The sequence below is a fragment of the Schistocerca cancellata genome, chromosome 5 (genome assembly GCF_023864275.1).
Source record: "Schistocerca cancellata isolate TAMUIC-IGC-003103 chromosome 5, iqSchCanc2.1, whole genome shotgun sequence".
Lineage (NCBI taxonomy): Eukaryota > Metazoa > Arthropoda > Insecta > Orthoptera > Acrididae > Schistocerca > Schistocerca cancellata.
This window is the reverse complement of record NC_064630.1, coordinates 267,905,215-268,049,393: the sequence shown is the minus strand read 5'-3', so window position 1 is coordinate 268,049,393 and position 144,179 is coordinate 267,905,215. Positions and strand designations below refer to the sequence as shown.

The window sequence follows — 144,179 nt, the reverse complement described above, 5'->3', positions numbered from 1 at the left end:
TTACCCATTGTACAATGGTATGCGCAATTTTGCCAATGTATTTCGTAATTTAATAGGGCTGTCAATCGTCAGCAGTGGCTGTTCCATTGATCGAGCATGCATCGAACTATACAGACACCATACAATACAGCCACTGCCCTGCTATATTTCATGCTAATTCAAGGCAGTCTGACGAGCTGAACAATTTCTCTCCCTGTGTGGAAAACATAAAATTCCATGCGAGCACTATGGAATGTAGACACTAGGATGTCGGAAGATTGGGTTGATTCTGAAGCTGTGCTTCGATGGCCAAGATGGTTAAGGGCGAGCACTCACATAAAACTGGAAATCTAGGTTCGAGCCTCAGTCCAGCACAAATTTTCATATGTGCCTAGTGAATCGTATAGCCACTGTAAAATTGTATCTCGTAACTTACACTGGAGTGAGAAAAGTCGCGGGATACCTCCTAATATCGTGTCGGACCTCCTTTTGCCCGGCATAGTGCAGCAGCTCAGTGTGGTATGGACTAAACATGTCGTTGGAAGGCCCATGCAGAGGTACTGAGACATTGCAACCTCTGTAGCCTTAAATAATTGCCAAAGTTTTGCCACTGCAGGATTTTGTACACGAACAGACCTCGTAATTGTGTCCCATAAATGTTGGACTGGATTCTTGTCTGGGGATGGGTGACCAAATCATTCACTGCAACAGTCCAGAATTTTCTTCAAACGAATCACGAACAATGGTGGCCCAGTGACATGGTGTGTTAATGTCCAGAGAAATTTCATCATTGTTTGGGGACGTGAAGTCCATGAATGTCTGAAAATGTTCTACAAGTAGCCGAACATAACTATTTCCAGTCAATGATTGGTTCAGTTGGACCAGAGCCCCAGCCCATTTCACATAAACACAGCCCATACCATTACGAAGCCACCATCAGCTGGCACAATGCCTTGTTGACAGCTTCAGTCCATGGCTTCATGCGGCCTTATCAACAGAAATTTGGACTCATCTGTCCATGGCAGGGTTTCCCAGTCGTAGAGGGACCAACTGATACGGTCTCAAGTTCAGGAGAGGCGCTGCTATAGCCCATTAAAGCCTGATTCCGCCGCACTGTCCTAACGAATACGTTCGTCGTACGTCCCAAATTGATTTCTGCTGTTGTTTCACGAACAGTTGCTTGTCTGTTAGCAGTGACAACTCTATGCAAAGGCCGCTGCTCTCGGTCGTTAATTGACGGTCATCGGCCAATACGATGACCGTGGTGAGAGGTCATGTGTGAAATTTGGTATTCTCGGAACACTCTTGGCTCTGTGTATTGCGAAATATTGAATTCCCTAACGTTTTATGAAATGAAATGTACTATGTATCTAAGTACAACTACCGCTCCACTTTCAAAGCCTGTTAATTTCCTTTGTGCGGCCGTAATCACGTCGGAAACCTTTTCACGTGAATCACCTGAATACAAATGAAAGCTCTGCAAATACTTTGTGTACATGATAATACCGCCATCTGTATATGTTCATATAGTTATCCCATGACTTTTGTCACATCAGTGTAATATGACTGTCAATTGCCAACAGTGACTGACTGTTCCTTCGATCACACATTATTTTAGGAATACTATAGTATGGTTCTTTTCCTGTAGTTGACCGTTGTGCACTTAATATTATAGCACTTCCTTTCGTTTCTTGGACTAATCGATAACTTCTTCCACCCATCACTCAAAATATCAATATCCTTAATTTTAAAAAATGAATATATTCAAACAAACTGCCCATCTTATCTTCATTAAAAGTATCCCTTCCACAACTGCTGTTTCTGAACTCTCTCTAAAACGTGGTTTACATTTCATCTGGCTGGCCCATTCATTTGTGTCACAGACGCTTGTACAATTGGCAGTGCAGCCTGGATATAGAACTCTGGTCTCTGAGCTCAGAGGTCTACAGCCGTCTTGGGTTTGGGTTACGTGTCTCATATGGGAAGGGGATCATGTGGCACAACATTTTGAACTGTCTTGTGCTCAGGAATGCACATGTCTAATCTGTTTTACAATATCTTAATTTTATCAACTGATTAGTAAGTGTACTCATATGGTGTGGTTAAATTTCTTGTTGCTTTGAACATATCTATACAACGAGCTCAACTACTATTTTTTATTATTATTATTATGGTACTTTCATGAAATCTGAAAACTGTGTTCATATTTTGTGCATTTGTTCTCCAGAAAAGAGTTTTATAGCTAATTGAGGGTATAACTGAATGGTATGTAACTAAAAGACGATGGTTATTAAACATTGATGACAGAACTCTTAAAGGCATAACAAGTTGATGACATTCTGCTTGCAAGTATTTTTGTGTGTTCATATAACTTCAGCTGAGAATCAGTATCCCATCCTAGCAATTTTATGTTTGTTGTATAGTCTATAGAGGTGGTATGTACATTTAACAATGTCATTTTCAATTTCAAAATGAAATCCATGGCATTTGTTTTCTTTATGCTCAGTGTCATTTTATTGTTTATTGATCACTTCTAAACTGCCCTGGAGGTTTCACTTGCTTCTCTAGAACGAGTTCTCTCGTATTTTGAGATACTAATACTGATATCATCAGCAAAGAGAATTTTTTCACTATGACTAACACTACTGGACAAGTCAGAGACGTGTATCAGGAACAGCATTGGTCCTAATATGGTACCCTGAGGAACTTTACTAATGTATTTTAGTTCTGATAAGTGTTCCACTAAATGTTTAACCATAATTGAGATATATGTTTTTTCCACTCTTTGGACCCTATCTGGTGGGATGAATGGAACCAGTGACTAGCTATTATTCCTAATAATTCTAGTTTTGTCATTGAAATCTTATGCCAAACAATATCAAAAACCTTAGAAAGATCTAAAAGTGCCTATAACACCTCATATTTCTCAAGAGCATTAAATACCACCTTTGTGAATTCTAATATGGCTGATTCTGTACTTGTACCACTTTGGGAATTAAGCTGTGCTTTGCATAATCTGGTATGTTGTAGTTAGGCAAAAGGTTTTTGTCAGCTTGTAAGTGATTAAGATTTATTTACCATTTGAGATTATAACCCTTATTTTTTAATTGATTATAATGGTAACTGAAACAGGGAATACTGAGGACAGCACAGGACTGCTGTACTTCATTAGCAGAGGTGGTCATAACCAGGATAATTGCTCCCTTCACATATACTATGAATCTTAGTCTGTCCCATTGTTTTGTTGCTGCAAATGGTAACATAAAATTTAGTGCTTCAGAAATATATCATGAGCTTTGAATCTTTAAGGTGTAAATCCTGTCAGAAATTAACAAGATTTGTAACACCTTTCTCGAAATCTGTCAAATATGTTGTCAGAATAGACCACATGTAACGTCTATAACAGCAGATAATTTTCCTGAAATCCCCATATTTGAACACCTGTTGAAAGAGATCTGTTTTTATGTTTGTCTTACATGTCCCTATAATATTGACTGGCATTGTAGATTACAGGAAGTAATGCATCACTTCAGGTACCAAATATGAAGCGGAAAATGTATTTCGCTTTAGACTGAGATGAAGATGCCATCTCCCTTTTTAATATCAGTTTACATTAAACAAGTTCATGATTTGTTAATGTGTAATATTTATTAGTAGTGGTATGTTCTAGAGGTGCGTGCATTATTTAGAACACCTGATTTTAGGAAAGAAATATATTTAAAGTCGATATTGCAGTGCCTGTGTTGTTAAGAAGAACATGTCTCAAGGAACAGGCACTGCAGCATCTACAGCCATTGTGCACACATGAAATTTATTCACAGATGCAGATACGAACAGCCATCAGCTGTACAAGAGAATGACAAAAGTAAAAATTTTGCCAGACCGGGACTTGAACCTAGATTTCCCACTTTACATGAGCAGTCCTCGTTATTGCATCACAACCTGTACTCCTACATATGTTATGTAATAATCCTACAGGGGATGACATTTTCAATTTAAAGTCACTGCCTTGTGCTGGTGGATATATATGATATTGTGGTGCCTGTGTTGTCAAGAAGAATGATGTGCTGTTCCTCCAGACATGCATGCAGGCAGGAATATTGCCTCGTTCTTCTTAACAGCACAGGCAGTGCAATATCGTATTTATCCGTCAGTACCAGGCAGTGAGTTTCAATTAAAAATGTCCTCACTGTAGGGGAACTATATAATGTGTGTACAAGCACAGGTTGTGACACATGAACGACGACATATGGAAATTTACGTCTGGCCATGAGTCGTGCATGGATAGCCAAAGTGGTGAAGGCGACAACTTTCACAAAATGGGAAAACCGGGTTCATGTCCCCATCGGACCAAATTTTCATTGTCATATTACCTTATTTAGTTGATGGTTTTTCGTATTCGCAATTGCAAGTACATTTCATGTACACACTGATCATGCAGAACATTATGATCACCGACCTGCTATCGATATAAACACGTCTAGGCGATAGCAGTGGCAATCAGAAAGGAATGACTGCTAATTAGACACACGCACAGTGCATACAATAGTACCAGGGAGTGCGCTGTCCATGTGGAGAATGGTGAAGGTACGCGATCTATCTGAGTTTGACAGCTTGGCACAAGCCTTTCAGAAATGGCACGTCTTATCGGGTGTTTGAGGAGTGCTGTGGTGTCTTCAACAAGTGGAAAAACCAAGGATGAACTTGTGTTTGAACAGCAATCCCTTATTACAGATGTCGTATGTTGTACACTGGGCAGACTGGTAAAACAGGACAGTGGTGAATTAATGTTAGACTTTAATGCTGGCAGAGTATAAGTTTGCCTGAACACACCCTGCACACTGCTAACGATGAGCCTCCACAGCCGACGATTCATTCATGTGCCAGTGGTAACTCCACGACATCAGCAACTGTGACTGAAATGGGCACATGACCATCGGCACTGGATGTTGGCACAGTGGCAGGGCGTTGCATGGTATGATGAATCTCGATACCTTCTTCATCATGCCAATGGGTGGGTGCGAATGTCGTCATCCAGGGGACACCTGCACTGCAGCACAGAGATAAGCTGGCAGCAGCTCCATTATGCTCTGGAGAACACTCACTTGGGCATCCATGGGTCCAGTGGAACTCGTGCGAGGCACAATGATGACCAAGGTATATCATACACTGGTTCCAGACTACCTTCACCCCTTAGTAACGATCATTTTTCCCGACGGCAGTGGTACTTTTCAGCTAGATAGTGCGAGATGTCACTACACCAGGAATTTCATGAAGTGGTTCAAGGAACACAGTTGCGAGTTCTACTTGATGTACTGGCCCCCCAACTCGCCAGGTCTGAGCCCCATCGAACAGTACAGGGTGCATCAGAGCTCATCGCCCTGTAACGTGCGCGTGGGGCACACAATACTCATTAAAGCCTTTACTATGGTAAGTGAGCGGGGCTCACCTTATGAGAAAGGAATTTTGTATAGATATCGACCGCGTGTACCTGAATGGTGGCAAATCAGACTTATGCCCACTCTGTAATAACAATGATCCGTCAAGTAAGTTCAAAATGCAATTACACGTCAAGATGGACCAAAAGCAACACTGAAGATGCTACCAATTTGATAATAATATGGTCGCCAGCCTAATTAGGCGTTAACTGAGTTTCTTCCCTGTACAAGTTAGTGTATATTCATGCAAAACAACACGTAGTAACACTACATAATATAGTAAAATTTTAGAACCAGAAAATCTATTGAACTGATAGTTTCACGTTCTGACCCAATATGGAAAAACCATAACATACATACAACAACCATACATACATACATACAACAACCATACATACATACATACAACAACCATACATAACACTACACTATAATGTATACTACAAAACTTTGCACTGTCTATTGATCTGATTAAAATCGGACATAGGTTACCCTAGAACTAGCACTTTCGAGCCACACACAAAATGTAAATTTTGATAAAGATAAAACACTGATAAATTTTGGCTTTTATATTGACTCTAACTTTTGCTAGTCAAACCAATTTAGAACATTTCAGAATTCAAATGAATAAAAAGGGGGGGACTCAAACTGTATAAAATAAAATTTGATTACTGAAATTATTATGCGTTCAAGATTTCCAGTATATGAGTTACTACTCTTTTTATCTTATTTACTGCTCATTTAAATACTTTTATATCTGTCTCGAAATAATTAAACTTCATTACTATATCAATATTAAAGTTATCTTTCAACTTCGTTAGACCTTCATTATTCATTTACTGGTTCATTAACAAAACAGTTCTTTAAACACCATTCTAACATAGCTAGGTCTGCAAGTAATTATTATTAACACAAAATTTAATTTTTCATTTCGGGACACTCGGATTGCACAACATTTGGAAAGGACCCTGTCTAGGTTAGTTGTGAGGATAATTAAATGATGGGAAAGTTCTGCTAGAATTTAGGTTATTATTGAACAGTTCACTCTATGGTCCACACGAATACAGTACCAAAAGTTTCAACCTGCTTGTATCGATGCGGCAGTTGGCGGGCGGCGAGATGGCGAGGCACAGAGCACACATACAACCACAGCTATGACTCTTGACGTATCGGCACTTTAATTCTTCATAGCGTTGCAATACTTTTCCATTTAGTGCCTATGGAATTTTGCCATGCTGCGTGGGATTTGGAACGGCATACCCGAGGCTCAGTGAAACTACGTCTCCCAGGAGAGCCTCCTCGCTCCAGAAGGTGTTGCTCAAACCAATGCCAGACTCCAACTAACTGAGCCCGTTGTGCCTTGCAATTCCCGTCTGCATTTTCCCGCGCTCGCCTGCCATCCACCTTTTACCGCTCCGTTACAGACAGGGTATTCACCCGAGGTTTTGCATTCTACATATCCTAACACATTGCCTACGTATGGACCAGATGCACAGTTACAATTTTAAACATGTTACAACAGTCTCAACATTTGTTATATTTCTATTACAATATTGCTTGACATTTGACATAAACATTAATATTCACATTGAAACTTGTTTACAGTTTTCTTAACACAATGACATGAAACAAAAAAGAAATGAAATCAGAACATCAATTACACTAGTTTATCGAAAAATCAGATGGAAAAAAATTACTTATATGTACAATAGTACAACGTCGTTGTTGTTACAGCCCCTCACCGCAATTTACACATATTAGGTGACTTGTGTTTGCAGATGTGATGCCAGTTACCTCTAGCGACCTACCAATGGCTCATTGCTTCCACACCATGATGCGTTACCACTGTTATTTGTGCCAAAAGGTTGACATACTGGCTATTAGGTAGGTGGTCATAATGTTTTTGCTGTTCACTGTTTATTTTAAGATTAACGTAATACAGTAGGGTTCCTGAGTGTTCTTCAGACCAGGAATGTAATTGCATACCTTTGTGTATATGGCCGATGCCATCTTGGAAGACAGTATACTCACCATAAAAATGTAGGAGAAAGGGCAACAATTAAGTACAGACAACGTTGAAAAACCCGTCCTGGTTCATGTTCACTGTAAATTGAATGTGTGGGATCACGTCAAGGCATGAACAACACGACCAAAACACCACAGTGCCACATCGGATCTGAAATACATCCTCCATACACTGCGAGTTAAACGTCTCGTTGATCTGCTGATGCATTTGCATCTCATTGTTTTCAAAGAGGCTAAATCGTGACTCGTCAAACAACACAGGCAGCTACTTATATCCATATGATGGTTTCTGTTCTTTTGGACATTTCTGAAAGAACAGACACCATTTCTGTGTTTGACCCAGAGGCCAGACATAGCATACATTCACAAAGGAGAAACTTCGATATCTGTCACATTTGGACAATGAAAGAATGCACTGGCGACAAATGAAAATTTGTACCCAGGTCTCCTGCTTACTAGGCAGATACAACTGAATAGATTACCCAAGCACGCCCCCCCCCCCCTCAATTCAGATTCCTAATGACAGGCACTACAAAAGTAAGGTCCCCTAGCCCTTTGTCCTCATTTTGTTCGTCACATCACGCGCTGTCCTGCACGAAGTCGGGCTGAGAGTGCTCTGCACCACTCAATGCGCCATGAAGGCTGATACAGGGTAACTGTTATTGACCTATATTAAAAAAACGTAAATTAGTTAGAAACCACAGGATGCATACACTTTATTCAACATGAACATGTCACAACAGATATTCGAATTTACGTTATGATGTGTTCGACATGCCTGCCATCATTGTCGATGACTTGGTGCAGACGAATAGCGAAATTCTGCTTGATTCGCTGAAGTGTCGAAACATCAGTTATATCGATGACCTCCTGAACGGCTGTTTTCAACTCGGCAGTGGTGTTTGTGTTATTGCAGTACACCTTTTCTTTAATGTAGCCCCACAAAAAGGGGTCGCATATGTTCAAATCCAGATAAAATGGCGGCCAATCGAGGCCCATGCCAGTGGCCTCTGGGTACCCCAGGGTCAGAATGCGGCCCTCAAACTGCTCCTCCAAAACATCAAACACTCTCCTGCTTCGATGGGATCAAGGTCCATCTTGCATGAGCCACATCTTGTCGAAATCAGCGTACTTAATGGGGATGAAATCATCTTCCAAAACCTTCACGTACCATTTGGAAGTCACAATGCCATCAAGGAATATCGCACCAATTATTCCGTGACTTACATTACACACCACAGAGTCACCCATTGAGGGTGAAGAGACTTCTCGATCGCGAAATGCGGATTCTCAGTGCCCCAAATTCACCAATTTTGCTTATTGACGAACCCATCAAAATAAAAGTGGGCTTCGTTGCTAAATCAAATCATACAGCGGATATAATTCCCATCATGCCCCATAGCCAACCACGCAGTTTGAACATCCTAACTGTAAACCGTTCAGAAGTTATGATGATTTTATTTCATGTAGTTCAATAATTGTCACCCTGTATGATCATTCAGCCCTCTTTGCTGACCTCGAGGGGGACTGTGTGTGATGCGACGAAGAAAATGAGGACAAAGGGCTATTTGCAGTGTGTGGCAAATGGGAATTTGGATGGAGAGGAGAGGCATGCTTTGGTAGTTCGTGCAGTTATATGTAACCATTATGCCAGGATGGCGTAGTTGGTTAACTCATCTGCCTAGTAATCAAGAGACTAGGGTTAGAATTCCACCCTTTGCGCAAATCTTCATTTGTCGCCAGTGCATTCTGTCCCAGCCCAAATGCGATAGAGTTCGGAATTTCTTCTTTCTGAATACGGTCAGCTACTGTCCAGTTTCTGTGTTGTGTGGCCTATTGAACATATGCAGCTTTATATATTGTTGCGAGTAATGGCGTTTACTAAGGAATCCCACTCTATATGTTCAACGTATGGACATGCAAGACGCACTGAGATGCTGGTTGATATGGACTTGTATTCATTCAAAGCAGAAATCGCTGTGGGGTTTGGAACCGACTGACAAAGACAAGGCGTGACACTCATCTCAGGTCCTCGTTGGTTAGGGTTTTTTTACCACCACAGGTTTGACGCTGTGTTTTATGGAGGCGAGTGGTACGCCTTTCTTTGTGGACACATTGGAAAGTCCACGTTGAAACTTCAAAAACTAGGATACTTTTATTCATAGTGTGGTCATGGATACGTGCATACACGAAATCGTAGCTCTTTTTTTGTCATTCTGTCACATCATCTCGTTGACCGGTATTACTGTGTTGATTCCATAGAATCAACGGCCACTGCCATGACTCCAGACAATGGTGGCAGTTCGCTGACCGCCGCCATACCAATCACAACCATCCAGAAGCGAATAGTCTGCTCTCAAAAGGGGTGACAAACAATTTCTTTGGTGAGCTTGTTTCGAATATTTTGTATGGTTTGTGACATGAGTACTTTGTGAAATACCCTGTTCTTAAAAACACAAAAACAGTAGCTTTTGGACGTATATTTATGAGAAATTTTACCTTGTTTTAGACTGAACAACCGTACCCTACGATGGTAGAAGTGTCTGTAATGCATTCTGTATTTATAATTTTGCAAATTAATCAGTGGTATATATGATCGTAGAGTGAATGGCTATGAGTAGTAACATGGATATTACTGATGTTTGTTCACTGCAAGAGGAAGGCAGTGGTTATACCAAAAGTGTACGGAATCTGGCTACTTCGTGAAGACAGATTCCGAAAAACAGCCATTTGGCCACAGAATTGACGCCTCCTACAGAGGGGATTTCTGTAAAACAGTATTTGGACCAGAGTACGTAATAGGATCTTCAGCTATTTTAGTCACTATACGTGTGCTAACTGAAACACACATAACAGAAATTCCAAAATTTAAAATAAAACTTTTTCCTATATTACTTCGTACTCGCAGCAGTCTGTAAGAATGCATACTTCCCTTATTACACGCCTCCGAAAAGGACTGTGTAACTGGATGGCATTAAGGATGGCTAGCAGCGGGTCTGTGGACATTTCACTTAAAAAAACACAAACACACTCTTTCTTCATGTAATTGACACGTCGCATAACAGTGGTAAATTGTGTTCTCACATTGAAAGAAAAATTTTCTTTTGTATCTTTTCGTTTCTCGCTCTATGTAGATTTGAAAACTATTGAGATGAAACATTATATCTGATTCAAGAGGTTCTCTGTACCTACTAAAAGTTGACGTTGTATGTGATCGAGGCTGTATTAGGATCGTTTGGGTCGTGATCCACACTGTTTACAGTAAAACAACAGTGTTAAGTGCCGATTACCGAACTGGTATGTCAGATTATGTGAGTTCCTAACATTGTACGTTTTGCGGATCTTCATGTCCGCCAATGATTGCTTTTTAATTGCTACAAACAGCTTTCTAAGGAGAGTAACCACAGCTCAGAGACATTGTGAATAACAATAAAAAACGTTCAACACTCAATACTCGTTCAAATTATCATAAAAATTTTAACAATTTAATAAGTCAAGAATGATGAGGCGTTTCCAAAAGCAACATAGCTGTATGAAGGTGCTTTATTCGCAACTACCAGTTTGACGTCAGAATAGACGCATCTTCAGGGTTATAATGGCTGGTTCGTAATGTCATAGCGTTTTTCCGTAATACACATAACAGAGACTTTAGTCACGAATATTATAGTCTTCTTCACTACTTACAACAGCCTGCCAACATTGGGGTAACTTTCCAATTCTGCGAGAGTCATGTTCGGAACGCATTTTTATCCTAGAAGGAAGTTTCTTGAAGGTTGTTCGATAGAGAGCGGAAAAGGTGAAAATCTGAGGGCACAAAATCAGGTGAATGAGGTGGGTGTGGACTGTCTTCCCATCCCAATTTCTATATAGTGTTTTCTATCATTCTAGCAGAATGTGGGAGGGCGTTATCGTGGAGTAGCATCACTTCAAGCAGTCTTCCTGGTCGTTGTTCTTTGATTCCGTCTGCAAGACGTCTCAATAGTTGACATTGTCAGCAGTGAATGTTATACCACGCGGAAGCAATTCGTAGTAGACCACGCCGTCGCTGTTCCATCAGACGCATAACATTATCTTATGTGGATCCACACAAGTTTTGTATAGGGAGCTGCTTATTGTTTGGGGTCGTTCAACCACTCCTTTCTTTCGCTTAAGTTAGCATAAGTACACGATTTCTCGTCACCAGTAACGGTCGAGGACTGCAATGGTCTGTGTTGTTCGCGAGCCAATTGATGAAAAGTAAGCAAAGAAGCACATGCGACCATCTGCTGATATTCGTGGTTCTGTCTTGGAGCCTGTAGTACACGTACACCCGATTTTTGAAGCTTCTCCACTGAATCTAAATGTCACATGATGGTGGAATGTTCATAGTTCACCACATTTGCCAGTTCTCGAGTACAGCGACGTAGATCACCGCGGATTAATGCCTTTAAACGATCATCAAATCCCTAAGTTCTTCCTGAACATGGAGAGTTCCTAATGTCAAAAAGATCCTCCATGACACGACAAAACCATTTTCTTGCTGCACTCTGCCCAATGGAATTACCCTCATACATAGCGCACATGTTTCTGGCTGCCTCTGCTGCTGTCACCCCTCTATTGAACTAAAACAGAAGAATATTTCGGAAACGTCCCAATTTCTTCAATTGGCACTCCATTTTCTACCGTCCACAGCTCCACTTACTATCTCCAAAAACTCAAATAGCAACAGTGAACTACAAATAGAAAATGACAATCGATAAATAAACCCATAACAACCGTAATACCAACATGAAAACAAAAACGCAACGAACTTAATACACCAACCTAATGTTTTCGTAATGTGGATGGGCAACCCATGCAGGAACTCCATAATTAAAAACAATACAATTTATGGCCACAAACAATGGCTGTAACATCAGTATAGTACAAAGACTCTACCACAAAAGCAAACTACAACCAAACAAAAATTAAAATAAGCAGACAACAAAAGCACCAAAGAAGCCCACAAACAATGTAGGCACTACGACACACACAGTAACACTCATGACATGTCTAACGGAAAGAAATGGACCCTTTTAACATACAAACACCAATCAACATGCATAATAGCATATATAACGAAGAAACAAGGATTACACATTGCTTACAGAAGAAGAAACACACCTCACTCTCATTTACAAACTGCAGGAGACAAACCAGGTAAATACCAAGGAGCAGGTGTATACCAGTTAGAATGTCAAGAATGTGAATAAGTATATTTGGAAATGACAGAAATTTCAAAACTAAGTATAAAGAACATAGAAGAAGCTGGAAGTGTAAAAATAGCCTTTCTATCTGTACTGAAGAGCTAATGAAAAATGGACGTGTACCACCCAAACTTGGAACAAGACAGGAAAATTATTGGATTGAACCATGACAAACAACCCTGACATTACAAAAAAAACTTTCATATACAAAGAGCCCTTGTAATGAAAAAGAAAGTAATTAATAAATACCGCATTATATATGTTATTACAACCTCAAAATATGCATGAAAAATGCTTAAAAATGCATGAAAAGTGTCGAAATTTGCAAGATCAAATAAAAACAACATGGTAGTTACTGCGTGCATTATATCGCAATGTCGAACCTGTGCATTTCAGTAACAATCAAGAGTGCTGGTCACGCGAAAAATCGGCACATTTAGAACGCTGATATTATTTTCTGAATACTTTCTGGCAGACGTTGGAAGAGGTCCTTTCTGGGTTTGTTTTCTAAGAATTTGTAAAATGGGGACGCACAACGTGTTTCAAGAATTGTTCCTTCTTTGCTATTGTTGTCGGTAACAAGCGGATGCGATGCGAGTGAGTCTCAGCGTACCAATCGATATGTGCCAGACCAACTTCGAGATCTGTCGTACGCAGAGGGGGGCAAGCTCAAAAACTACGTAATATTTTATAATTGCGTAGGCTTCCGCGGCCAGAGTCGGTCGACATAAAAGTTTTCTGGGTATAGTACCACGTCATAATGTAAAAACTACTGCTGGAGAAAAACCAACGTTTCGGCCACGATTGCAGCGGCCTTCTTCTGGGTCGAAGTAGTAGTTTTTACATTATGACGCGGTACCATACCCAGAAAACTTTTATGTCTACGTAATATTTTGTTTAAAAACCAACATACAATCATGAATTTTTCTGAACAGCATTAGCTTTTAATTAATACCATAGGACCTAAGCATCATTTACAATTTATTTCACATTTTTTTGCCACTGTAAACATAAACGACCAAGTGCTGTTCCAGATGTTCGGTAGTAAGATTGTGTCTTCGATCACTCAAAACAATTTTATAAGCAGAAAAGGACCGTTCTACGTCAACTACGGTGACGGGCAGTATTTGAATTTGAGTGCTATGTTGGCATAAATGGACATGCACCTACAAATGACAAGAACAGGAAAGACAAGAAAGTTGCTGATAGTTTCTGGGAAGAACTAGATGATACACTGAAAAACATACCATATAGACATGTAAAGACACTAGTAGGACATTATAATGCACAGATTGGAAGAGAGAAGCAACATAAAGGAGTAGTGGGCCAGTACTCTGCACACCAGCGGACAAACAAAAATGGAGAAAGACTAATTGAACTGTGTCGAGAACACAAAATGAGATTGATGACAACACACTTCAGGGCCAAACCGTGTAAGAAAAAGACATGGGCAAACGCATGCACCCGCCTTGGGGAATTCCAAATTGACCACATAGCAATCAGCTGGACAAATGCTAAAGAGATCATAAACACAAAGGTCAGGAAGAACACAACAATAGAATTGCATCACTATCTTACAGAACTTATGTGCCTTTGGATTCCAAACAGGGACAGACTGCCACAGACGAACAGAAGAACAGAAAACATGAAGGTAGACAGAGACAAATTAAGACACAATCGATCCAGATATGAGGAAGGAATTGAATCATTCAATGAATGGGACGACATGAAGCGAAATATGGCGCAGGAATGTGAGGAAGCGGTAGAGATTCGCAGGAAAGCCTACTGGAGCAGCAAGAAGGACCCGGAAAAATGGGAAGTTTTCTTAGGAGCAAGAAAGAAAGCTGCCCGAACAATAAGATGGACCAGAAGACAGAAGATTATGCAGGAACTGGACGAGATTGAGACTAACTTCAGGAAAAACAACAGCAGACACTTTTTCGGGAAATTCAAAAAGAGTCTGATTGGATACATGGGTAGAGAACTGTTTATAAGAGATAAGAAAGGGGAGCTGGCTCTCAGTGCGAAGGAGAACTGTCAGATTTTTGCAGAGCACTTTCACGACCTGCTGAACTGTGAACCACCTGAAGAAGAGCTGGAACTGGGGACTGACACAGAAGAGAGCCACGCCCTCCAACCAGGGATGAAGTCGCATGTGCCATAAGCGATCTGAAGAATAATAAGGCAACTGGAGAAGATGGTATAGCAGCCGAGATGATAAAGTGGGGAGGCAACAAAGCAATAGACAACATGACCAACATAATTCACCAGATCTGGAAAACAAAGAAGTTGCCAGAAGGATGGAAGAATGCAATTGTAGTACCAATACACAAGAAGGAGGACAAGAGAGACAGAAACAACTACAGAGGAATGTCGTTACTAGAGGTCGGATACAAGGTGCTGTCAAAACTATTGCTCAAGAGAGTAGAAGAACAGGTAAACAGTACAGTTGGCGACTACCAAGCGGGATTCAGGAAGGGAAGAGGTTGTGTAGAACAGATATTTATCCTGAAGCAACTGATAGAACATAGGGCCTTAAAAAACAAAAAGACAGTCATAACTTTCGTGGATTTCACAAAGGCATATGACTCCATCGACAGACAGACTCTTGTTAGGATCCTGAAGAACAGAGGACTTGATGGAACTACACAAGAACTCATAAAAGAAATTCTGACAGACACAAAGGCAAGGGTGAGATTCAGAGGAGCACTGTCAGAAGAATTTGTGATCAAGACTGGTGTTAAACAGGGAGATGGATTGTCACCATTGTTGTTCAATATAGCACTGGACGAAGTGATCAGGCAGTGGAGAGCAATAACCGAGGAAATGGGAATACCAAACACCCATGTGGGGGACAAAAAGGACAACAGGGCTCAAGTGGACTGCCTAGCCTTTGCAGATGACATAGCAATACTAAGTGAGACGGAAGAAGACGCAAAGACACAACTCGACAACTTAAGTGAGGTAGCCAGAAAGGTGGGACTGAGGATCGCCTATAACAACACAAAGACATTAAACACCACTGCAGACTGGGAAACACTGGAAGGCACTGTGCAAATGGTGGACAAATTTAAATACCTGGGAGAATTTATAACAGGAAGGAATAGGAGCAAGGAGGGAATAACAGAGAGGATAAGGAAGATGAGGTCAGCCTTCTGCTGCATGACGAGAGAGATATACAATAAAAAGAATATGTCCACAGAGGTAAAGATAAGCCACTACAAGGCAACAGTGAGGAATGCAGTATTCTGTGCTGCTGAGACGATGACACTAGGAAGAAATGGGGCAGAACAACTAGAGAAAGAAGAGAGAAAAATACTGAGATTAATACTAGGTCCCAAAAGAGGTGGAGACAGGTGGATACGAAGACCTAGGAAAGAATTGTACCGGAACATGAGAACAATATCTGGGCATGTAGTTAGGATGAGTATGGACAGAATGACGAAGAGAGTGTAGGAAACAACAGGGAGGACAAGGGGAAAGACAGAAACCAAGTGGATTGTTGAACTTCGGAAGGACTAGTTGGAATTGGGGATCAAGGTCGAAGGAAAGGAAAATTGTAGGAACAAATATACACCGACCAATATGCCGGAGATCAATGACAGAAAAGAATACAGGAAAAGATAATAATGTCACCAGTGGAGCTGCCAGGAGAAACGGAAACTGAAGATCTTGGAAGAAGAGCGGGAGAGAAGAAGAGAAAGAATGAAAAGGTTCTGGGAGAAGAGGAAAATGCAGTCCACGAAGGGGCTACCCGTGGTACTATAGAGGCCGTAACGCACGAAGAAGAAGAAGAAGAAAGCTTCATATAGAGCCATATTAAACCGACTTTTTTGGTTAACTTTAGACACATCCCTGCTACTGTAACTTTTTACTGTCAGAAGTCGTTGTCGTGGTCCTTTCTTCTGCATTCCTGCGACATGAAGACTTGTCTTAACATGCAGGTCTGTTTGAAACGTTTTTGCATGAAATATTTCTCGGTAACTCGACAATATAAAGTAGTTCCGTCATATGTAAATGTTCCAGGACGGTCGGCTATCCACGAAACGACGCTTCTTTTTCGAGTGGCTTGGCGCACAACACGTTACACGTCGTAAACAAGTTCAACTGTGCACAATAGACTTGGCCACTGTTTCTATGTTTCGATACAGTGTATCGATCGTGGAACTGTTTCAGTGTTTTGGAACGGTTGTGGTCCATTGTTTCGAAACAGTGGTGTTTCATTCGGCCCCTGTCTCGGACCAGATTCGATCTCGAGCCAGAAACAGAAACTGTATCGTTGTTTCAAAATAAGGCTGTTTCAGTCCACCTGCGCCTGGAACGGACTAATTGTATCGAAACAGTGATGTTTCATTCCACTCTGTGTCGGACGAGATTCGGGCTCGGCACAGGTACTGAAACACAACATACCACTTCATGAAACTCTTTCAAGAGTGTCGAAATCTTTTTGACAAGCAATAGCATGAAGCTTAAGATATCCGAAAATAAAGCTTCGTTTCTAGCTGACTGTCCTGTTTCGAAATGGCGTAACATCTGCTTTATAAACACTAACCAAACAATAAAACAACGCATACTATTCACATTCAAAATAATAAACATGTGAAAATCATTCAGTTAAATTACACTTTTTTTATAACATACGCTTCTCTGTTCATGTACAGTAATCATATTAAGAAACGCAAGTAAGCCTACAACATTTTGAATAAAAAAAGGCGTAGAGTTACAGTTATTAGACATATACATAAATTTGATGTAGGTATAATTGCAAGCAATCTGTTTGACAAATCACTGATAGTGTAATGGTGTACGGGAAGGGCTGGGAAGCATGGTGAATTTATAGTAACGGTTCGAAACACCTTGAAAGACAAAAAAAAAATTCTGTTATATTTTGTTATTTATTCGAATTATTTGGCGTTATTTGTGAGTGTATAGTCACTGTGCCTATTATCCACAATGATTCCCTTTGTGTAGATGGAAATTAGCAGGATGGGTATATTACCCATATTAACGGAATGTGTGTTTCTGCAGTTTGCTCCCACCTCCAGTTCCGTTCCTGGGTGGTTCTTCTGTCTTCAGCTATGGCTGTCCTCGGCCAATTGAAAAGTATGAAAGTCACGCGAGACGAAAGCAGCGCATTTGCTGCAGGAAATACGAAACTGCCAAGACGCCTAAGTGATAGTTTCATACTTTCTGCGACATGAATAGCGCTCTCGCACCTCATTTGTGTTTATATGGACATACTTACATAGTAGACATTCAAGATGATAAAATGTGTAGGTTTATTAGAATACAAAACACAAACTGTTTCACTGTTTCGAAACAACGTATCGGAACATTAATTTGTACTGTTTCATTTGTTTCGAAACAATTACGTGTTTCAGTTTGCCCATCTCTAGCGTACAAGTAAACAGGAAGCTGTACTTAAACAATGGAAGTGCGACTAAAAGCTTGCGTAGTTTAATTGTTGCTGACGCGTACGGTATGACAGCGGAGCGGAATAACCGGGCGCATGAGCATTCACTCTGTCTGCCTCTTCCTGCTCATCTTCTGTAATGATTTCGCTAGGCAGTGGCTTCTCGGTTAGCGATTGAACGTAGTTCTATGTCGCGGTCAGCCTGTGAGACATCAAAACCAGATCGAGCTAGAGGCCGCCCGTCTAAATTTTTAAAATATTGCAAACAGGGCGAAAATGTGCATCGCCGCTAGTTTTTCTTTAAAATATACAACAACCGATGAAAAGGAGCCAAATATGCAACATGCAAATAATCCGGTCTCTAGTAATTAATATAATTAATGACGTAACCAACATAAGGAACAACTCACTGGTTATATAAGCCACTAAAACAATAACAAACAGAAATGTGAAACCTACTCACATTAAATAATTAATTAATACTCTCTCTCTCTGTTTCACACATACACACAAATCCAATCACATGAAGAATAAGGCATTCACACGTACAAAAGACACACACAACTACCAGGCCTCACAACACAAACAAAAGATGAAAGATAAAGAAACCGTGTCAGTTGGGAACACTACGACACAGTGAACACACGCACGTTCAACAAACAATGAGAGTGGCAAGTCAAGTGTTATCATAAGTTTGGTTGGGGAAAAAAAAAAAAAAAATTTGGGGACTGAGTAATCACATCTCCAGGAGCACACAAATGGACTGGCAACACTGGAAATCGCAATACCAAACTATAATTTAACCTCACGAAATTTATGATGCAAAACTTGTTTCTAGCCTGAAAAAGAAGAAAATAACATGAGAAAACGTAACATATAACATACTCGTAACTATATATTTATATACTACACGCCACTTCATAAATAAAAGAAGCTAAACGCGTATGCAAAAAACAAACTACCTTTATTTAGTTGTAAAGATAGAATATACCTCAACGAATTTTGAAGCAACTAAGAAACGACGGGAAACGGAAAAAAAATCACTGTTTTTGCTGGTGAGTTGGGATGCAATGGATTCATTCCTTCACTACTTAGCATTATCGAAGGTAAAACGGATAAACTCTCTCTGGATAATCAGTGGCGTTTTTGAAGGGATGACAAAATGATCCCAAAAAAGTACCGTCAGGGTAATACAATATAAGTATGTAGTTAATACTAGTGGTAAGAAGTTTCCGGGACAGAACCTTCGCTACCTGATATTTATCGTCAGAGTCAACAGTATATGACATTTCAACTTCGGTGTTACCGAACCAACTCGGTCAGGTTACTATAATTTTCTCTGCAAAGCGCTGGAACGGAAGCACCAGCTGCTGTGAAATACAACATGCAATTTTCTGAAAACTATTTCATGAAAACATTTGATTTTTTTCTTGGCTTACAGCTTGACACTTCACTGGATAAAGGACTGAATTTCTTTTCGTTATTCGTTGTTGTTACTTTGCTACACAAAACTAAGTAAATGACTGAATGTAATTTCTAAGAGTTCGCACTGCTTAAAATCTGCGGATAATTCATTTTAGGTCTTACATATCTCCACATGAAATGTAGCATATATAAACTATATTTAGATTTGAGAGCAGAACGATATTTCTCTCACTTCCCGAGATTTTGGATTGTATATGTGGCAGATGGGCCGCACGTGGCACACCCAATTCTATCCCCGCACCTCAAAAAAGCGTGGTCATAAAAATTCTCAATTTCGTAAATCGTTCAAGTTATCGAAACAAGATGATTTTTTTTTTTTTTTTTTTTTTTTTGCAAATGACACCGCACAAAGAGGACGTATTTTGCATAAGTGTTTGGGGTATTGAAGTGACCAGCGTGATGTCTAGCTTTGGGGTGGGGGGAATTAATTGGTTAAAAGTAATCACGGTAATTAACATAAACTTAGTGATCTGAGGAAAAATTGAAATATTTCACGAACAGCTGCCGCTGGCTATGTAAATGAAGTGTCAAAAAGTTCTTCTCTTCACGGCCTAGATATTTTGTGCATAAAAAGGTATTTAACTATCGAAAAGGATTCTTTCGGAAAAAAGTATTAAATTTGGGTCATTTCGAGAACAAGAGACACTAGGAACGCAAATGAGGTGTCAGTAAGATCATGCTGTTTGAGTAAAATAGATTAAGGAATCATTTGACATACCTCTGAATCATGCTCAAAATCATGTACAGCAAATGAAGTGCATCAAATGTTTCTCTGATCTAAAAGAATAGCTGTATTAAGTAATGGAATTTGTAAAGGATTAAAAGGTTGAATTTCTATTTGTTTTTAGATAAATAATTAAAAAAAATACAATTTGACTTTTTTCTTCAAAAATGTTGTATGCTTTATTTATGGAGACTATTTAGATTAATTGAAACAATTGGCATTAACATTGATTGCTGGTGAATTACATCCCCAACAATAAAAAATCAGTAAAATTTCATGATTGTTCAATGTGTTTTATTTTGAATTTTATCCTGGGATAGGTGCGTACACATTTAAAAATCAAGTACTTTGGCAAACCTTAAAACTATACTTTGACGCGCAGGGTTCTGAGTATAGATAAAACTTGGTACATAGATCAGTTGTTAGGACTGTACACATCAAAAATATCGGTTGAAGAAAAGCGTCGACCAAGAATCAAACACAGACCAGTGGTTTGGTAGTTTAATTACCTCACCCAACGCATGAGGAATATCACTCATTTTTCCATACTTACATTAGTCAGCCATTCTCAAACACTCATCGGCTGTTGAAAGTTCATGGTCACATAAGATACACTCGTCTTAATTTCATTGATTATATAGTGGAATGTATCTCTGCTCGTCCACGTTTATTTGAAGAATTAATCTGGCGATCTTCGTAGTCAATGTTCTAAATTATGAAATTCTGCAAGAAGATTCCTCCTTCTGCAAGTATTATGCACAGCATTCCCTTATCACCTCATTTTCTTCAGTAAAGCTAATTTCATTGCCTTACTCTCGAGATACAATATTTTGTGGTTTATGGGCGGTGTTTTCTGGAAACAGCCGGTCAGCTACAGCGGCCATCTTGTAGCGGGGATCGTCAATCGCACGCAGGACACAATGATATGTCGTCCAACGCTGCTGTTTGTAACTGCAATGACCTGAATTCAGTGTCGAATGCTCTGTCACTTCAGTCGGTAACATAGGACACAGATTAAGGCCAGTCACACTGTTGGACTCAGTTGATGCAGGGTGGGTCAGCGCATGTTTCTGTGTTTCCCAGCAGAAGTTGAGGCACATAGCAGGACGACACAGTAGTGCACGTGCTTCTGCCTGCCCCACACAACGTTCTAGAACAGTTTACTGTACATGTACAATGTAATTTCGGAAGTGGAAGCCTCTTTCCTTGGCATTCAGCTCAAGAATCTGCATCAGTTCATCTTTAACATTCCTTAATTAGCTTTCAAGTTCATCTAATGGATCTCATGCTAACAATTTTTCTAATTAATTTTTCTAAAACTACTTCTATAATTCTAATTATTTCCAGATGCGAAGGAATGAGAATAATGAAATTAATGAATAGCCATTTGTTAAAAGGGCAGACGTCACAGTATTTATGATTTTTTACTTTTTCATTGATTATAAAACCTGAAGGTGGATATATAATTCTGTATTAAAAGGGCAGCAATGTCTTAATTGCAAATATGTTTAAAATGCTGTTATTTCCTTTGTATTGTATGAAAAGGACAAATTTCCTGAACATTTGGGTTTTTAAGAAAATAATTCATGTTACTTTGTTATTGAGTTGACGATGTATTTTGTCATCTTTTAGGGGAGAGCACAACAATGCATTGTAGTTGATATCATTGTGTAACGATTTTATTCTATTGTTTGAAAGCCCATTAAGCACCATGATTTCCTCAGATGAAAGTGAATGTGTTACTGGAGAGAAGAGAAATCAAACCCCCAAAATTATAAGATAAATATAATAAAGAAGCAAGACTGAGAGGAGCGTCTTATCCTAACGATCCAAGAAAGAATGAATGCCAAAATGGTAGAGAATGATGGTACTTTCATATTATTAGGTATTTTTGTCCCTTAAGCTAAATCATTTCTACAGGAGGACAACCATTTTCTTAGAGAGGTGAATCAAACAGAGGAACGGGGTAATTCATTTTGTGTAAGTTCTCTACATCACTTTATTTATGCTTCCACCAACACTGGCTATATTGTGGGATTGCCATTCATCAGTGGTCTAGTCAAACATACCTTTAATGTTGGCCTAAGCAAGCATGTTGAACAACAAAGAAATATATACACTCATGCTCATAAATTAAAGCTAATGCTAATACATGGTGAAACGACGCTCTGGTGGGGCGGTTTGCGGGTTTAAATCACCTCGGGGTATGACCATGCCGTGCATTTGACCTGTGGTCGTTGCACGGTGGCGCTATCAGCAGTCCACGTATGCAGAGGTGTGTTGGTGCATGTCAGAGTAGGTGCAGCGAGTAAGTGTGCAGACGTGCTAATGGTGACTGTGTGTCGAAAATGGCTCAAAGAGCACATATTGATGACATTATTAGGGCTAGAATACTAGGGCGACTGGAGGCTAGTCGAACACAGCAGGTCATAGCATGAGCCCTCCGTGTGCAACAAAATGTGATCCCAAGATTATGGCAATGATTCCAGCAGACAGGAAACATGTCCAGGTGCTACAGTATGGGACGTCCACAGTGTACAACACCACAAGAAGACTGATATCTTACCATCAGTGCCTGCAGATGGCCCTGGAGTACTGCAGGTAGCCTTGCTCGGGAACTTACCGCAGCCACTGGAACAGTTGTCTCCAGACACACAGTCTACAGACGACTGAACGGACATTGTTGATTCACCCGGAGACCTGCAAGGTGCATTCCACTAACCCCTGGTCACAGGAGAGCCTGTAAAGCCTGGTGTCAAGAACACAGTACATGGTCATTGGAACAGTGGTCCCAGGTTATGTTCACGGACGAGTCCAGGTATAATCTGAACAGTAATTCTCACCGGGTTTTCACCTGGTGTGAACCAGGAACCAGATACCAACCATTAATGTCCTCGAAAGGGACCTGTATGGAGGTCGTGGTTTCATGGTGTGGGGTGGGATTATGATTGGTGCACGTACACCCCTGCATGTCTTTGACAGAGGAACTGCAACAGGTCAGGTGTGTCAGGACGTCATTTAGCACCAGTATGTCCAACTTTTCAGGGGTGCAGTAAGTCCCACCTTCCTCCTGATGGATGATAACGCACGGCCCCACCGAGCTGCCATCATGCAGGAGTACCTTAAAACAGAAGATATCAGGTGAATGGATTGGCCTGCCTGTTCTCCAGACCTAAACCCCATCGAGCACGTCTAGGATGCTCTTGGTTGACATATCGCTGCACGTCTTCAAATCCCTACGATACTTCAGGAGATCCAACAGGCACTGGTGAAAGAATGAGAGACTATACCCCAGCAGCTGCTCGACCACCTGATCCAGAGCATGCCAACCCGTTGTGCAGCCTGTGTACATGTGCATGGTGATCATATCCCATACTGGTGTCAGGATACATGTGCAGAAAACATTGGCATTTTGTAGCACATGTCTTTTGGGACAGTTTTCTCAACTTATTACGAATACCGTGGACTTATGTATCTGCGTCGAGTGTGTTCCCTATGTGCCTATGCTATTAGTGCCAGTTTTGTATAGTGCCAAGTTGTGTAGCACTACATTCTGCAGTTATCCTTAACTTATGAGCATGAGTGTACTATCCTTCTGGTAAAATGCCCATAATAGCAACATATGGACCTTCACAAAATCATTATGTGGAAGATAGTTGGAGTGAATTTTATGTGGGAATTCTGAAGGACGCTTTGGTGAAAGAAAATACCGAATTAAATTACTAGTATGAACTTGTTACACATGTTTTTCTTTTTAATTTTCTTTCCAAGCATAATAAAAAAGCGGGGCCATGTACAATCATGAAAAAGCCAATAAAATAGTTATTTTTTAATTTATGTGTTTGTCATTTTTCAAAATTTGTTAAAAGGGCACCATTTCAGAGTTTTAAAAATGTAATAATATTATCATTCTTCTCAATTCAAGAGATTTCAGATCATCTATCTTCATTGAGAGTAGTAGTTTTGTGTTCTGTAATGGAAAATTCGGAGAAAGCTCCCTAAATATAGTAATGCTGGTTTTTTCTCCGCACCTGGAAAGTCATTCGGGTACACATCTGCCTTTTAACAAAAGACTAATCATTTAGTTTCAGGCTAGTTTTGTAGGAAATTTACATAAAACTTACCTGAAGAAGATACCCAGCTTTTTCAGTTCCAGCTGGGATTTGGACATTATTATCTTAAGAATAGGTAGATTTCTGCACAAGCTCGTGAACCTCGCGGCATTAACTCCTATCCAAAGGGCAATAGTTAATTAATCATTAACCAGAAAGCTCAGACATAGAAGCAATTCACAGCGAGTTTTCCCGTTAGTGATGAATCCGTTTTTCCAGTCTGATATGTTCTCTTTTAAGGTGTCACATAAAAACAGATGACCATATTCCAGTCAAAATCCGACTCTGAACTAAGAGCCATGAATTCAGCCATTTGTTCCCAAGAAAATAATTGCAAAACTGGCTAAGAAACAGCCTCCCAGCATGTGCTCCTCTTGTGTTTCATAGCTTTCCGTATGCTGCACTGTCATATCTGTGTCACACGCTGCCCAGTCAGCAGTCATTGGAGCTAATCGCCCTCTCATGTCTGTACTAGGAACCATTTCACTCCACAAGTGCACAGTCATAAGGAAGACCACAACGGCTCTAGGATATCGACCTGAGATTCATTTACAATCATCAGTACTCCATAACAGCTTTCAAAAACACAGCTGAGTAGCGAGCATCACTCCTGGGGCTAAAAGGTGACCAAGGTGATGGGCTAGCAACCCTCCCCCTCCTAGTCTCACAGCGAACGAAGGGCTGCATTCTACCTGCAATCAAGGCAGAAGCCTGTTCGCAGCTTGAGCGCCAAAGACTTTACTTTTCACTAAGGTCTATCAGGCTACAATGTTTTGAGACAAGAACATCAGAGTTCCAAGAACTTTTAACTGAATGAATCACAATAAGTAAAAAATTAAGGAAGAACGTTTTTCATTCTTGTCTTCTACTAGGTCTTCCTCCAGGTATACCAGTGGAACTGTTTACTGATTGTCTCCAAAAAAACTGTGTATATGCTTAAGCAAGCACAGCAGACAGAAAGTCAGACTCCTTCAGGAGACATCTCACTAACATTGTGCAACACTGCCTCTATCCTTGATAATAGTCTCAGTTCAGTGAGAAAGAGAGTTCATAAGTTTCCTCATGCACACCACGACCAGCTGAAGTTACATATTGGTGATGAGCTCTCGTAGAGCTACCAAACTGAGAGGATGTTGGTTGCTACATTTCGCTTATTGTTCCAAATAGTTCCAAACATTTTCTTGGTGTTAATACTGGGTGGTTATAATTAAGTACAACAGCTCACGGAGATCCCGTGTGGGTTGTAATTATCATGTGGCACCTAAATTTGGTAGATTTGCTAATGCATTAATTCAAAGCAGATCTGTGTTGGAAAAAAATTAGTTCCTATTTTGGCCACCAGTTGCAAATATGGCGTCGTACACCTTTTGTATGAAGATATGACATTCATGCAGTCACTGGACAAGCCAGAGTGAAAGTGGCTGAACAGTACATTTAACTAGAAGAGAGACCGTACACTGTTAGCGAAAGTGTTGCACGGGAACGGCAGCAATTACAGTGATGCATTGAGAAACTATCCCAAACTGAAAGTTATGAGGTGGGACCCAGTTTAAAAACGATGCCAATGAAATTCGAAAACACGAGTGAGCTTGGTGTGGCACCTTCAAGAGAAAGGCGTCCTATCCTGATGGCTGTTATTGACAAGGTTGCTATCACTGTGAGTGACCATGGGGTATGTGCCCATGGTGGTGCTAGAGCTCGTGCAATGTCACGAGAATTGTCCAGGCCACAGTCAACACGAAGATGAGTATTTGAGTATTTTCTACAACCTGTTACACAAGAACAGTGTATTAACTTGAGATAATTTGGGATCCCCCCCAGTCCAGTTTTATTTCATTCTAACATCTAGTATAATTCAGGAGATAAACAGCTAAATACGATACAAAGAAAATTCCAAACACATGAAGGTAAATAACAATACAAAGAAATAATTATTTAAATTTTATATAATATCTGATTTGCTTATTTGCATTTCACCATCAGAAATACAATGTTTTTGTCTGACAAAATACTGTATTTTAAGTTTTCTGGCTCTCTTATTCAACTTTATGTTCTCCTACTCATCTCCACCTAGTGTGCTCTATCCATTACAAAACATCACTGAGGAATTCATATCTGCAAATATGATTATTTGACAATATATATGTAAACTGTATCTAGGGTCACAGGAAGTAAAATACAGCCATGAAGATCAAGTTATCTTTGAACCTGCTTGCAGTGGTAAACAAGAATCAGGCTTATAATTTTTCTAGTTTCCCTACACCAAACATAGTGCATCTGGACAACATATGATAGCTTTGCAATTTACAAAGGTATTAGATGTATCAACACATTTACACAGCAATGTTTTCCACGAGACAAAAATTCATAAAGAACTTCTTGACATTAAAAAACTATCACATTCCTGTAGCAGCTTCTGCATCTCAGGATACTTTGCCAGTTCACATGCTGCTTGAAGTTCAAGCCATTTGTACTCTTGGTGTTCCTTTGACAGTTGCACTGGAGTATCTATATTCTTTAACTGGGCAAGCCAGTAAACAACTTCTTTTGGTCGTCCACGAACGTTGTACTGTAAAAAAAATCGAATAAACAAGAAGTAAAGGTACATCAAATACCCAAAAACTGTGTGCTTCAATAAGAACATTCTGCTTTTCTCAGTAACTGATTTGTGCTTAGTGCTCAGGAATTTAGAGTTAGCTTCAATTGTTGAGAATTTATATGCATTGTCTTCCAAGTGAAGGAGAAAAAATATAATAAAATATTTTTATAGCCACCTATTTACAATCACTTTTTTTTCTTTTTTTAAATAATGTTCCTTTAAAATGTGGCTGTATGTACTATATGAGAAACATTTCAAAAGTACGCACCAACCGATAACAAATTAAGGAGAAGTAACAAGTAATTTAAAATACATACTTCCTCAGATCATTTTTTCTCCAAGATGATAACTGTTTTCCAAACTATTCAAACAATGGAAACTCCAGGTAGGAATATGTCCTATCATCTCCTTACCATTCTCGTCTCCCACCCTGTTAATTTGCAGCCCTCTGCTGATGCAGCCATCCATTTTTCTCCACTCCTCTCATATTTTGTTCCTTTTTTTCGCCCCACCTCCCTGCCCCACAACCTCCTGAACTGTCCCTGTTGGAGTCTAGTCGCTGCACACTCCACCAGACAGCGTTCGTCTCTCTCCCTGCTTGTGCACTACTACCCTTCCCCTTTCCCTTTTCCTTCCCCCAATCCAACCAGATTGCTGCTTCTCTTCAAAATCCACTATTAAGCACTAAGGAGCTCAATTACTGTTTGTGGAGTTTTAATTCCTCTAGTTTTTCGCAAATCATTGAAATATACGTCAATATTTTAATCACACGAACAGATGGAAGTCACTTAATAACTTTATCATTGTTTTGAATGTTGGATGCTATGACAATAAGTGACAAGTGCTAAATTTTTATTTCATAAGAAAATTGTGCATAACCTTTTGGAAATAACTGACTCTTGCCAAACTTTACATCTGATTCAGATGGATAAATACATAGAAAACATAGAAATACAACTAAAATGATAGCATGATCACTAAAATACCTTCTGGATACAATAAAAAGTAGCTGTAAGTAATGTAGGATTTGTAGCTCTGCCTGCTTATAAAACACAAACCAAATTACCTTTGGCAAATTTTTGCCACCAGGAAGTTTTTAAATGTTCCTTTTCTTGCAAATCATATTTTTTGGTTTTTGTCGAACTTTTACAAGATGTGTTTGCTAGTACATCACATTATGTACAAGGATAGGTCATCAAATACAGGAACTATAGTAATGCTATCATGAAAATGTAAACAAAGTAACAGCAATGATAATGTATGACAGGACATCTTTGTAGAGGCCAGCAACCATGTTTACACACTTACAAAGACAAAGTTTTTTTTCTCTCTTGGTATTTATTATTTCTGATTAGGCATTTTGGTTTTGCTTTCTCACCTGTGGCTGTATTAATGGCTGTACACACTTATACTTGGTATGATCATGTACTGTTTGATGAAATTCACTGTACTGATTCTTTAAGTTTTAGATCTGCCCATTTAACATGTCATTGTATGTCCCATATGAGGTACATTTCAAAAATAAACACCTACTGGTTACAAATTAAGGAGAAACAAGACTATTTGTCCTTCATCAGTTTGTGAGCACATATGTTGAAATAATATTTATTCCATGTTCACCTATTTTTCCCCTAAAACACATCTTTCTTGTAATTTGTAAAATAATGTGTATCCCACGTTTATACTTTTTGTCTTGGAGCAGCTGTGAAGATTGTGGAGAGCAAAACACATAATCAGAAACAATAAAGTGCAGCTAAGACAAAAAAGATGTTGGGTACAACAACAGTGGTTTCTGGAAAGTATGCTCCAAAGTTGTCACAGTGATTGAGTAGTGTGCGACTGTGCAGTAGCACTTAGAAATGGCTGTGTTACTGCTTACATGCTGTGCAAAAACAGTGAGGTGTTATTCATCATTTGTGATCAGAAAGGGTGCCACTCATATAAAAATACAGTAGAACTTTCACTCTCACTCTGTTACAATCTGGTGATCAATCCTGAACCACATGACATACTGTAGTATTAAATACATCTTGTACAAGTCTGAAAAATCAAGAAAGATGAAAAATGACAAACAATGAGTTAAAATCCTGCTGACAAGCAGTTTGACAAAGACAAAGTGTTTTGCATCAGTGTGTATCTACAAATCCTAATGTAGATGCAACTCAATTAAGAGAAGAGCTGAACTGTAGAATCACTGTAACTGAAAATCTATCACGACAGATCAGTTTGTTAAAAGTTCTCCCTGACACTATGAAATCCATTAAACAAGCATATAGTTATCGCCTGCACACTGCAGGAAACACAATTCACATATTTAATTAAAGTATTCCAACTGGAAATGTTTGATAATCTGCCTTACGCAGTGACAGAAATGGAAAGCAACACAGCGCGAATTTTAGACTGACCAAACAGTACCAAACTGGTGCTTCACTATTTCTATGTTTGTGAAATACATTGATTAGTGTTTCATCTTTGTGTAAGCCTATTTTCAGAACAGAAAAAAGGTAGAACAAAAGAGGTAAAGAAAGAAGAAAAGATGTTGACTGAGGGTGTTGGACTAGCAAATATTCAGGCTACTGGGTTTTCATAATATTGAATGATATGGTGTGGTGGATATCATGATGGTGTCAAACATGTGTCAGCTACCAGAGTAATTGTAATTGTATTGGAAACAACTGAATGTAAATGGTTCGCTTCTTTCATAGGAGAAAGACAATCTTGAAAATTTCTCGGGTATTCAGCCAGGTAGCATCATCCAAAAAGCGCGATATTTCGGCAAGCCGACTTCTTGCCATCTTCAGGCGTTCTTGGAGTCTGGTTGACCTCTGATGGATGCCGACTTTATATAATCTACACCCCTTTCCTGCAGCCTCTGTCTGGGCACTTCCAACCAGTCCCCGGCCGGTGGTGGGGGAAGGGCGGCACTGGGTGGGTGGGGGAAATGCGGCGCCCCGCGACAGTACATGGCCCCCAGTCCTTCTGCGGCTACGGCCACTTGCTGAACTCTACCGTCGTGGTGACAATGCTTCTTCTTCTTCTTCTTCTTCTTCTTCTTCTTCTTATTCAGGTGTCCTGACAGGAGCAGATTTCCGTGTAGACTGTTGTTGTGTTTTAGTCATGCTTAAAGCTGGATCCAAGGCTTTACTTAACTGGAAACCTCTGTATTTATTTATTAGTTCGTCATGCAGCTGGATCTCCACTGCCTGTTTGACGAGACAATCCCAGAAGGTGTTCAACTGCCTTAATACCTTTGTGCCATCGTAGTTCATGTCATGTTCATTTGAGATGCAGTGCTCTGCCACGGCGGACTTGGTCGGCTGTGCATTGTCTGTGTGGTGTTTATGTTCACTACATCTCTCCTGTACCATCCAGGTGGTCTGGCCTATATACATTTTCCCGCACAGGCAAGGGATGCTGTAAAATCCCGGTTTCCAGAGTCCTAAGTCATCCTTGACTGATCCTAACAATGTTTTCATCTTGGATGGAGAGCGAAACACGCACTTGACATTATATATTACATTTTTTGAGTATTCTGCCAATCTTTGCCCATGTGTTCCTGACATATGGTAAGATCGCTGTTGCAACCAGCTTGTCTTCATCCTCAGTTGTTGTAACCATTTGTGCGGAACATGGCCTGCAAGTGCTGCAATTCAGCTGCTAGGCTGTCACAGTCCGAGATTTCGTGTGCTCTGTGCACCAGTGTGCTTACAACACCCTCTCGCTGTGAAGGAGCACGACAGCTGGAGGCATGCAGGTACAAATCTGTATGTGTTGGCTTACGGTAGATGCTGTGTCCTAGTGTGCCATCTGGTCTTCGCTTGACGAACACATCCAGAAATGGAAGCTGGTTGTTTTCTTCTACCTCCATTGTGAACTTGATATTCTGGTGCAGCGAGTTCAGATGCTGCAGAAAGTCTTGGAGATGTTGTCGTCCATACGGCCAGATTACGAATGTATCGTCTACATATCGAAAAAAGCAAGAGGGCTTGTAGGCTGCCGACTCTAGAGCTTCTTCTTCAGAAGCTTCCATAAACATATTGGCCACTACTGGTAATAGTGGACAGCCCTTTGCTACTCCATCAGTTTGTTCGTAGTAGTTCCCATCGAACAGAAAGTATGTTGACGTAAGTACGAATTCAAAAACTTTCATTACTGTTGGTCCGAATTTTTCTCCCATGAGGCTTAGGGAGTCTCTTAGAGGTACCCTAGTTAACAGGTATACCAGATCAAAGCTCACCATGATGTCTTCTTGGCCCAATCGGAAGTTCTGGAGCTGCTGGACGAAATGTGCGGAGTTTCTGGTGTGGTGCTGACATTTGCCCACAAAGGGACTGAGCATCGATGTCAGATGTTCTGCTAATTCGTATGTTGATGCTCCAATGTTGCTAACAATCAGGCGGAGAGGCAATCCATCCTTATGGACTTTAGGTAGTCTGTAAAGTCTAGGAGGTGCAGCTGCTCATGGACGAAGTTTCTTCACAGTCTTCTTATCTTCGAAGGTGTACTGGAGAAGCTCAAAGTCTTCCTTTTCACTCTGTTGGTAGGATCGTCTTCGATTCTCTGGTAGATTTCGTCTTCTAATAGGTAGTATAATTTTTCTTAGTATACATTACATGGTAGTAGGACCATGCAATTCCCTTTATCTGCTGGGAGGACGACAGTTTCGGCATCTTCTCGGAGCCGCTTCGGTGCTTTCCTCTCTTCCTTGGAGATGTTTGGCATCGGCGGAGCCACCCTGGTGAGTACATGGCATGTTTCCCATCGTATTTCCTCTGCAGCATCACGTGGAAGTGCAAGAGCGGCCTGTTCCACCGTGCTGATGAATTGTTCTATTGGTAATGTTGTCAATGTTGGTACGAAATTCAGCCCCTTTTTAAGTACGGATAAGGCAGCATCATCAATTACTTTCCCTGTGGTTCTCTGTGGTTCTTCTTGTGGTGGTTTGGCTCCAACAAGGCATTCGTATTTTGCAGTTTGTCTGCAGGTGGCCGATTGCCAAGCATTGTTGGCTTGAAGACCAACTAACTGCATCTACCCACTCCCATGAGTCAGGGGAGAGTGTCAAGGCAAGCTGCAAATGGAGTGAGAAGAGGTCTCTAAAGGTCTTGCCGAGTCTGCATCAAGTGTACCAGATCCTCTCCTTGACCAGGACCAGGCTAGGTCTTCTGGTGATCTGGGTGGTGGCTGCGGTTCTGATATCATGAGTGACCTTCACAAAAGATGGTATGATTCAGTCCTCTCGGCATCTCAGTAGAAAGACAAGGGAGGCCAAGAGGCGCTCCTTCTTGTTCCAAAGCTTGTCCAGCTTCTTGATTTTGCTGTCCTCCCCGTAGAGGTACTTGATGTGTGATCTGAGGTTTTCCCGGCGTACAGAAATCTTGAAAATTTCTCGGGTATTCAGCCAGGTAGGGTCGTCCAAAAGGAGCGATATTTCGGCAAGCAAACTTCTCGCCATCTTCAGGCATTCTTGGTGTCCGATTGATCTCTGATGGAACCCGACTTTATATAATCTCGACCCCTCTCCCCCAGCCTCCGTCTGGGCACTTCCGAGCGGTCCGTGGCTGGTGGTGGGGGAAGGGTGGCACTGGGTGGAGGGGGAGCGCGGCGCCCCGCGACAGATCATGGGCCGCAGTCCTTTTGCGGCTACAGCTGCTTGCGAACTCTGCCATCGTGGTGACAAGGCTTCTTCTTCTTCTTCTTCTTCTTCTTCATGTCCTGACAGGAGCTGATTTCCGTGTAAGATAATGTTGCTAACAAACTGTTCTGGGATACAACCGGTTAACCTCTGTAAATTTAACAGGGATTGTATAGTAACATGTTCACAAGATATTTGGCATTTTGAAGTGTACACTGACTATAGAGGTCATCAAGTTCTTTCAGTCACACCATACTCAGAGCTGTTCACATCAGGCCCAACCACATCAGCTGCTGCCAAGGTGTGATGGCTGTTGGAGCAGCATGTGGGCATGCAATTAATCCTAAGATACAGAACAAATTGCAAACCTCATGCTCAGAGCACGGCCCATACAATACACAATCCATAAAATACATGAGCCTGGATTCTGGCAAACAGATGTAAAATTCATATTTCACAATAGCAAGTTCTCCATTGCAGAGTGGACTGCTCATTCTGTGAATTATTTATTGGGAGAAATTTCAGTTCCTACTACATATTCAGTATCATCTGTGGCTAGACCAAGCCACACTCCATTTAGTACAGTCTCTTGACTTTTGTTAAGCACTCTTATGGAGTTATGAGCTTTGTCATTTCTCACTGCCTGGAGACCCTACAATTTACAAATGTGCAAATGAATCTCCACTGCTGTCACACATACTGCAGTTAATAAACAGTAATTGAGCTTGTTTCAAAACTTACTAGGTTAGTTTAAAACTTCAGTAACATATTAAAAAGGTTCACAAATTCCTAATTTGAAAGCTAAGTGCCTGTGTTTGTGACAATGTAGAGCTGAGAGTGAAGTGCAACATTATGAACACAGAAAATTTAAAATGTTCCAATACATGGTTTTTGCATACAAAATGTTCTCTTAGTAATGAAAAATGCAGTGCACATATTATAAAATTTTATAAATGAATTGTATTTGCAGGTTGCAATATGTACTACACTGAAGCACCGAAGAAACTGGTATAGGCAAGTGTATTCAAATACAGAGATATTTAAACAGGTAGAATACTGCACTGCTGTCGGCAACACCTATAAAAGACAACAAGACTCTGGTGCAATTGTCTGATTAGTTATTGCTGCTACAATGGGAGGTTATCAAGATTTAAGTGAGTTTGAACATGCTGTTATAGTCTGTGCACGAGCAATGGGACACAGCATCTCCGAGGTAGCGATGAAATGGGGATTTTCCCGTATGACCATGAATATCAGGAATCCAGTAAAACATCAAATCTTCAACATCACTGTGGCCAAAAAACGATCTGCAAGAACAGAACCAATGACAACTGAAGATGATCGTTCAACGAGATGGAAATGCTACCCTTCCGCAAACTGCTGCAGATTTCAATGCTGGGCCATCAACAAGTGTCAGTATATGAACCATTCAACGAAACTTCATCAATATGTGCTTTCAGAACAGGTCTACTCGTGCACCCTTGATAACTGCATGACAAAAAGCTTTACGCCTTGCCTGGGCCCGTCAAAACTGCCAGTGGACTGTTGATGACTGGAAACATGTTGCCTGGTCAGACGAGTCTCATTTCAAATTGTATCAAGCAGATGGACGAGTATGAGCATGGAGAAAACCTCATGAATCCATGAATTCTGCATGTCAGCAGGGGATTCTGTAACGGTGTGGGACATGTGTAGTTGGAGTGTATGGGACCCATTTTACAACTACACTCCTGGAAATGGAAAAAAGAACACATTGACACCGGTGTGTCAGACCCACCATACTTGCTCTGGACACTGCGAGAGGGCTGTACAAGCAATGATCACACGCACGGCACAGCGGACATACCATGAACCGCGGTGTTGGCCGTTGAATGGCGCTAGCTGCGCAGCATTTGTGCACTACCGCCGTCAGTGTCAGCCAGTTTGCCGTGGCATACGGAGCTCCATCGCAGTCTTTAACACTGGTAGCATGCTGCGACAGTGTGGACGTGAACCGTATGTGCAGTTGACGGACTTTGAGCGAGGGCGTATAGTGGGCATGCGGGAGGCCAGATGGACGTACCGCCGAATTGCTCAACATGTGGGGCGTGAGGTCTCCACAGTACATCGATGTTGTCGCCAGTGGTCGGCGGAAGGTGCACGTGCCCGTCGACCTGGGACCGGACCGCAGCGACGCACGGATGCACGCCAAGACCGTAGGATCCTACGCAGTGCCGTAGGGGACTGCACCGCCACTTCCCAGCAAATTAGGGACACTGTTGCTCCTGGGGTATCGGCGAGGACCATTCGCAACCGTCTCCATGAAGCTGGGCTACGGTCCCGCACACCGTTAGGCCGTCTTCCGCTCACACCCCAACATCGTGCAGCCCGCCTCCAGTGGTGTCGCGACAGGCGTGAATGGAGGGACGAATGGAGACGTGTCGTCTTCAGCGATGAGAGTCGCTTCTGCCTTGGTGCCAATGATGGTCATATGCGTGTTTGGCGCCGTGCAGGTGAGCGCCACAATCAGGACTGCATACGACCGAGGCACACAGGGCCAACACCCGGCATCATGGTGTGGGGAGCGATCTCCTACACTGGCCGTACACCACTGGTGATCGTCAAGGGGACACTGAATAGTGCACGGTACATCCAAACCGTCATCGAACCCATCGTTCTACCATTCCTAGACCGGCAAGGGAACTTGCTGTTCCAACAGGACAATGCACGTCCGCATGTATCCCGTGTCACCCAACGTCCTCTAGAAGGTGTAAGTCAACTACCCTGGCCAGCAAGATCTCCGGATCTTTCCCCCATTGAGCATGTTTGGGACTGGATGAAGCGTCGTCTCACGCGGTCTGCACGTCCAGCACGAACGCTGGTCCAACTGAGGCGCCAGGTGGAAATGGCATGGCAAGCCATTCCACAGAACTACATCCAGCATCTCTACGATCGTCTCCATGGGAGAATAGCAGCCTGCATTGCTGCGAAAGGCGGATATACACTGTACTAGTGCCGACATTGTGCATGCTCTGTTGCCTGTGTCTATGTGCCTGTGGTTCTGTCAGTGTGATCATGTGATGTATCTGACCCCAGGAATGTGTCAATAAAGTTTCCCCTTCCTGGGACAATGAATTCACGGTGTTCTTATTTCAATTTCCAAGAGTGTAGATGTGGCTCTGACAGGCGGCACATACATAAGGATCCTGTATGATCACCTGCATCCATTCATGCCCATCATGCATTCTGACAGCTTGGGCACTTGCAGCAGGACAGTGTGACACCCCACACATCCAGAATTGCTACAAAGTGGCTCCAGGAACACTTTTCTGAGTTTAAACCCTTCTGCTGGCCACCAAATTCCCCAGACATGGACATTATTGAGCATGTCTTGGATGCCTTGCAACATGCTGTTCCGAAGAAATCTCCACGCCCTTGTAATCTTATGGATTTATGAAGAGCCCTACAGGATATGTGGTGTCAGTTCCCTCCATCACTACTTCAGACATTAGTCAAGCCCATTACAAGTCATGTAGCAGCAATTCTGCATGCTCACAGTGGAGCTACATGATATTAGGCAGATGTACAAGTTTCTTTGGCTCTTCAGTGTATTTTGAAATGGAGCTTTGAAATTACTGACAGCTATTGTCCATATTTTAATGACTTACGACGACTGCTAGACTGCACATCAGATCGACATGACACAAGCTAATTAACATGTACATTGATAGTTTCAAAAGACAAAATGGTGAATATCTGAGGCCAGAAGTCAAGTGAAACATATAATTTGTATGCAAGTACAAGAACAAAATGCAGTATTGTACTCTGAAAGTTTCACAAACTCCTCATATACGCATGACAATCAAGATTTCATCTTCTATTTCCACCCCTTCCTTTGCTTTCTTGTTTTTATTTCAAATGTAGAATCATCAATTCTGAAACTGTAATACTCACATCTGTTTGTAAGAGTGTAGTGCAATACACAGTATACTTTAACCTGAACCTAAAATGTTGTTAATGTAATTTTTTATGTGTGTTGTGAGAGCATGCAATTCTGTCAGTTATTCTTTGTTTTGATCTTGGCAAAAATTTAAATAGCCCATCTCATCCAATTTTCTTTTTGTCTTGTGGTATTTATATGAAATCAAGAAAATAGTAGATTATCAAAATTACTTTCAGTCAGTGTTCAAGTATTTCACATTTCATTACTATTCACAACTGATCTGCACTGTCTCTATTCTGAAGAGTTTTCTTTCTGTGTAACTGCTTTTATCATTGACCTGTAACTGTTTCCTTCCTTCACATTCTTCTGTATTGTGGCTTCTCGCTGCTACATTTCACTTCCTTGCTCATCATTTCAGTTCTTCTTTCCATCAGCGATAAAGGAATTCTTCTTTCCATCAGCAATAAAGGAAGTTTCTTGTGCATCGTATTTTGTACTTTCCTCTGCCTTTCAGTAACTTGACACTTTCACGTTACATTGTTATATACGTCCTTATATTCTAACCAATGTTTATACATTGAGTTGATGTAATTTCCTTGCCCCAAAGCTACTTACCTGCTCATCCCCAAAAATTGTCCTCAAATACAGACAAGTGGATTGCTTGCCTTCTGATGTTACTTTTAAAAATGCAACCAAAAGTGTACCAATATTTAGTTTTAGTTCTTTCCATGAATTACCAGTACTTTCTCAGAATCTGAAAAATCTTTGCATGTTACTGTATATGTGTGAGATACCCTAACATATTTGCTAAACTAATTTCCATGTTAGACTCAAGACATAAAATATCTCTGATATTGTACAGTCTACAATAATACCTATAACCAGCACTTACGGATTTCAGAAATACCCTGGAACATCTTGCAATCTGAAAATTGTTATTTCATTTTAATCCAAATATTGTCAATCATTATTTATGGTAGTCAGTACCACTAAATATGTAAAAGGTGATCTTACTAAGATTTTCACAATTGTGAGGAAAATTCTCATCCTCCTCTCAAATATTTATTGCCTGATAACAACAGATGTTGTTAGGAATAAAGCTACTGATAAGCCCACTTGTCAACATATACAATAAAAAATAGTTTGGAAGTAGATCAAAAGAAAAACAAATTATTTCAGATGGAATAATAATCCCTACCTGTAGAGTCTTTTCAAAATCTTCAAAAATTTTCAAATCATCTTTCTTTAATCCAGCTTCTTCTTCAGTTTCTCTGTATGCAGTTGTAATATCCGATTCTCCTGGATCTACATGACCTGTAACATGGACGGAAAAGTCAGTGGGCATCCAGATTGATGCAGGCATTGTTTCACATTAATGTGTTAGAGAACACAGAGAGGCTAAACAGTAACTGACTATTATTACAGCTAAGTAACAATTTTGAATATACTTTCAATCTGCTGCAAAATTAAATGCAAAAATACTTTCTTAGCCTGCATATTTTTTATTTAAATTTTATTTTCTTGTTGATGATGACATTATACCCTACACACAAACTAGGCATGTGTGTGTTGTAATACACTTATGAGCAGTTGAATTAGACACATCTATCTATTAACATAAAGCAACCCTCATCCTCATAATGACAGCAACATCTCATTCAGTGCCTTCCCAAATGAGCTCAACAGAAATGAGGTCAAGTGACCTGAGGAGCCACACAGGAACCGTCATGTCTGTGGAATATTTATGAAACACTACTGACACAATTCAGGAGGAATTGTTCACCTGTAAGTACAGGTTAACTGGAGTGTTTTTGCATCCCATATAAAAAACATTTCCCACATATGAACATATCTTCAACCAACCTGATGGCAGTCTGTTGGCAAACAGGATGCAACAGCTGATGCGGCTTTTGATGTACTCGTATCCTGTCATCAGAATATACAACTGTATGATACAACTTTTTTCTTGTCTTGTAGGTATGTTTCTCCAGTATGGTATGGTGTTGCAGGATTTTCCCTGGCCTAAACATCTTCTTATAACCCCCCCCCACACACACACACACACACACAGACAGAGAGAGAGAGAGAGAGAGAGAGAGAGAGAGAGAGAGAGAGAGAGAGAGAGAGATAGTCATGCAAGCTGTACACACGTGACCACTGTCTGGCCACAGACGTCTGATTGCAGGCAACTTAGCCTGATGGTAGAAGCAATCTGGGCAGTAGGGGTCAGGAGGTGGATGGGTTGGGGAGGTGCAGGGATAGCAGAATAGGGGTGGGTAGAGTGTAGTGCTTGGTGAAAGAGCATACAGGGACATTGTGGGGACAGCATGAGGCTGCTAGGTGCAGTTGTGAGGTTTGAGGCGTCAGGGTGGGGGGCAGAAAAGGAGAGAAGCTGAGGAGGGAAAAAGAGAAAGACCTTTCAGAGTGATAGTGAAATAGAAGGCTGTGTTGTGCTGGAAGGGGACCAGGGAAGGGCATAGGTGGCCATAGGCTAAGGACTAGTGAAATCTGCAGCCAGAGCAGGAATGGGAAGGTAGGATACATTGCAGGGAGACTTCCCACCTGCACAATTCACAAAAGCTGTGATTGGCAGGAAGGATCCAGATGGCTCAAACTCTCAAGCAGTCAATATAGCGAAGCATGTTGTGTTGGGCAGCATGCTTAGCAACTGGCTGGTCCAGCTATCTCTTGGCCATAGTTTGTCGGGGACCATTCACGAGGACAGATAACTTGTTCATTGTCAAGCTTCTATGTTGAGGAATTTGGGAAATGATTTTGAGCAAGGATTGAGGATAAGAAATTCTGGAATGTTGATAGAGAGTAATTTGGGGGCAGCGGCGGTGGATCAGGGCTGGATGGAGGAGAGAACTGAGTCAGGCAGGGTTCAACATTGGCTTTGAATTGAGTTTGAATCAATGTTGAACCCTGCCTAACTCCATTCACTCTCCTATCCAATCATGATCCACCTCTGCTGTCCCAAGCACATTCCCTATTAATGTTCCAGAATTTCTTAACATCAAATCTTGCCTCGCCATCGTTCCCTAAACCCTCGACATGGACGCTAATAAATCTGCAGAAAGAACCATAAACCACCACCCAGAAACTGGTTATCTTATAATCTTACCACCCGACCAAGGCTTCACCACTGTGGTTTTGAACTGCAAGGATTACCTGGCAGAAGGATTCTATCACCTATCAGATTCATCCACCTACAAATCCTGCCACAGTGACCTCATTCTGGAAATACAACAGGATTTCCAGTCTCTTCTCAAATCCTTAAGCCTATCTAAGAATCTCCTCTGAGTCTCTCTCTCTCTCTCACCCCTGCCACTCCCCATACACTTCCATCTTCCACAGGCTTCCCAAAGTCTATAAACCCAACCACACAGGATACCCCGATGTGGCTGGTTACTGTGCCCCCACCCAGAGGCTATATTCTCTTGTTGACCAATAGCTTTAGCCTATTACCCAGAATCTACCCTCACATGTCAAAGACACCAACCATTTCCTCCACCGACTCTCCACAGTTCTTGTCCCTTTACCGCAGGATACCTGGCTTGCCACTATTGATGCCAATTACCTCTACACTAACATTCTTAATGCCAATGGCCTTGCTGCAATTGAACGTTACCTTATCACGAGCAGTCGCTTTACCATTTGTCTTTTCGTGCATGACCCACGGCCAGAACCAAGTTTCCCCATGTTGTCAACCATGTGTCTACGACTTGTACTTATGCATACATTATGTATATTCCCGTGCAGGTTAGACGTTGTACTCGCAAGTCTCATGCCCAATATCAACAGTTAAATATGATATTACAATGCCTGTGTTATTCTGATTACAATGCAAAGTTCCTTTGGGCATGCATGCAGAATAACACAGACACTGTAATATCATATTTATATATCTCTCACCATGTCCTGGAATGAGGAATTCCCTACCCACCATCCTCCTCACCTCTCCCACAGTAGTATCCCAATGCCCATCAAATCTATGCAATACCCTTGTCCATCCCTATTCCACCCCTGCTCCTAACCCCTTGCCTCATGGCACATACACCTGTAGTAGACCTGTATGTAAAACCTATCTCATACATCCTCCTACCATCACCTATTCCAGTCCAGTCACAAGCACCATCCAATCAAATGCAAGGCTACCTCTGAAAGCAATCGTGATCTACAAACTAAGCTGCAACCACTGTGCTGTGTTCGATGTGGGCGTGACAACCAACAAGCTGTCTGTCCACATGAACAGTACCTGACAAACTGTAGCCAAGAGAGAGCTGGACCACCCAGCTGTTGAGCATGCTGCCCAACACAACATGATTCACTTCAATGACTGCTTGAGAGCCCGAGCCATTTGGATTTTTCATATCAACTGCGGCTTTGCTGAAATGTGCAGATGGGAACTCTCCCTACAATATATCCTACCTTCCTGTACCTTCCCTGATCTCAAACTTCACTAGACTCTGTCCTCCTCCCAGCTATCCTTTTCCCTTGTGCCACTCCAGTGCTACACAGCCTTCTATTCTACAGTCACACTGAATGGTATCTCTCTTTTTCCTTCTTCAACTTCTCTCCTTTTCTGCTCCCCTTCCTCCTCCCCTTCCCCACCCTCAAACCTTACACCACCTAGCATCACCATCCTGCCCCCACAATGTCCCTGCATGCTCCTACAACCACCACTACACCCTGCCCATCACTACTCTGCTATCCCTTCTCCCCCACAGCAGATTATTTCTCCCATCAAGCACAGTTGCTCACATTCCAGCCTCTGGGCTAGAGGCAATGGTCATGTGTGGGTGTGAGTTGTGCTTGTGTGAATTTGTGTTTTCAACAACAGATGATGGCCTTTTGGCCAAAAGGTCACGTGTACAGCAATCTTTTTGTGTGTGCCTGTCTGCATCTCAGCATCTCCTCTAAACGGTGAGTAGCAGTTCATTCTTTCCATAAATTGTAATTATTATAACCAGGATTTTCCATTGTTTAAATAAAATTATAATATACTCATGGCAAAATTTACAAAAAAACAAGAATTAGCTAAAAAAGCTAAAAAGGTGCTAAAAGTTATTTCCTTGTACTTGTGAAGGTCTAATAAATAAAAACAGGGAAAGTGCAGGCCCACTGTGAGCACAAGTGAATGCTGGTTAACAGTTCATGAAATGGATGACAAAAGTGATTACATAAAAACCTGAGTCTCTGCTTCAAAATACTGATTAATAATGAAATGGAAAAACATACAGAATTGTCATATTATGATCCAAATAATCATGGTTGGCTTGGTCACTGACCAAGAAAGAAGGAACCAGCCACTATGAGTTACAACACAATAACCTACACAATAATTTTTGGCAGGGGTCCAGACAACACGCAAAACCTTCAAATATTTTCACATTTGTCTCAATGTTATTTAATACAGTGGAAAAACATAAAAGATTGCCATCCTGTTGTCTGCACTTTGGTGTGGCACATTGTGATATGACAAGCACTGCATAGTAGTGGGTCCACCTGCTGGAGGAGGTGCCACTGTATCTGAGGCCAGCGCCCTATGCTCAGTTATGTCAATGGCAGTTCTTTCCATTTGTGTGAGTGGAGCAATGTTCACCATGGAAAAATTGTCAGCTTCACCATTCACCAGCCTTAATTCGTTATTTTTGTACTTCCAGCCATACATTCTCCCACTGACATATAAATCTCCTGCTCAATTATTGGGTAACAACACACAATGGGATAGCAGGAGGCAGTACATTCCTTGCCTCATGTGCCTCACTTACTCCCATGTCAGACTGCTTATTTCCCAGCGTATGCATGTGGCTTGGTACTTCTGTTCCATGACATAGTGAAGTGCATTTTATATGTTTGGGGCTGCTGTGTCTGCTGGGCACATCTGCTGAACGGTCTGTAGGGCACTTAAGGAAACAGAGAAAATGAGAAATTTATTGCGCCAACTGCACCTCGTCTGCTCTTGTGTCTTTAGCATTCCACAGAGCTCTGCATGAAATACTGTCAATTTGTCTGGAAGTCTAACCATAAAGATACTGTCTGGAAAAACTATTGAGCAGTGAGCAGTATGGCCTGGCATAGACCAAACAGTGTAACTAATTTTTAAATTAAAGGGCACATCTTAAAAATTTGTACAAAGCTTGTTTAAAACCTGTCACACAAGATTTCTTGTACATTTCCAAATTTAAAAACAGCCTTGGTCTCACTACTAACCAACAGAAATACTTGCACCAAATCTGTGTTAAAACATTCAGGTCCATTACACCTAGCTCTGCAAGTTGCTCCTCAACTCCAGTCCCATCTTCTTATGTTATTAAAATAGATTCAGTCATTCTGTTCTTCACTGGACAAGTAGAGTAAAGATCAGAGCCTGGGGGAATTGACCAGACTTTATATGCACTGTGAGGAACTTTTGACAGATGGTTAGAAGTGGTTCCCTAATCTCAGAACAGAGAATGGATATAGTGCCTGTCCTGAAGGCTCCTGTTGCCATCTAATGCCCCCTGTAGTTAACTGAGTCCAAAATCTCTAAATATGGTGACTGTGCTGAAACATGTACGGTCTTATATTTAAAACCAGGCTGCTGCTGCTGCAGAGACTGAGTAGAAGTCATTCACTTAAGGTGGCCAATGTAATCGGCTGTCTCTCAGATTTCTAAGCCAGGCCAAATGCATCTTCTGGTAACAGTTTAGGATGTTGTATTGTATGGAGGAAGTGCTGTCACTCTTCACAAGCTGTTAATAGTGCTGTATCTGCACATGGCCTAGAGCTAACTGTCATGCTGTGTAGAAATAACATCTTTAGTTTGAGTTCATTTCATTTCCTGTATTTTTAAATTGCATTTTGGTTGATTGCTAGAGTCATCTGATTCATATCCGCCTTAATAGATGAGAGGTCAAAGCAGCAGGGGCCTGGGTTCGATTCCCCGCTGGGATGGAAATTTTCTCCACTCACAAACTGTGTGTTGTATTGTGTTCATCATATCATACCCATCGACACGCAAGTCACCGAAGTGGTGTCAACTAAGATGACTTGCACCAAGTGACTAGTCTACCTGATGGGAGGTTCTAGCCACACGGCACTTCATTTGATCAGTTTCACGGAACTCAATGATCATTTGCTTCACTTTCTAACCCACTTGTAACTGCAAGAACTTCCAGAAACAATTCTGCCGAACAGCTCTTGGCTGCATCAAGATGAGATCAGTTTATGATTGAGTTTCCTTACCTTGCAGTGGCCACCAGCCACCGGCCACACGCCAAATAAATGCTGCACTGGGTTATGAGTGTATTTATCAACTGACATTGTCTTACCTGGAGTTCTAGTATTTATCTTATAGCTATGTATTAGATGTTGCATGCTTGAAACTTAAGAACATTGTACAAGAGTTGTAAAATACACTTTCAAGTGGGAAAAGGTCAAACACTTGCGACATATTATTCGCTCTGGATTTAAAAGAGGAAGGCAGCAGAAGTGGCTCAGAATCTTTTTATTGCATGTGACATGAATGCCTTTGGGCAAAACATGTTGGAAAACGATTTTATTGTTTCAAGAAAGATCATTCTGGTATAAATGATTTTCCACATTCAGGAAGACTCAGCAGCATACACGTGGTTAACTGTAATGTGACATTTGGATTCTATAGGCAAGATTCAAAAGTCAAGTGTAGGAGTACTCTAAGCTGTCATTCCAAGCAATAAAAATCAAACAGCAATTATTACTGCATTTCTATGTGAACACCATCAGTTCATACACTGAGCATTCCTATGCAATATTGTTACTGATGGCTATTTATGATACATAAGCTACTTAACTAGGTTGTTGTTATTATTATTATTATTATTATTATTATTATTATTAATAGAGGTGATCAGTGCTCAACATCGTGGTCATCAGTGTCCTGAGCAAAAATTCAGCATGCTAATCTCATGGGTGGGGACGAAGGCTGTCCCCACACGCGGAGCAGTTTATAATGTATTAAAATGTGCTTCCCTTCCCCACCAATTTAGGGCATCCTACAGTGTTAGACCATGCATTTGGCCTGGCTTAGAAATCTGAGAGACACCGGTGATCTTGACCACCTTACGTGGATAACTTCGAGTTAGTCTCTGCAGCAGCAGCCGGGTTTTAAATCTAGGACTGTACATGTTTCAGTACAGTCACCATATTTAGTGACCTTGCAGACTTAGTCTCTGCAGCAGTAACCAGGTTTTAAGTCTAGAACTGTACATGTTTCAGCACTGTCACCATATTTAGAGACCTAACACTCAGTTAATTTTGTAAACTGTCAGTTCACAAAACTTCACCACCCTTGTAATACTGAAATCAGTATCTGTGAGGATGGTGGGCATATCTCCATCGAGACTGAGGGCTGCCCTAATGTCAGTTTATAGGACACATGTTGCCACAATATGCTGAACTGAAAGTGATACACCACAAACTTTACAGAGTGGTGGATCCTCCCGCTGGAGGAGGAAGCCAAGTGTTAAATGGCTATTTCCAATGCATAGTCTGTTAAGTAGAACCTCCTTCCAGCGGTGAGATTGACACGAAGTCTGCCATACCTTTGTGGTTGATTTGAGTGACTGCAGTTTGTTTTCTGTCACCTGCAACCATTCAGTCTCCCACTGATGCATGATGAATCAGTCAGAAAATGAGATGTTGGTGTGCAACGGGATGGGACATTGGTGGACAGCACCATCCTGACATGCTTTCTTGGCGGCTTTGTTGTTGTCCTGTATCCTAATGTGACTGGGTACCCAACAAAAGAGCAGAACAACTGACAACATTCTCTTGCTGCGATCCACCTGTATAAACAACGTTAACACTGTGGTACGTACTTAAAATGGACGAACACAAAGTTGTAAAAACATAACCTGGAGTACAAGTTTTCTCATGGGGCCGATTCCTGAACAGCTGTTCAAAGGTGGGTTGGACCACTGAACTAAATGTCACTGACTGAGGTGATGTTGAGATTTTCAGTGCCTGTCAAGCCAAAAGGATACGTTACAGAAACTAGAGTGGTGATACACCAGCCTCTGCACACAGACTCTGAACTGGGCTAATCCGAAAAGCTCCAGTAGGTATTCGAATGCCCTCATGGTGGACAGCATCTAACATCTTGAGGTAGGAAGGATGGACTGGTCCACAGACCATGCTACCATAATCTAAACATGATCAAACAAATACCCTAAACTGCAGGAGACGGGACCTGATAGCTTCCCATGTTTTTCCGCTAAGGCATTTCAAAATATTCAAAGACTGGAAGCCCTTTGTTCGTAGGTATTTCAGGTGTAAGAGCCAAGTTAATTTCAAGTCAAATAATAAACCCAAAATGCTCAGTTTCTTGAAACCATAAAATATTTTCCCTGACTGTGAGCACAGGTTGGTTAAAACTTCGACAAGAATGGTTAAAAATGACACACATAGTGTTCTCGCATGAGAAGTGAAAACCAGTTGCCCTGAACCAGGTTTCCAGCTCCTAATGGTCAGCTGTAGCTGCCTCATTGTCTTTATAAGATCAGAGGAAGAGCAGAAGACTGCAAAGTCATTCACAAACAAAGGTTCCTGACTACAGACGAAATGGGAAATGCCACTATAACGATGGTAACAATGTGACACTGAGGACACTGCCTTGGGGGACCCCATTCTCTTTAACATAGCAGTCGGACAAGGCATCGCCAACACAATATCGACAATGCTGTTCCTCAAGTAAGAATTGGATAATAAGTGGCAGGCGTCCACATAGTTCCCATGCACGAAGTTGGCGAAGAATGTTTTAACTCCAAGTAATGTCATATACTTTTTTTAGGTCAAAAAACACACAAACCAAATGGTTCTGCCATAAGGAGGGCTCCTGTATTGCCATCTCCAGTAGCATTAAGTTGTCAAGGGTGGAATGGTAGCACCTGAAACCACACTGGGAGTGGCTCAGGTGACCTAGGAATTCGAGTAGCCAGATGAGGCGGCAGTAAACCATGCGTTCAAGAGTCTTACCCATACAAGTGATAAAGGACTACACTCTGGTAACTGTTAGGGGCACTATGGTCCTTGCCTGATTTCCAGAATGGAATTAATATGGTCTCCTTTCAAGTCGTGGGGTACTGTCCATCAAACCAGATCTGATTGAAATGAGAGAGGAGCTGTCTTTTTGATTCAGGGCACAGGTGACGAAGCATGGCATAATAGATCTCATCAGGACCTAAAGCAGTGTTTCTGGCTGCAGACAAAACTGATTCCAGTCCCCATGCGGTGAATGAAAGGTTGTAGAGAAGAAATTGAGCTCCCTCATCTCTAAAGTCCCATGGAAAACCTGGAAAGTAGGAGCGTGTCTGAATGATGTAGTAACAGTAAAGAAGTGCTTAGCTAAAACCTGAGCCATGTCTTCTGGCGTGTCCACCAAGACCCCATTATTTAACAAGGCCGTAAGGGGACGTGTGCTGCCCTTGTCTGAAATTCGTCTTATTGATTCCCAAACTTGTGCCGTGGAAGTGGACCCATTAATGCATTAATGGAAGTCATGAATTCCCTTCAGGAAGCCCTCTTCCATTCTTTTATCACTGGCCTCGCACGAGCTCTCCCACAGATCTAAAGTCCTAAAGATTTTCTGCAGTTGGACAGTGTCTGAAGTTCTGCAGAGCTGTTCATTTGGCCCTGAGTGCCAATAGACAAGTTGTCTTTCCACCAAGGTACAGGCCGTCATCTGAGGTGGTTACTAGACCAGAGGGATGGACTCTGTGGCAGCCCGTTAGATCTCACAAGTGATATGGGCCACCGTCTCCTGTGCACAATCCTTTTGTTTAAAAACAAGCTGTCAACTGTACTGCAAACAATTTGGTCAAAGGTTGTGATTTATCAGGGAGGTTAGGGAGAATGTTAGCCGGTTTCCAGCTCTCCAGTTTCTCTGACTGGAAGTCCATATCTTCCAGAGCATAGTTCCCATCAGAGAGGGAGAGAGCTCACTGATCCTCAGGTTTAACTACCACTTTCTTGGACTTTGACCTACTTTTCGAAGGATGTTTTTCTTTACTGATGGGAGGTGGTGGTTGCTTGGGTTGTGGGGGCAGGTTAGTTGGCTTCTGCTGGTGGGCTGTGTTTTGTGCCTTAGGTGGTAAGCCTATAGCCGACGGCTTCTGAACGATTGCTGCTTCAAGTGGAGAGTTTTGCCTCGCAGGTACACTGACAAGTGCATGTACTCTTACTTGAATCTGTGGTCCGAGTTTGTATGGAGCTATCACACTTAGTGATTGGCATCTTAAGGGCTGATACAAAAGAAGCAGCAAAAACCAGAGGTTGCATAGCTTTGAAAGCTTTTTTAGCTTCACCATAGGGTATGCGTCTCCTGACTTTCAACTCCTGAATTTTCCTCTCCTTGTTGTAAACCTCACACTTTCTGCTCCACACTGGGATCCCCAGAGCAGTTTACACATTTTGGAGGGAGTGTACAAGAATTGCCTGATTCAAGAGCTAAGCCTCCACAATTGCCACATGTAGCCCTTCCATTGCATTCCATAGTGGTATGGCCAAACCTTTGAGATTTGTAGCATCAGCAATAAACAGGCGAACCTTAAGATGGATACAGCCAGCAAGGATATGTTCAGGTAATTCCAGAGTACTAAACATTGCCGATTTTTGCAATTTGCCATTGACTCTCCTCACATAGTTCTGCACATCCGTGACACCTATTTTTTTCCATTATTCACATAACTTCAAGGGGTCCACCTCCACTATATTGGAGCAGGTAACCACACCCTTACTAATGTTGAGGGTGTTATGCATCGCAGACTCAACTGGATAGTCACCTAAGGCCTTACACCCCAGGAACTTAGATATTTGGGTTGAATTAGCAGTTTCAACTACAAGTATTCCATTACAAAGTCATTTAACACTTTTTAGAGACCTAGCCCATCAGGAGCAGTAGTTTGATGAGACCATTCCACAGCAATCCCACAAGATGCTAAGGAAACAACCGTCGACACAGGCAGAGCCCTGCAAGCCTAAGTAAGCCTTATACAACTGTGGAGCAGCAGGTGCCCCAGAGGTTGCCCGCTACAGACTGTTTTAGCTCAACAGCCATTCACCTCATCAGCAAGTAGCACACCTAGAGGTTGAGAGGATTTTTAGAGATGTGTGTACCTCCCTCATTGTCCAGTAGGTGAAGCAAAGACACTTGTTCTCCAAAATGCACAACATTCCACTGCTGTGCTGCATAGTGGTCTCTGAAGCAAGCCCAGAGTTTACAGTGACAGAGGGCTGGCGACACTTACAAGTCCCCAGTTTAGGAACCCTGGGGTCATCCAGCCCGTACTCAGCAAACGAATGATGAGCCCCTGAGGGGTACTTAAGAAGAAATTAATGTCCCGAGTCATGACAGAAGACACATGCTTGAGTAAAGGTCACTGCGAACACATTTTGCATTCATTGATTGAAGAAGTTCGCTGTGCATTAGGAGCTCCTCTCCACAGGTGTGTCCACTGCAACTGACATTTGTTGCGAACAACTGAGACACTGTTCAGTCTCAATGTAAGAAAAAGACAAACAAAATACATTACTCGTTGCACCTAAGTGATAACACACTCTGCTGACTTTTCCGCTACTTATTGAACAACTGCCAACAAAATTTGTTTCCAGACTAAAATGCAGTTAGACCTAGTTTGCCAACATCTTTAACTCAGATACATTAGGTTACTACAGGCATGGGATCGGTAAACTACCTGAGCATTTTCAGACTGTTTTAGACAATGTTGGAGAATATATGTTTCATGACTGGTTAATTTTTATGATTGTTTACAATAAATTAATAAATAAATTAAAATAAATTAAATATTTTACATTGCTGTAAAATATGCACTTCACCAATACAAATTAAATACAATTTACAACAATAACCTTATGGTGAAAATCTATTTTAATAAAACAAAGTATTTGTACCACAAGCGTGCATATATCAGCATGAATTAGTAAGGTATTATTCACGTTGGGCTTCAAAACTTGATGTTCTGTGTTACACTCAAATGGTATAAAAATGAGGAATTTCAGAGGCATTATCAACTGCGCAGTATCTTAAGTCTTTCGCCCTTAGGAGTATGAGGTGGCGGAAGTAGTGAGAAGATATTTGATGGAGAAGTTTTCTTAAAATTTCCTCACTGATTTCTGATGTGACTGTTAGTAGCTCTGCAACAGAATGGCTAAAAATATTGCCTTTAGTGAGACTGGAACTGCGAGCCAGCACAGCCTTCATTTGACAGACGATCACATTACCCCTGAGATGTCAAACAGCTGAAGTATCAGTGTCTCACTTATCACACCAATGATGGGTAAGACAGATAAATTGCAATATGTAATATGAGATTAGTTGCAATTTACAAATGGAATGAATTTCCTAGACTCGAAACTACAAACTCATATCCTTACCACACACCTTAAGTGAAAACCACACGTTATTCAAAGGAAGTACTATGGAAAATCAAGCGAATGTAGCAGGACAATTCAGTCCCACACAGAAGGTAACTTGTCGATCATAAAGTTGCCAAACTTATTTTGCAATGTTGCTAATATTCATTTATACTACCAGCAGGAAAAATACCACCCGATGTATGCCCTGAGCAGGCTCAGAAGTGATTAAAAGTTACGTCTCAAAGATATGGCTGTTGAGGGTCAGAATACCTGAAGTGTATGTCTTTGAGGTTTATTGCCATTTCTGTAACCAGCTTTAGGGACCAAACCGTAGTTACTTACAATACTAAGATGCACTGACTGCAAATTAAATACAATAAATCAATAAATATAACAATTATTTCTGTTTTTCTGTCTTGGGAACACTGAATTCTGGAAGGCTCATTCACCAGACAAGATTCACACAGTAAGTATTGCTAACTGAGTGACACCTTTGGCCCCATTCACAAGCCATGGTCAATGGGGGCACAAAAGATCAAGTGGTAATCTGGACATGGGCTCTGGACTCTGGTCACAGTGGCCACCATTCCAAGCTTCAGCAACTGCCTCAATTGTATACCCTTTTATTATGAATAAACCCTCCAGGCCTCCTTTTCAAACCAGTCATATTATTACTTAAATGAACCATACTGACCCAGACTCTCATATCGAACCCTCTCCCACCATCCTGCACAAATCTGGTGTCACATGAGTAGGTTATGTTCTCACCTTTTAATCTTTTTGTAGGTTGCTGCCATTATCTCTTGTCATCATGGCCAGGGGCCACACACAACTGCTTGTGCATCCTGTAGCCACCTCTGGTTTGTGTTAGCCAGAGCATGCAGACTCTGCCCTTGCATGCAGACTCTGCCCTTGCTACACAGTGCATCCCTTCTGAACACATGCACATGCACACACAAGTGGTCTACCTCCGGTCTGCTAGGCTTGGCTGTGCCACCACTGCCAGTCAGGATCTGCTCATTGTGCTGCTGCCTGTTGCTGCCATTCCATGGCCAGATGCCATGCTGCGTCCAGTGTTGCTGCTGCAGCTTGTTCCTGCCATTGCCATGAGGTTCCATATGAATATACCACTGCACAGCCCATCTAAAATGTTCAAGCTGCCCTCAGTGAAGCCAGAAGATTGAAAACCAGCTCAGCTTTCCCCCTGTCTGCCAAAGCAAGTAGATTTCCTGTATTTATTTTATTCTCGGGAGACTCTGCAGAAAATTTCAATACATTTTTGCAAAATGTCCACAGTCTGGGCTGCATTTGCACACAGCTGGACAATTTCCTGTTGAATGTGGCATGGCTGAAGATGATCAGGGATGCACGCATATATGTAGAGTCAGTCGACACTTTGAAAAATGCCGAAATATTTGAATTCCCAATAAAAGGTTTAGAAGAGAAGTATTCTGATACGTGGCACATTAGTTACAACTGTGAGAAATTGTCTACATTTAGACAAAAATTAGTGGAACAAATTGCCTACTATTAGACAAATAACAAAGGAAGATTTTGAACAATTTTTCAGATGGCACAAGAACTATCTCACACAAGACATAACGTGCCGGCCCTTAAATACCCTGCAATTTTTATTCAAATTTCAGACTCGAAAAGTCAGGGTGCAGCTTATATCCGCTACCTTGTCTTTTTACATACCATTGTTGTCCAAAAAATATGCTCATTTGCAACACTGCAACTAACACCTGTAACCAAAACTGTCGGCAGGGCATTTTAATACATAACAATGCAAACTTTTAACAGTACTTTATTGGCGTTTCATAGTGTAGGTCTACCAATGTTAGCTTATAATTCAGTTTCAGTTTTATAATGGTAAGAATGCCTGATTTATGTCAATATAAATGACAATATGGGGCAGAAAGCCTGATTTATGTCAATATGAACGACAATATGGGGCAGAAAGCCTCACCAAGCTAAGGAATTCGGTGCAGTTATGTTGAAAGCTTCATACTTACAGTTACCCATTATGCCAAACTCACAATCAACACAGAGGCTGGAAGACAGTATGGACTGGATGAATCTAAAGTGTGACTTTGGGTTGCTTCAGAAGAAAAATGGAAGAAGGCAATTTCCAATGAAATGCGGCAAATATCTGCAACTTGAGGCTAAGGTCCTTTCCTATATGCATGATCAGAGGAAAGATAGGACACTTGTCTCAAGAGATATAATCCAACTGAAGGCCTTCGACATCGCAAGAGTCTTAAACATGTCAAAAGGAGAATACTGTGCAAGTACTGGTTGGTGTCATCGGTTTATGCGGAGAAATAATGTTGCTCTCCAATGAAGTATTACTACAGCACAGAGAATGTCACCAGATGTTAAGGAGAGATTAGATTAGATTAGTTAACTCCCAGTGATATGTCATTCACTTACAAAAGTGTCCTCATACCTTTTACATCAGTTTGGCAATACTGATAAAAATGCCAGTCTTTTCTGACACGGCAAGAAATACCACAGCAGACATGAAAGGAGCAAAATGTAGCCCATTAAGAGTAATCAGGAATGAAAAAAATTGAACTGTGATGTTAGCTGTTACTCTGTTATTCTGAAGAGAAATCTACATCCAAAGAAAACTTTCCTAGGGACTTAGTTGCTCGCAGCCGAGAAAAGGGTTGGATGACAACGTAACTCAAGTTTGACTGGCTATCTACTGCTTGGAATTGCAGACCTAGTGCAGAGCTTGCTGAGAGAGGCATGCTAGTTTTGGATGTGTTTAAGGGACATTTAGCTGCTGAAGTAAAACATAAACTTGCTGCTCTAAAGACTGACCTTGTCATAATACCTGGAGGAATGACTTCAAAGCTTTTGGGTGGGCAGTAACAAGCCATTCAAGGACAACCTCCAAAACATGCGTTCCGATTGGTCCCTGGAAGAAACCCATGTTCTTACATCATCTGGTAAGGTTAAGAAGCCATCAGCGAGAATGTATTCTTGCTTCATGGTTCTCCATATAATCAGAGTCCGTTATCAAGGGGGTTGAAGAACTGTTGTATATCGAATGCACTGCACAGCAGTGAGGAGGACTTACTGTGGGAAGAGAATGAAGAAAATGATGCGAGTAAAAGTGAGAGTGATGGGGTGAACACAGGTACTGATATAATTTTTCTCCTCTCAATCAGTGTGCAGCTTATTTTGTGCAATTTTTTTTTATTTCTTCCTTGAAATGTAGTGGTGTGGCTTATATGCGGTGGCGGCTTATATGTGGTGGTGGTTTATATGCGGTGGAAGCTTATTATCGGGGCAGTATGGTATACCCCTGGTTGTGATACCATCCATGACGACATGCTTCTAGAACAAGCAGAAGCACACACAATTCGTTTTTATCTTTAGTATCAACCCATAAATTGAAGGAGAGGTTAAAATACACACTTCATGTGAAAATTCATTTGACGTTATTACATGAAGAAGCAGCAGGCTCTGTTACTGCCCTGGCACATAACAGTGAGTTGCTCTGTGTGTTTACCAGCGAGTCAGTTTGCGGACGATGTAGGCAAGCTGGTCATATGGCCGATAAATGCTTGGCTTCTTACTGCCCTAATTGCCTGATTTTGGGCACCTAAGTACCCACGGAATCTTAACAGGTTGACCCGTGGTTGCAGCAATCGTTCCTGTTTCTGAGGAAATGCGTGCTTGAATTAGTGAAACAGCAGAGGGGCAAGGAGACACGGCCACCCAACGCAGGCCCCCATACGATCAGTCAACCCCGTAAACTATGGAGATTTCAAGGTGGCGGCGAATGTGATTGTGAAGGTGAATTTTGGTGGTTACGGTTGCTCAGATATGTCTCACTTTTCTTTCTCCTGGCAACATGTGGCTGATAAAACTGCCCAATTGCCATATTAGCGGTTTGGGTACTGCAGTGATAAAATCCACAGAGGCATGTTCAGTTAAGTTAAAAATTATTGGCACCTCTTACGACTGAGATGGAAGCTATATGGCAGACAAGGTCTAATTTTGATGTCATACTAGGACATGATATTCTGCACCAGTTTCAAGGTGTAACTGGTTTCTGGTCACTCATTGTCAAATTCATGAAGCAATTCAACATTTTGGTGGCAACAGCACCTTACGGACCTGAGGAAATCCGGGGAAGGGCACTATGCCCTGATATTCTGATACACCGCATATCTGGCGTGAAAGGCAGCCATCACTGTAATAGCAAACAGCAGCAACAGACGAATTCCCTGGGTGACAGTCAAAATGGAAGAATGTAAAGTAAATGTCTCTTTGGTTAATTTGCTCAACCAAAATGACATTCTTGACACAGTACAGATGCAAGTGAGATGGGGAATGTGTAGGGCAGAAACAGTGGGAGAAAAAGTAAGAATTATGGTGTATTTCAACAATTTTAGAGTAAGAGACTTAGTTACAACATGAGAAAGCATAGCAGCCAGTATGCACAAAATAGCTGAGGGTGAAGAATCCTTCTCTGAAGAGACAATTAAGAAAAGAAGGAAATTATTACCAGTCCAAGAATTGTATACAGTCGTGCCATCACTTAAGCAGCAATTGTAAAGTAAGTTGTCACATTTGATTGACTCTGAGCAGAGTTTGCTAAATTCAACTTCAGAGGAGTTTTTGCAGTTATTTGAAGAGAGGCAATACTTGCTGGCTACTGATCTTGAATGCCATGAAATTCCTACCAGAAATGCAAGGCCAGTTGCTCAGAAACTGTAACTAATCCATATCAATTACAGTCTGTTGTGAAAGAAACAATCCAGCAACAACTTGATGCAAGAATTATTCAACCATCTGCCAACCATCAGCCAAGTCCGTTTGTAATTGTACCAAAGAAATCAATTAATGGTGGGAAGACCTATCACCTACATAAAGATGAGAGAGATGCTGACAAGGTTACGATCCCTGAAGCTATCCCTTGCTATGTACTCACAAACTGTAGATAGATTAGAGAACTGTACATTTTTCACTACTTCTGATATGCACTCAGGCTACCACAGATACCAATAACCTCATCAAGATTTGCCAAATGCAACTTTCATTGTACCACATGGTTTGTACGAGTTTTTGTGGATGCCTTTTGGTTTAAGAAATGCACTCGCCACATTTCACTGATTTGCTATTATGAGGCTTGAAAACCACTACCTGTTTGGTCTATTTAGATGATGTTACAGTTTTCTCTTCAACCACTGAAGAGCATACACAATAATTAACAAAAGTACTGATGAGGTTACACAATGGCCATTTAAGTTTGAAGTTGGAAACCTGCTCCTTTACAGAGTGCCAAGTTCAGTACTTGGGGCACGCTATTAGCTGCAATGAGATAAAGTTGGACCTGCAGTTGATAGAAGCAATAGATAGTTTCAGAGTAAAGGAATTACAAAGCTTCCCCAGGTTAGTGAATTATTACCACAGACTGTAAAGGATTATGCTAGTGTGACTGAACCCTTAACCAGGTTGTTAAAAAAAGGAGCAACTTTTGAATGGACTGCAGAATGTGAAACTTCTGTAACATATTTGTAAAGAAGTATTGATAAGTTTGCCTTTATTGGTCTATGCTGACATTGAAAAATTGTCTACCCTCTCCTGTGATGCCTTGAGCTTTGCTGCATGTGTTATCTTAAGCCCAGAACACAACGGCCAGGTTATGCAGACGTCTCCATTCCAGGAAAACGATTTCCTTGTTCTTGGGGACGTAGGGCAAATCACTTTCCCCTACTCTCTAGTGGCAGCTGTTTTATTAGCTATATACACATGTTTATATTTTTGACAGCTGGGCAACATCCTCAGCTGGCTCAGAACAAACGATCTTTGTGCGTCCTTTGAAGTGGTTCTGGTGCTTTAGTGAAATGTTACTAACTATACATGTTTATTGTTGGGCTGCAAGAACTATGTCCTCCTGGCCCTATTTCCTGACTTTCTCCTCCCCAGAATAGGGCAACGTTATTCAATCAAACGTTTTGTCCTGCTGTGCTGCATCATGCTGTTCACTTGTGAAACACACTGATTAAGATCATGTATAATTGTAGTTCCAGTCTTCATGTCATTTCATGTGGGTATTGCATATACATTGGAAGTGAGAGTGGAGGGTACCCCAATTGGGTCAAACCACTGTACTCTCTGGTCTTGATTTTGGTCTTTAGTGAGTATAAGGTTCAAATGGCTCTAAGCACTATGAGACTTAACATCTGAGGTCATCAGTCCCTAGACTTAGAACTACTTAAACCTAACTAACCTAAGGACATCACACACATCCATGCCTGAGGCAGGATTCAAACCTGTGACCGTAGCAGCAGTGCGGTTCTGGACTGAAGTGCCTAGAACCGCTCGAGCACAGTGGCCGGCTGAGTATAAGGCCTATGACAATATGATCGTAGGTTAATTATTCTCATCCACGTGCAGTTTCCACGATCATGTACTCCCTTATGTGAAGTGTTATGATGTGGAAGTTAAATTTATGACAGCTTCACACAGGTGATGATCACACTGAACAGTGCTTGGGATACTTATAAAAATAATCACATCTCAAGCTGTGTGTCACAGCTGAGACACTGTTCACGATAATATACAATATTGGATAAAATTTTTCAATCACCCATGATTAAAACTATATATTTTATTTCAATGTACAAACACATAACCCTCAAAACAACTGCACAAAGTCTTGGAATTCAGGAAGTAAGATTTTCTAGTGTTTTAGCACGTATTGCAATCCAACACATTTGCAAATTATTCCATAGATTTTGCAACATTAGATGACCTCAGTTTTCTGACCTCATCCCATTAGAACTCAATAGGATTTAAGTCTGGTGATTGACTCACCATTTCACATTCATCAGTTGTGCACATTTCTTTTTCTATTGGCACATTTCTGTTTCTATTGGCATGCTGTATTTTACAGATTATAAGACATTACAGCCTGTAAGATGCACCTTAATTTTTAACCATTTTTTAAATAAAATTTTTACCATTTCTTGTCATAGTTTATAAAAAAACTACTTAGTTTATAAAACCAAACTGACCTTTAAAATCCCTGGAAATCGTCTGAACTTTCTTGTTCCCCTTCTTCTCCTTCCTCTTCCCCTTCTTCGTCATCATCATTGCCCTCCTCATATATACGATGGTTTTTACTGCTATCGAGAGCATTGCTTATCCGACACTTCCTGAAAGATTTGACAATAAAGTCTTCTCTCACTCTAGACCAGTGTTTTTTAACCTGTGGGTCACGACCCCCGAGTGTTTGCAAAGCCTTGCTCAGGGGGTCACGGTCAAAAGAAATTTGTCCATTTTACACTCACTCAGAGTGAAGACAATAATCATGTCCTTAATTGCTGGAGTATTCGGACAACTGATTGTAGAGTCTGAAAATGCGCGACTGTGTCCCCACTGACCCCTTCTCACCCCCACACCTCTACCGTGGCTAAGAATATAATTATATCTCTGCCCACAGAGCACTGTGACTTCTTTTCACATAGCACTTGATTTTACAATCAGTAAAGTATCACACAAAGAAAATTTCTTCTGGACATGCTATTACTTTCAATTTATAGCTCACATCATATGAACACCTTTTATTCTTTTTTATTACAAAACTAGCTACTAACAAAACTACTGTACTGTTACCAATAACATAAATAACTTTCAATTCAAGTTCACTGGCACCAGAGACTGCAATGATGAATTGTAGGCTTGACAGTGTTCTGGGTTTGTGATGGCGGGGAGGGAGGCAGACAGTGTTAGCAAGCTTGTGAATCCCCGCAACTCTTGTTTGTCACATCAGTGCACTGCTGCTGCTAGCTAAATCCAATGTTGCCAGACAGAGAGAGATTCCCCATGGCATCAAACATATGGCCATTTTTAAGAATGGTAGGAATTTTAAATCAAACACTGCACATTTTTATATTAATTTCGAGTACAAGACACACATGAATTTTGAAGGCAATCTTTCAAAAAGGTTTCATTTTATAGTCAGTAAAATGCATTAGCCTCTGCACAATTTAGAAGCATGTCTGGATCCTTTTCCTGCTGCAGAGCAAACCCACAATGAGTAACTCTCTTGCTAGACGGAACTGCATCGTTTATCAGTATCCTGTGACACCCTTTATTGTTAGATATTCCATCAATTCTCATTAAATCACTGACTTTATCACCTACAAAACACTCTCATACCATGACTGATCCTCTAACACGCTTCATCGTTGGCATCACACACTAACTTTTCATAGGTTCTCCTTGAAGCAAATGAACAATATTCGACAATAGCTTTCAAATACTTCAAATTTTGATTCACCTGTGATCAACATCTTTAACCATTGCATGCTCTAGTTTTTATGTTGATGTGACCATCACAATCTGTTCACCTTATTTTATGTGTGTAATAAAGGTTTTTTAGCCGCTATGCACCTCTTTAAACCTTGTTCACGAGATTGAAGCTGTTTGCATACTATTTACTTCCTGACGAATTTCAGGTGTCCTCTGAAATTTGCTCTGTACACATATTAACTGATCTTCCATGTATGATGTTGTTAAAGGGCTTCCAAACAGTGAAACACTTGCATTGGCAACAATTTGCTTTGCAATATATACTATACTGTATGGACTTTGCCATTTTTTGTGGCTATTGCATTACTAGAATATCCATCTTGATGCAGAGCTAGAATTACAGCACTTTTCAATTCCAATTGCATACTTCTGTCGCACTAGGAGGTAATCAGATGTGAAACTGATCAGGTATACAAACAAATGGCTAGATGCGTACAGTGTACTGTAAACTAATGCGAACTGATTCTACCCAGACAGCTGAAGGAATGAGGCCTATTCAAATGGGACTGTCGCAGGCAAAAGCATGTCAGTGCTGTTGTAGATACTCATCAGTGCCTCTCTATGCGAATAACACTTCAAATAAACAAAAGAGATGCTTAATCTTTATACATTTATACCTCTTTTATTATCATAACATGGTTATGATAGAATATTCAAAATGAAATCCCTGTTTTAACCACAAATCCATAATTGTCATGCATGAACGAAAACTTTTGATCAGTAGTATATCTTCCTCTTTTATGGTGTTGGCATTGAAACAAGTAGCCAGATGACCTGGGACATTATCGTGTCTGTTAAAGGATGAGCTCTGCGTGTTTCCTGTTCATGCCTATTGGTATTTTCATGGATTAAGACTTTGCCCTGTGACTTTTGTTTTACCTACAATCCCCCTCACGTGCACTCATAGAATGTCGAATACATCTTCATCTATCTTTTCATGTGTTTTGCAGTTTCTCTCACAGTGTTGCTAGTTAACAGGTTGTGCATGAGTAACAGAGCACAAATCATTTGGCTATTCCCCTCACTGTGGGTTATTTGCTTCTGGTAAACTCTGACGTTGTCAGGTGCATCATTCTTGTGCAACGGGATTGTTCATGGTAAATAATACAAATGATAGGGATTGCTGTGAGTACTGACAATAGATAATCATGTGTTACTCACCTTTCTCAGCCGCAGCCTAGTTGTCAGAGCTAGATCACATGCCTGTTGTTTAAAGGCGCAGTCTGCAATATGCCACTGCAAGAGGAGCCTTGCCCATTAACCTGTTGCACTTTGTCACCACAAGGCATATCCTCAGCAGATAGTGGTTGTGTTATCACCTTGGCCCCTACTATCAACTGCATGGACCACTAGTGGTGCAGGCATGCCTTGCCATGACAGTACTGCATTCACCTGGCTGGACCAGCACAAATCAAGCCAGGTTCTGACACAGCCTTCTTGTATCTACATCGGGACTGTACTGATAACAAACTCATTAAAAGTGCTAGCCACGTAAAAATTTATTAACTGTGCAGAGCTGTATATAACTAGACAGGTAAAAGCCAACAGAGCCACGGCTGAGACAGTATGAAAATAGAGGAACAGAATCTTCTTGCAGCACACTGTCCTTATGCCTCTTTTACCAACACAGCCAGCACAAGTGATTGCATTTTGGTACAAGCACTTGGCAATCTTGATACCTAACAAACTTAGGCAAGTCATAAGTATGAGTGTCCTCAATCCTCTCAGTCTTATTTTCACTTTCATTCTCAGTATTAAAGATGTTCCAGCTATCTCGGCCAAGTTAAGAATGTTTAATGTGACACACTCCCCCTACTCTATGCAATACCAACTTGCCACCCTCTCCATCAGATGCTCATTTGGAAGAAAAAGTAATTGCACATGAAACTCAGTTGTTTTTCACTTGCATGGTATAAATTTGCAAAGTCACGCAGATATCAAGAAATTATAAAACACTAAACAGTACTAACTGCATCACTCGTCATGGTTTCATGATGTGTATTTTGTTCTTCGACCACAAGATCTGCAACTCGGTTCAGTGGCCAGACAATACAATAAGGTTTATAACATTTTATGGGCTTTTAATTAATATCAGCTAGTACCTATCTCACATCTATTGAATCGATCACCCTCATACGCAATACACACACACACTACAATAACACACACCACACTGTACTGTATGCTTTTATCTCCATCTGCCACCTCCTCTCCAGCCAATGGTGAATTGCTGTTACAAACCGGGGCTCTATATGCTCACCTGTGGCCAAGATGATCATGCCAGTCGGACTTCATGCCACATCCTGGAATCCACAGTGTCACCTGCTGAGCCCATTTATTTATTTATTTATTTATTTATTTATTATTTGTCCCGTGGATCAAATCAGTACAATGGCTTGTACAACTGATATGGGATAAGTCAATACAAATATACAGTTTACAGGAGTCTAAAATAGTAAACAAGAATACAGATGAAAGATTATTTTACATTACCTACAAAATTATGTTTCTTAAAGTTACAGCTTTACAGAGAATTGTTACATGATGTGACAGAACTGACTTAACAACATTCAGCTTTGATACTTTATCATGCACTAAGACAATTTTGATTCCAAATATTCCTGGATGGTATAAAAGCATTCTTTTAATAAAAGAGATTTCACTGTCTGTTTGAATTTATTTATTTCTTGGATTTCTTGTATAAAAGTTGGAAGATGATTATATAATTTTATTCCCATGCACTTGACACCATCACTGTACAGTTTTGTTGAGTGGGGAAGTATTCTTAGAGAGGTTTTTGATCTTGTGTCATAATCGTGGTAGTCCATATTTTTGCTAATTTTGTTGATACTTTTTTTGGTAAAGAATAATAATTCTAATATGTATTGGCATGGGAGGGGCAAAATATTTAGTTTCTTAAATAATGGTTTACTAGTGTCTCTTTGTTTTTTGAACATAATTGTTCTGACTACCTTCTTTTGCAGTTTGAATATCTTAATTGATTCAGAATTTTGGCCCCAGAAGATGATTCCGTAGTTAAGTACGGAGTGAAAGAGTGCATGGTACATTGTGGTTAGGGTACTTGTGTTAGTGACGTTCCTTATTGATCTAATCATGAAGCATACTTTGCTAAGTTTTGTGCTGGTAACGTCAATGTGCCTTTTCCATGTGAGCGTATCAGTAATAGTGACCCCCAAAAATTTTATTTCATTTTCAAGTTTAACATTATTTTTTTCCAGTGATATAGTTGGTTGTGATGGATTTCTGTTTTGGGCAGTGTGAAAGGTTATTCCAATTGTCTTTTTTGCATTAATCAGCAGCCTATTACTTTGGCTGTGCATGCTCAACTATGCCATTACCACCGCTCCACAGTCATAGCTTGGAAAAATTATTGACACTGCCCTGCAGACTTTTGCATCTGCACAATCTTATTAGGACAACTTTACATATATAACATACAATAATTATGTCAATTGCTACTTACCATAAAGAAGATACATCAAGTTACAGACAGACTGTGTGTGTGTGTGTGTGTGTGTGTGTGTGTGTGTGTGTGTGTACCTGACGTGTCTTCTTTGCGGTAAGCAGCAATCCGTCTTTTCCTACATTGTTAATTATTATGTTGATAATCTCATGATAAAATGAGGAACAACCATAGATAAAATTATCTACCATAATCAAATGCCATTTTGATTCCACCACATCTGAGTTGCCACTTCTTGTAGCTGAACTTGTAAACACACACTATTTATGACCTTCTGTTTGTATGGTCTGCGGTCTATCATTTCGGTGGGAACGTTTAATTATGTGGACTGCTGATTGGCCAGAGCTATTACTGCCTTGGTTACAGACTGAAGTATGCTTACCTGAATTTTCACATAGTTGAAATTTGGGGGGGGGGGGGGGGGGGGCAATACAAACTTTATCTCTTCCCTTAGATTTCTTTTACAGACACACTGGCATATGTCAGCAAGCCATTTTTAGTACCCAAAAGGGACCATTACTCAAACTTCCTGTAATGCTTATGAGATGGCGGCAATATAATCCACAATGACTTGGCACTACATGGTAACTAGTTTATGAATTAAATGTTATGATTATTATATGATGTGTTTATTATTTTGTATGTACTGTATGATCATTTATTTCTTGTGATATTGGCATGTGCTGTAAAAGTCTCTTCTGAATACTACATGCTATGAATCAGGCTGTATCATCACACCATAATACTGCAATGGAATTCTTTGCTGTTTGCAGATACGAGTGTATACAGTGGTTCTTAGCTAGTAATCTATGGCTCTGATCTCTTGTATCTCAAGAGGGTTCATCTACCCCTCTGTTTTCTACACCCATGCACCCAGCATAGTGCAGTGCTCCACTAGCACAAGAATTTAGCCCAGTCCGCACTCGACTGAGCGTCCTTCCGGGTGTCTGTATGCAACTATTTCTACCTGCCTTTTCCACTAAAATGGTTTCATAACCTTAAGACAGGTAAGACTATATGTATATTTGACACACAAGTGGTTCCACTGGATCTGTAAGCCTTACTACGAGTTCCTGGAATACGTAAACTTCACCTTTTCCCAATGAAGTGAGTACCTTAGTGTAAAAGGTGATCACTCCTAAACAATGTCTATTGAACCTACACAGATATTCCGCAAGCCACTGTACAGTGAGTAGCAGAGGGTACTCTATACCACTACTTGTCAGTACCTTTCCTGTTCCACTCGCAAATAGAGCAAGGGAAAAACAACTGTATATACATCTAATTTCTCGTATCTTATCTTTGTGGTCCTTGCACACAATGTATATTGGCAGCAGTAGAATCATTCATAAGTCAGCTTCAAATGCCGGTTCTCTAAATTTTCTTAATAAGTGTATCTCAAAAAGAACATTGTCTTCCCTCCAGGGATTCGCATTTGAGTTCCCAAACATTTCTTTAACACTCATGTGTTGTACGAGCCTACCAGTAACAAATCTAGCAGCCCACCTCTGAATTGCTTCGATGTCTTCCTTCAATCCAACCTCGTACAGATCTTAAGCATTTGAGCAGTACTCAAGAAGCAGTGCCCTATAAATGGTCTCCTCCACAGATGGGCCACTCATTCCTATAAATTCTCCCAATAAACCAAAGTTGACCATTTTCCTTCCCTACCACAGTTCTCACATGCTCGTTCCACCTTGTATCACTTTTCAATGTTATGCTCAAATATTTAAACGACTTGACTGTGTCAAGCAGGACACTAGTAATACTGTATCTGAGCATTACAAGTTTGATGTTCCTGGTCATCTGCATTAACTTACATTTTTCCACATTTAGGGCTAGCTGCCATTCATCACACCAACTGGAAATTTTCTCCAAGTCATCTTGCATCTTCCTACAGTCACTCAACTTTGACACCTTACCATACACCACAGCATCATAAGCAAACAACCACAGATTGCTGCCTGCCCCGTTCGCCAAATCATTTATGTATATAGAAAACAACAGTAGTCCTATCACACTTCCCTGAGGCAACTCCTGACAATACCCTCATCTGTGATGAACAGTCGCCATCAAGGACTACATACCGTTTTCTATTATTTAAGAAGTCTTCAAGCCACGCACATATCTGTGGACTTAATCCATATGCTCGTACCTTTGGTAACAGCCTGCAATGGGGCACCATGTCAAATGCTTTCCAGAAATCTGAAAATATGGAGCCTGCCTGTTGCCCTTCATCCACAGTTCTCAGTATATCATGAGAGAAAATGGCAAGCTAAGTTTCGTATGGGCGATGCTTTCTAAAACTCAGTCTCAAAAAAGTTTATTATATTCTAAGTAAGAATACATTGAAGGATTTGGCAGCAAATAGAAGTTAGGGATATTGGTCTGTAATTTTGCGGGTCTGTTTTTTTATCCTTCTTATAGACTGGAGTCACCTATGCTTTTTTCCATTCGCTTGGTACTTTGTGCTGTGCAAGAGATTCTCAATAAATGCAAGCTAGGTAAGGTGCCATCGCCATAAAGCTCTCTTTGTAAAATTGAATTGGGATTCCATCCGGACCTGGTGATTTACCTGCTTTCAAATCTTTCAGTTGTTTCTCTACATCAGGTATGCTTATTACTATGTCGTCCATAAGGGAGTCTGTCCGATGGTCAAAGGATGATATGTTTGCATGATTCTTGTATGTGAACGATTTCTCCAGTCTGAAATTGAAAACTTTGGCTTTAGTTTGCTATCTTCAACTGCCAAACAAAACTGGTCAACAAGGGACTGAATGGAAGCCTTAGACTGCTTAGTGATTTTATGTAATACCAAAAATTTCTCAGGTTCTCTATCAGATCTTTTGCTAAGGTGTGATGGTGGTAGTAGTTGTACGCTTTGCTTATACATTTTTTGACAGACGCACGAATCCCTACTAACCTTTCTTTTATCCACTTACAAGGCACATAACTCTCCAGACCATGATTTACAATCTGCTTAAACTTTGCCCATAATTTCTCTACATCCTTCTTACTGGAACTAAGTGATTCCAATTCACTGTCTAAGAGAGATACTAATAACTGATGATTTGCTCTATCTAGCAGAAACACACTCCTAGCTTCCTCGACTGATTTATTAACTTTCGTAATCATAGTTGCTATAATAACATGATCACTAATCCCCATCGCTATACTGACATTGTCGATAAGGTCCGGCCTATTTGTAGCTACAAGGTCTAAGATACTTCCATTGTGTGTGGGCTGCTGAGCTAGCTGCTCAAGACAATTTTCCGAAAATGAGTTCAAAAGTATTTCGCATGACTGTCTACCCATCCCCCGCAAAGAATCCATAGACATCCCAATCTATAATCGCAGTTTAAAGTAACCTCCAATTAGTATTGTATGATCTGGGTTTTTACGCACTACTGACACAGACTTTCTTTTAATAACTCTAGAACTGTCACAGCAAATCAGTTGGACAGTAAAAACATAACAGGTGTAGGTAAAACCAAGTTAATTGTTGACGTGTTCAGGTGTCTTCACTGACACATTCAGCTTCGACCCCAAAAGAGACAATATTTTTGTCAACTGCAATGAACACTCCCCCTCCTGTGGCCTCTAAACTGTCTTTCCGATATACATTCCACATGACCCAATAAATACCTCTGAGCTCTCCACTTCAGATTTCAACCAGCTCTCAGTCCCAAGAATAATTTGAGCTAGAGAACTTTCCTGGAGGGCAGTAAATTTGGGAACTTTATTAAGAATACTTTGACAGTTTACTTATAAAATTGTGACAGTTGAAGTGTCTTTATTCTGAATGCCGTCTGACTTCCCTTGCTGCATATCAACTAGCGAGTGTTCATGAGAACACCTCAAACTACTGCCTAGCCTAAACAAACCTCATGTGCATTCCAGAAGTACTCTGCTACTGGAGTAGCAGCTCCCTTTGTGTAGTGCACCAATGACCTATTAAGGGGAGTCATACAAATCCCCACATGATAATGCAGGTCTAGAAATCTGCAGCCAAGAGCATCACGAAATTGACGAAGCCTTGGTTGAGAACATCCACTCAGTCCAAACTAAAGGACCCCAGTCAACTCTGGGAACTATGCAGCAAATTGTGAGCTCTGTTTGCTCCCCGCATGTGAGATCAGCCACCTCCATCAGCTGCCTGTACGAACTGAAGATAGCCTAAGAACCCAAGCAATAGGCATCATATTGTTGGTGGCGATGTGAGCACAACCTGCAGATACCTGCACACTGCACATTCGACAGCCACAAGTAAGGCCTCCACATCTCTGATGAGACACCCCCCTCCCCCCCCCCCCCATAGACATACCCAGTGCACATTGGCTTTCTTTCCAGAACAGAATGCTATCTTCCTAAGGGGTTATATAACATGCCTAACATTGGAGCTCCCAATAACTAGTAACCCCCCCCCCCCCCCCCGTTGTGCCTGCTTGGACCCTGCTAGAGGAACAGCCACCTGTCCACTCACAGGGTGAATGGCTGAGAGGTGAGGCCAGGTGGTCAGTGTCCATATTAGCCCTCTGCCTCAATCGACACCATGGTGTTACCACCTCCCACTCACCCTGCTGTGAGGGCAGATCCAACGTGTCGTGTGCACTAGGCAGTGCCTCGGAAGCCTGCGATCAAAATAAGTGACACCTGAAGTGTCCCATGCTAAGCGCCAGATTCTCAGCCACTGCTACTTCCCGGGCAGCAGCCTGAAGGTGACTGACTGTAGCCAAAAGCACATTCAGCTGTTTGCGAAATGCGGCCAGCTCCTCCTGCGTCTGCACACAGCCTGAACACATCCTAGTCATCCTAACAGGACTAACTGAAGAACTGAACTATAAAAGCACACAATTCTAGATATGCAACTTGCTACCCTCCTGATGGACACTAACGTGTTAATGAGCTACATAGCTGCCTGTTCACTGAGCAAGTATTGCTCTAAGGACCAAATGAATGTATACTTACAAAAATGCAAGAGAAAACATTGCAAACAGAGAAAAAAAGCACGAAATTTAATAAATATACTCAAGGAAGACACAGAAAAATATAAACACTTAACTTGTCACTCTGTATCTATATATCAGCTGAGAGCTGGAACCTGACTCTGAATCTTCATAATGACTAAAATTATCTCGCCTCCAGCATTGCATTCCCATAGCTGCCTTGTTATTAAACACTTGTATACCTCAACAACAGTTTCCATGGAAATAGAATATCCTGGTACTTGTTTCACTATACACACTTGTGTCATCATCATTAGTTTATGTACTTGTTTCTAAAAACAATCTTTCCAGCTACTGTCTAGTGCATTCATCCCTGGAAAAATACTAAAGGCTGCCATTGCTGCTTTCAACTGACTGTATGAAAGCTTTGATACCTTACTAAGTGCCCACCTATTGGGTATCAGACCCGGCCAATAGATAAACTATAAATACATACGTCCAAAACCTATTCTGTAAACCCCTATCTCCAATCCAATGCCTGTGTGGCAATTTCACAAAGTGCACAATGTGTAGATTGATTGGAAAGCTGTGGTTTGGATGAAAAAGCTCTATCCTAATCCTATACAGAAAATGATCCCTTTCAGTTACCTGTACCTTTCCTCCACAGTCAAAATTTCTAGTCTGGCCTTGTTCTAAGCATACTGCCAACTCTGTTAGCTTAACCCCAGTCAAGTATGTCGCAGTCCTCATTTTGTATTGTACTGCCTTCCATGAAATATGGATGTCGCTGTTGGTGGGGTGGTTTGCATGCCTCAGTGATGCAGATAGCTGTACTGTAGGTGCTACCACAACTGAGGGGTATCTGTTGAGAGGCCAGACAAATGTTTGATTCCTGAAGAGGGCAGCAGCCTGGAAACAGTCTGAATGATTGACAGAACTGGCCTCGTAACATAAACCAAAATGGCCTCACTGTGCTGGTACTTCGAATTGCTGAAAGCAAAAGGAAACTACAGCCATAATTTTTCCTGAGGGCATGCAGCTCTACTGTCTGGTTAAATGATGATGGTATCCTCTTGAGCAAAATATTTCTGAGGTAAAATAGTCCCACATTTGGATCTCTGGGCAGGTACTACTCGGGAGGCTGTCATCTGGAGAAACAGAACTGGTGGTCAAATGGATTGGAGCATGGAATATTAGATCCCTCAATCAGGCAGGTAGGTTAGAAAATTTAAAAAGGGAAATGGATAGGTTGAAGTTAGATACAGTGGGAATTAATGAAATTTGGCGACAAGAGGAACAGGGCCTCTGGTCAGGTGAATTCACAGTTATAAATACAAAATCAAATAGGGGTACTGCAGGGATGGGTTTAATAATGAACAAGGAAATAGGAAAGCAGGTAAGAGGCTATGAACAGCATAGTGAACACATTATCATAGCCATGATAGACACGAAGCCCAAACCTACCACTGTAGTACAAGTTTACATACCAACTAGTTCTGCCAATTATGGCAAGACTGAAGAAATGTGTGATGAGATAAAAGAAATTTAATTTACGGAGACAAAAAATTAATTGTGACTGGAACTAGACAGTAGGTAAAGGAAGAGAAGGCAAATAGCAAGTGAATACAGACTTGGGGGAAAGGAATGAAAAAGAAAGCTGCCTAGTAGAATTTTGCACAGGGCATAATTTAATCATCACTAACATTTGGTTTAAGAATCATAAAAGAAGGCTGTATATGTGGAAGAGACCTGGAGACACTGAAAGGTTTCAGATTGATTACAGAATGGTAAGACAGAGATTTTAAAATGTCAGGGACAGATGTGGATTCTAACCACAGTTTGTTGGTTATGAACTGTAGATTAAAACAAGAAACTGGAAAAAGCTAGGAAATCACAAAGATGGGGCATGGTTAAGTTGAAATGGCCAGAGGTTGTTGAGCATTAGGCAATTGTGGACTAGAATAGGGGAAAGGACTGCAGTAGAAGACGAATGGGTAGCTTTAAGAGATGAAATAGTGAAGGCAGCAGAGGATCAAATATTTAAAAAGATAAGGCGTAGTAGAAACCCTTAGATAACACAAGAGATTTTGAATTTACTTGATGGAAAGAGAAAATATAAAAATCTACCAAATGAAGCAGGCGAAAGGGAATGAATACAGAAAGTGTAAAATGGCTAAGTAGGAATGGCTAGAGGACAAATGTAAGGATTTACAAGAATATTTCTCTAGGCGAAAGGCACATACTGCCTACATGAAGATTAAAGAGGCATTTGAGGAAAAAAGAAGCAGCTGGGTCAGGTGTCCTAGGGCTCCCAGCTCGACCATCCACAACTTTAAAGAAATTTATACAGTCTGTACCTGAGGGACCTGCATGAACTTCTGCAAAGTTTCAGGTTCACCTGTAACTTGCTTGAGGTACTAGAGCCATTTTTGTGAATACCATTTTTTCAGAGACCGAAAAGTCACAAAGAAATCTTCATGTTTGGCATGCCACTGTTCCTTGCTTCTGTGCACAGTGGTACAACGTTTTGTACTCAACACATAAATGGTGCTAATAAAGGTCAGAAAACAATGCTTTTGGCATAATCTCAGTTCAAAGTGGGCAACAAATCATCTTGCGACAAATTTGCATCTTGCGACAAATTTGCTCTGTAGTTTAACAAGCCATAAGTAGTGAGGAAAGGGCATTATGGACCTTGTCTTTTGCCAAACTATTGTCTGTCTGGCTGTCAGATGTTTCACAAATTAGGATCTAGTTTGTGTGTTTAATTACTGTGCTACCATCTTGTAAATTTGCTAAAAAATGTGAATATACCAAATTATACCTGCCTTCTAAATCACGTGTCCAAAATGGACACCTATCACATTACATTCATTAACACCAGTCAATGGAGCACATTTCATTTCATTGTATTAGAAATACTTACTTCCATTTTGGTGTGTCTTTGGGTAAGGTGCAAAAATTTCACCTGAACTATTAACCTTTTTTTGTAATTCGAGAAAAATCCTTGCACTGGTCCACGGTGGCTAAGTCACTACCAATCCCAGTGACTGGTAACCCCACTGCCAAGGGGCCACCCCTTATAGACAGGCACGGTCAGCCACAGGTGGGTTTCTTTACTGGAGGTTCCCAAGCCTGAATGTGGGAGTCTTTTGTAGTTGAATGCTTTAAATTGATTGCTGATGTCTGAAACTACTGCTTGTGGCAAATGATATCACCACCACATCATTGATGCGGCTGGAATTGGAATGGCTGCAATTATCTGTTGTTCTCGAATCCAGCATATATCTCTTCTAGCAGGCCAATGAAATGATTGAGCAGCTCCTTGAGAAAACACAAAATTACTCAAGGCATCTTTTTCCTTGTGTGAAACTTCAGATATTTCTTATCTGCCACTTTCCGTCATAAATACAAGCATCGTACTTGCCAGATTATAGTTCAGTAATGGCTACACGTTTAGAAGTAACTTAGCATTTCGGTCAATATTTGCTATAAAGCACAACATATTATGTGATACTTCACAAATCTGAAGTCGCTTTTCATCAACTGGCAAAAAATGGCGATGCTTTCTTGTACCAGAAACGGTACATCCATCCTCAAAACACTTTTCTTGATCAATATTTGCATCTTCAAGAATTTCTTTTTTGATATAAATAAAGTCAGTGCCTTGCACATTTGCTTTGCAATATTGAAACAGATCAGTTGGTGCTAAGATTTGGTTTTCAATTGGACGCTGGCGGATAGCTCTAGCTGCTGAACATTAACTGTGCCCCCAGTACCACCACGTAGTGATTTCCCATGGCTTGTTCCAAAAAAATTCCATGCTGCAGTGATGTCAAAATCTTTTTGATGATGGCAAAGATTTGAAATATTCTTAAAATTCTTGTATTGGGCAGCAGAACCGTCACTAAAATGATGAATATGCTTAATGTCTGCAGACATGCACTTCAGGGATTTTATGTCGGAGGCAGTCTTGATTAGGCAGTAGCTGATCCTTTTTTAAGTTCTTCATTATCATTGTAGTACTTAAGAAATGGATGTAACATAGCTTGGCTATTTTCCCAATGAAATCCTTGAACTGTTTGCTGGACAATAAAGGAATAATTTTCAGCAACATCCATTAATTTGATCTATTCTCCTCGTTTGAGACCTTCTTTAGTCAATTGCAAATGCTTGCCCTGATGCTTTGCAATGTAGTAGTGAGAACAAAGGGCCAAAAGCGTTGTAACTAATTCTTCAATGAATTCCTCCACTGTCATATCTCTGGTTTCAGTTGTATCTCTGTCTGTGTCAAAACATTGCTTAAACTGAATTGGATCCTCAGAATCAATTTCTGCGAAAACACTTTACAAATAGTCCTTCAGAGCTTCTGTTGCTGGGCACACTTAACAGCGATTAAGTGTACAATCTTTCTTTTCCAAATTACACACAATTTTGCTCAAGAAAATATTACAGTCTTCTTTTATTGGGCAGTGTGCCAATCTTAGTTTCACATTCCAATGTACTGTGCAGATGCAAACTGAATGTGAACCAGCTGCACCAACAGTCACACACCACTTTGGCCTTAATTTACAAAATTTTGGAAACTCCAGTTTCCAGTCCATTTTTATTGCAGTAAGCAACAAACATTTCTTTTAAGCTTCTCAGTAACAAATACTTTTGTTTTTAAACATTTTCTCCATCTAATTGAACAGTTATACAGTCCTTTTTACCTGGATATATCTGGCCAAATTCTTTATCATAAAAATACTCTGTGACTCTTGCCTTCATAGCCAAATTTACCTTATGGCTGTGCCAATATTCCCTGTTCGGCTTTTAACTTTCTAGTCTTTCTTACCATTCTTTCTGGAACACTGAATCCTTCCATAGTCTTTTTGATAGACCAGCTATGGGGAACTAAGGTCGACATTTGAATTTCCTCATTATTATTTGATGTACTTAATTTTTCTCTCAATTTTTCGATCAGCTGGCTGTAATCTAAACAAGTCAAGCATTGCTTGCTTGTGCATGGCTGCTCCAGTTCACTGGGATCAAATCCTCCAATTGCTGCAGTTTTCTTAGTAACTCCACCTTCAAGTTGATGTATTTTTCACTTTGCATAGCCTTTTGTATCCTTGCACCAATTCATTAAAATTTTAATGGTGATATTCCAACAGTTGTTAAGCTTCCATTCAAATTGTGGTAAACGTTAGTCTCGTCATCTTCATCTGACTGAGGTGTAACCTCCATTTGTGAATATTTCATTGTATCAAATTATTTTCTACAGGATGGCACATTTTTTGGGCAGGTTTAATATCAGATGTCGTATATCCTTTTTAACTGGTCAGCTGTTTCCATGTAGACTGAACACAAAACATTTCTGTGCAGTATGGTTTTTCTTACCGAAAGGGTCGCAGCATCATCTTTGCAAAATTTCAAACCTTTGTAAGAGTAAAGCTTCACGATGGAAGCATAGTTGAGCATTTTCAGCACTCTGTCAAGTAAGCAATTGTTGTTGTCCTAATGAAAGTTCCTTTACAGTTTTCAGTCCCTCTAAGGCACTGTACATCGTTAACTGGCATGGGGAATCAGCATTTCTATAACTGCATGCACTGACTTGATCTTGTTTCTCCATTTTAACAACAACTTGATAAGCTTCAGGCACTAACATCAAATTGTTGAGTCCTAACTAAAGAAAAGAAATAAAAACAATAAGCAGGCAATTAGTATTCAGAAAAGAGTTATGTAGCAGTTTCACTACAGTGAAATGAAGCAATGAACCTATGACAAGAGGTTTAAATTTTTATTAATCAAAAAATAAAAAATGAATACTTAAGCTACAAAATTTCATATTTTAGGCAAAAGTTTTGCACATTACCCAAAGAGACACCAAAATGGAAATAAATATTTGTAGTAGAACGAAATTGTGCTCTACTGACATGTTAATGAATGTAGTGTGGTAGGTGTCCATTCTGTGATATGTGACTTTGAACATGGGCATAGTTTGGTACATTCAGTTTTTAGCAAATTTACAGAATGGTAGCACAGTAATTAAACACATAAGCTAGGCCATGGTTTGTGAAATATCTACAAGCCAAACAAACAATAGTTTGGCAAAAATACCAAGTGCACTTTCCTCACTACCTACTAGTTGTAAAATGATTTGTTACCCACTTTGAACTGAGATTATGCCAAAAGCATTACTTTCTGATCTTTACTGGCATCATTTATGCATTGAGCATAAAACATTGTACCACTATGCCCAGAAGTAAGGGGTTTGCTCTTTGAGATTAGCAACAGTGGCACGCCAAACTTGAAGATTTCTTTGTGATTTTACAGTCTCTGAAAAATTGATATTCACAAAAATGCTCTAGTACCTTAACCAAGTTCCAAGTGAACCTGAAACTTCGCAGAAGTTCATGCACATCCCTCAGGTACAGACTATACAAATTTCATCAAAATTGAAGCTGGCCGAGCTGGGAGCAAGTTCTAAACTAGGATACTTGACATAGAACAACCCAGCAGTATAAATATCAAGAACTCAGATAGGAAGCCAATGCTAACAAAAGAAGGGAAAGTGAAAGGTGGTGTAGGGAGTCTATACAAGGGAGATAAATTAGAAAGCAAGATTATAGAAAGGGAAGTGGACAGAGATGAAGATGAGGTGGGAAATATGAGACTGCGAGAAGAATTTGACAGAGTTCTGAAAGACCTAAGTCGAAACAGGGGTCCGGGAGTAGACAACATTCTGTCAGAACTACTGATAGCCTTGGGAGAGCCAGCCATGAAAACCTCTTCCATCTGGTGTGCAAGATGTATGCGACAGATGAAGTGCCCTCAGTCTTTAAGAAGAAGGTAATAATTCCAATTCCAAAGAAAGCAGTTGCTGACAGGTGTGAAAATTACCCAGCATCAGTTTAATAAGTCAAGGTTGCAAAATACTCCCATGAATTCCTTAGAGAAGAATGGAAAAACTGGTAGAAGCCAATTTTGGGGAAAATCAGTTTGGTTTCTGGATAAATATAGGAACACATAAGGCAATACTGACCCTATGACTTATCTTAGAAGATACATTATGGAAAGGCAAACCTACATTTCTGGTATTTGCAGACTTAGAGAAAGCTTTTGACAATGTTGAATGGAATACTCTTTGAAATTCTGAAGGTAGCAGGGGTACAATACAAGGAGTGAAAGGCTATTTACGACTTGTACAGAAACCAAATGGGAGCTATATGAGGTGAAGAGCATGAAAGGGAGTCAGTGGTTGAGATGGGAGTGAGACAGGGTTGTGGTCTGTCCCCAATGTTATTCAATCTGTACACTGAACAAGCAGTAAAGGAAAACAAAGAAAATTTCGGAAGGAATTAATGTTCACGGAAGAGAAATAAAAACCTTGAGGTTTTCTGATGATGTTGGAATTCCATCAGACACATCAAAGGACTTAGAAGAGCAGTAGAACAGAATGGACAGTGTCTTGAAAGGAGGATATAAGATGAACATCAACAGAAGCAAAACAAGGATAATGGATTCTAATCAAATTAAATCAGGTGATGCTAAGGGAATTAGATCAGAAAATGAGACACTTAAAGTGGAAGACGAGTTTTGCTATTTGGGCAGCAAAATAACTGATGATGGCTGAAGTAGAGAGGATACAAAATGTAGGCTGGCAATGGCAAGAAAAGCATTTCTGAAGAGGAGACATTTATTAACACTGAATATATATTTAAGTGTTAGGAAGTCTTTTCTGAAGGTATGTGTCTGGAGTGTAGGCCTGTGTGGAAGTGAAACATGGACAACAAACAGTTCAAACAAAAAGAGAATAGACACTTTTGAAATGTGTGCTACAGAAGAATGTTGAAGATTAGATGGGTACATCATGTAACTAATGAGGCAGTACTGAATAGAATTGGGGAGACAAGAAGTTTGTGGCACAACCTTACCAAAAGAAGGGATCAATTGATAGGTCACACTCTAGACATCAACGGATTACCACTTTTGTACTGGAAGAAAGTGTGTGTGTGTGTGTGGGGGGGGGGGGGGGGGGGGGGACCAAGAGATGAATACAGTAAGCAGATTCAGGATGTATGTTGCAGTAGTTTTTTGGAGATGAAGAGGCTTGCACAGGGTACAGTAGTGGGGAGAGCTGGATCAAACCAGCCTTAGGACTAAAGACCACAACAACAGCTGCCTTCCATCCATGGCAGGCAATAATATTGAACTGGAAACTCAACTCTACCCCATAAACATCTCAGATTACAAATGCTGATTTTGGTTTCCTGCGAAATCCAGAAAGTGTTGCCAATGCCTTATTTCAGTCTTGTGGTAGACAAGTGCCTTCTTGTAGCTGCCACACCACAGAAAAAGCCAAGAGTCAACACTCACAAGCAATACCAGATAACAATCCCTGGATGCCAAAGACTCCTTTTTTAAACTTTCGAGAGTCCACAGCTGGTGATCACTGTGCGACTACATGTTGGTTCCACTACATGTCTATTAAACACCAAATGTTGATGCCTCTGACACCAAGCACAGATAATTACTTACACTGTTCTTGTCATCATACTATATGATATGCATTTTCAACTCCATCTTAAGATGCAAAATTTGGTCTTCTAGGTAGTTGTGCCTATCAACATCACTGTGGCTGCACCACCTGCCTGTCGGCTTGCAAACCAAGTTGACTGCTACATTACCACTGTCTGTCATGTGAATTTCCGCATTCTACACAATGCATCAAAATACAGTGTGGCATCATGTTCATTTTTATAGCCATAATAACTGGGCTACTGCCATTCCACATACAGCCTTCTCAATTAGGTGTGCTATTTGAATGAGTGAACAACCTACTGCACACACTGCTCCAGGCTGTAACTCTTGCAGAAATTAAATTTTCACTGTTTCACAATGAAGAAGCTAAACTGCAGCATGTAATTGGAGGACGAGAGAAGTGAACATACTTCGATCAACATGAAACAACCTAAAGATCTCTGTTCCTTACGAGACGTAATCAAAATGATTAATAATGCCCACAAACAGTTACTTGGCATTGTGGTGTCATCCCACCAGATCGTCTCAAGACAGCATGGTTCAGTGCAGGAGGATCAATACTTAGAACTGTATTCAGAACATCTGACCAGGCAGATAGCAAACACAGGAATGCAGCTATCCACCATGCCACTTCCCTTGAAGGTAGCTATCACAGCACTTTCGTCCACCAACACATTTGCCTTCTGCATTTGGAAGACAGTCTGCTCACTACTAAAAACACCATTGTCCAGAACTTACAGTCGGTAGATGAGAACATGGACAACCTCACTGCTACATCAGAGGTAACAGGAGTTATAAAGATTCTTCCTTACAACACCCATGCAGCTCAACTGCATCTTACATACTACTCTCCAGTTGGGTTTACAGCACAAACTTAGTCCTGCCCTCTTACCTGTCAACTTGTTCATGCATGTGTTAACTAATGCTTCCACTTGTCTTATGATACCCTCACACGTTTTATCCAGTAACCCTACCTTACCTGTCTAACTATTACATTGCCACCCACATTTTGACAGCTAGGCTTTATGACAGTCTTACTGTGCATGTAAAACTACAAATCACATGAAAAAACTGTGAGCTCGAATGTTATCGGTTATATTCTTTTCCTGTTATGTGGGAACCCGTGTGAAAGTATATCACTTGACAGATGCAAGATTTTCTGACTGTTTGTAAAGATAGGAAAACACATGCCACTCTAACGGTTTCCGAGTTACAATGCTGTTTCCAAAGGAAACAGCAATCGTGTGAGACCCAACTCGCTTTATTTGTTCATGAGACCCAGAAAATATTAGATGCAGGCTTTCAGGTAGATGCCATTTTCCTTTACTTCTGGAAGGTGTTCGATACAGTTCCACACTGTTGCCTGATAAACAAAGTAAGAGCCTATCAAATATCAGACCAGCTGTGTGGCTGGATTGAAGAGTTTTTAGCAAACAGAACACAGCATGTTGTTCTCAATGGAGAGACGTCTACAGACGTTAAAGTAACCTCTGGCGTGCCACAGGGGAGTGTTATGGGACCACTGCTTTTCACAATATATATAAATGACCTAGTAGATAGTGGCAGAAGTTCCATGCGGCTCTTTGCAGAAGATGCTGTAGTATACAGAGAAGTTGCAGCATTACAAATTTGCAGTGAAATGCAGGAAGATCTGCAGCGAATAGGCACTTGGTGCAGGGAGTGGCAACTGACCCCTAACATAGACAAATGTAATGTATTGCGAATACACAGAAAGAAGGATCCTTTATTGTATGATTATATGATAGCAGAACAAACACTGGTAGCAGTTACTTCTGTAAAATATTTGGGAGTATGCGTACAGAACGATTTGAAGTGGAATGATCATATAAAATTAATTGTTGGTAAGGCGGGTGCCAGGTTGAGATTCATTGGGAGAGTCCTTAGAAAATGTAGTCCATCAACAATGGAGGTGGCTTACAAAACACTCGTTCGACCTATAGTTGAGTATTGCTCATCAGTGTGGGATCCGTACCAGGTCGGGTTGGCAGAGGAGATAGAGAAGATCCAAAGAAGAGCAGCGCATTTTGTCACAGGGTTATTTGGTAAGCGTGAAAGCATTACGGAGATGTTTAGCAAACTCAAGTGACAGACTCTGCAAGAGAGGCGCTCTGCATCGCGGTGTAGCTTGCTGTCCAGGTTTCAAGAGGGTGCGTTACTGGATGAGGTATCGAATATAGTGCTTCTCCCTACTTACACCTCCCGAGGAGGTCACGAATGTAAAATTAGAGAGATTCAAGTGTGCACGGAGGCTTTCTGGCAGTTGTTCTTCCCGCAAACCATACGCAACTGGAACAGGAAAGGGAGGTAATGACAGTGGCATGTAAAGCGCCCTCCGCCACACACTGTTGGGTGGCTTGCGGAGTATAAATGTAGATGTAGAAGATTTATTTGTGCTCAGACTTAATGGTTCAAACAAATGGGTCTGAATGTGAGATAGCCGTCATGCTACGTGAGTTCATTAAACCCTCGTGTCCACGCACTGTGATTGCATTACAGTCACCTGTATTCCTTCCTGTTGGTAATAGCAGACTGTAGCCCATGCCTATGCTATCAATTATTACCTTAGTCTGCTATGACTATACCCTGGCCCCTCAAACTTATTGCGTATCTTTAGCTGGTAGTGGATTGCTCCCAGTGTGATATTATCATGGTCTTTTAAACTGTCCACACAGTTGGAAAACAAATTCAATGTTTATTTGAAACCATTTGTGCTGTATTCACCCTACTTACCTCTGTAGGTGCGCTGCCATGACAGTTCGCCATGAAAAAGAACAAATCAGTCTGGATCACTCTTTTACACACATTGATTGTCACCAGTAAAAAAATATGTTAATTACAACACTACCTAGCAACATTTCCACTCCTCTATATCTAGTCTTGCTTGATGTTACAATGTGGTTCTTAGACAGAAAAAGGTACTGTAAATGCTTTAGAAAACCACCTCAACCAATTGTACCTGAGTGCTGCCAGCCACCAGAAAACTGTGACAATCAATGACAAGATCTGGATGACACTCTCAAGAGACTAATTACCCACTTGTTTTTGTTTTCAAGGTAAGCCATAGTTTAAACTATTTAGGGAAACCAGAGACATAAACATGGAGGCAGGATGGGGATTTGAATGCTACTCCTCCTTCTCAATGCAAACGCAGCTTCGGGGCTTCTGGTCTGTATGTATACCCTTGATGAAACGAAAACACTATCAGTTATTATAACAGCAGGCATGGGAACATAATTGCTGGAAAATATAATAAAGGACTGGAGTTCGCTCAGATACTTCGAACAGCCAGTTAAATGTCAAAACGTGTGACAATATATGGCATCCTGAATAACTTCTTCATACAAGCACAGCAGTACATACAAAAACTAGTGATGTCATGTTATATGACAGGAAACATTTTGCTACAACCAAGTGCATTATAAATGCTGTGGACTATGGCAATAATATCATTGTGTTATTGTTTATATATGGCACTAATATTGCTAATCCTTTCTTAGCTAACATTTTTTGCAGTAGTATAGAATTTTTCAGTATAACAAGGCAGAAAATACTTTCACACTTTACGTAATATAATAATTTCCAGCGTACCCCATGACCCTGGACCTTGTGGACGGCGGGGAGACTTGCGTGTCTCAGCGATACAGATAGCCGTATCATAGGTGCAACCACAATGGAGGGGTATCTGTTGAGAGGCCAGACAAACATGTGGTTCCTGAAAAGGGGCAGCTTTATTGTATGGTTAAATGATGATGGCGTCCTCTTGGGTAAAATATTCCGGAGGTAAAATAGTCCCCCATTCGGATCTCCGGAAGGACGTTGTTATCAGGAGAAAGAAAAGTGGCGTTCTACAGACTGGAGCGTAGAATGTCAGATCCCTTAATCGGGGAGGTATGTTAGAAAATTTTAAAAAGGAAATAGATAGGTTAAAATTAGATATAGTGGGAATTAGTGAAGTTCGGTGGCAGAAGGAACAAGACTTCTGGTTGGGTGAATACAGGGTTATAAATACAAAATCAAACAGGGGTAATGCAGGAGTAGGTTTAAGGCAAACAGAATGCAGGTAAGCTACTACAAACAGCATAGTGAACGCATTATTGTGGCCAAGATAGATATGAAGCCCACGCCTACCACAGTAGTAAAAGTTTAAATGCCAACTAGCTCCCCAGATGATGAAGAGATAGATGAATGATAAGACAAAAGAAATTATTCAGGTAGTGAAGGGAATCAAAAATTTACTAGTCATGGGTGATTGGAACTCTATGGTATGAAAATGAAGAGAAGGAAATGTAGTGGGTTAATATGGAATGGGAGTAAGGAATGAAAGAAGAAGCCGCCTGGTAGAATTTTGCACAGAGCATAACTTAATCATAGCTAACACTTAGTTCAAGAATCATGAAAGAATGTTGTATACATGGAAGAAGCCTGGAGATACTGGAAGGTCTCAGATATATTATATAATGGTAAGACAGAGATTCATGAACCAGGTTATAAATTGTAAGACATTTCCAGAGGCAGATGTGGACTCTGACCACAATCTACTGGTTATGAACTGTAGATTAAAACTGAAGAAACAGCAAAATGTTGAGGAGATGGGACCTGATAAACTGAAGGAACCGGAGGTTGTAGAGAGCTTCAGGGAGAGCATTAGGGAACGATTGACAAGAATGGGGGAAAGAAATACAGTAGAAGGAGAATGGGTAGCTTGGAAAGACGAAATAGTGAAGGCAGCAGAGGATCAAGTAGGTAAAAACATGAGGGCTAATAGAAATCCTTGGGTAACAAAAGAGATATTGAATTTAAATGATGAAATGCAGTAAATGAAGCAGGCAAAAAGGAATACAAACGTCTCAAAAATGAGATCGACAGGAAGTGCAAAATGGCTAAGCAGGGATGGCTAGAGGACAAATGTAAGGATTTAGAGGCGCACATCACTAGGGGTAAGATAGACACTGCCTACAGGTAAATTAAAGAGACCTTTGGAGAAAAGAGAACCACTTGTATGAATATCAAGAGCTCAGATGGAAACCCAGTTCTAAGCAAAGAAGGGAAAGCAGAAAGGTGGAGGGTCTATACAAGGACGACGTTCTTGAGGACAATATTATAGAAATGGAAGAGAAAGTAGATGAAGATGAAATAGGAGATATGACACTGCATGAAGAGTCTGACAGAGCACTGAAAGACGTAAGTCGAAATAAGGACCCGGGAGTAGACAACATTCCATTAGAACTACTGACAGCCTTGGGAGAGCGAGGCCTAACAAAACTCTACTATCTAGTGAGCAAGATGTATGAGACAGGTGAAATACCCTCAGACTTCAAGAAGAATATAATAATTCCAATTCCAAAGAAAGCAGGTGTTGACAGATGTGAAAATTACCAAACTTTCAGTTTAATAAGTCATGGCTGCAAATACTAACACGAATTCTTTACAGACAAATGGAAAAACTTGTAGAAGCCGACCTTGGGGAAGATCAGTTTGGATTCCATAGAAATGTTGGAACACATGAGGCAATACTGACCCTACTACTTATCTTAGAAAATAGATTACAAAAAGGCAAACCTATGTTTCTAGCATTTGTAGACTTAGAGAAAGCTTTTGACAATATTGACTGGAATACTCTGTTTCAAATTCTGAAGGTGGCAGGGGTAAAATACAGGGAGCGAAAGGTTATTTACAATTTGTACAGAAACCAGATGGCAGTTATAAGAGTCAAGGGGCATGAAAGGGAAGTAGTTGTTGAGAAGAGAGTGAGACAGGGTTGCAGCCTCTCCCCAATATTATTCAATCTGTATATTGAGCAAGCAATAAAGGAAACAAAAGAAAAATTCGGAGTAGGAATTAACATCTATGAAGAAGAAATAAAAACTCTGAGGTTCGCCAATGACATTGTAATTCTGCCAGAGACAGCAAAGGACCTGGAAGAGCAGCTGAAAGGAATGAACAGTGTCTTGAGAGGAGGAAACAAGATGAACATCAACAAAAGCAAAACGAGGATAATGGAATGTAGTTGAATTAAATCGGGTGATGCTGCAGGAATTAGATTAGAAAATGAGACACTTAAAGTAGTAAATGAGTTTTGCTATTTGGGGAGCAAAGTAACTGATGATGGTTGAAGTAGAGAGGATATAAAATGTAGACTGGCAATGGCAAGGAAAGTGTTTCTGAAGAAGAGAAGTTTGTTAACATCAAGTATAGATGTAAGTGTCAGGAAGTCGTTTCTGAAAGTATTTGTATGGAGTGTAGCCATGTATGGAAGTGAAACATGGACGATAAATAGTTTAGAGAAGAAGAGAATAGAAGCTTTTGAAATGTGGTGCGACAGAAGAATGATGAAGATTAGTTGGGTAGATCATATAACAAATGAGGAGGTATTGAACACAATTTGAGAGAAGAGAAATTTGTGACACAACTTGACTAAAAGAATGGGTCGTTTGGTAGGGCATATTCTGAGGCATCAAGGGATCACCAATTTAGTAATGGAGGGCAACGTAGAGGGTAAAAATCATAGAGGGAGACCAAGAGACGAATACACTAAACAGATTCAGAAGGATGTAGGTTGCAGTAGGTACTGGGAGATGAAGAAGCTTGCACAGGATAGAGTAGCATGGAGAGCTGCATCAAACCAGTCTCTGGACTGAAGACTACAATGACCACAACAACAACAACAACAACAACAACAACAACAATTTCCAGTTAGTGTGCAGGCTTCAAAGTTTAGTGGATATCATCCACATCATACATCATGAAGACAGTGACCCAAATCCGCTTTTCTGATATGATTATATACATGTTGTTTCCCTTATTACTTACTATCTATTTGGAATCAGTGATACGATATTTAAATACAGAAATTTCATTTCACATGCAACCACTAATATGTTCTTCTAAAATTTATAAATGGAACAGCAACAGCTACCTATCTGCAGACAGATACAATAAAAATCTAATGAGTTAACTGGATGATAGTAGATTCACAGACACACAAAAAATACAAGTTTGAGCACCTTAACATAATATATAGAGAGGATTGCACAGGAATGGTATTCAGGAGCCCATGCCAAAGGATATATATACAGACAGAATGAGCTGAATGTTAACAATTACACGCACGTAACACACGATATCTGGAAATTTAACAATTTAGAAGGGCATTTGAGAAGTGACAAACAAGAGGAGCACAAGTGAAGTAAATATGACACAAAGATCGTAGAGGAAGCAATCATCAAAAAGAGATTCTAGGAAGAAAGAGGATACAATAAATAAATAAAAGTAAATGCACAGAGAACATAATATGGCATGACTCTGCTCTGTGACATAGCTATGCTATGTTTAAACCATGTATCTGAAATGCATCATGTTTGGAGATGGCATTTTGTTTTTAGTGGTGGCACACTGTTGCTGAATGTCTATCTTTAGGAGTTGTACTTCAGTGATGTTAGTGAAGCTAACAGATTAAGTGCTGTTATATTATTCGCTATTCTAGAAGTCTATTTTTGCTGGCTTGTCAGGGTCATTTTAATGTTGTTGACTACTGATTTGTTTTCAGCTTTGGAAATGGTATGTTACCTTGTTGTTAATGGTTGGAAATTTAATTTTTGTTTATCATTTGTTACTAGTTATGTACCTTAACAACAAAATTTGCCAGTCATACATAAGATGCCACCATGGACAACAACATGAACACGACATTTAAATCTCAGCAGTTATTTGCCCTTGTGGTGGAATGTATGAAGGATCAACAGTGGGGTGAAGTAATGAAATTAATTGAAGTGGCTGAGTCTAACAAGGGACAAGTAGTATAGTTTTCTACTGACTTATTATCTTTGACAGGGTTTTGTACCCATTAGACGGACTTTAGCAATATGTCTGGAGTTTCATTCTGAGTTTATGAAGTATAGAGGATCGTTTTGAGGGGTATTGGGTGCACAGGATTAGGTGCGGAAACTGACAAGTCTGTGTTTGGGAAAGCTAAATAATATGGGAGGGGTAGTGGTGTTATTGGAGTCTGGTTGTGGGCGGCATCATCCCCCCCCCCCCCCCCCCCCCCCCGGCTGGCTATGTTTACTGATGTGATTTTTCAGTGTGGCAGGTAGGCAGACAAAATGGGTTTTGGTTGGATTAATTGAGCAATACAATGTAGAGGGCTCTACTATTATTTTAGATTAATTTTCTTTAGGGAGGAGGGGTTCTCTACATTAAGTGATGAATCAAGTGTGCAGAATTTTAAAATTATGTAATGGGGGCTGGTGCTAATACTGTAGAGTCTCAACTTTATGAGCTCTGCTGAAGGAAGAGTTTGCCTGAAAACTATTGTCAATTGCAGTGTTGAAATTTGTTGGTAAAATATACAGCCCTAAGTTTGTAAGTTAAATCTAGTGGTTGGGAGAGGGAAGGAGGAGGGGGAGGGGTGTTTATGTGCATAATTTTCTTAGATATGATGGAGTAGAAACTGATTTTGGGGCAAAGTTTTATGATTTTGTGTGCTGAATTGTTGACTGAAGTCCATAACTATTAGTTGATATGTGGGTATCATGGTGTGTTTTGCAGTTATTTTGCTCAGGTTGGGTTTTTGATAATAGTTTAGACATGGGAGTTTTGGTTTGTTGGCATTGTGGGCTTTGGTTCAGCTATACAGGATACAGGTCAAGTGAACTTTTTGATACCAGCCTTTGGAGTGATTTTCACTTTCATGGTATCGTGGGGTTTGTTTGAGCTGAACAAGTAACATTTTCGATACCAGATTTTTGTGAATTTTTGCTACTTTCTTTTTACTGTGTATTGTTAGCAGGTATGTTGTTCACTTTGTCCTGTCCAAAACCCCAAATTCCTGTGGGTGTCCTGCTAGACTGATACTCTTTCTTGAATTAATTGGGTTATAGGTGATGTCATAATAATGTTTTTCTTCATGTGCTTAGTGTGTGATGTCTTGGATGACACGCTGTGTAAGTGTGAAATGATAGTGCCCACCATTTTGATGACATCACAGGTCAAAGCTGACTGGTGGTAATGGATGCTTTGGTATTCACATGGAGGCACAAACTCAGCAGATGAGCAGCTGTTGATGTGTGCACTCAGCAGCAGGGTATCATCCATTACCAATTTTGACACAATACAGGTGTCTTTCCATCCTCAATGACTGGCATTATTTTTGTAGCATATCTAATGAAGTGCTAACAATGGCAACTTAACATTACCAGGACCTGTTTGTTTTCTCAAAAGTAATTACCTAATAAATGTTACTCGTTCATCTAGATTGACTTTTTTCCACTGATTAGCAAAATTTCTGGTGAAAGAATTAGTGGCACCCTTCTTCCTTGGGAATATCATTTCACAATGAATTTGTCTGTTTCTTAATTTGTTTTACATTTATATTCCAGTATACTGTAGTCTTGAGTGTACAATTTCAATTAGTGAGGTTGAAGTAATGTTCAACCTGCTGCCAGCAGATATGATAATTTCGTAATTTTATGGGGGAAAGAATAGTTATAATTCTCTATATAATTGGTGATTTCTTCAGCTTTAGAGTTTTCAACCTACATTGCTCAGTCATTTCCAACTGAGACATATATGACCACAACACTAGATGAAAGAATGTTCAAATGTGTGTGAATTCCTAAGGGACCAAGTTGCTGAGGTCATTGGTCCCTAGACTAACTTATGTTACGAACAACAAACACTATCACGTATAAATTAAGTGCTTAAAACAAATGGTTAGGTTGGTTAAGGCAGTATTTTCTACAATACTCTTTGACACAACATACTGAATAGCCAAGTGTTATCAGCATTCAGCAATAAATTAATGCAACACTTGCCTCTGGTTAGCCCATAAACCTGTAAGGAATGCTTAAATTTAAATTCATGATAGCAGGCAATACTTGCATAGATTACAGGTCATATGAACGTTTGATGCTGCTATTTTATGTTTGCCTTTTTTTTTCATCCCCCTCCTCCCTACCAACAGACTGATAGAAAGTGCAAATGGTGACAGGCAAAAGTTAATAGAAAATCATGCATCAGTAAGAAGATCAATGCAAGAAGTACGCAACAGCTTCCACCATTATATCTTAGCAAAAGATCTTATCAAGAAGTGAAAACTTTGCTGGTGCGTAAAATCACTAGATAGGCCAAAGGCTTCTACCCCATCATTTGTCAACCAGTCTGGGGTGGCAGTAGAAGACAGTAAACAGAAAGCTGAGGCTTTAAATTTCACGTTTAAGAAATCATTCACACAGAATAATCATAGAGACACACTGGCACACAGACTGCTGAATAGAGGACATAGAAATAGACATCCCTGCGTTAGAGAAGCAACTGAAAGAGTTGAAAAAAAGTAAGTTCCCAGGTACAGACAGAATTCCAATTTGGTGTTACAGAGATTACTCTGCGGCATTCGCCCCTTACTTAGCTTGCATATATCACAAATCTCTTGCCCTTTGCAAAGTCCCAAGCAGCTGGAAAAAAGTGCAGGTGACTCCAGTGCACAACAAGGGAAAAAGCACGGATGCACATAGTCACATACCAGTCCTTAACATCAGTTGGTTGCAGAATCCTTGAAAACATTTCAAGTGCAAAAGTATTACATTTCATTGAGACAAGAAAGCTTCTGTTCACAAATCAGTATGAATTTAGAAAGCATTGCTTATAGAGAACTCAGATTACCCTTTTCTTATATGATATCCTGTGGACCACGAATGAAGAGCACTCGCAAATTCCACATTCCTAGATTTCTGGTAATCATTTGACACAGTGCCCCATGCAGACTGTTGATGAAGGTCTGTGCATACAGATTAGTTTCCCAAGTGTGTGAGTGAAGACTTCTTAAGTAACAGAACCCAGCATGTTGTCCTTGATGGCGAGTGTATACATCAGACAGAAGGGTATTGTTACGAGTGCTCCAAGGACGTGTGACAGGCATATTCCGATTTTTTATGTACATAAGTGATCTGAAAAACAGGGTGAACTGCAGTCTACAGTTGCTTGCTAATGACGTTGTGCTGTACAGTAAGGTGTCATTGCTGAGTGATCTGATAAAACGAAGCTTGCTACAAATGTAGAAAAATGAAGTTAATGCAGATGAGCAGAGAAAACAATTCCACAAGATTCAAATACACTATTAGAAGAGTGCTACGTGAAAAGGTGTGTCAGTCAAATACCTACGCCAAACGTTTTAGAGCAATATGAAATGGAACAAGCATTTCAGGTTGGTTGTAGGGAATGTGAATGGTTGACTTTGTTTCAGTACAAGCATTTTGGGGAACTACAGCTCAGCTGCAGAGGAGACAACATATATAACTCTATTGTGACCTTTCGTTGAGTACTGCTTGAGTGTTTGGGATCTCTGCCAGGTCAGGTCAAAGGAAGACATTGAAGCAATTCAGAGGCATGCTGCTAGATGTGTTAGCAGTTGGTTCCCTCTGCAAGCAATTATTATAGAGATGCTATGGGAACTCAAAATGGAATCCCTGGAGGGAAGATGAACATTTTTTCACGAGGTCCTGCTGAGAAAAATTTAGAGAACCGGCATTTGAGGCCAGCTGCAAAATGATTATACTGCCACCAGCCAACATTTCACATGACGGTTGCAAAGATAATACGGGAGAAGTTAGGGCTCATAGCATGGCTGACAGACTGTCATTTTCCTTCACTATTTGAAAGTGGCACAGGAAAGGAAATGAATAGTAGCATGTGAAGAATTCTCTCATACGTTGTGACAAATATGCAAAAGAATAGAGCTACATAGCTAATAACCATTGCCTATTCCGGTTTACATGGGTACTATGCACGTTTCCACCGCTGAATGATCGTGTGGACGCTACTAAGTGGACCTCCTCCTTTAAATTTTCCATTGTCGTATACGACATACGTACATAATTTCTTTGTGACGAGAGAGGTGGAGCGTGATGTCATGTCACCTGTAATAAAATTACCGTTATCGGCTAGATAAAAAAAAATCACTCTTACCTTTTGGAGGTGTCCAATGATGCTCCCCATATGACGCCTGTAGTAACAGGTACTCAATTTTACTGCTGATGTACCTAAAAATTACAAAACCGGCTGCACGGACACTTCGAGGCATTTCCTTGTGGTTAGAAACGAATTATTTCGTCGGTTTACTATCCTTCGCTTCTCCAACTTTTTTAGTCATAAAACTGCAAAAAGGAAACACTAATCATTCACAATATAAACCAAATTATATGCTACACACACACACAGCTGTATTACACACCCTCAAGCTAAAACCGGCTAAAACAAATCACCTGTACACTGTTTACAAACACCTTTGTTTTTTTTTTTTTCTATAAACGCAACAAACGTCAATAATTGTAATTCGATAGATATCGATTTATGTGAATAGTGAGAGAATTTCATATTTTATCACTTTTAACTTCGGCGTGTTATCATGGATGTAGTGGTGCGGGCATGCACATTCGAAAATAATTCATGCCGGTTAAACGACTTATTGCATTTCAGAGTCACGCTGAAAAAGTTCTTTGACAATACTAGCACAGTCTACAACAGTCGCCGCTCTCCTCTCGATTTTGTTACCTGCAGCGACAGCAGCGCCCCGAGCGGCAAGCCAGTACACTTCTTATACCGATCTGTATCATAGTTTTTATGACAGGGAATCTATGTAGTGCGATAAAAATAGACAATAACAGCAACTGCAACATGACACCACATTTCTTATTCATTAGTTTCCTGAGGACCCTGGAATTTTCGAAACGATAAGTTACAGCACAGTTTTGCCATGTACACGATTATTTACCGAAAAATGTCGTTTTCCTTTAATAACAAAAAATTGTTAGCAAACACCGTAAGACCTGACCTTTTGCAGAAAGTCTTTGTGTATTTAGCCAGAAAAGTGGAGATCTGTTCACTACATTTTCAGCAAACTCACCGATTTGGATATTGGGAATCCTATATGGAATGTAATACCTACATTAATTAATGTACGAAATAAGCCACAACAGCTGTATCTTAAGAGAAAACGACACAAGCGTGATACTAAACCATCAAAAACAATCAAACCGTTTCCTAACACAGAACAAACCAGTTCCACAACTGTTGCTAAATTTTAGCTACAAATGGTAAGACTCTTCAACAAATTCGCTTTTGAAGCAAAAATACGAGGGCTATCCACAAAGTACATTACGTTTTGGAATTAAAAATAAATAAAGTATTGGAATTTTTTTTATTATATACAGATGAAAGCCACACTTAAATACTACTTTTCTACATAGTTGCCATTCAAATTAAGGCACTTATCGTAGCGATGGACGAGCTTGGAAATTCCTTCGTCGTAAAATTCGGCCGCCTGCGCCTTCAACCACGTGGTTACCTATTCTTTTGGGACAGAAAAGGTGTCATTTTTGTGGATTTCCTGGAAAGAGGCACTACAATAAACTCTCAAAAGTATTTCCAAACTCTGCACAACCTCAGAAGAGCAATACAAAAGAAGCGCAGGGGAAAGTTGGGTTCAAAGATCTTGCTGATTCACGACAACGCCGGGGCCCACACGGCAAATGCCACTCGTGAAGTTCTCGAATCTTTTAAGTGGGAGTTGTTCCCTCATCCGCCGTACAGTCCCGACCTGGCACCGAGCGACTTCCACTTATTCCCAGCAATGAAGAAGTGGTTGGCTATGCAGCGTTTTGATGATGACGCACAGCTTCAAGAAGAGGTGACCACGTGGTTGAAGGCGCAGGCGGCCGAATTTTACGACGAAGGAATTTCCAAGCACGTCCATCGCTACGATAAGTGCCTTAATTTAAATGGCAACTATGTAGAAAAGTAGTATTTAAGTGTGCCTTTCATCTGTATATAACAAAAAAATTTCCAATACTTCATTTATTTTTAATTCCAGAACGTAATGTACTTTGTGGATAGCCCTCGCAATTACATTTATAAAATTATTCATGTATTGGAAAGTAGAGTGAAGTGTAAGAAGTGTAGAATTCACAAAATACATTTAAAGTGTCAAGCAGAGCGCCTGTGATAATAACAATAGTCAACAACAGAAATATAGGATTCACATGAATGAAATAAATGTTAATATTCTCTTGCTTTCAGCGGAGTAAGGTGCAAATACACATATATTGGAAAGTATTTTTTCATGATTAAGTTGTAGCTTATGTCATTGATTCAGTGTGATTATGCTGGTTTTACATGTATTTCACGATAATTCATGCCTCTTGGTAATTTACCAACGCATGGAATGCACAGTTGTTATAAATATTTCGTTAATTAAGTAGAAAATAATTAAAAACGAACATTATCCTTACGACGCATGTGACTGACCAGTCTCTAGTCGCTTGAAGCGCTAGTGTCGCTCCAGAAATCAAACGGTAACAACATTGACACCAGAGAGCGTCGTGACTGTATTTATTAGACTGTGATACTAGTCTGTCAACCCTTTGATATATTGAAGAGACTCTCACATCATTTCCAGTATTGTAGACATCAAAGGCATGGTGGTTTGGGAAGGTTAAGAATGATACACAAAAGAAAAAGTGTGACGAAATTTTACTAGCTACAGCTGGGAAAGAAAAAGAGGAAATGTGTCTGAGAATAACTGTAAAGAAGCGACTTGTCACATGTTAATGTACTGCAGTAGTATTATTAGTAGTAGCATTATTTATCCATAGGTTTACTTTACAAGGCTATTGGACACGTCTTGGAGTTAAACTTTAAAAACAACAGAAATAAAGTAATTCCCATATACAGACGTTCAGGTGTAGAATGATAAGGATGGACAGGTAGTTCACTGTGGCCTTATAATAGGAACCATCTCGACATTTTCCTGAACTAATTTAGGGAAACAGTGGAAAACCTAAATCAGGATGGCTGGATGAAGACTGGAGCACCCATCCTCATGAATACAAGGAGACTGTTTAGAACAGTGTTACCTCATTAGGGTTGCCCCAGGGTACAAACAAGTTATTTAATAATGATGAAAGCCTAATGTTACACTGTTCATTACTGTCTAATTCCCAGCCACTGCACACACAGCATACAGTACACACACTGTTTCATAGCACTACACACACTATCTGCCGATGTCAGTGCTGGAATATGATACATTATATCGATAGTATTGATTGTGTCGATAGGGAAATCAACAATGAGCATTATATATTTACTGTACATACTTTAGCCAGTCAGCTGCATGTGCTATGAATCGTTCACTGTGTAAATACCGATGTGTCTGTATTTACCTTTTTCCAAATAAATATTCTTAACATGGTAGCAGTCTCCTGTTGTAAACTAAAAAAGGAGAATGTTATTCGAGAAAATAGTGATCGGTTGCGAACTAAAAGGAAGATCGTTATTCGAAAAGTGTCGTTTGTGAAATGGAACGTGGCTGACATAAACATACCGCTTTTTGATGGAGAAGACTCTGGGAACTGGAAAAGGCGAATGGAAACGTATCTGAAAAGGAATAAATGCTATATAGTAGCTTCAACAGCGAAAACGAACATGGCAAAGCGGATACTTGGGATGGAGAAAATCTGACTGCAGTCAACTATATAAGGCGTCCAGAAGCAAAAGGCAGTGATTGCACTAGAACATTTTTTTTAGGAAACGCAAAAACCTTCTTACTTACTTCATATGGCAGATATTCGAAATTCTTTTTCATCATAGAGTTATGCTTACCTAAGGAGTATATTTCTGACAATCCCTGAAATATTCGGCTTTTATTTTGCTAGTTGTTATCTAAAATAATTTGGATTCACCGAGTTTTGCCTCTGTTCCCAGGGATCTACCGAGTTATGCTGCTATAGAGATCGATGTGCATATATGAAAATAACGATAAAATAAAAAGACACCTTAATACTGTTACAAAAGATTTAATGACTAAACCTGAATGTGATTACAAATTATGTGACATTAAACAATAGTTGGAAAGTAGTTAATACGCCACAAGCTTTTAAGTCCTGTCCCGTCCCCTCTAAATTACACTGGCAACTCGTTGTCCTCTGGATGAATTTCAAAGTCTGAATCTTCATCTGCATTGTTCCCAGGTGTCTGACAATGGATTATGTTCTTGTAGAAAGCAAGATTTTCGTTTACTTCCCAAGTGTGCACGAAATGCTTTTTGAGCAGGAAATAAATATCACTCAATTTAGCTTCCTTTAAGGCTCTTCCAATTCTGATAACGTTTGGCTCCATGGATGAGTAGGCTCTGCCTCGTCTGCATATCCCTCTTCCTTCACCAGCGTCCATTCTACAAGCCAGTTCACCTCTTACTAGTGCGTTTCTTTGTTTACTTCTGGTGGTCACAACCCGTTTTACAGGGGCAAATCTGAAGTGCCATTGACAAGGTGGCTTAATGACATCAGCAACTGCATCCTTCCAACACAGATTGTTGACATCTACTCCTAATTGCAAGACTATCCTGTGATCCTCAAACACTTCATTATACTCGCTTGGTGAGGTAATTGTGACTTTAGACCTGAGGACCTTTTCTATTCGGCCAAAAATTCTGTCGGGCGGTAGAAACGAATGTCCAACTGCTCGTTTCACATTGACAGGAGCTTTTTGCGTTGAGCAATAGCACAGCATACCCAACATCGTCTGGTTTTTGTTTAGCCCTCCACAACTGTCTGACGTCAGTTGGATGGTGTTGATGTCAGTTAGGTCGGTAGATGTTAACCTGTGCTGTACACAAGAAACAATTTAATTGGATCCCTTTCCAAAGTCTGTTTCTTTCCATGTGTATATAAATGTGTTCTCTTTGTTTTGCTGTGAACCAGATGGTCCTTGACAGATTGTAAAATTATACATGTACATTTGACATGCATAATAAGCACTTTGAGCTTGCAGTTTAGGCAATGGAGGGTTTTTCTGTCAGTAAAATGCCAGGGTTACTTCATCATTGTCTTCAACTTTAAATACATCATAAAAAGCATTTGCTGTAGCTTTGTGTAAAGCAAGTTGTGTTGTCAATTCTTGTTTCTTCACCTCATCTCCAGTATTTCGGGTTAATTGCTTTATTTGTTGTTCTAAACTGATGCACACTGAGCAACAGTCGGTTGCGGCGGAAGCGAAACTGATATTATAATCAGATACAAAAATAGATCTAAAAAACTCGTACGTAACTTTATCCACAGTTTTCTCTGGATCCAAATTAAACATTTTCCAAAGCTTTGCAATCGATTTTTCAATGGACATAAAGAGTCTACTGATGTCTTTTTTTCCGTGGCAGTAGTGTGATTGCACTGGTTTCAGCTCCTCAATAAACTCCCTAACCGCACTCGTTTTCCTTGATAAATATTCGACATTACGTCTCCACCTCGTCTTTCAATTGGAGCTTCTCCTGTCTGTAAGTACCATCAACAGACTCGCTGTTGATATGCCAAGAAACACTAGTAAACATCTTTTGGCCACACGCAATTGCTGAGTTTGGTTTACCTCTTTCAGATGGGTCAAATAGTAGCTGATGTTTTTCCTGGAATCTGCTGCATCAATCCGACGCCTCCTCGGAGACTTGACTGATGTGTGTATAATTATAATCAAGTCCTGTTTAATTTTGTCTGCAACTTTATAAAAGGCCTGATGTGATCTCCTTATATCTTGCATTGATACTCTTGCACACTGATATACTAATGAAGCTGCAGGCTTGCAATTGAGACGAACTGGAAACCCACTTGCGGAATATCTACCAAAGAACAGTACTAATAAGGAGAAAGCTACGATAAAGCACTAAGAAAATCGTATACTGTACTACGTTTTCCTAAACAAATGATTATAAGTCAATGATGCACTGTTCATTCAAGGAAAACGTTCCTGACTGCAGCCATATGAAATGAACATAATTTATATTAACATAAACCTAAAACATCACAGTTTTACTTACTGTTTACAGAAATGTTGGTAATGAAGTTCTTATTATTTCCATGCAGTGAAATCGCACAAAATACTAGGGTTGAGGACTCAGTCTTACCTCATGCGTTTTGCTTTGTTCCTCGTCCAGTCACAAGGATTGGCCCATTTTTATGGCCTTTTCCTTTTGGAACTGATTGTACATATCTTCCATCAGTAACATCCATGATTATGGAGGAAATGATAAAGCACTCTTCGTATTTTATCCAACAACAATACCACAAACGCTCTCCATGTACTCACAAACAAGCCAAGCCAAGAAAAACCCACAATAAGGGTAGGTAACAGTTGACTTGCTACTGTTTTTTGTTTCACATTAGTTTTCAGTAGGGACAACTTGACAAATTGCCACCCGTAGGCTCAAAAGTAAAGTGTATGAAGTAATAAGCAGGGAAGGCTGTATTATTCGGACAAAATTCATAATGTGCACAAAGCGAGTTCTGCATCTTCAAACCTTATTAATAATGGCGCATGCTTAGGATACACCAAGTTCTTCTTTATCATACAATGGATTCACTGAGTATTGCTTTGCAACTAGAAGTGGAAAGACAGAGTTTTACATCTGTAGACGATTTTTGAGGTACATTTGAGGGCAGAAAAAAACTGTTTTGTTAGTGTTTTAAGAGCGTAATCGATAGATGACAGCACAGAGAAAAAATGATGGGATAAACTCATTTTCGAGAAAAAGTGGATTTACAGCAATTTGCATTTTAACGCCTCATATATATGGAATAATCTCGAACAAGCTCAAGAATTCGTAGATGATAAGGAAACTGTATTTGAGGTCATGAAAAAGATCGACAAATTATACTCCAAAGAATCAAGAGCACTACAAATTGTTTACAGAAAGAACTTGGACAAACAGCTTCAAAAATTATAGGCTCACAGCAACATTCTTCATTATTTTCGGGAAAAAGCGAATAAATTAAAATCAGCAGATTCAAAAGGGACAGAAAAGAAGAAGCTGAACTACTTGTTGAAAACGTTGCCAGGATTCGTAAACTGTATTTGGGACTTGATCGATGTTATCAAAGAAGGTGATCAAGCAGTCGACTGTGTTAAAAATAAACTTCAGGCGATGGATTTAAAAGCCAGGGATGGATGTGAAACCGTAAAACCCAATGGATTTCACAGTGAAGAGAAAAGTAGTTCGAACTACCAGGAGCGGCTCCATTACAAATATGGCAAACAAAGATTTTTCAAGATTGACTGTCGCCAATCAGGAACGAGCAAAGAGTCATAGATGCATGAGGCACATCGTCGAGATCACCAGACTGAAGAGCATGTTCCGCCACAGCTGACTTGTCTGCTTTCCCTTCAATTGGGTGATCACGTAGTAAACTGAAATTTTATGTATTATGACGAACTATTATCCACAGCTATAGATAGAAGTCATCGAAATATATAAACATGGGGATAATTTTAACAGAAATGAAGAAGCCATGAAACTCAGCGATATATGGGCAGTGGTGCTAAAGAATCAATGAAAAGTTTTTATCTTTGACGTCCTATGATCTATAGTTATATTTTGTCTTTAACAAGGTTTATGTCTGCTGTTGTTGTTGTTGTGGTCTTCAGTCCTGAGACTGGTTTGATGCAGCTCTCCATTCTACTCTATCCTGTGCAAGCTTCTTCATCTCCCAGTACCTACTGCAACCTACATCCTTCTGAATCTGTTTGTGTATTCATCTCTTGGTCTCCCTCTACGATTTTTACCCTCCACGCTGCCCTCCAATACTAAATTTGTGATCCCTTGATGCCTCAGAACATGTCCTACCAACCGATCCCTTCTTCTAGTCAAGTTGTGCCACAACTTCTCTTCTCACCAAACCTATTCAATACCTCCTCATTAGTTATATGATCTACCCATCTAATCTTCAGCATTCTTCTGTAGCACCACAGTTCGAAAGCTTCTATTCTCTCCTTGTCTAATATCCTCCTTTCATGACACTGTCCATTCCGTTTAACTGCTCTTCCAAGTCCTTTGCTGTCTCTGACAGAATTACAATGTCATCGGCGAACCTCAAAGTTTTTATTTCATCTCCATGGATTTTAATACCTACTCTGAACTTTTCTTTTGTTTCCTTCACTGCTTGCTCAATATACAGATTGAATAACATTGGGGATAGGCTACAACCCTGTCTCACTCTCTTCCCAACCACTGCTTCCCTTTTGTGTCCCTCGACTCTTATAACTGCCATCTGGTTTCTGTACAAATTGTAAATAGCCTTTCGTTACCTGTATTTTACCCCTGCCACCTTCAGAATTTGAAACAGAGTATTCCAGTCAACAATGTCAAAAGCTTTCTCTAAGTCTACAAATGCTAGAAACATAGGTTTGCCTTTCCTTAATCTAGCTTCTAAGATAAGTAGTAGGGTCAGATTTGCCTCACGTGTTCCAATATTTCTACGGAATCCAAACTGATCTTCCCCGAGGTCAGCTTCTACCAGTTTTTCCATTCGTCTGTAGAGAATACGCATTAGTATTTTGCATCCGTGACTTATTAAACTGATAGTTCAGTAATTTTCACATCTGTCAACACCTGCTTTCTATGGGATTGGAATTATTATATTCTTCTTGAAGTCTGAGGGTATTTCGCCTGTCTCATATATCTTGCTCACCAGATGGTAGAGTTTTGTCAGGACTGGCTCTCCCAAGGCCGTCAGTAGTTCTAATGGAATGTTGTCTACTCCCGGGGCCTTGTTTTGACTCAGGTCTTTCAGTGCTCTGTCAAACTCTTCACGCAGTATCGTATCTCCCATTTCATCTTCATCTACATCCTCTTCCATTTCTATAATATTGTCCTCAAGTACATTGCCCTTGTATAGGCCCTCTATATACTCCCTCCACCTTTCTTCTTTCCCTTCTTTGCTTAGAACTGGGTTTCCATCTGAGCTCTTGATATTCATACAAGTGGTTCTCTTTTCTCCAAAGGTCTCTTTTATTTTCCTGTAGGCAGTATCTATCTTACCCCTAGTGAGATAACCCTCTACATCCTTACATTTGTCCTCTAGCCATCCCTGCTTATCCATTTTGCACTTCCTGTCGATCTCATTTTTGAGACGTTTGTATTCCTTTTTGCCTGCTTCATTTACTGCATTTTTATATTTTCTCCTTTCATCAATTAAATTCAGTATTTCTTCTGTTACCCAAGGATTTCTACTAGCCCTCGTCTTTTTACCTAGTAGGTCCTCTGCTGCCTTCACTACTTCATCTCTCAAAGCTACCCATTCTTCCTCTACTGTATTTCTTTCCCCTATTCCTGTCAATTGTTCCTTTATGCTCTCCCTGAAACTCAGCAAAACCTCTGATTCTTTCAGTTTATCCAGGTCCCATCTCCTTAAATTCCCAACTTTTTGCAGTTTCTTCAGTTTTAATCTACAGTTCATAACCAATAGATTGTGATCAGAGTCCACATCTGCTATCACGTGAAATCCGGACCGCGCAAACTTTCCACGTTATTTATGCCGCTCTTAGACGTCAGACTCGTCATTCGGCAAGACTCAACACAATCGGGAGCACCTCTGGAGATGTCCAACGTAGCTTTGGACCAAAAGTCAGGGATAGAAGAGTTCCATGTTCCACAGCCGTACAAGCCCGGAGAATTCTCGGCAGCTGAAACATCCGGTCGTGAAATCCGTCATTCTTGTATCTGTACCAGAGCCGCTAAGAAAGTCAGAGTTGGATAGTAAAAAAGAGGGATTTCAACAGGGTGTAGTACAGTTGGACTCAGAGTGTTGATTAACAACAAAGTAATAATTTCAGTCAAGTTGATATTGCGGAATATGACGTCAGATGTAATGGTTTTGAGGACACTGCACCATGAAGTGACCATTTTAGTGATTCTGAGCGAAAAAGCACAGACGATGAATCAATAAATGGGCAGATGGAAGAAAGGAGTACCAAATTGTGTCCAAGCAAACACAAAAAAAATAGGAACAAGATGTGAGGAGGTCCAATAGATAACATAGAATCCTCGAGAGAGTTTTTGATTATGTCATGTAAACTTCTGTAGTGCTGAAGTCTAGAAAATTTTGAGGAGGCGATGAAATGTAATGAGTCAGAAATTTGGAAGTGAAAAACGTAAAAATAAATCGAAAGTTTAAATCCAAATAAAACCTGTAACCTTGTACCTTAACCACTGAATGTAAATATTCTTGATGTAAAGTGAGTTTCTATAATAAAATCAGATGACAACTGTAAAACAAGATTGGCCGTATGGTAATTTCATCAAAAAGAAATTGTTATTTATTTGGAAGTTGCTATGACAGAAACATTGAAAGTTTTGTTGGCATTCTGTTGTCAAAAGGGTTTAATTGTACAGCATTTTGTAATGGTTAAATTTTCTCAGAACTTCATGTGAAACATCCTCCTTGATACAAGGTTGAAACACAGAGAGCTTGTGAGTTATTTAAGGCATTATATGGCTTGAGGGAAAGTCATACAATATGGTATGATAGTTTGGATGAGCTCTTAAAAGTTCAATGTTTTAAAAGAAGTATGTACGATTACTGCTTACATGTACTGATGACTACAAATTATATGATCTATAAAAGCGTGTTTGTTGACAATTTGTTAATTTGCTGTAAAATAAAAGGAAAAATGCGAGAAACAAAAAATCAGTAACCCAAGCGATTTTAGATGAAAGACTTAGGTGAAGTAAAGAATTATATTGGGATAAACTTTAATTATAATAATGCAAGGATTCTGAGTCAGGGAAGCTGTATTGAATCCCTAGCTAAGAAATATCAGATTGAACATTCAGTGTTGTACAGTACTCCAATGGAAGCAAATTTGAAACTAGAAATAGCACAAGATGAGAGTCATGCTACTAAACACAGGAACTAAGCAGGTGCTCTCCTGTACATTAGCTCAGGAATACACAAGTTAAAGTGCAAACTATTTGAGTAGATTTCAAAACTGTTACAATGAATCTCACTTTAAGTATGCTTTGCAAGTACTGAAATATTTGTATCAAACAAAAGTTTTTAAATTAATGTATAAAAATGCTGAAAATATTAATTTTTTTAGATTATTTTGTGGACATGTATCGTGCAGGCGATTCTGAAGATCGTAAGTCCACATCAGGCCATGAAATTAGATTATTTGGAAATGTAATATTTTGGAAACCTAAGAACTAAGGAAGCATTACAAAACCTTCTACTTTTGCTGAGTATGTAGCACTGTCAAAGGCTATCACTGAAATTCAGCTAATCCAATATATTTTGAATATTTTTGATGCAAAGTCTGTTAAGCCTTTAAGTATATCAAGACAACTTGGCGGAATTCAGTATTGCTAGATGTGGTAACCTAGCTACAAATTGAAACCATTTTGTCAATGAATGCTATATGAATGGAATTGTAGACATTTTAAAGTTGCTTCAGAAAGCATTGCAGCAAACATTTTACCAAATCTTTCAGCAATGATGAATTTTTAAAATTTTAGTAAATGTTGAATGCAACTTGAGTTGGTTTAAATATAAGGAGGCATGTTGGAATTTGACACATTTATATCGATGCATTGACTGTGTCGATAGTGTTCCCAACAATGAGTATTATACATTTGAGAACTTTTAACACTGCAGCACATCAGCAATCGTGAATAATTTAACGATTACAAAGTATCCGCCTCAATTGGAAATAGAAACAGGATGTTGACCTAGATTATGGCGTGGATAACCACGCCTTCTTCGGAACACACTAAAACTACAAACTGCCTAAAGAAGCAAGGTCCAGCATTAATACAGAACGCCCAAAACGGCAAAAGACTCGCATAAAATGTAAAATAGATGGTACGTGTGTACCATATCAATAGCTGTACTTAGCTCAAACGTCAGAAGCGTGCTTCCTCACCCCAGCCAATGTTCGGTGGACCGTGGGCTCTCAAGTAAACTGGGGTAGCGCCAGCAGCTGAACTGTGAGAATGTTGGAAAGGAACGTGCATGTGCAAATTGAGAAATCGTCTTCTTCCATGTGATTGGCAGAAAATGTGTTATGAAAGTGATCTGATGACCAGTTCAAAGGCACAGGAAGTTAATGCATGTGTTTGTATAATATCCTAGCTCGAGGACGATTTTATAGAACAACAGAACGTGGATAGGCAGAAACTATATATGTGGGATAGCACATTCCATGGATGGTCAAAATGCATGCATGCGGGACAGACAAAATACCATCATCTAGAAGCAGGCTAAAAATATGGGGATGAATAACCCATTTTTCAATTAATTGGGGTCGGTGATAGTATTTGATGATTACACTTGGATAAGTGTGTAAAGTTACTATATTAAATTCTAAGCGCTATTGACCAGAAAGGCTCAAATTAGTATGACAGGCATAATGTAATTGCGTGAAAAGAGGTACAACGTCGCCTTCATCGCCCTAAATATCTAATGACCGACAGAGGTCATTTTCAATAGTGCTATCAGATATGGCCAAAACAGTGTAAAAAGAACCTAAAGCTAAACTAGTTTCTTAAAATCAGGTGCTTGTGGTACTGAACCAAGAAGTTTATTCAAGTGAGGTCTGTGAACGCATATAGTGTGGAACAGACAAACTACCTTTATGTTCTAATACCTGTTGACATGAAAGGTCAGATAATGTAATGGGCCTAATATACATGAGTGAAAGGACATACAACATCGCTTTCATCGCCCTTATTATCTATTGACCAACAGAGGTCAAAGTGATCAGTACTATCAGGTGTTACCAAATTGATATGCAAAGTTATGTGTATAGACATGAAGAGACGTGCAACATCACTTCAACGTTTTTAAAAAAAGGTTAAGGATTTATTTCCTAATTTAAGGCCAGAGCTTGGACTTGGAATGAATATGACGATAAACATCCTTGCATCACCGTATTCAACGTGCATAATTATAACTAAGTGCGAATGGCTATTTGGGCCATATTAGAAATATTGGAGCTTGTAAGAAGTGAGAATACTGTCAACATGTACAAGAATCACTCATTATAAGGCGTTAAATGAAAGAAAAAAACATGTGTATTGTATCAGTGTGCCCACGTTTGTAAGGGCAGCCATCATAACTAAATTTAAGGGAACCGAGAGTGTGACTGAATGAACTAACCATCCGTGACACCAAGCAACCATATGAATGCATCAGCTATCTTCTGTGTTGTACGGTATTATGTGAAGCACTGAGCAAAGGATAAAACCTTTGAAAAAATGTTTGTTTTTTAACTGGAGTTGGTCCTTAAGGATGCAGTCTTTGTCACATCACAGATGTTTAAAAATCCCCAAATGTCTAATTTCATACTTCAGAATGAAGCAGCTCGGTACTGGTTGGGGGATTAGGTGCATGAGCCATTTGTACAAGATGTTCAGCGAAGGTGGAACCTCGCGTACCATCACCACTTCTGGTGAGAATAAGTTCCTTATATCTAGTAGCTACAGCTCGACCTGTTTGACCGATATAATATTTCGATTTCAGACAGTCACCACAGGTAATTTTGTAAACCCCAGACTGAGAAAGTTTATCACCAGCGAATTGTAAAGAGTTGATTAGGTTCTTATTCAAACTATTGTTAGTGGAGAAGGCTACTCTAAATCCATAGGTTTTAAGTAAATATCCTAATTTGTAACTTATTTTGTCAATGAAAGGAACAGATATAATTGCCATTTGTTCGTCATCTACTGCATCACCTAATGTGGAAGCCATATTATTATTTTTATTTGTTTTCTTACTATACATTCGTCTTACTAAGTGTGAATTGTAACCATTATTTTAGCGATAGTTTCCAGCGTAACTAATTCCGTTTCTAGCGCCTCTGTGGAAAGGGGGGTAGCCATGGCACAATGTAGACTTGAATGAAGGAAGGCCATTTTTTGGGCTTGCAGATGTGCAGAGTCAGCAAGAATAATGTTATCAGAATATGTATTTTTTCGTATATAAAGCAATGTGGCTGTTCACTACAGTCAAAGTGAGATCTAAATAATTTAAGGACCTCGTAGAGGACTCAATTTCATCTGTGCAATCGAGGCAGATTCTTTATAATCATTATATTATACATTTACTGCACAACAGTTCATCAGTTAGTTCTGTGCCACGAATGTGTTAACTTTGTAAACACAGAGCCATTTGTATTTACCTTTCACTAAATAAATATTCTTAACAGTTAGGACCATATTTGGGCACTGCAACACCCCATTAGCCAGCCTGGGAAACTAAGGCAGGATTCCTCTATAACAAGTGATTTGTTGAGCCCAGAATGAGGGTGAGGTATTAGTGTTACATATGGCTTAGGTGTGGGAGTAAGTTTTTCCAGAAAAAGATAAAAAGGAGGAAAAATATATTTTGAAAGTGTTATATGGGCTGATAGACATTTTCATTATCATTACTATTATGTGTGGCATGTATTATATTTTTTGACAAACCCATATGCTGTGTTATCTAACTAATCTTCCGATTTCTGGGGATATCGAAGGTGACACTCTTCGCTGTCCAGAGAGCAGAAGAATACCTGTGCATGAGTCAAAGACAGCGCTCCATTCTGAGTCATTATATGATGATACGATCTAGACATGCTGAAGTGTCACACTTTGGTAATAAAGTACGTTAACTATCAACCATCTCAACTCCACTATTTGTTTCGTGTAATCCAGTAGGGAAATACTTCTGTAGTTTTGACCCCACATCAACAAAGAAACACGTAATGCAAGTTTTCATATGAATCGTTTTAACGTGCGTTAACAATAAAGCCATCTATTGCTGTGAATACAGCTCTGCCAGTTCCACGGAACATTGCATATGGTATTAATGTGGGTGAAGTATACCGACAGTGCAGTCATTGTGTGGATCATCGACCTGTGATAGAACACGGGTTTACCATAGCTACAAGTGCAACATTATGAACCACCATGACTCCTACTATGTTACGACAATGGCAGCCAACAGACAACTTGCTGCTGGACTTTGAACAGGAATCTATCGCAAATTCACAATAGTGTGCAAAAATCTGCAAGCAGATCTTATTTCAAACTATGATATGCTTCATGTATCAACCACATCTGTACCAAGTAATGTGAAAAGAGATTTGCCCAATTTGCGTGTGCTTACGCAGTTGGTCGGGTATTATGACATCTCAGGAGCCACGTTTCCTACCACAGTGATCTCATCAACATCTCTCATTGCCGATATCGGCTCAGCCTACGATAACTGAGCCACATTGCAGCCACTACCTACCTTACAGGCTAAGCTCCCAATACAAACTGTCACCGTCTCGACCAGAAAAACTCACTTTCTTGTTCGCCAGAGAGGAGTGTGTGTTTCGAACATGGCTGCAATCCAGCAACTGTTTCAGAATAGCAGGTTAATAAGACAACCAGCCAGTTACAGTAAATGATGGTATTCAGTTAACATTAAGCATGGTACCAACGTATTTAAACCTATCTTCTTCAGAAGGACAAGACGGAAACTTCACATTAGTAAACAGTCAGTTAGTAAAGCAATCTAACATCCCCACATGAAATATGTCAACAACGATCGTCACATCCATCATGAATCAGCATGTACCACTTAACACGGTCTGACTTTTATGTAATGGATTTTTCTGATGTGACAAGCCCTTGATTTTAGAGGCCTAGACCTATGCAAATGTATGTACAGATCGTTACCAACACATTTCATGTAGGGATGTTAGATTGCTTTACTTGGCTGTTTGCTAATGCAAAGTTTTTATTTTTTCCTTCTAAAGAAATCGGGTTGAAACTCGTTGAAACCATGGTTAAAGTTAATTGAATAACGCTATTTATTGCAACTGGTTGACTGTCGTATTCACCTGAGTATGTATTTAGTTGATTAGGCGCTTCAGATGATGACACACGCCTACCCACAATAAGTGTGATGCAGCTAAATCCACTCTGTTGCAACGGCTCTCACAGAACCCCAAGCAACAGCTAAAACAAGCTATCTATGACAAACAATTGACTGGTAGGATGCCACCTCACCTTTGGTTGCACTTGACATTAACCTCATGCTGGATGCTGCCCTCTGGAATCTCTAGAATGTTAAATTTTCACAACTACTACTGGCAGTGATATCACACAAACGTGAACCCCTGGAGAAACAGATGAATCTGGCTGACTGCATGAAACAATCCCTAGACAATTACCTGGCTGACCTGACCGCCTGATCTTCCATGTTTACACATAAAGAGGACAACACACTCCCTACCCCCTTCTCCCGAAACGACCAACAAGATGCCTACGCATCATGTCAGTGTTACCTGGCTATGGGGCTGCAGGCACCACAGACACCTCAAGGCAGCAGTTATGCTGGTAGCATTGCCACTTTGGCGACATTGGAAATAACTGTCACGCACCTTGCGCGATTACAAACTCTAGACATGAACTGCCATAGATGCACTGGCTTGCATCATACTGTCAAGTCACAGACAGTCACTGTTGTCGACTCAAACTACCCACCCCTCTCGACCACATGCATGGGAGGCCAACCTCAATTCAAGAAAGCTCTTTTTAATAGACACTGCATCTTACATGCATCTTACAACTGATGCCTCATCACCAACTCAGATGGACCTTTTACATAAGAGACATCATTGATCTGGTAATAGGAATCGACTTCCTGTGTTACTTCCATCTTTCTTCAGACATACAACATGCTTCACTCCTGCACCAAAATACGGGCCGCCACATCCCAGGGCTATTTGCCCTGTCTACCTCATTTCTACTTAACACAGCAACTGTCCATTCAAGCTGCAGGATGACGATTTTGCACTCTCACAGTGTGTGTCATGACTGCAGAAAAACTACTGTTAGCGCATCAGTATTAGAATGACTGTCAATCAGCTTCCTACACTCACCATTGCAAGATCATGCTCCTCTTATAAATAGTAGCTGGGCCTTTCCACTCCAAATAGTTCGCAAAAATAACAATGGGCAGCGCTTAAGTGGTGACTAACCTCAGATTACTACCAGAACAGTACATCCCATGTCACATATCGAAGACTTTGCTTGCACATTCACTGTAAGACTATTTTCTCCAGGTTCGACATTGTGCTTACTTTGTATCATATGTCAATTGCACTGGAATTATACCCAGAACTGCTGTTTCCATTCCATTCAGACTTAAGGAATTTGTGTGAATGACATTTGGACTATGCAATGCCACCCAGACATTAAAGCACATAAGGGCTGAAGTAACTGTGGACGTAGACTTTTGTTAAATCTAAATTGATGACCTGTTTCTAATGTCATGTAGAGAGGCTGAACATCTAATGCATCTACAATCTATTCACTACACTACAAGAACATGGTACTTTGAAGTGGCAGAAGTAACACTTTTAGGGTAACGTACACTACTGGCCATTAAAATTGCTACACCACGAAGACGATTTGCCAAAGACGCGAAATTTAACCGACAGGAAGAAGATGCTGTGATATGCAAATGATTAGCTTTTCAGAGCATTCACACAAGGTTGGCGCCGGTGGTGACACCTGCAATGTGCTGACATGAGGAAAGTTTCCAACCGATTTCTCATACACAAACAGCAGTTGACCGGCGTTGCCTGGTGAACCGTTGTTGTGATGCTTCGTGTAAGGAGGAGAAATGTGTACCATCACGTTTCCGACTTTGATAAAGGTCGGATCGTAGTCTATCGCGATTGCGGTTTATCGTATCGGGACATTCTGATCGCGTTGGTCGAGATCCAATGACTGTTAGCAGAATAGGGAATCGGTGGGTTCAGGAGGGTAATAAGGAACGCCGTGCTGGATCCCAACTGCCCCGTATCACTAGCAGTCCAGATAACAGGCATGTTATCTGCATGACCGTAACGGATCGTGCAGCCACGTCTCGATCCCTGAGTCTACATATGGGGACATTTGCAAAACAACAACCATCTGTACGAACAGTTCGGCGACGTTTGCAGCAGCATGGACTATCAGCTCGGAGACCATGGCTACGGTTACCCTTGACGCTGCATCACAGACAGGAGCGCCTGCGATGGTGTACTCAACGACGAACCTGGGTGCACGAATGGCAAAACGTCTTTTTTCGGATGAATCCAGGTTCTGTTTACACCATCATGATGATCGTATCCGTGTTTGGCGACATTGCGGTGAACGCACAATGGAAGCGTATATTCGTCATCGCCATACTGGCGTATCTCCCGGCGTGATGGTATGGGGTGCCATTGGTTACACGTCTCGGTCACCTCTTGTTCCCATTGACGGCACTTTGAACAATAGACGTTACATTTCAGTTGTGTTACGACCCGTGGCTCTACCCTTCATTCGATCCCTACGAAACCCTACATTTGAGCAGGACAATGCACGACCGCATGTTGCAGGTCATGTACGGGTCTTTCTGGATACAGAAAATGTTCGACTGCTGCCCTGGCCAGGAAACTCTCCAGATCTCTCCCCAATTGAAAACGTCTGGCCAATGGTGGGCGAGAGACTGGCTCGTGACAATACGCCAGTCACTACTCTTGATGAAGTGTGGCATCGTGTTGAAGCTGCATGGGCAGCTGTACCTGTACACGGCATCCAAGCTCTGTTTGACTCAATGCCCAGGCGTATCAAGGCCGTTATTACGGCCAGAGGTGGTTGTTCTGGGTACTGATTTCTCAGGATCTATGCACCCAAATTGCGTGAAAATGTAATCACATGTAGGTTCTAGTATAATACATATGTCCTATGAATACCCGTTTATAATCTGCATTTCTTCTTGGTGTAGCAATTTTAATGGCCAGTAGTGTATCAATGCACAAGGAATTCCGCAGCTTCAAGCTTTATCTCAGTTTCCCCAGTCCACTACAGTATAAGAATTGCCTTACTTGCATGTGACAAATTTTTACCACAATTTTGAGCACCGTCATGCATTGTTGGCACCACCTCTCAATGAAATGCTAAAAGCTAAAGGGTGGAGCCACACTACCGTGGTTTGATAAAAAGAAAGCATCCTTGGGCAAAGTAAAAGCTGCTTTTGCTGAGGCTGCTTTCCTAGGTCAGCATCTTCCTGATGCACATCTTGTCGTTATAGCAGATGTGTCAAGTTGCAACAAGAGCTGTGAAACAACAATGTGTGCGAAACGACTGGAAAGCTCTAATTCTCTTCAACAAGAAACTATCACCTTCACAAGCATATTGGTCAACATATGTCTGCTACCTCACGCAGCCTGCGCCTCGATCAAAATGTTTAGGCAGATGTTTGAAGGCAGACATTTTACAATATTCATGAATCATGAGCCATTTTAGCTTGCATTCCCCCAGAAGCCAGACAAGGCATCACCGCATCAGCTGCAGTATCTGTGTGCACTCCATTGCACAATTTACTATGGACTTGCAGCATGTTGAAGGTGTACAGAATTTAGCAGCAGATTTACTAGCTTGCACTGATGCCATATTGAAGCACCTTCAATTCATAGCACTTGTCAATGCCTAAGAAGGACCATGCCTTGAAGCATCTTTAAAGTTAGAATTACGATGCATCTGGATACTGAGCTCTATAATGCGACATATCAGCTCCACAAGCGCGACCATTCGTTATGGCAAGCCCTTGCAAACACCCAACATTATCTCTTTGCCGGATCTCTCATCCAGAAGTGAGAGCTACTGTAAGACTGGCGAAGAAGGCCTTTATTTCGCAAAATATCGAGAAAGATTGTAAGGCATTTGTTCATCAGTGGAACGCTTTACTTGTCTGCACAAAATAGTATCTCGGCACACAACGGTCCACTTGGTACCTTCGCCTCACCAAGGGAACAGTTTCAACAAGTGTGCATTAACATCATCAGAACTTTAGCACCATCGAAAGGGTATCAATATTGCCTGCAGTAACTGACCATTTTTCTCATTGGCTTGGAGTCTATTCCATGAAACACACAATGGCAGCAGCTGTAGCCAAGGCCCTTCCTTGAGTGCTTCCCACTCTTTGGCATTCCTTTTCATGTCACTACTGATGGGAACAAGGAATTCGAGTCATATTGCTTTAAAATAATTTCATCATTTACTTCACCAAGCATCGAGAAAGATTGTAGTGGACTTATTTACCAGTACAATGCTTGTCAGCACAACAAAGTAACTCAGCACATACTGGCGCTGCATGGTACCTTTGCCCCACCGAGTCAACACTTTGAACAAGTCCACATCGATGTCACTGGTCCTTTGGCACCATCCAAAGGGAACCACTACTGCCTTGCACCAACTGACTGTTTCTCTCCTTGGCCTAAAACTTATCCTATGACAGTCATAATGTCAGAAAATGTAATCATGACCTTATTCCAAGAGTGGATCCCAAACTTTGGCATTCCTGTTCGTGTAATTGCTGGTCAGGGCAAGCAATTCGCGCCACATCACTTTAAAACATTTTCAGCATTGTTCAACATGACCCATATTCGAGCCTGCACCTACCACCCTTTTGCTAATGGTCCTTTTGATTGGCTTCATCGGCAGTTACAGGCCTCTCTCGGATGCCTTGCCATAGAGCATTCGACTGACAGCCTAACTATTGTTCTGTTGGGCTGGTGGACAATTTTCAAATAGCTCAGTGCAACAATAATAGAATTAGTGTATAGGCAGACTCTTAAACTGCCGGAAGAGTTATTTACTGACACTTCTAACAGTACCGAAGCTTTGCACTTTGCGCAACAACTTTGCTTGCAGATCTACGAGCCCCAGTCTGCACAAGAACTTCTGCCCAGCTACCATTTGTTTTCTGTGATTTAATGTCGTGCAAACAGGTTTTCATCTGACACAATGCTATTCGAAAACGTATGTAGTCCATACACAGTTCTGTCACACCGCAACAAAACATTTGATGTCAATATCAATGACCCTCCTAGCACAAAATCCACCAACAGATTGAAGGCAGCCTCCACCACAGCTAATACCAAGATGCCACCTACGTGTAACTCTATGAGAACACTGGACATATCTAGTGTCCAGCACCACAGCCCATCCCTTCAACAACAGCAAGTCACAACTCGTTTTGGGTACTGCATACATTTCAATCCCAAGCACTGTTGAGATTTGGGATGGAATGATGCGAATAGTGAATCAGTGGCTACATATTTCATATGTAAACTCTTTTATCTCTACGTCATCCCTGTGCAAAGAAAATTTAGGTATGGTCACTGTCAACGGTCTTACAACCTCAATTACTCATTGTAATGAACTATCACATTGTGCTCTTATTCATGATATAAAAAGTTGGAGTGTAGTATCTGAATTGAGGAACTAACAGGGATAAAGTTTATTAATGGCGAAAGTACTCTTCATAAAGGTTTTCACAAGTTTTGTATGGTAAATTGCTGAGTAGTGAAACAACGCTTCAGATATTTATTTGCTGGGAGAATACTTGCACCAAACACATCAAAAAATATTTATAAGGGAATATATAGAGCCTCTTTACCTTATCCTTTGCGTTTTTACCTAAATATCAAATAATGTCACAAACAATGAAAATGGCTTCATCGACTTGTGTCCTTATACACACAGTGTAGGCATCAGCTCTGTTTTGTTATTGTAAAACAAAAATCATTCTTCACTTCCAAATATCTGGCTCGTTAATGGAAAAGTATTCAAATCATCATGGAAGATTAAGAAGAAACAGAAGCATAGAATCCACTACCACACCATGACTGAGTGCAGGGAAAATAACTTAGTTCCCATGTTAGCAGACGACAATACCATTCCCTCCACAAACCACACCGCGGAAACTGGCTTCCTAAGAAACAGAGACGTGACGTTGATGACCTGTGTGAGTCTCACCATTTGAAATATGTTTTGATGTGACATGATGGGAAGTGTGAATTGGTCTTAAAAGAGTACTTGAAACTTGAATCTAGTGTATGATATGCACAATAAAAGTCCTGAAAACGTAAACAGTACACACTAGCAGCATTTGGCTTTCATGAAGTTCTGTCAGTATCTCAGTGTTGAATATTGTCCATCTGTCAATGGGCCTACTCGACTTCACATGTTCAGTATGTATTGACAAAAGTGACAATATCTGGAACCACAGATACTGATCGTCAATATATCTAAGACTGAAAATATATCAATATGCGCCCAATGTATTATCGATTTGACAATGTTATTTAATGTGGTATGGTAATACCCCAATACATCGTCAAAGATTTTATGAAGCGTCTTTTATAAAAGATCTTTGACAAAGATATGACTCTCATGCCAGATGGTATTACACATTGAGGAAAAATTGCGTCTCTATGGTTTTACAGCGAGACAGGAGGGTGCTCCCTCAGAAAAGTTGGCTACTGCTGAGAATAGGGCAGTGAGCTCAATACTAAACTGGAAAGACTACTACACGAAACAATACAATGAGGTGTGACCTCACAAAAGCAATGTTAAACTGGTGCATGGTGTCAAATGGTTCTGCTATATAAGAAAAATGTAATTTCCACTTACGTACATTACTGATGCTGGGTGTGTTTAGTTTATAGTTGACAGTTAGCTAATGTCTTGTACCTTCCAACCTTTCCCTTTTTTCGCAGTTATTTTGCTGTGTTTACATATATAATTTCCGTAGTGCCGCTAAAGCTGCTGATACATTATTCTTCTCAAAAATCTTAACTCTCTGCAAAAGATGTTTTGCTGTCACTTTTCACATTTTATTTCTTGAATGACGAAACTGTACAGCAATACAAAGTGACCGAAACAAAAAGTCTTATAATTACTTCATCAGATACGTGGCGAACTTTCACACAACAACATATGACACAAAGTTCATTTTTCTCTACACATAACGAGACAAGTTCTGTACACCTCAATAGAAAACGAAACTGCTGAACCTTTGCTTTGTTACCAATTTCAGCTGTAAACAGGATGAAAAAACTTTAATGTTAACACAGATGGGTGAAGCAAACTACCTGTGTCAACCTGCATAGTAAAGGCAGGTGAATCTGACACAAGAGACTTGCAGTAAGTGTGATCATTTGGTCATGTATGGAAAAGCAGTAAGTTCTTTGTACTCAGCACATGTTAACATTTGCATAATCTTTTTCACAACTTATCTTGATAAATAATAAATATCATCCTGGTATTCACTAAGTAATGCTGAATCAAGAGCCTCAAAGTAACTAGTATTTTCACTATCATCAGTGAACTTATGATTTTCCTTCTTATGGCATTTCATTTCAAGAACACTGAAAAAGCTCACTTTTTCACTGTCATCTACATTACTCTTGACACTTGCAGTAACATTGTTCTTCAGCAGCATTGTTCTCAGACAGGCTGAAACTGTAATGTGGTGGTATTATTGTTTCCCAAACATAGAACTGATGCAGGGAAAAAAGGAGTTCTAGATGATCTTGTGAGAGGTTGTATCTCAAAAAATACTTTAGAAGTTCATTATCCCAAAACAGAAACTCCTGATAGAGGTTTCTAACACCTTGTATGCACATAAAAAATCCCAGCACAAATGTTTTTGTGGATGTACTAATGTACATACACCATCAATCCTAAACGTCTGAAGGAAGTTTCCTTCACAATAAAGAAATTCTGTCAATAATTTACATTTTCAGGTCTCAATGGCTGTTTACAGCCATTAGCGTAAAGACTCCTGGAGTTGCAGTTCATCAATAATTCTGACGAACTCTACAGTCCCAGAGGCGTCCTGAACATCTGGGTACTGGGAACTCTCTACAAATTCAATGGCATCAGCAGCATTGGAGTTCATTGTCTGGGCTGCTAAAAAGACATTCATTTTCTTATTATAGAAATTCATTTATGAACCAGAGAGTGAATTGGAAAATTTTAAAGATTCACTCTTGCAGATAATGTAACTTTAAAATAAAGTCCCACTTCATATCTCCAGCTATACAGTTAATAATTTTCTTTTCACATAAAGTATTACAAACTAATTTCTGCATATGGCACGAATTAAGGATTGCATGAACATTACTGTCACTGGTAAGATTCTTGAAGTAAAGGGTAAAATTTTCTATCTTCAGTAAGCATTCAAGATTTTTCAGTGTCTGAATATTGACAGCAGCACCATCACATGTCACTGACCTCATAAAGACAACAGTTTCAGTATATAAACTCTCACAATTTCATTCGTTACATCTGACAGCCCGCCCCTCTAGCCGCGCAGTCTAATGTGCTGCTTCCTGAGCCTTAAGGTATGCTGGTCCCTGGCAGGAATCCACCCGGCAGATTAGTGTCGAGGCCCGGTGTACCAGCCAGCCTGAGGATGGTTTTTAATATGATTATCCATCTACCTTGGCGAATGCGGGCTGGTTCCCCTTATTCTGCCTCAGTTGCACTGTGTCGGGGATTGCTGCACACACACAATTTCCATGTACGTGTTCACCATAATTCAAGTCTATGTGATTGCCGTAAGCTTAGTGACAACAGTGAATCCCAATTTGTTATACAATATAGCACTGAAGATGGTCACTCAGTAACAGAAAATCGATTTTGCAATAGAAAAATATACGACCAATGCTGTCTCTTTTTTCAAGTATATCATAATTATTCTACAACATAAACATTTGGGGCTGCACTTGCCTGGTATGAGACGTTCCTGGGAGGATGACTGGGCGCCGAACCGCACAATAACACTGTGTTTGGTGTGCGGCGGCAGTGGGGTGGGTGGACTGCTGTGGGGTTGTGAACCACTGATGGCTATGGTGGGACGAAGCCTCGCCGTCGTTTCTAGGTGCCCCGTTTAATGTATACATACATACATTACATCTTATGACAGTTTATTCACAAAGCAATATGCAATTGGTCACTTAAACTTTCCAGTATATGACACAATCTGTCAGTAGGCAGTTCTTCTGCGTCTGTATTCACAACGTTTCCCAGATCAATACAGCCTGCATACATTGTTTTGTTCTTGTCCCACACAAGCTGTTTCCTAATAGACATTATATCAAAAGTGCACACACTTTAAGATACCGTTTGTCACTGGTATTATGTCTGAGATAGTTGAAAATCTTTTGTAGACAACCAGGTTCATAATTTACTGATGACACCAAACCACGAAGAATACTGGAGAGGGGCAAAATAAACATAGGGTGTACAAATCTATATGCCCTAGGAGAACAGAAATATAGAATGAGGGCAAATTATTTGGTTAGTTCAGGGTACCACCTGGATTGCTTCTTTGCACCACTGTTTTTCAACTGTAAAGTCTAAAGGAAACCACTAAAACGTTCTCTAAGAATACTTTCCCGGTTGTCATTTGCACAGTTTCCTTTTTTCAGCACTGTAATCAATTATGCCATTGTTCCCACCCTTCTTTTCACGCCACTCAAGTTTCATCTGCAAATGTCCCACTTTTTTCTAAGGGTCACAGTTCTATGAGAGACATCAGTCTTAATACTTGCATCACACTTCTCATGATTGCCATTGGTTTTACACAACGTAATTGTCGTTTGGATCTTATTCATTTCCTGAAACAAAATTAAAAGAATCACTTAGCAACAATTATGAGCTACTACAAATTCAGAACGATATATTAACAGCAAGATGTACTCTTGTTGCTAGTTAAATACATGGTTTTTACCTCAGAAACGGATGGTTTATTCCGAACAACTAGTCTTTCCGACTGAATTTCACTTGAAAATGGCCTGGAAAACTGAATGAACTTGGGATAGCGTCATACTTCAGCAGCCATCCATCAGCTCCTGGTGGAAACCTGTAGCTGTCTTTTGTAAAATGAGAGCTACAAATGATGCTACGTTTCGATGATGTTGCAAGTTATGTGTGTTGTACTTGCGATCTCGTTATCGTGTTCTTGTCCGCAGCGAGAATACGTATGACGTATAATTCTGTTCAACACTTTATTTAGACTTGAAGTTTTTTTAAGCTCACATAACAGTAGGAAAAACATTATGAAACATTTCCAGTGCACCGAATATTACCAATTTTTGGTAAGTAAATGAGGAAAACAGTAACAGGACTACTAAAAAAGTCAAAGCAAATTATTAACTCATGGAGCGCACGCTGCAGCCTGGAGAAAGCGTCGCACAGTGCTGCTGCCAGTCAGCGCGCGAACCCTGTTGACATGCGCCGGTTACAGAGTCCAGTAATGCCTTCGTAATGCGTAAATCCATTCCATTAAAAGTTCTGGACGTGAGTGAGAAAAACTGAAAATATTTTACATGTCTTTTTACAGAATCTGAATTTACCAAACACTATTTCCTTTGACATATATTAAAGTATATGTAACTTACAGGTGGAATTGAGTACCACTTCCTGTTGTGTATCGATTACTATATCCGTGTGCAACAAGACTGTTGACCATGTTTATTAAAAAGAAAAAGAAACATTATCACTTTAAATTCATAAGCAGAAGAATGACAATAGGTACTACTGCCCTGTTACAATGTGGCAACTGCATCACGCTCATAGATCATATATATATGGAAGTCAACCTTAACGTCTTTGCCGTTGAATTTGTGTGTGCTGTGTGTCTGCATGTGTGAACAACCGCGAAGTTATCGATTGATCATTGAACACAGTTTTCCGAAATAGCGAAGTGGGAAGGCGTTTCAGTACATCTGTGTTTCGGTAGTGTGGTTTCGTGCCGCATATCTGTAACTTGAAAGGTGGGTCCCGATTGTATACCTGCGTTTATAAGAAGGGTTCTTTTTCTTTTGCCTACAATGTCACATAAAAAGTTTTTCTTTTAGGGAGTTCTTTTGTAAATTTAATTAATTTATCCGTTTTAGCTCAAAGTTGTTTCTCGATTCTGTTATTTACACGTTCGTCATGAGCGCCATCGGTGGTAATGATGAAATGGTAACGAATAGACTGAAAGCCTTAACAGATAAGCTTGGTGAGTAACCTCTAGTACTTCAAAAGTAACATGTATCAGTAGGCAAATTTGAGATACGTAACAAAATTTCTAAATCTCTTGCAGAAGAAATGGATGCAAATTTATTGAGAGTTAAGAGGGAATATAAAGAATTTCTGGAACTTAACAGGACTGTTTGTAGTTATATTCAAGCCTCCATCAGAAGTGTCAGCTACGATGAAGAAAATCCTGACACAAGAAACCCTGGGAGTCAGCAACGATGAAGAAAATCCTGACACACAAAACGCTGGAAGTTAATAAAACAGAATTTTGGTGCATTTCGTTGGTATTATCAGTTCTGAATTTGTGCACACTCAGCAGCAAGCAATGTATCGAGATGTTCAAAAATTAAAATTTGTTTCCGATACCTGAGTAATTGCTTCTACATCAGGTGCTTTATTTGGAATGTCTTTTTATTTATGAAATGCCATCAATTACGGTTAAGTGTGGTGATAATGCAATTTCTGTAGAGGTATATAAGTAATTCCAGGCCTTTTTGTCTTTCATGTGTAATCGAAAAGTTGATTGTGACTGCGACATACAGCGTACACGAAAATGTTTCCATGTTTGTTCCAGTGCAGCCTGATGAAGACAGTTCCATAAGTAGAGAAGCATAATTGCAATACTGTATGCTAATGGATGGAAGAGGTGAAATATCCACAACATGTGTGATGGTCTCTGTACTTTAAGTTGGCTTTGATATGAGGCTGTTAAAGTAGGCCTAGCCTACAAGCTGATAGATCTTGCACATATACTTATTCAAATTTCATTGGACATACTTGTTAATAAGCAGCTTACAGCTTTTAGTGAATTTGAGTATGTGATTTTTATTTTGAAGGTGTCAGCTTTGCTTTATATTAGTGTCAAGAAGTTGCATGTAATGAGACTGAAATAAAAATATATAGACACAATTGTTTGTTGCATAATGCTGACTTTTTTCACGTTATTCCTTGACAGAGAAACCAAAGAGAGTCTAAAATGATGTTCTGATAATAGAATAACCAAATAAATGGAAAAATGACGTTTCATGTGATGAATATGTGCCTTAGGATAATCTTACTGTCAAGTGAATTTGCTCTTAGATTTGATGCATCTTGTGGAAAAACAAATTTTTCTTCTTTTATCTGGACATGGGTCTCTGAAGTAACAGCACAAGTGTTTTTTATTTTTTTTATCACATGCTGTGGTTTTGTGTTTTGTAAAACAGTTGTGATTTTTGTTTTTTCAGTTTCATTTGTGCTTGTTACAAGTTTCACTTTAAAATTGCAGTTTTTCATGATGAAGATTGAGGAAACAAAAACAAACTGTGTAAGAAAAATGTAGAGAACCATAGCATGTGGTAACAAGAAAGGAAATAAACTGATGCTGTAACTCTATTGGATTAATTATCTGGTATAATGAAGTACATCACTTTCATTATGACAATTTCAGAACCTCCTAAAATCCTGGTGCCTGGAAAGTAGATAGTGGAAAGTTCATTTGTGTATGTATGTATGTATAGTTTTAAGAGTGTATTGGATAAGTTGACGAAATAAAATATGTACAGTTGTGGAAATGAACATAATACATTCACTTTGAGAGTTTATCGGAATATGTAGACTTAGGTATGTAAATTTCACTGACTCTGCTTGCATTAAACAGACTTTGACTGTGCTAGTGTGTACACCATTGGTCATTAAAAGCTGTGACACCAGATAGGGTAGCAAATAATGAAACATTACTTATTGTATGTATGCTGTGTAGCAGGAACAATACTTGGTGATTAATTTCTTAGATACTTTAGGAGTATACAGGGTGTGAAATAGTGCTCAGAGCTGCCATCTTAGGCAGCAACAATGGATGTGACCCAACTTGGCACTCTGTCGAATTGAGCTTGGGTCACGTCAGTTCTACGACAGAGTTGATGGTCATAGTTCGTGGCAAGTGATGAAGTTCCAGAGGATTGCAATGGGTGAGAGATCTGGAAAACATGCTGCCTCTAAAGTAACACTTTCTGTTTCAGTCTTAGGCCATCATGTTGGAAGATGGCAGGGAGACCTCAAAGATAGGGCACACTTACTGACCTTTACATGTCATAAATGTAATTGCGGCTGTTCAAATTATGTTATACACAAAGTGGAAGGGATAATTGTGTGCTCAGTGGCACAACATATCATGTCAGGTGCTGGGTTTGAAATGAGGATGACAAATGCAGTCGGGCAGCATTTTCCCATGGAGTTTCCTCTCATGGACACGACCATTGTGCTGCTGTACATAGGGGTGGAACGTGCCTGAAAAAATGACATGGTGTGCAGTGTTGTCATTGCTTGCCTCTCTGCTGCTGTGTTGAGAGTATGTAATCAACACTTCCATGGAAGAACATTTTCTTCCTCACTACAATCGACACAATGTAACTGCACTCTTCAATTTTCCGAAGGCACTCCTAGTTAAACAATGTTAAGTCAGTGTTCATGTATGGTTGATCACCTTTATAAAACCTAGTTAGACACAATTAAATGAAAACAAATGAACAAATTTGCTTCTGTTTGTTTTGTATAGAATCACACCAAGAATTAAAGTAATTGGTATGATGGAAATAACATTATATATTACGTTTTTGTTCTATATTGACATTGTCATTACAGTACCTACACTGAATTTAAAAGTGGCAAAATATGCTTAAAATTAAGTTCTTATCTTTTGTTTGTTTAAATCTCATAAGTGAAAATTGAAATTCACCTTGATATCATGCCGGGTAGTTCATTTTCATTGACAAATAAAAGATCGCTTCTGAATGGTTCTTAGTCATGAAGCAGTATGCAGTAAAATATTTGGATGTGGAAGAGTACATTTATGGTATCGCCCCTGTTAGGCTGTCTGATAATAGGTATGATAGTTCAGTCAGATGGTATTGAAAGGTTCTCCAGTACTGCTGATAAGATAATCTGTAAAATCCAGATGTTTCCCAGTGGTTATATGTGATCTTTCCTATGTGCTACTTGCAGAATTGGACATTGGTCACAACTTGCAAAATTCATGTGTTGTGCAATGCACTAAAAGAAAAGCCAGTTTCTTATAGGCCTTTAATTCAATACCCATTCACAGTAGATAGCTTCCAGCAGATTCCATCATTTGAGATCTACACAGCTGACATTCCGTTGTCAGAGCTGTCTTTACAGCAGATTGGGAGGCAACAGTATTACATAGAGCATCTTTATGTGGTACTGGAATGCTATGACATGGATACCATCAGTGTAATTTGAATCTATTACCTGAACATGTTGACAGTGCAACTCTTTCATGTGAGTGTGTTCACAAATTGGACATAACAGTACTTTTAGTTTCTTGTGTGTTGTACTGTGGCGTTGCCAGTTAAGCTTTTGCTACTCGCGACATGTTTAGTGCAAGCTAGTCAGTAAGTTTCTTTGGAAAAGCCTGGATATGTTGCAGAATGTCTTAGCTGCAATGTAGGGAGTTTTTCAGAATAAACATTTTAGTTAACAGTAGTGTATATGGTGAAATGAAACTTTGACATGTTAGACTTTTGTTACACACTAGAAGCTAAATCCGACAACTATTATGGCTGATACTAAATAGGTCAGAGTGTTACATAAGACTGGAGAATAGCATAGGTGATAACAGATTTGTATAAATCTTTCACAATGGCTTTGCAGCATATAAACCACATTGATAACATTTTGTTGTAGAAAAATTACACAACACACCTTGTACCTGATGTTTCTGGAGTCGCCCCATTTTTTTATTTGTATACCAATGTACTTCTGCAGACTATTGCAGTGAAAAACTTGACTGTTCTTATTTCTTCATAAAATCCAGAATGATGTAGATACAGCTGTCTTTGTTGGCTAAGTCTTTGCATCATTCCAGTGCTGCCAGTCGATTACAAAATATTCGCCTACAGGATGCTGAACTAAGTACGTAAGCATCAGAAAGAAATTGTTGTCCACAGTGGAGACAGGCTATGTCCACGGAAGAGTAATTGGACTGATGCTATTTAAAAGTAGTAGAGACTCTAGTATCATTGTGCCTTGACTGTCGTGCAGAGGGATGACATTAACAGTACTGTATTGTAAAATGTCTGTATTTGTAGATTAAAGAAGCGAGCTATTTATGTTCATTGAACGTTTTATGATGACAAATTCTATAGAGGCGTCATTCTATCCCGTTTTTCAAAAGTTTCCCACTGATTTTTCCTATCTGATTTTTGTTTAAATTTACTGTGGATAAAGATATACCATAGAACTGAACTTACACAAAATTTGAGTTCGTAATACCCACTATGTTGGAAACATCTCTTTGGCAAAGGTGAGCAAACCCCAATGTTAGAACCTTTCTTAATGCAGGGGAACAGGAACTTCTTGTTTTCAGATCGTACACAACTTTTTGTCTGAGTTGGAAAAACAGTGTGTGGCAGTGTGTAAAACACTTTCTGAGCCAGCATAATGCTTCAGAGTACCCCAAGAAACCTGCAGAGGAAAGCATTAGAATTTTTTGGCCTACTCTGGAGTCAGATGTGTCTGGAAGGAAAAAAATCCAAAAGACATAAAATTAGGCACATACATTAACAGCGCCTGGGGCAAGACTGTTATCAGTATATCTTCCTGCCTTAGACTTTTTTGGATTGTACTCAATCAGCTACATCATATGCCAAATATAAAACTGCAGAAAGTGAGCCAACTTAAGGTGCAAGTATTGCAAACAGGTCACTTCAGAAGTTGTCCTTTCCAGCACCACTGGAAAGAACACACATTTCTGCACTAGAAACATCTTTTTGTCTCTTAAGAGTCGATTCAGCAAAGGGATGGAAAGTCTGGTAGAGTTTCACCAAAAATTATGTGCAGCATGCTACCATCACAAGATTGTACAGCTTGTTAAATGCGCAGTGATAGTTCAAGTGACAGTGGTGATTGGTAAACTGATGTAAAGAAATAGAAGACGAAAGAAAACTACAAGAACAACGATTTTCAAACACCCATACTTCAGTTGGAACTCGTGAAAACACCAATTTTTGGTAATGGATTTGAACCACATTCAAGTTGGTTGGGTTTCAAGTGATACAACTTCTTTGGTGGCCTCTGTTTATCAGTAAACTGACATTAATGTGGCTTTGTCAGTTTTAAGCCTTATTCCTGGACGATACACAGCCTGCATCTACTGCAGTCGCTGGTGGATTGGCAACATACGAGGGTTGGAAGTTAAATAGTGGCAACTATTTATTTACAGCTCACACAAAAAAGGTATGTGTTTCAAAGTTTTACTGAGCTTCAAAGTAGTCACCAGCATTGTATATAACCTGTTGCCAGTGATGTGGAAGTCGTAGGATACTGTTAGCAGTGTCAGTTGTGTTGACAGTTTCGAGCGCCGCGGTCTCTTGCCTGACTAATTGTAGCAGTTCTGAAGCGAATGCCATGAAGTGTTTACTTCAGTTTAGAAATCAAGTTGACCTCACGAGGGCTTAAGTCAAGGAAGTGCAGTAGGTGGTATAGCACTTAGCAGCCCCATCAGTCAATCAAATCAGTAATAGCTTGCACGGTATGTGCTTGAGCATTGTCGTGCAAAATGGTGGCCAGGTCCTGCAGAAAGTGTCATCACTTCTGTCTCTAAGCTGGTCGTAGGTTGTGTTCCAAAAATGAACAGATTGAGTTCAGCTCAATTTCTAAACTGAAGGGAACACTTCACAGCATTCGCTTCAGAACTGCTACAAATTTGTCGGGCAATAGACTGCACCGCTTGAACTGTCAACACAACTGGCACTGCTAAGAGTATCCTACGACTTACACATCACTGGCAATGGGTTATACACAATGCTGGTGACTACTTTGAAGGGCAGTAAAACTTTGAAACACACATCTATTTCGTAAGAGCTGTAAATAAATAGTTGCACTATTAAAGTTCCAACCCTCGTATGTGTGACTGGCAACATGAAGAATATTATGCTCAGTTAAAATTCATGCACCCTTTTGATCCAGCTTGTTTGTTCTGTTGGCCTGAAAAAGGAGATAAATGTTGAATTCCTGAACAGTACATCATTATGAACATTGTAGCAACTTCAGCAAGTTGAACAGGACGAGAGTATAATTTTCCATGAGCCATATTGAGAACTATTGAAGGAAAAATTTAATTCCATGAATCAGTATTTTAAATGGCACTGGCTTGGGAACTAACATGAAAAGACCCATATATTGTATTGAGAGCCATGCCAAGAAACCCAATTGAGGCTTTGGAACCTCTATGAAGAAACCGTCTAACACAGCTTCAGAACCAAGGCTAGAAACTCAACTGAGGCTTTGGAACCTTGATGAAGAAGTTAGCAAAAACAGTCATCTATATGTAACAGGATAAGCAATGTCTGCTAACGTGATGATTCCAATCTTGCCTTTGCAATCATACACGGTCACTACCAGGATTTGGGCAGAAACTGACAACTAATGGTTTTGAACTGGTTGAGTCAACAAGTTTCCATGGTTTTCATGGCCAATTGAACACTAGCATTAATTTACTAGTTGTCATTCTTGCTTGTCTTGAAGTTATGTGTTCAGCGACCTGTATTGTGTTGCAGTTGTAACATATTACACGTCTTTTGTTGAAGTTCAACCTCATATTTGGTCCCTTTGGTGAACTGGCTCTAAGATCCAACAGGATGTTGCTAGTGCAGAAAATTGTGTTCTTTACAATGGGGCCAGAAAGAAAAAATTCTGAAATGACACTTTTACATATTTATGTCTGAACTTGGCTTATTTATTGTAATTTTAAATTAGACACCATATTTGTGATTGAGTATAACTGAAAACAGTTGGCTAAGCAGGAAGATGTGCTAATAGAATCTATGCACTTTTGTGTGCAGGTTTTCTGAGTCACTTTAATGCATTATGTTGGCTCACAAAATCCTTTAAATTCTGCCACGCTATATTTATCTGATTCACAGCCAAAAGTTGTCCAGGACCTTAAAGTAAGAGTTTCCTGCTTGCTTTTGTCTTGTAATAAAAGAGCTTCAAAAATTGGTTTTGTTCATTTTCACCCACATTCATCGAAAGCCTTCAAATAGAAGGCCACAGTTTCTCAAATACTTAAGCTTCTACTTTAAAATTTTGCATGGATTCATTTTTAGAACTGATCTACACCCACGGCAAATTTCAGGGAAACTGAAGCACAAGGGGCGGGAGGTCTATGATCGTACGAAATGGTGTGACCCAGAGGGGTCCAGAAAAATGAAGACGCTCTTTGATAATCAATATCTTTGGAACAAAATGACATATTGTCACAATTTTATGTGGTAGTGTAGTGGTGTAGTCCATTGTTTTCTCAAAAGATCTTGGCATGCATTTTCCAGCAGATGACAGTGCAGCAATGAACGAAGTAAGATTGTCATTTGAGCAATGCAAGGCTGTATTGAAGTGGTACTGGAAGTACAAAAACATGATGGAGGTACAACAGCAATGGTGTAATGTGTATTAAATTCAGCTACATATGCATACAACAATTTATCATAATCAGGATCAATTTGAAGCTGTCGGTACTTCTCAGGATGTGCATGAGGAAAGGTCTGACCGACCAAGAACATCAGCAACTCCAGCTTCCTGCACTGCTGTGTTGCAACATGTTACTAAGTCACCTCAAAAACCTGTGAAGCACGGTAGATGTGAAAGCAGGATAAGCCAAGCGTGTGTCGAAATCTGAAGGCTGCAAAGTGGAAAGCGTACGTTCCAAGATCACTGCACGCTGTGAATGAGGGTGATCTGGATCGGAGGATAGAGTACTGTAAGTGGTTTGAAGGCATGCTTTGCGATGATGAACAGTTTGCAGGGATGGGCATCTGGTGTGACGAGGCGCGATTTGAACATAACTGTACTGTAAACCACCTCAAGTGTGCATACTGGGCTCCGGAAAATCCTTGCCTTCACATGGACAAACATGTTAATCTATCAGGTGTTAATGTGCGCTGTGTCATCATGCGGTTCGATCATCTCAGTCTTCTTTGAAGGTACTGCAACTGGTGAGGTGTACTTCATATGGTGGAAACATCAATTTTTCCTGCCATCAAAGAGGTGTTTGAAAATGAAAGATTTTACCTACACCAAGATGATGCTCCACTGCACTAGCACTGACATGTCAGAGCCTACTTGGTTGGAAATTTACCTGGATTATGGATAGGTTGAAGAGGAGGTACTGAGTACCCACCAGTCTCCAGACCTTACACCTCTTGACTTCTACCTATGGCAGACCTTCAAAAATGAAGTTTATCGACAGAAGCCAGCTACACTGAACGAGCTATGAGACACCATTGAGGCATCCTGTGTGGCTATCACACCGGCAACATGACAACTGTAGTTTGGTCAATAGTTCAGCAGCTTCGGCATCATTTCGCTGTTAACTTTGAACACACAAAGTAACATCCCCCCGCTTGCAAGAATTGTAATGGTATATCATCTGGTTACTTTAATTTTGAATATCAAAGAATGTCTAAATTTTTATGCACACCTCTGCATATCATCGAGATGTGATTCCTGGATGAATAAATAAATATTCTCATGTTTGATTATGCTATTGATCAGTCACAAAAAAGAAAGTGAGGCATTACCACCCTTGGTGATTTCTGTGGAACAACCACAAAAAAACAATTTTTCATAAAGCAAATGACAAGTCCAGTTTATTACAAGATTATCAAAAAATGTAGGAGGGTCACAACTGAATTCCAACTTTAGTAGTTATTGAGTAATGCTCCATGGGCTGGAATCCACACCAAAAATATTTAATAAGAAGGTGCTAAGGGCTCAAATAATAGTTGCATCATTATTAGATATTTGCTTAATCAGTGTGTGTTATATACACTCCTGGAAATGGAAAAAAGAACACATTGACACCGATGTGTCAGACCCACCATACTTGCTCCGGACACTGCGAGAGGGCTGTACAAGCAATGATCACACGCACGGCACAGCGGACACACCAGGAACCGCGGTGTTGGCCGTCGAATGGCGCTAGCTGCGCAGCATTTGTGCATCGCCGCCATCAGTTTCAGCCAGTTTGCCGTGGCATATGGAGCTCCATCGCAGTCTTTAACACTGGTAGCATGCCGCGACAGCGTGGACGTGAACCGTATGTGCAGTTGACGGACTTTGAGCGAGGGCGTATAGTGGGCATGCGGGAGGCCGGGTGGACGTACCGCCGAATTGCTCAACACGTGGGGCGTGAGGTCTCCACAGTACATCGATGTTGTCGCCAGTGGTCGGCGGAAGGTGCAAGTGCCCGTTGACCTGGGACCGGACCGCAGCGACACACGGATGCACGCCAAGACCGTAGGATCCTACGCAGTGCCGTAGGGGACCGCACCGCCACTTCCCAGCAAATTAGGGACACTGTTGCTCCTGGGGTATCGGCGAGGACCATTCGCAACCGTCTCCATGAAGCTGGGCTACGGTCCCGCACACCATTAGGCCGTCTTCCGCTCACGCCCCAACATCGTGCAGCCCGCATCCAGTGGTGTCGCGACAGGCGTGAATGGAGGGACGAATTGAGACGTGTCGTCTTCAGCGATGAGAGTCGCTTCTGCCTTGGTGCCAATGATGGTCGTATGCGTGTTTGGCGCCGTGCAGGTGAGTGCCACAATCAGGACTGCATACGACCGAGGCACACAGGGCCAACACCCGGCATCATGGTGTGGGGAGCGATCTCCTACACTGGCCGTACACCACTGGTGATCGTCGAGGGGACACTGAATAGTGCACGGTACATCCAAACCGTCATCGAACCCATCGTTCTACCATTCCTAGACCGGCAAGGGAACTTGCTGTTCCAACAGGACAATGCATGTCCGCATGTATCCCGTGCCACCCAACGTGCTCTAGAAGGTGTAAGTCAACTACCCTGGCCAGCAAGATCTCCGGATCTGTCCCCCATTGAGCATGTTTGGGACTGGATGAAGCGTCGTCTCACGCGGTCTGCACGTCCAGCACGAACGCTGGTCCAACTGAGGCGCCAGGTGGAAATGGCATGGCAAGCCGTTCCACAGGACTACATCCAGCATCTCTACGATCGTCTCCATGAGAGAATAGCAGCCTGCATTGCAGCGAAAGGTGGATATACACTGTACTAGTGCCGACATTGTGCATGCTCTGTTGCCTGTGTCTATGTGCCTGTGGTTCTGTCAGTGTGATCATGTGATGTATCTGACCCCAGGAATGTGTCAATAAAGTTTCCCCTTCCTGGGACAATGAATTCATGGTGTTCTTATTTCAATTTCCAGGAGTGTATGATCGATGTCTTCCAGTGGAAGACAAAACAGAGTTGACTCGTTGAAGGTGTCTGCCTTCCCAAGGTGGCAGGGGATGCAAAAATCACAGACTATTAGAAATAGTGTTTTAATGGTGTAAAATTACTGTTTACTGTTAAATGAAGCATGTTAAATACAAGTATTACATGAGTGTACCACACCTAGGTGCAGTAGAGGCACATTAAAGGATAAATTGTTTTCTGGCATTGTGAAAGGGGTCAGGGGCAGGGGTGCAGGAAAGGGGGCAGGGGCAGGGGTGCAGGGTAGAACCACAAGGAAAGGTAGCTCACTGGGTTCTGTTCATGAGCTTCCCTCTTTTTTTAAGTCTGCAAACTGAAGGGCAAGAAGGTGATTCTCAACTCTGTCTACCCTACTATGACAGAAGGACCAAATACAGGGTGCATCACAAAGTTACACTGACCCTCTGCAGTGCACCTTATGAACCACTGGTGACACTGTGTGCAGACATTCCCGGGGGATGTTAGCTTTCCACAAAGTGCATTAACACTATATGGAATATAGCTATACTAACACAAGAAACACATACATATAGGAACTGTTTAAATCTGTGCACACTGTTCTACACTGCTAGAGGGGAAACTGAATCTGTCATCCTGTACGGGAGCTGTAGCAGTTTGGAAAAGGTATCTTTGATACTGCTAATTTTTTATTTTGGAGATGGACCATACCTCCGCATCATTTCCTGTTCAGTTCTCTTATGTGAGTAGACAAAATGGCTTCACCAAGCTCGGGTTTATATAGTGGAATTATTTTCAGCATATTAAATGAGTACTTATTTGCAGTTGTTAAGTGAACTTGAATGTAAAATATGTTCCTATAAGCAGTGTTGAGAGGCGCATAATTTGTAAGTGTGATGTTGTCAGTGACCTTTGAAGTGTTGGGGGAAAGAGACTGTATTGGTAAATGTGGCACCTTGCTGCTGTCAATCATTGACAGGATATTGTAAAGCCAGGCAATTGTGACCTGTTCAGATGTTTAGCTCAGATATTTAGCGATAAATCTGATACCCCTAATGCTGTGAAAAAAATTGCAGGCAGTGACTGTGAAGACAATGAAATAGGCATTGTCAAATACGTGTTGACAGCATGTTACACAGGGGACAGGCTCTTCAGTGTGGCAGGCAGTTGAAAGCTCCAGCTGTTGAACTTTTGTACACAGTAGCTCACTTAACAACTGCAAATACAAGATCTGTTCAAAAAATTCTGGAGCATTTGTAATTTCTCACCAATGGTGTGTTGGAGAGAAATGTGGTTGGTATCCCTGCACACACCTGCGTTTAATGAGTAACTACTGGACGTTTCATTGTTGTATGTCTGTTAGTGATTGTTCAGTGTTGTATTGAGTAGAACATTGTGTCGCACTGTTTACGAATTCCAAGATGGCAGAGTTAGAGGAGCAACGTGTCTAAATTTTGCGTGAAACTTAAGAAAACCTTTACAGAGAGACACCAAATCATGCAGCAAGCCTACGGTGAAGGTTCACACAGTTTAAAAATGGCCAGATGAAAGTTAAAGATGACCCTCATTCACGGTGCCCTTCAATATCTACCAGCGACACTCATGTCAGGAACATCAACAAAATTGTGTGTGCCAATTGAAGACTGACTGACTGACTGAGAGATTACAGAAGAATGTAACATTTCAGTTGGATCATGTCATGAAATCCCGACACAGCATCCTGGAATGCATCGTGTTGCTGCCAAGTTCATCCCACTGCTCACGAGTCAAGACCAGAAAGATCTTTGCCTCACAATCTGTGAAGAGCTTTTGGATTGCACAAATGAGAATAATATGTTCCTTAACAGAGACATAACTGATGATGAGATGTAGGTCTACAGTTACGATGTTGAGACCAAGATTTAGTCTTGACAATTGACAATGGGTCGGGAAAGGTTCTCCACAACCGAAAAAGCTCACTAGGTCAGGACAAGTGTCAAAGCCATGCTGATAGTTTTCCTTGACTTTGAAGGATTAGTTCATCATGAATTCATGCCACAGGAACAAATTGTTAATCAATGGTGCTATCAGGATGTGTTGCATTGCCTGCGAGAAGGAAACGAATTGCACAAAAAACGAAATCACTGTGCTGCCTTATCCTCAGTATGCTACTCACTTGGCCCCAGCAGACTTGTTTTTTATTTCCAGAGTTGAAAATCCCATGGAAAGGGTGAAGATTTCAATGATAGGTGAGGTAAAGGAAAATTTGTGGACATGTGATCCAGCAAGAGGCATACCAGGATTGTTTCCAGAACTGCAAATGGTGATGGGAGCAGTGCATCAATCGTTAGCGAGAATATTTTGAAGGAGACCATGCACAATAACTAAAAGGAAAGCATAGAAAAATTTTGTGGATGAAGTTCTGGAGTTTTTGAACAGACCTTGTAAATGTAATATAGCTGTGTTGTTCATTGATGCTAAGAACAATTATGACATGAAAGTTATTTACACATTGAGGAAAGAATGACACTAAGAACAATTGTGATTCAAAAGTTACTCAAACATCAGGAAAAGACTGATAATTTACACTTAAGTCATTATCACAGCTATTCAGCAGTTGTGTCATTTTTGCTATAGGCTGTTATTTAAATTTTCCAAGAAAAACATTAAAAAGTGACCTTTAAACACACCTATACCAATGTTCATACCCAACTGCAATGACGGGGGGGGGGGGGGGGGGGGGGGTTGCGATTTTAGTAGGTTTTCATGACACTCCCTCATTCCCTCATACCATAGTACAAAAATTTCCTACTACACAAATTTTTCCCCCTTCTTGACCTTATTTTATCTTCGTTGAGAGCACTTATTACAGAACTATAAAATTTAATGTAATTGGACAGATAAGAAATCCACTCGCCAAGCAGTGGCAGGAGAACACACTTATAAAAAAGGTTTTATGTATGCAAGCTTTCGCAGCCAGTGGCTCCTTCTTCTGGCAAAAAGGTTGAAGGGAAAGGAAGAGGCTTGAAGGGAAAGGAATTGGAGAGGTTTAGGACAAGGGATAGAGTTCAGAAAAGTGACCCAGAACCCTAGGTCAGGGGAGACTTGCCAGTAAGTCTCTCATGAACTGGGGTTCTGGATGACTTTTCTAAACTCTAATCCTTGTCCTAAACCTCTCCAATTCCTTTCCCTCCATCCTGCTTCCTTCCCCTTCAACCCTATTGCCAAGTATGTACACTGAGTGGGAGTGGGAGTATGTACACTGAGTGGGGTGAAGTGGGGATGGGGTTCATTGGAGAAGACACTGGACACAGTTCTGAAGTGATAGTTTTCTCAGATTAGTGAAGGTGAATGCCAGGATGGTTCCTTTGAATGGCCAGGTTCTTTCCTCATGTTTGCTCAGTTTGATACTCGTCTCAAATAACATCACGGATGAGACACTAAAATTAATCTTCTTTTCTTCTACAGAATTCCCTGCAATAATGTGAATTTCTATCATGGGCCCTGCACATATTTATTCCTCTTTGTTGAGACAGATAAGTTTATCACAATTGCTGGAAAAGAGGTAAATTTTCTTTTTAGTATTCCTTCTATTTCCTTAACTTTAGAAGTATACGTTAGTTTAACCCTGGAGTTTTTCATTTGTTACTGTGCATGCACCACTGCACATACACATTGTGCTGCCACCAATGTAAATTCAGCACTGAGTGAGACCTAGTAGAGGACAGACATTCAAAATTGTGTGACATTGAAAGGAATATTTTTTGAAGGGTCACTGTGACTGTGGAGTACACTTTGTGTAACTATTTGGTTGCTGAGTGAGAAGTATATTTAAGTGAAAATGGCATGTAGGATTACTTACGGAAGATGTTACATGGGAAGCATTGTTAGAACAACTCAATTGTGGAAGTCAAACAATGTAAACTCCAGGCAGAAATATCAGCAAGGTAGGAAAAAGATAGATTGCTAGTTACCATAAAGAAGACACATTAAGTTGCAGACAGGCTCAATTAAAAGACACTTACATAAAGCTTCTGGCCACAGCTGTCGTTAGTAAAAGACACACACACAAACCATTCACACATAAAAGCAAGCGGACTTCATGCACACACGACTGCCAACACCAGCATCTCAGGCCATAATGCAGCTATCACGTGGGATGCAAGTAGCAATCTGGAGAGGGCGAGGAAGAGATAGTAATGTATGGGTGGAGAGAGAGAGGAACACTGTCTGGTGGAATGTGCAGGGACTAGAATGCCAACAGGGGCAGCAAAAGGAGGTTGTGGGGCATGGAGGTGGGGGAAAAAATGGAGCAGAAAACACTATTGCACCCAAAGTGTTCCTCCTCAGCCACCCCTCATAGCAGCTAAACCCTGCCTATCTGGCCTTTTAAATTGCCACATTCCCCAAAACTCCTAACCAACTCTCCACCTATCTAGAACCAACACATTCTTGTAACATTGTTGTTAACCTTTCCAACTAAACTCTCAGCTCCGCAGAAGTCTCAGTCCTATTTAAAAGCCTCACCTCTAGCCCTGCAACCAAATTTAACCATGTTGGACTTGTCAAAGACCTATTCTCCTTCTCCCAATCCATGCAATGGGAATCCCCTGGGGGTTAGGGGTTACAATATGCCCGAGGCATTCTTGTCTGTCACAAGAGGCGACTAAAAGGAGTCTCACACTTTTCGGCCAACTCAGTTATGGTCCCCTTTCAAGGTTTGACCTGCACATCATTCAAAACTATCTGAAATGTGGACCATTTGGGGATGGATGCCTTACATTGTGCACTGTATATCAAGTGGGTGGTTAGATCTTTAACACCTGATATTGTCCTGGGTCTGCACCTCCACCTGCAATCCAGTTATCTGGGCAAGGACACATTACAGGGTACATCATCTACTTCCATATTGTGCTGCCCTCATTCGCCTAAGACAATATTGCGTTCCTTGGGACCCAACAACCAGTACGGTTGCCAGTCTACTGTGGCGAGGACGTCATTTACCGATTTGGTAGTAGCCTCCTGACAACACAAGGACCGCACTGCCGATGCCAGAGCTGCAACCTCCCCACATCTGCCAAGGAGTAGATGCCCATCTTCTAGGGGCATCAGGACTCCCGGCAACGACCATTGTGCCAGATGGTCTTTGCTGAAGCTGGGTGGTGCCCTCGGGGAGAGCCCCTGGTCGGAGTGGATGACATCAGGACAGATGACCCACAATGAAGTGGGCCAAGTCCTCTTTCGCTGGGGACCAAATAGCCCCCGCAGTCTCTAAGAAAGGGAAGGTTGATTATATTGCTGATAGGTATGACCCTAAATCATATTCCCATTTCTAGCAACACAATGGGAGGAATGTAGGGCTACAGAAGGAAGACATCCATATTTGCCTCATTACTTAGTGTGCAACGGAACTGATGGGAACTCCTTTCTGGATATGAAGCCTCTGTTTTTTTGTTGAGTACCTTTAAGATAATTTTGGGGAAGTGACAGCACTGTCCAAAATGTGCAATGTGTCAGTTTTGATTCAGACAGCATCCCCAACTCAGTCCCAGGCGTTACTCACCTGTGACAAGCTGGGTGGTAGTCCTGTTTTGGCCGCTCTCCATAAAAGCCTCAACATGGTCTGGGGAACAATTTTTCATTGCGACTTCATATTGCAATCTGACAACAAGCTACACACCAATTTAGAATGGTGGGGTGTTCATTTCATATGACACATTTACAGGGGCTGTAAAGACAATAGGGTTGCTACCGGTGCTTTCCTCTTGGACTTTAAGGGTGATTCATTACCTGAAAAGATCAAAGTTATGGTATACCAATGTGATGTCAAAACTTACGTCCCTCCCCCTATGCAACACATTGAAGAAGTAGTCTGCTAACAAACAGGAGCCTCCAGTGGCCCCCAGACCACCACTTACCCAGGGGCCTGCATCTGAGGATAAGATGGTGATTCTGGCGACTCCTGAGGACCTAGATCTAGCTGATGCTTTGGATGCAATGGTACTGGATGCCAACTCTCAACCAGTGGTGGGAGGTAATACTGAGGTGTAATGTACTTCCATTGTCACTTCATGCCTTCCCAGTTGATACAAAGAGTCATTTTCTGTGGAACTGCAGTGCTTTTCTCCCACCTGGCTGAGTTATGTCAACTTTTAACCATTACACCTGCATTTTGCATTGTCCTTCAGGAAACCTGGTTTTCCGCAATGCAGATCCCAACCCTTCATGACTATCGGGGTACTATAAAAACTGTCCTGCCTGTGACAGACCGTCAGGTGTAGTTTGTATCTTTGTCCTGTCTGTAGCGAACCTGTGCCGGTTCAAACACCTTTAGAAGCTGTGGCTGTCAAGACAACGCAGGAAATTACCACCTGCAATATCTACCTCCCTCCAGATGGTGACGCACTGCCCCAGGTATTGGCTGCACTCATTTTGCAACTTGTAACGGAACATATTAAAGGCTTTACTTTACCAAAGTATGCACTACCTTCCAAATTCAACCAGTTTAACGAGTATTTATGATTATAGAAAAGTTATTGTGTATGTTAACAATGATTGCATAACATGTCTCCATAAACTGTCAACCCATTAAATTATACTGAATAACTGACCCACACAAAAGTTAATATCACTTGATCACTGATACAGCAAATGTCATCATGTAAAAACACTAAGTTCATCTTAAGTAACTAATATGAAGTACGAAAAATAGTGGCCAACTTAGATATTTTGGATCTCCTTAAATAAAAATCACCCAGTAAAACCTATTTGTTCACTAGGAGCGTTTTCACTCAGTATTCACGTAAGCAATCCTATTTTAGACGAAAACCAATGTAATTCTTAATAATTCATGTTATTTACTTATTTATGCAAATTAGAGAAGTCAATTGACAAATTTCTAAAAAACGGCCTTTTTGTAACAAAGAATTATTCTGTCAAGTCAACAAATCTGTCTGTCATTTTAATAACATGTTAAATTATGTCACTCGATGCAAATTAATAACTTTTCTGCACAAATTATGATAACAGATGTACATGTGACTTATAAACTTTATCTCTTTTTAGTAGTTCTTTGACAATGTTATAAATACGAGCAGCAAGAACGGTTGGGAGGCAGTCGGAATGTCACTTTGGTAAAGTGTGTTTGTGTGTTATTGTTTGAGGTGGATAAACAATGCATAGAACATGTAACGGAAGTACTACTTTGTGTTGTCATGGTCTTTGGTGGACAGTGGAATTAAGATGGCCACCAGAATAATAAATATTTGAAGTTTACATATTTGTTGGTTTCGCTCGTTCTTTATCATCAAAAGCACGTAAAAAACACGGGACCTCATGTTTTTAACCCTAGACAACCAGATGTAGAGCCAGCATCAGCATCGAGAGACAGCAGCGATCCAGCAAGTAGCAGCGATTACCACAACACAATGCATTTTAATGGCGCCAACCTAACATCAAGTGCTAACAAGCTCCGTAAATGGGAGTGAAATAGTGCGATTATAGCAATTAGCAATATCTACGACCAGGCGACCATTACAAAAGTGGGGGCTCGTCTGGGATCTTTAAGTGCATCGATGATAATAGTGCAGCGATAAATTTCGTAAGTGCTTAGCATTCCAAAAAAGTTTTTTTTGTGCAGTGTGGCAACAGTGAAAATATGTCCAAAATAAATAAATAAAATAAAGTGTGTTAGTGTGACTACGAAAAACTATCATCACACCACTCGGAAGATTAACGTCTGGATTATGTCAATGGAATTCATCAATCAAGACTTCAGCTTCGATAAAACCGAATAGAAGGGAAGAAAGCCAACAAGAACACTGACCACGACATCTTAGCATAGCCACATAAAGCAAGGTATTTTGTTGTTGTCATTTACAAAATTAATAGTGAACATGTCTCTACCTGAGAGTGATGAGATCGTAGGAAATGTAAAAATTGAACCAGGGGGTGGTGAACAATTAAACTTAACAGAGTGGTTAGCAGAGTTTGCAACTCAAATAAGCTCGCAACTTAAACAATCGAGTGAACAAGTAAGTTTGAAACTTAAAGAAAACACAGATAGACTGGATAAGTTAAGTTTGAATTTTGATCTATTAAATACTCATCTCAATGAGAAGTGTGAGGAAATTAAAACTACCCTCAGTAAGGACACTAGAGAACAGTTGATACATTTCAGAAAAGAATTTCAAGTTAAAGTTGAAAGTGTAAATGAAAACATACAAGCTAACACAGACAGCATTGCTGTCATCTACAACAGAGTAGATACTGAAGTTGAAAGATTAGATCAGAGAATAGACAAAACATCAGAAAACCTTAAACATGAATACAACCTGTATACCACTAATGTAGATACAAAAGTAGAAAATATACACACTAAATATACACAATTGGAAGATGCATTGATGTCAAAACAAATGTTTTACAATCAAAATACAATGTATGGGCACAACCAAGTGAAATGCTTTCCTGGTGAAAATCTGCACCCTATTGACTTTATTCACCAATGCAAGGATATGTTTGTTGTAGGAATGTCAGATAACATAAAAATTAAGTTAGTAAAACGGTTTCTAGAAGGGGAGGCCCTATCCTGGGCAAATGAGAATAATGATTCTTGGAATACTTTTGAAGAGTTTGAAGCTAAGTTTATTTGCAAATTTTGGTCACAATCCATACAAGTCAGATTAAAGCCAGAATTTCTAAATGGACCAGTGTATAGAGGGAAAGTAGGGGGAATGCAAAAATTTTGCAGAGATCAATTGAAAAAACTTGCTCACTTGAATAACTCTTTTGATATTATGACACAAATTGATGTTTTAAAAAGAAGGTTACGAGAGAGACTGCAGTGGGAATTGGTCCATGGACCAGACGATTCAATGGAAGAGTTCCTGAAATTTGTAGATAGATTAGATAGGGCCTTCGAAAGAGAAAATAACCAAAGTTTTGGCTCTGGCAACAGCCAGTATGGGGGGTGGAACAGGAATGTAAATAGAGATTATTATGAGAGGAGAGACTTTGAAAATTCCGGAAATAATGCTCCAAATAGGGGAGATAGGAGATATGAAAATGATTTCAGAAACAATACACAGGAGGGAGGATGGAGGAGAGATAACAGGAATGATAGAAATAGGTATTGGGGAAGAGAACAAGATAGAAGGGGGTTTGCTGAAACTAGTGAACAAAACGACAACTACAAACGGACAGACCGAGGGAACCAGCCGGGAAATGGTGGACAGTCCCACTAGATGTACGTAGTTTTGGGGCTAGACAATATTATGACAGGACAACACATAACCGAAACTGGAGAAGGAGAAGATACAATGTAAAGAGTAAGTACCATGAAAATACTGATGTTGTTAGAATGAATAAATTAGAATTTAATAAAAGGTTTTGGGATACTATGAGTAAAAGTGATACAGTTAATAAAAACAGCGTTCAAGCACAGGTAGTTAGTGAAAGTGCAGAAGTTGAAGGTATTGCAGAGTTCCATAGTTGGGCTGAAAAAGATACTGGTGTTAATAACAAGTCAGACACACCACAAATAGAATCTATTTTGGGGGGTTTATTTGATAAGAAGGGGGATGACGAAGTGTTTAATGGAGCCAAAGACTCAATTGCTGAGATTCAGATACATAGGGGGGAAACTGAAGATGGGGTTGTTGTGGAGGAGAAGGAAGAAGTAATAGAGGGACATTTAAATAATGATCCTAAATCACGTGATGTTGTTGATGAGAGTGTGGAGGAAGAAATAAAAGTATTTGTAGAATTGAAAAGTGATTATGTGGTAAAGGTAAGTGATGTGACAAACATGGGTAATAATGAGGTTAATTTAAGTGAAATGCAGACTAGGGAATGTGTATCTGAGGACAAGCTATTGCCTATTGGGAACTATGAAACACTAATCTATGAGAATGGTAATAATAATAATATTAAAGAAAATATGAAGGGATGGAATGTAAATGTGTGTTTTCAACAAAAAGGGGGAGAGTTTTTAGAAGTTTTGTGGAACAACTATGGAAACTGTATAAACAACGATGCCTTTTGGAAAGAATTAGCAAAGGTAAGTGCAACCTTGTATCCTACATGGTGGACAAGAATCCGTAGTGGACTTTATAAAAAAGGGGGTGAAAACAGTAGTTTGTTAAGTGACAACATAGTGTTAAAAGGAACAGATGAAAACAAAGGTTTATGTTTAAATGTCAATGCTTTGCAAACAGATAGGGATGTGTCTAAGTGTAGGAAAGAGACATTAGACTTAGGAACTAAAGAAATTGAAAATGATCTATTGTTTGAAAATACTGAAATAGACAAAGATGTTGAGCTAGGTTGTCCATATGTTAAAGTAAACATTGACATTTGTCCATTTGAAATAAAAGAAAGCCCACATCCTAATGCGTATAGACTTATCTTTCCCAGATCAAGAATGTTATTTGGATTAAGAAACATCACTGAATTGAAACCATATAAACATGATTAAGCTTATTTCCCTGTTTGAATACAGTTACTTACCCATTTTCCATAAAGCATGTTATCAGCAAAGATTTTTACTGGGTGTGTCAAATAGCAACTGCCACTCATCCTACAGACCCTGGAAAAGTTCCAGATCTCTGAGAGAATGTTTTTATATTTTTATTGTCACTATTGAATATTAAATTTTGAGACATCTTCTTTACTTGCAACGGGCAAGAAGGTGACAAACATTTATTACTTTCTTTTTGTATTGTTGAATATGGGACATACTTGCACCAAATAAGACAATGTAAAAATTGTTGTGCAAGACCCATCATTTTGATACTATTGTGTTCTTAGGCATAAGATTTGCGTACAATTTTCTACAGCTAATCAGATGTTCACCAAGTTTGATGTTTGTGTTATGTTGTGACAAATTTAAGTGTCCAATTTTAGTATTAATATGTTCTTGTACTGTCTTGACTATGTGTCTCAATGGGAGACAAGTTTTTTAATTAATTCCTTTTTTTTCAAATGCATATTATATTCATACATGTGACTTCTCTAGTGTTTGTGTTTATATATCATGTCTATACTTATAATTATTTTCTTTGTTTTCATTTTTTTATGTGGCTCAAAAAGAGCAGACAGTTGCAATATTTTCCTATGGACATATGACCTGTCCATCTATGTAATATGTTTATGTTCCTTCTATTATCTTGATTACTCTGTGACTCAATGAGAACTGACTTTGAAATAATTTACGTATATTTTTTATATATCTTAAAATCGCATGTGATATATTTGTGTCTGTTTTTGATCATTTTCCATGTGGCTCACTGGGAGCAAAGATTAACATTTTTTTTTACTTTCATATATTACTAAATATTTTTATTATGCTGTCATACTGAATGACATAACACTAAGTGCATTTGAAACAACACAACTAAAATATTTGCAGGAAAAAGTCATTTTGAAACGTTGTAACGGTCCTTGTATACATACACATTATGCATAGTAAAACAAAAAAAATATTAAAGTAGTACGTTTCCAAATTTTAACAATTTGACACATTTGTCCTAGTTGGCTAATATCATTAACGTTCTGTAAATGATATTACCCAAGGGGGGGTATTGTAACGGAACATATTAAAGGCTTTACTTTACCGAAGTATGCGATACCTTCCAAATTCAACCAGTTTAACGAGTATTTATGATTATAGAAAAGTTATTGTGTATGTTAACAATGATTGCATAACATGTCTCCATAAACTGTCAACCCATTAAATTATACTGAATAACTGACCCACACAAAAGTTAATATCACTTGATCACTGACACAGCAAATGTCATCATGTAAAAACACTAAGTTCATCTTAAGTAACTAATATGAAGTACGAAAAATAGTGGCCAACTTAGGTATTTTGGATCTCCTTAAATAAAAATCACCCAGTGAAACTTATTTGTTCACTAGGAGCGTTTTCACTCAGTATTCACGTAAGCAATCCTATTTTAGACGAAAACCAATGTAATTCTTAATAATTCATGTTATTTACTTATTTATGCAAATTAGAGAAGTCAATTGACAAATTTCTAAAAAACGGTCTTTTTGTAACAAAGAATTATTCTGTCAAGTCAACAAATCTGTCTGTAATTTTAATAACATGTTAAATTATGTCACTCGATGCAAATTAATAACTTTTCTGCACAAATTATGATAACAGATGTACATGGACTTATAAACTATATCTCTTTTTAGTATTCTTTGACAATGTTATAAATACGAGCAGCAAGAACGGTTGGGAGGCAGTCGGAATGTCACTTTGGTAAAGTGTGTTTGTGTGTTATTGTTTGAGGTGGATAAACAATGCAAAGAACATGTAACGGAAGTACTACTTGGTGTTGAGTCATGGTCTTTGGTGGACAGTGGAATTAAGATGGCCACCAGAATAATAAATATTTGAAGTTTACATATTTGTTGGTTTCGCTCGTTCTTTATCATCAAAAGCACGTAAAAAACACGGGACCTCATGTTTTTAACCCTAAACAACCAGATGTAGAGCCAGCATCAGCATCGAGAGACAGCAGCGATCCAGCAAGTAGCAGCGATTACTACAACACAATGCATTTTAATGGCGCCAACCTAACATCAAGTGCTAACAAGCTCCGTAAATGGGAGTGAAATAGTGCGATTATAGCAATTAGCAATATCTACGACCAGGCGACCATTACAAACTCCCCCCACCTTTTCTCCTTCTGGGTGATTTTAATGTCCATAATCCTTTGTGGGGTGGAACCGGTGTTGTTGGCCATAGCAAAGATGTCAAGAACCTACAAACTCAACTTAACCCAATCTTTGCCTCCTAAATACAGGTGCTTTCACATATTTCAGTCTGGCACATGACACATACTCAGCCATTGATCTCTTGGTCTGCAGTCCTCACCTTCTCCCATCTATCCACTGGAGAGCTCATGAGGTAGTGACCACTTTCTGCTCTTCCTGTCCCTACCCCCTCATCTCGACACTTGCCTCAGTGGGCTCTTCTCGGGGCTGACTGGGACACTTTCACCTCTGCTACCACCTTTGAATCTCCGTTGCATGCCACCATCGATGAGGTGACCCTCGCCATCAATAACACCATTATTGCTGCAGCTGAAACAGTAATCCTTTGTTCCTCTGGTTGCCCCTGGCAGGAGTCACTGCCTTGGTGGTCACTGGAAATTGTTGCGACCATTAGAGACCACAGACGGGCTCTATAACATCGTAAGTGCCACCCCTCCCTGGAGAACCTCACTGTCTTCAAACAGCTCCGTACCTAGGTTCACCAACTCATCAAACGATGGGAGGAGGAGTGTTGGGAATGCTGTGTCTCCACCACTGGAACATGAACCCCCCTATCCATGATTTTGACCAAGCTCCGCCGACTTCATGGTTATCAGACACCTGTAAGTGTACCTGGAATTTCCACAAATGGAGCTGTATCTGCTGATCCAGATATAATCACAGAGCATCTTGCCAGCAATATGCCCACATCTCTGAATTTGAGAATTACCATCCTGCCTTTCATCTCCTCAACCAGCATGTGGAATGACAACACCTCTCTTTTGCTCCACACCAACCTGGACCACATAGTACTCCCTTCAGTGAGTGGGAATTTCTCAGTGCCCTTGCCGACTGTCCTGACACATGCCCTGGCCCAGACCGCATCCATTCCCAAATGATTCAACATCTGTCAGTGGATTCTCAGCACCACCTCCTTCCTGTCTTCAACGTCATCTGGAGTGACGACGAATTCCTATCGCAATGGTGGGAAAGTATCATCGTCCCAGTGCTAAGGCCTGGTAAGAACCCACTAGATGTTGAGAACTATTGTCTCATCAGCCTCACCAACGTCCTGTGCAAGCTGCTTGAACATATGGTGAGCAGGCGTTTGTGTTTGCTCCTTGAGTCTCATGGCCTTCTGGCTCCATCCCAGGGCTATTTTCACCTTAGGCACTCCACCATTGATAACTTAGTCCACCTGGAGTCTGCCATCTGATCGGCCTTTTCCCAGTGACAGCATCTTATTGTCATCTTTTTCAACCTGACGAAGGTCTATGATACTACTTGGTGACACAACATCCTCACTACTCTGTATGAGTGGGGTCTCTGGGGCCCACTCCCTATTTTTAGTCAGAATTTTTTGTCGCTCCGCACTTTCAGAGTTTGTGTCAGTGGTTCCCACAGTGCACCCCATATACAAGAGAATGGGATCTCACAGGGCTCTGTCCTGAGTGTCCCACATTTTTGTTGCCATCAACGGTCTCACATTAGCCATAGAGTTGTCAGTCTCTTCTCTCCTATATGCTGATGATTTTTGTATTTTCTTCTGCTCCTGTTCTATTGGTGTGGCTGAACACCAGCTGCAGGGAGCTATATGGAAGGTGCAGTTGTGGACCCTCACTCACGGTTTTCAGTTTTTGGCTGCCAAGACTTGCGTCATGCACTTTTGTTGTCGTCATACTGTCCACCCCCATCCAGAACTTTACCTCGATGATCAACTACTAGATGTAGTGAAGACTTACCGCTGTTTGGGACTGGTCTTCGATGCCAGCTTAACTTGGCCCACCGTCGTCAGCTTAAGGACAAGTGCTGGCAACATCTTAATGTTATTCGATGCCTGAGCCACACCAACTGGGGTGCTGATCATCCTACACTGCTGCAGCTGTACGAAGCCCGTCCTGAATTAACTGTGGGAGCCAGTGTCCGGTTCAGCATTGCCCTCCGCACTGCATCTGCTGGACCCTATACACCATTGTGGAGTTCAGCTCACAATGAGAGCCTTCCAAACGAGTCCTGTGAACAGCCTCCTTGTGGAAGCTGGCATTCCTCCACTGCAACTCTGGCAGAAACTACTGCTTGTAAATGATACTGCTCACATTCATAGTTTGCCTCATCTTCCAAATTACTGTCTTCTTTTCCATAACACAGTTGTCTATCTCCCACAACGGTGGCCCAGAACTGGGAATACCCTTGCCCTCCGTGTCTGGTCACTTCGTAATGAACTCAATGCTTCCCCTCTACCACCTTTCCTGTGGGACCACTTACGTATACCTCCATGGTCCATACCTTGACCACAGATTTGGCTGGACTTATCGCAAGGCCCAAAAGGCTCTGCTCCACCTCTGCTGGCAATTTTTTTCCCTTCTCAGTGTGTTTGAGGGCTCAGAAATAGTCTACGTGGATGGATCAATGGTCTTGTTGGCTTCTCTTACGCTCAAGTCCTTGTCTGATGGCTGCAGTATTTTCACTGCAGAGTTGGTAGCCATCTGTCGCAATCTTGAGCATATCTGCTCTTGCACCAGTGAGTCCTTTTGTCATCTGTTGTGGCTCCGTAAGCAGCCTCCAGGCTCTCAACCAGTGTTTCCTTCAACATCCTTTGGTACCGACCGTCAAGGAGTCTCTTTATGCCCTTGGGAAGAGTGGAAGTTCAGTGATCTTCATTTGGATGTCAGGGTGTTGGGCAATGAACTTGCTGACAGCCTGGCCAAACAGACTACAGGTGAACCAACTCTGGAGATCGGCCTGCCAGAGACTGATTTCCAATCGGTCCTCCACTGCAAAGTTTTCGCAATTTGGGATACTGAGTGGCGCATCCTCAACACCACAAACAAACTCTGTGTTATCAAGGTGACAACGAATGTGTAGCAGTCAACTATGTGAGACTCTGGCAGTGACTCTGTTGTCCTTTGCCAGCTCTGCATTGACCATACTTGGCTAACACATGGACTGATGACCCTTTAGTTTGGTCCCTTTATACCCCAAACCAGCCAACCAACCAACTAACCAATCAACCTGCAATGGAAGCATTTCTTTGCTGCAAATCCCTCCACCCAGAACCACCCTAATTCTAACATTAAATCCTGCCTCTTCCAGTTTGTACCACCATCCAACCGTGGTCCTCTCCCCTTCCCCTCCCACCTCACCACCCACTGGTCTCCTTTCAGGAATTCCTTACCTTCAAATTAGCCTTATCATCCTTCCCCAGGTCCCTTCCTCAGAACACCAACCTTTCAGCAGAAGAAAGAACAGCCACACACAGCCTCAAAACAAATCCTGACCTAATAATTCTACCTGCAGACAAAGCTTCCACTACTGTTGTTATGATTCGTGGTGGAAGGCCTCCGTCAATTATCTGACTCAGCAACCTATAAACTCTGCCAGAATGATCCCATCCCAAAAGTCCAACACAACCTCCAATCCATGCTTAAAGCCTTAGGCCCATCCCAGAACAACTCCCCTGAATCCATTTTTCCAAACTAACAATCATGTATGTCCCATTGTGGCTGGTTATTGTGCTCCCACTGAAAGCATTTCAGCTCTCATTGAATGACACCTCCAATCGGTTACCTGTAATCTACCCTCCCACATCAAAGACACCAACCACTTCCTTCACCAACCCTCCACCAACCCCACCCCTTTACCTCCTGGATCTCTACTCTCCAATGTTGATGACACCACCCTATACACCAGTATCCCTCATGCCCATGTTCTTATGACTATTGAACACTACCTTTCCCAATGACCTTCAGACTCCATACTCACTACCTCATTCCTTATACTAACATCATCCTAACCCACAACTATTTCTTCTGCCCTCCTATGCCAACCTTTTTATGGGCCATCTAGAGGAGACCGTCCTAGCCTCCTGAAACACCAAACCCATAGTCTGGTTCAGGTTCCTTGATGATATCTTCACGATCTGGACTCAGGGCCAAGACACCCTATCTTCATTCTGTCAGGACTTTGATTAACTATCATCATGCCCTGAAATGAGGGACATCCTAGGTGATATACTCCCCATCCCTCCTTGTGTTGTTCTGTTGCCCACCCAACCTCCACTGACATCCTAGTCCATCTCCATGCCACTTCCAATCCCAAACCGTTGCCACAAGGATCATATCCCTGCGGAAGACCCAGGTGCAAAGCCTACCCAATCCACCTACCTAGCACTTCCTACTCTACTCCTGCCACAGGTTTATCCCACCCCATCAGGAGCTGGGTCACCTGTGAAAGCAGCCATGTCATTTTCCAGCTCTGCTGCAATCACTACACAGATTTTTATATTGGTATGACAACCAACCAGCTGTCCACCAGGATGGACGGCCACAGACAAACTGCGGCCAACAGCAAAGTAGACCATCCTGTGGCACAACACACAGCTGAACATAACACACTTGATTTCAATGGCTGCTTCACTACCTGAGTCATCTGGGTCCTTTTCTCCATTACCAGCTGATCCTTACAACACATTCTCTGCTCCTGTAATTATCCCAGCTTCTACCTATGGTAACTAATGTCTCCACACACTCTCCACCCAAGAGTTTTCGTCCCTTCTGCCTATCATCTTCTCTGCTTTCTCATCTCCCACCCTGTTTATATTCATCCTCTGCCAATGAATCTTTCCCTACTCCCCTCCTTTTTTGTTCCTTTTTCCCCCCACCTCCTTGCCTGACAATCTCCTGATGCTGCACCTGTTGGCTTTCTGGTCCCTGTACATTCTAGCAAACAGCATTTGTCTCTCTCTCTCCCCACCTGTACACTACTATCCCTTTCCCTTCCCTGCCCCCTCCAGATTGCTGCTTGCATCCCACATGATAGTTGCATTCCGGTCCGAGATGCTGGAGTTGGCAGTCATTTGTGAATGAGGTGTTCTTGCTTGTGTGTATGCATGGTGTGGGCCTCTTTTTTTTATGAAGGCTGTGACCAGATGCTTTATGCAAGTGTCTTTTAATTCTGTCTGTCTGTGACTTAATGTGTCTTCTTTATGTTAAGTAGCAATCCATGTTTTTCCTACATTGTCAATTGTGGAAGTGACATAAGTGACTTTGGTGATAAGAGTGGTTCTGAAGCTGATGCTCTGGCAGCAGTTACGAACAATGGCAAAACTGGTCAGTCTGCCAAATTTCAGACAGTGATGAACAAAATACAGTTGTCCAAGGTAAGAATGGTCATTGTGGGACACCATTGTCCCCTAATAGAATAGACCTACAGTTCCTACAACATTGTAGTCCATATTCTAAGTGTGTGGAAATAATGAATGAATTGATTTAGAATAATGGAGAACACCACAAAGCACTTCTGTAATATATGCATTTTATTAAATGAATAGCATCTTCATCCAATTAACCTGCAAATAAAGTCATTAAATCCAAATCACTATCAAGTTGCATCACTGATAAGCTTCCATGGCAGTTTTTACTTAGTCTCGAATTTTAGATGTATTAATAATAATATTGCTTGAGAAAGTACATGACAGAGGTGAAAAAATGAATTTAGTATATGGGAATCCAATTTCATTTCAAAATAGTCTATATTCAGGAAATTTCTCCAGAAAATAATTGAGGGTCACTGTGATCCTCATACACAGTTTGCATAACCATTTCAGAGGTGTACACCACTAGGGTTAATTCCCGAACTTCATGCTGCAGCTAAATGTGATCTCTTATTACTTAATCAACATTAAATTGTGTTGAAAAGTTTCAAAAATTAGTATGTTGCTATATTATTACCTTTGATTGTAGGTTTTTTGCTCAAGATAAGTCCCAGAAAAATATTTGGTGCTATTTTCACTAATTTATATCTCTACACTCAGTATCAAATATGTGCATCTCATAATCATTTAGTGGGCAATCAACCTCTTGTACTATTGTGGCAAAACTATTGCTAGTTTCCAGCTTTTCTTTGTAGAATTCTGCTGCTTTGATGGTTGAGGTAAGGCATTGATAGGATGTGGATGCCATTTTCAGTTTACCTACAAACCTTATGAAGGCATTCAGTGCAGGTCCACACTGTTATGCAGTGAACCAAATACAAAATCCAATTTATCGGACCGGGCTTGTGATTGGATTTAGGAATTCCTCGCAAATAGAACTCAACGGCATGAAATGCATATGTGCTATAGTGGCTTTGGGAGTGCTATGGTGCAGTTACAGTTTACAATATATACAACTGATGTTGTGGGTCATACCTGATGCTCTGTGAGGTTGTTTATGGACAATGGTGTTTGCTATAGGAAAACTGTAATGTCAGAAGTCTAGCACTGTAGAGGGTTGATGACTGGTGGAGGGACTGGAATTTTTGAAATTTTTGACAATCTTGACTGGAATACACTCATTGAAATTTTGCAGGTAGAAGGGATAAAATGTAGGAAGCAAAGAGGTATCTACCACTTTTGCAGATACCAGACTGCAGTTGTATGAATTAAAGGTCGCTAAAGAAAAACCTTGGTTGAGTAGGGTGTGAGACAAAGTTGTAGCCATCCCTAGTGTTGTTTGATCTGTACAATGAGCAGGCATTAAATAAAACCAAGGAGAAAGTTGGAGAGGGAATTAGTCAGGGAGAAAAAAATAAAAATCTTAAGGCAGAAAGTACCATCACTGTATGTTACGAGTTCATTTAGAACGAATGAAAGTGTCATGGAGGTACTTAGCTCTAGTCACAGAAGTTATAAGAGAAGTATCATTCACTGATGTGTAGTTTACTGTTGAAATTCTGTGAATGTATGTTTATAGAGAGTCAATGGATATATTGCTTCCTCTTGTGTATTTGTTGTGAAGGGAAAACTGGAGAGATTAGAGCTGAGAAAGGGGCTTAGAACAGTTGTTTTACCTGCAGACCATCCATGACTGAAACAGGAAAGGGAGAGAATGACAGTGGTACACAAAATATCCTCAGCCGCAAATCGTAATGTGGCTTATTGAGTGTAGATGTAAATGATCACCTGGTGTCTTAGGAATTCTGTTGGTATCAATGAAGGAGCTAGAAGATCAACAGAAAAGGCAAATGCCTTGAAAAGAGGTTATGAAATGAACATCCACAAAAAAAGAAAAAAAAAACAAGAGTAATGGAGGTTGTCTGAATTGTCAGCTGATGCTGATGGACTTTATGAAATCAGTCACTAGAAGCAGTAGATGAGTTTTGCTTCTTGGGCAGCATGATAACTGAAGATGTCCAAAGTAGAATGGTTAAAAATGCAGTCGAGCAGTATTAAGAAACA

At 40.5% G+C, this 144,179-nt stretch overlaps 1 protein-coding gene and 1 long non-coding RNA gene across 3 annotated transcripts; one reads left to right on the top strand and one right to left on the bottom strand.

The window, feature by feature from the left end:
* Positions 1 to 26,329: 26,329 nt before the first annotated feature.
* LOC126187362 (bis(5'-nucleosyl)-tetraphosphatase [asymmetrical]) lies at positions 26,330 to 87,747 on the bottom strand. Of its 2 annotated transcripts, none has more exons than XM_049928399.1 (4): positions 87,499 to 87,747; positions 87,234 to 87,421; positions 37,756 to 37,871; positions 26,330 to 26,970 (listed from the first exon to the last, which is right to left on the bottom strand). In XM_049928399.1, exons 2-4 carry the CDS (start codon positions 87,346 to 87,348, stop codon positions 26,767 to 26,769), a joined length of 435 nt encoding a protein of 144 aa, XP_049784356.1. In that variant the 5' UTR covers positions 87,349 to 87,421; positions 87,499 to 87,747; the 3' UTR covers positions 26,330 to 26,766. The 2 variants fall into 2 exon arrangements, with proteins under 2 accessions (XP_049784356.1, XP_049784357.1); XM_049928400.1 differs by having other exon boundaries at positions 87,530 to 87,747.
* Positions 87,748 to 113,554: 25,807 nt separating this feature from the next.
* Positions 113,555 to 116,440, top strand: LOC126187363 (uncharacterized). Its single transcript, XR_007537715.1, has 3 exons — positions 113,555 to 113,717; positions 113,841 to 113,947; positions 114,032 to 116,440. It is a non-coding gene; the product is annotated as an uncharacterized LOC126187363 (long non-coding RNA).
* The last annotated feature ends 27,739 nt before the right edge of the window (positions 116,441 to 144,179 follow it).

Coding starts and splice junctions, on each gene's coding strand:
- LOC126187362 (XM_049928399.1), bottom strand. CDS start 87,348: ATGCCTCGAAGTGTCCGTGCAGCCGGTTTTGTAATTTTTAGGTACATC. Junction 37,872..87,233: donor TCATTGGACACCTCCAAAAG/GTAAGAGTGATT, acceptor TCCATGTTACAG/GTCATGTAGATCCAGGAGAA. Junction 26,971..37,755: donor ATTTTGAAAAGACTCTACAG/GTAGGGATTATT, acceptor TTTTTTTTACAG/TACAACGTTCGTGGACGACC.